At 41.1% G+C, this 144,179-nt stretch overlaps 3 protein-coding genes and 1 long non-coding RNA gene across 7 annotated transcripts in view; all 4 read left to right on the top strand.

The window, feature by feature from the left end:
- Positions 1 to 6,363: 6,363 nt before the first annotated feature.
- Positions 6,364 to 45,614, top strand: trpm2 (transient receptor potential cation channel, subfamily M, member 2). 3 transcript variants are annotated; one of them, XM_061971490.1, is made up of 18 exons: positions 6,364 to 6,474; positions 6,562 to 6,778; positions 9,443 to 9,561; positions 9,638 to 9,770; positions 12,147 to 12,318; positions 12,412 to 12,592; positions 24,496 to 24,677; positions 26,790 to 26,922; positions 28,711 to 28,798; positions 28,875 to 28,959; positions 29,044 to 29,174; positions 29,276 to 29,340; positions 40,519 to 40,545; positions 40,615 to 40,701; positions 40,782 to 40,860; positions 40,931 to 41,032; positions 43,512 to 43,625; positions 43,762 to 45,614. In XM_061971490.1, the coding sequence occupies exons 2-18, from the start codon at positions 6,575 to 6,577 to the stop codon at positions 43,876 to 43,878; spliced, it is 2,019 nt and encodes a 672-aa protein (XP_061827474.1). In that variant the 5' UTR covers positions 6,364 to 6,474; positions 6,562 to 6,574; the 3' UTR covers positions 43,879 to 45,614. The 3 variants fall into 3 exon arrangements, 2 of the variants coding, with proteins under 2 accessions (XP_061827474.1, XP_061827475.1); XM_061971491.1 differs by lacking the exon at positions 6,364 to 6,474 and having other exon boundaries at positions 6,568 to 6,612; positions 6,687 to 6,778; XR_009816485.1 differs by lacking the exons at positions 6,364 to 6,474; positions 6,562 to 6,778; positions 9,443 to 9,561; ... (12 more) ...; positions 43,512 to 43,625; positions 43,762 to 45,614 and adding an exon at positions 14,835 to 18,857 and having other exon boundaries at positions 24,496 to 24,584.
- Positions 45,615 to 57,617: 12,003 nt separating this feature from the next.
- On the top strand, positions 57,618 to 58,106 carry LOC133613224 (uncharacterized). Its single transcript, XR_012050800.1, has 3 exons — positions 57,618 to 57,702; positions 57,790 to 57,869; positions 57,995 to 58,106. It is a non-coding gene; the product is annotated as an uncharacterized lncRNA (long non-coding RNA).
- A 5,483-nt stretch (positions 58,107 to 63,589) lies between these two features.
- map3k13 (mitogen-activated protein kinase kinase kinase 13) lies at positions 63,590 to 127,054 on the top strand. Of its 2 annotated transcripts, XM_061971493.1 has the most exons (16): positions 63,590 to 63,693; positions 75,119 to 75,301; positions 87,596 to 87,675; positions 105,176 to 105,873; positions 107,672 to 107,855; positions 107,936 to 108,127; positions 110,364 to 110,522; positions 110,591 to 110,749; positions 110,848 to 110,956; positions 111,078 to 111,187; positions 114,181 to 114,297; positions 115,714 to 115,857; positions 119,090 to 119,837; positions 119,917 to 119,987; positions 122,221 to 122,512; positions 126,021 to 127,054. In XM_061971493.1, the coding sequence occupies exons 4-16, from the start codon at positions 105,243 to 105,245 to the stop codon at positions 126,117 to 126,119; spliced, it is 3,015 nt and encodes a 1,004-aa protein (XP_061827477.1). In that variant the 5' UTR covers positions 63,590 to 63,693; positions 75,119 to 75,301; positions 87,596 to 87,675; positions 105,176 to 105,242; the 3' UTR covers positions 126,120 to 127,054. The 2 variants fall into 2 exon arrangements, with proteins under 2 accessions (XP_061827477.1, XP_061827478.1); XM_061971494.2 differs by lacking the exons at positions 63,590 to 63,693; positions 75,119 to 75,301; positions 87,596 to 87,675 and adding an exon at positions 89,016 to 90,263.
- Positions 127,055 to 137,872: 10,818 nt separating this feature from the next.
- Positions 137,873 to 144,179, top strand: part of pfkla (phosphofructokinase, liver a) — a 26,361-nt gene continuing 20,054 nt past the window's right edge. The window contains exons 1-4 of the mRNA XM_061971495.2: positions 137,873 to 138,130; positions 141,918 to 141,991; positions 142,123 to 142,200; positions 144,147 to 144,179. The exon at positions 144,147 to 144,179 is cut by the window's right edge and continues 157 nt beyond it. Coding sequence (XP_061827479.1) covers positions 138,049 to 138,130; positions 141,918 to 141,991; positions 142,123 to 142,200; positions 144,147 to 144,179 — 267 coding nt within the window. The 5' untranslated portion in view covers positions 137,873 to 138,048. The remainder of the gene's footprint in view (positions 138,131 to 141,917; positions 141,992 to 142,122; positions 142,201 to 144,146) is intronic.

Genomic DNA, 144,179 nt, shown 5'->3' with positions numbered 1-144,179 from the left:
TAATGTTGATTTAAAGTACATACATTTAACAGTTATATATATTAATTAATTTTAGTGAAATGATTTCTACAATAATGTTGATTTAAAGTACAGACATTTAACAGTATTATATATTAATTAATATTAGTGAAATGATTTCAACAATAATGTTGATTTAAAGTACGGACATTTAACAGTATTATATATTAATTAATATTAAAAGTTAAAAGTTAAAGTTAAAGTACCAATGATTGTCACACACACACTAGGTGTGGCGAAATTACTCTCTGCATTTGACCCATCACCCTTGATCACCCCCTGGGAGGTGAGGGGAGCAGTGGGCTGCAGCGGTGGCCGCGCCCGGGAATCATTTTTGGTGATTTAACCCCCAATTCCAACCCTTGATGCTGAGTGCCAAGCAGGGAGGTAATGGGTCCCATTTTTATAGTCTTTGGTTTGACTCGGCCGGGGTTTGAACTCACGACCTACCGATCTCAGGGCGGACACTCTAACCACTAGGCCACTGAGCAGGTATATTAGTGAAAATGGTTTCAACAATAATGTTGATTTAAAGTACAGACATTTAACAGTATTATATATTAATTAATATTAGTGAAATGGTTTCAACAATTATGTTGATTTAAAGTACAGACATTTAACAGTATTATATATTAATTAATATTAGTGAAATGGTTTCAACAATAATGTTGATTTAAAGTACAGACATTTAACAGTATTATATATTAATTAATATTAGTGAAATGGTTTCAACAATAATGTTGATTTAAAGTACGGACATTTAACAGTATTATATATTAATTAATATTAGTGAAATGGTTTCAACAATAATGTTGATTTGAAGTACAGACATTTAACAGTATTATATATTAATTAATTTTAGTGAAATGGTTTCAACAATAATGTTGATTTAAAGTACAGACATTAAACAGTATTATATATTAATTAATATTAGTGAAATGGTTTCAACAATAATGTTGATTTAAAGTACAGACATTTAACAGTATTATATATTAATTAATATTAGTGAAATGGTTTCAACAATAATGTTGATTTAAAGTACGGACATTTAACAGTATTATATATTAATTAATATTAGTGAAATGGTTTCAACAATAATGTTGATTTAAAGTACAGACATTTAACAGTTATATATATTAATTAATTTTAGTGAAATGGTTTCTACAATAATGTTGATTTAAAGTACAGACATTTAACAGTATTATATATTAATTAATATTTTTTGCATGTTACCACGAAGACAGAAGTTCCCAGCAGCGGCCCTAACACTCCGCCTGAAATTTTCCCTAACACTCTGCCTGGAATTTTCCCTAACACTCCGCCTGGAATTTTCCCTAACACTCCGCCTGGAATTTTTCGAAACCTACTGGTGTTTGACATAAGTCACCTGGGAAAGATAAAGACAAATGTCATTCAGTGACACCACCATTTTCAGGAGATTTGGATTCTGTCGATCGCTGTCAATGACGTAAGAGGAAATGACGGCAGTAAAAGGAAATGACGTAAGAGGAAATGACCCCGGAAGTAAATGGGGGGGGGGAAGGTTTTTGTAGGGGGGAAGAAATTTGGCGTGACAGCACCTCATGATTTGATTTGTTTCCGATTCTTGAGTTTGATTGTTCGATTCAGAGTTGATTCTCTATTCAACACGATTCTCATAATATACTATTTGGTATATAAATAATTTGTAAAACTTTTTCAAAACTTGTTACAGGTTACAAAAACTCCTATTGGCTGCTGACATTCATGCAGTATTGACCTAAAAAATGTCTTTATAAAAAGTAATTTCGAGAGCAACTCCAACCCAGTCCCAGCTTTATAATACTAAAGATTTAAATGTACAAAGCAATTGAGAAATGTAATACTTACTACATACCGTATTTTCCGGACTATAAGGCGCACTTAAAATCCTTTTTTCCCCCTCAAAACTCGACAGTGCACCTTATAACCCAGTGCGCCTAATGTAAGGCATAAGTTTGGTTGAGCTCACCAACCTCAAAGCTATTTTATTTGGTACATCATGTAATGATAAGTGTGACCAGTAGATGGCAGTCAAACATAAGAGATAAGTGGAGCCTCCACTATGATGGGTCTCAAGTAAACAACACCAACATTTGAAATCCATCCATCCATAAATGTTCCTTTAAAAATATAGAACATTACACACGGCGTTCAAAAATCTATCAAAATGTTTTAGTACGACTTTGATAAGCTATGAAGCCGCTCCGCTTGAAGGATTGTCAGCCCATTAAACATACAAGTATTATTATGGTGTGTGTATAAGGTAAGACTGGCGTTTTGTTTCGCAATATTATGCAAAAGCAACTTTTCTTACCTTCTGGTACCTGCTAATCTGTATTTGGGATCTGCGTAAATCCTGAATAATTGCCCGCATCCGCCTTTGTAGTCCGTGCCGACACCGTAGTTGATAAGCTTCTTCTTTTTCTCTATATTCTTGTTATGGGACATTCATCCTCCGCTGTTGCCATTTCTAATACAAAGTAGTGTAAAGTTGTTACTTATATCTGTCAGTAAACTCGCCATGAAAGCGCTAAAACATACCGGTCTAGTGAGTTTACATTATTCACCCAAGGAACTTTAGTTATTAGAGAGTTCCGGTCGGACGGTTTTTCACGGTCCAAATTTCCTGCGGATGAAGAAATGCTGCTCCGTTATTGATTTAAGTAAAGTCTGAATGTTATTAAAACAGTTAGCTCCATCGTTTGACACTTCTTCCAACCCCGCCCTTGCACGCTACACCGCTACAACAAAGATGGCGGGGAGAAGACACTACCGAAGGTGAGCCGTGTAAATAAGACCACCCACAAAACGGCGCATCTTGAAGCGACTGTCAAAAAGCGGCTTGAAGATGATCTGTAAAACATCATCAATGCAACATTTTGACCAACGAACCACTATTACATGTTATGTAGACCACAAGGAAGTGTTTTACATTTAGAAAAAAATTATAATAATTTGACTCCTTTAATGCGCCTAATAATCCGGTGCGTCTAATTTATGAGAAAATATCACAAATAGACCTTGTAATCCGGTGCGCCCTGTGGTCAGGAAATTACGGTACAATACTAAAAAAAGAAAAAACAAAAGTCATTGAAAGCAACAGTATCAATAATAGTAATAATAATATCAATAATAGCTGTTTAACGTTTTTAATCCAACAATTTATTCTTAAAAAAAAAAAGAACTGCAAAAACATACAAAACATTTTTTGAAGCATAATCAATATTATTTGTATTGATTATGCTTAAAAAAAAAGTTTTGTATTTTTTTAAGCATAATCAGTATTATTTGTATTGATTATGCTTAAAAAAATGTTTTGTATTTTTTTGCAATTCTTTATTTTTTTAAGAATAAATTGTTGGATTAAAAACGTTAAACAGCTATTATTGATATTATTATTACTATTATTGATACTGTTGCTTTCAATAACTTTTGTTTTTTCTTTTTTTACCACAGTTTTATTTTCCGCTAGAGGATACCACACCAATCAGAGCATTGCTGTTCAATGTCGTGGCCACTGATTGGCTAAGCCTCAGGAAGCAGTACTATATCGGCTTTAAAGAGTGTAAAGGTGACACAAGGGTGTTATTTTCTGTCATAATTCTGAAAAACATATTTAAATGTAGTTAACAGGTTTTTTATGCCCTCTAGTGATGAAAATATTTCATTTATAATTAATGATTCCTACTTTGAGGAAATGTGTTCATCGCAATCATGTAGTAGTAGTAGTAGTAGTACTATCTCGAACAAAATCCTAATTACTTAAAATTCACAGTTCAACATGTCCGAAAGAGAATAGGAAGAAGCAAATATTGTTTAATGCTAGCCTTTCATTACAGCAATTACTAGTACCGGTAAGTTTATTCTCTACCTGTGTTCACAATGCACTGCATGTTCACAATGGTATTCAATATTACTAAAAAAATGATTTTCTTCAAATAAATGGCCCCTTTGCACATCTTACACATAACAGTTGCCTGATAGTCTTTGATACACTCTTTATTGGATCATATTAGATTGTAGTGTGTGTGTGTGTGTGTGTGTGTGTGTGTGTGTGTGTGTGTGTGTGTGTGTGCGTGCGTGCGTGCGTGCGTGCGTGCGTGCGTGCGTGCGTGTGTGTGTGTGTGTGTGTGTGTGTGTGTGTGTGTGTGTGTGTGTGTGAGACCTCCAGGCCCTGTTGACTGAGATCTGGTGTGGGGAGCTTTCAGTGGCCAATCCTGTGTGGAGAGTGATGCTCTGCATGATATGCTTTCCACTCATCTACACTGGCTTTCTAACATACAGGTGACTTTGAATCCATAATAGTCAAATAAATAAAATAATTAAGCGCTGCAGTGCATATTAATACATCAACAAATACCAGTGAAGGAATGACATCAAAACAATCCCTTTAGATGTGTAACTTAGTCTTACTTTCTGCATAATTTTATATGTATTGAAGATTAAAAATAAGAGTCCATATATACATATGTTTAAAAAAAACTCCACCTGATATATCTTAAACTTGTCTAACTATAAGAACCTGAACATACATTCAAAAGGACATCAAATAAACTAATTTCATATAATTGCTACTGTTAAAATTCTACGGTGAATTCACAGCAAATTACAAACTAATAATTGAAGTACTTAACAGCAACATTTACAGTAATTTACGGTGAAATATCTTTACAGCAATTTACTGTAACTGCAGAACTGTGATTTTACACTTATGCACAATTAAGTTACAACCAAATGCTGTAACTTCACAATTGTAATTTTAAAGTTTATTAGTTACATCTGTCTGTATAGTTGTGTAGTTAATTACTTGGTTTAAATGCAGAATTACAGTGTGCATACTGTAACATGCATGTATTGGACACTTGGTTATGTCTACTGTTTTCCACCGACGCCATGACATCATTAAGGTCAGCGTATAAAGTATATTGCATTTCAGTATTTTGCATTCGAAAGGTGTACATTAAAAAAAAAAAATTAAAAAAAATTTTAGACCGGCAACAACAATAAAATAATTCCTATGAAAATGTAATATAAAAACTCAAATGAGAAAATGTAAAAAAAAAAAATCATAAAATAAAAAAGTATTGCTTGTCTCTTTCCATCTAAAGCAGGGGTCAGCAACCCAAAATGTTGAAAGAGCCATATTGTACCAAAAATACAAAAACAAATTTGTCTGGAGCCGCAAAAAATTAAAAGCCATATTTCATAGAGACAGTGTGTCATGAGATATAAATTGAATTAAGAGGACTTAAAGGAAACTAAATGAGCTCAAATATAGCTACAAATGAGGCATAATGATGCAATATGTACATATAGCTAGCCTAAATATTATGTTAGCATCGATTACCTTGCAGTGCAGTGACCAAATATGCCCGATTAGCACTCCACACAAGTCAATAACATCAACAAAACTCACCTTTGTGCGTTCATGCACAACGTTTAAAGTTTGGTGGACAAAATGAGACAGAAAAAGAAGTGGCATAAAACACGTCCTAGAAAGTCGGAGAAAGTTATACATGTAAACAAACTATGGTGAGTTCAAGGACCGCCAAAATTAGTAGGACAAAACGGTGCTTGCCAAATACTCGAATCAGTGAAGCATGTTTAATATAAACAGTGTGCTTTATAACAATTAGGGAGGTTTGTGTTATGGTTGTCCTCCTACAGAAACCATATTAAAACAAAAAAAATATATTTTTTTCCCCTCATCTTTTTCTATTTTTCATACATTTTTTAAAAAGTTCCAGAGAGCCACTAGGGCGACGCTAAAGAGCCGCATGCGGCTCTAGAGCCGTGGGTTGCCGACCCCTGATCTAAAGGAATACATTTTGCCTAATCAGCTGATTACAAATATAGTAATTTTAATAATAATATTAATATACATAATAATTGTAATAATATTACAATTATAATCATAATCATAATCTAATCCATCCATCTTCTTCCGCTTATCCGAGGTCAGGTTGCACAAGCAATAATATAATATAATGATCATTTTAATCATCTAGTTTTAAACCCACTGTGGTCATCTTGTGCTGCTATGTTAATATTTAGCACATGACCAAGACTTGTGTATAAGAATAAGGTGTGTCATTATTAAATTACAATAAGATGTGACTAAATAATAGGTAATTATTTAGTTAGTGTTGCAATTTTGTAACTGCGTGTACTCCAAACCACCACCAGGTAGCAGCAATGCCTTTTACATGAGTACATTTGTCAACTAAATGGCTTGGGTGAATAATTCATAATGTGCAACATGGCTGTTATGATTCTCTTTTTACTGCGTACCAAATCATTCTTTTAAAATTAATTGTCCTTGCCGCTTCTTTCTAGACGCGATGAGCTAATCCAAAGGGAAGTTGAAAAAAACGAAGCGATAAAGACAGTCGAGAGTGTCACAGGAAGTGCGCTGACAACCAAAGCTAAGCGCTTGTGAGTAGACATTTTATGTTGTCTGACATTGGCTGGTGTATATTGTTATAAAAAAAAAAACCATGGTCATTTTGTGCTCCCCTGTAGTGACCTCACCACTATGACGTCTCTGAACTGCTGGACCAGACTGACTGGCCTGTACGGTTCGCCACAGGTCAAGTTTTACTGGAATATTGTCTTCTATTTCGCCTTCCTCTTCCTGTTTGCGGCAGTGCTGATGATGGACTTCCAGGCCACGCCCTCTCCTATGGAGATCCTACTGTACGTGTGGCTCTTCTCTGTGGTGTGCGAGGAGGTCCGGCAGGCGAGTGGCCATTTTGTACTGAGCAGCCAGGACTGAGATGTGCTATACGTACTGCCTCCCTATGTCATTTAACTTATCATCACAATCAACCATCTATTAGAAAAGTCAGACTACACTTACAATATAGGATGCCTGCACACACGTATAGAAGAATAAGTCATTCATTAAAGGGGAACATTATCACCAGACCTATGTAAGCGTCAATATACAGGTAAAAGCCAGTAAATTAGAATATTTTGAAAAACTTGATTTATTTCAGTAATTGCATTCAAAAGGTGTAACTTGTACATTATATTTATTCTTTGCACACAGACTGATGCATTCAAATGTTTATTTCATTTAATTTTGATGATTTGAAGTGGCAACAAATGAAAATCCAAAATTCCGTGTGTCACAAAATTAGAATATTACTTAAGGCTAATACAAAAAAGGGATTTTTAGAAATGTTGGCCAACTGAAAAGTATGAAAATGAAAAATATGAGCATGTACAATACTCAATACTTGGTTGGAGCTCCTTTTGCCTCAATTACTGCGTTAATGCGGCGTGGCATGGAGTCGATGAGTTTCTGGCACTGCTCAGGTGTTATGAGAGCCCAGGTTGCTCTGATAGTGGCCTTCAACTCTTCTGCGTTTTTGGGTCTGGCATTCTGCATCTTCCTTTTCACAATACCCCACAGATTTTCTATGGGGCTAAGGTCAGGGGAGTTGGCGGGCCAATTTAGAACAGAAATACCATGGTCCGTAAACCAGGCACGGGTAGATTTTGCGCTGTGTGCAGGCGCCAAGTCCTGTTGGAACTTGAAATCTCCATCTCCATAGAGCAGGTCAGCAGCAGGAAGCATGAAGTGCTCTAAAACTTGCTGGTAGACGGCTGCGTTGACCCTGGATCTCAGGAAATAGAGTGGACCGACACCAGCAGATGACATGGCACCCCAAACCATCACTGATGGTGGAAACTTTACACTAGACTTCAGGCAACGTGGATCCTGTGCCTCTCCTGTCTTCCTCCAGACTCTGGGACCTCGATTTCCAAAGGAAATGCAAAATTTGCATGGTTGGGTGATGGTTTGGGGTGCCATGTCATCTGCTGGTGTCGGTCCACTCTGTTTCCTGAGATCCAGGGTCAACACAGCCGTCTACCAGCAAGTTTTAGAGCACTTCATGCTTCCTGCTGCTGACCTGCTCTATGGAGATGGAGATTTCAAGTTCCAACAGGACTTGGCGCCTGCACACAGCGCAAAATCTACCCGTGCCTGGTTTACGGCCCATGGTATTTCTGTTCTAAATTGGCCCGCCAACTCCCCTGACCTTAGCCCCATAGAAAATCTGTGGGGTATTGTGAAAAGGAAGATGCAGAATGCCAGACCCAAAAACGCAGAAGAGTTGAAGGCCACTATCAGAGCAACCTGGGCTCTCATAACACCTGAGCAGTGCCAGAAACTCATCGACTCCATGCCACGCCGCATTAACACAGTAATTGAGGCAAAAGGAGCTCCAACCAAGTATTGAGTATTGTACATGCTCATATTTTTCATTTTCATACTTTTCAGTTGGCCAACATTTCTAAAAATCCCTTTTTTGTATTAGCCTTAAGTAATATTCTAATTTTGTGACACACGGAATATTGGATTTTCATTTGTTGCCACTTCAAATCATCAAAATTAAATGAAATAAACATTTGAATGCATCAGTCTGTGTGCAATGAATAAATATAATGTACAAGTTACACCTTTTGAATGCAATTACTGAAATAAATCAAGTTTTTCAAAATATTCTAATTTACTGGCTTTTACCTGTATACCTTGATGTTGCAGAAAAAAGACCATATATTTTTTTAACCGATTTCCGAACTCTAAATGGGTGAATTTTGGCGAATTAAACGCCTTTCTATTATTCGCTCTCGGAGCGATGATGTCACAACGTGACGTCACATCGGGAAGCAATCCGCCATTTTCTCAAACACATTACAAACACCGAGTCAAATCAGCTCTGTTATTTTCCGTTTTTTCGACTGTTTTCCGTACCTTGGAGACATCATGCCTCGTCGGTGTGTTGTCGGAGGGTGTAACAACACGAACAGGGACGAATTCAAGTTGCACCAGTGGCCCAAAGATGCGAAAGCGGCAAGAAATTGGACGTTTGTTCCGCACACTTTACCGACGAAAGCTATGCTACGACAGAGATGGCAAGAATGTGTGGATATCCTGCGACACTCAAAGCAGATGCATTTCCAACGATAAAGTCAAAGAAATCTGCCGCCAGACCCCCATTGAATCTGCCGGAGTGTGTGAGCAATTCAGGGACAAAGGAACTCGGTAGCACGGCAAGCAATGGCGGCAGTTTGTTCCCGCAGACGAGCGAGCTAAACCCCCTGGATGTCTTGGCTCACACCGTCCCTTATGCCATATATATATATATATGTATATATATAACGATGGTTAAAATCAGGCACTTTGAAGCTCTTTTTAGGGATATTGCGTGACGGGTAAAATTTTGAAAAAAACTTCGAAAAATAAAATAAGCCACTGGGAACTGATTTTTAATGGTTTTAACCCTTCTGAAATTGTGATAATGTTCCCCTTTAACATAAATACATTTAGGAATAATTTTCCACAATTGTAGTGTTTTATCCATGTTGTCCCTTTTTGTCTTTTTCATCTCAGTTGTTCTATGACCCAGATGGATTTGGGTTCCATAAGAAAGCCAGGGTGTACATTAGAGAACTGTGGAACATTTTAGACGTTTTATCCATCGTCCTCTTTATTATTGGCCTTGCGCTTAGGTGAGTTATACTTTTACTTTTAGTAGTGCACCATCTCCAAGTTTTTCTTTTAATAACTGAATTATTTCTCCTGAAGGCTAACAACTAGGCTGTTTTATCCTGGCAAGTACATCCTCTGCATCGATTTTGTGGTCTTCTGCCTGCGTCTCATGGCCATCTTCACCATCAGTCGAACACTTGGACCTAAGATCATCATTGTCAGGAGAATGGTAAGAGAATCCCTGTGCAAAATAACAAGGCATCAAGTTTAACAACATGTCTTAATTCTACAACCACCACGGTTGTCTTTGAGATCACAGGTGTCAAACTCAAGGCCAGGGGGCTCACCCTGTCATTTAATATGGCCCGCCATTTCATTTAATATTGGCCTGCCTTGCCATTAAAGTCGGCCCGCCATGTAATTTTATGTTGTCCGCCACATTATTTTATGTCGTTTGCCACATCATTTATGTGGTCCGTCATGTTATTTTAAGTTGCCTGTCATGTAATTTATGTAGTACACCACAATATTTAATGTGGTCTGACACATTATTTTAACTGGCCTGCCACATAATGTATGTGGTCCGATACATTATTTTATTTGGCCCACCACATCATTTATGTGGTCTGCCACAATATTGTTCGTGGCCTTCCACTTCATTTATGTAGTTCGCCACACTATTTTAACTGGCTTGCCACATCATTTATGTGTTCTGCCACATCATTTATGTGTTCTGCCACATCATTTATGTGTTCTGCCACATTATTTTATGTGACCTGCCACATTATTTTAAGTGACCTGCAACATAATTTATGTGGTCCGCCACATTATTTTATGTCGTTTGCCACATCTTTTATGTGGTCCGTCATGTTATTTTAAGTTGCCTGTCATGTAATTTATGTAGTACACCACAATATTTATTGTGGTCTGACACATTATTTTAACTGGCCTGCCACATAATGTATGTGGTCCGATACATTATTTTATTTGGCCCACCACATCATTTATGTGGTCTGCCACAATATTGTTCGTGGCCTTCCACTTCATTTATGTAGTTCGCCACACTATTTTAACTGGCTTGCCACATCATTTATGTGTTCTGCCACATCATTTATGTGTTCTGCCACATCATTTATGTGTTCTGCCACATTATTTTATATGACCTGCCACATTATTTTAAGTGACCTGCAACATAATTTATGTGGTCCGCCACATTATTTTATGTAGCCTGCCACATCATTTATGTGGTCCGTCATGTTATTTTAAGTTGCCTGTCATGTAATTTATGTAGTACACCATAATATTTAATGTGGTCTGACACATTATTTTAACTGGCCTGCCACATAATGTATGTGGTCCGATACATTATTTTATTTGGCCCACCACATCATTTATGTGGTCTGCCACAATATTGTACGTGGCCCTCCACTTCATTTATGTAGTTCGCCACACTATTTTAACTGGCTTGCCACATCATTTATGTGTTCTGCCACATCATTTATGTGTTCTGCCACATTATTTTATGTGACCTGCCACATTATTTTAATTGACCTGCAACACAATTTATGTGGTCCGCCACATTATTTTATGTAGCCTGCCACTTCATTTAAGTGGTCTGTCATGTTATTTTAAGTGGCCTGTCATGTAATTTATGTAGTACACCGTAATATTTAATGTGGTCTGACACATTATTTTAACTGGCCTGCCACATAATGTATGTGGTCCGATACATTATTTTATTTGGCCCACCACGTCATTTATGTGATCTGCCACAATATTGTTCGTGGCCTTCCACTTCATTTATGTAGTTCGCCACACTATTTTAATTGGCTTGCCACATCATTTATGTGTTCTGCCACATCATTTATGTGTTCTGCCACATCATTTATGTGTTCTGCCACGTTATTTTACGTGACCTGCCACGTTATTTTACGTGACCTGCCACGTTATTTTATGTGACCTGCAACATAATTTATGTGGTCCTCCACATTATTTTATGTAGCCTGCCACTTCATTTATGTGGTCCGTAATGTTATTTTATGTGGCCTGTCAATTTATGTGGTGCACCACAATATTTTACGTGACCTGCCACCTTATTTTACGTGACCTGCCACCTTATTTTACGTGACCTGTCACATCATTTTGTGTGACCTGCCACATTATTTTATGTGACCTGCCACATTATTTATGTGGCCTGCCACGATATTTTATGTGGCCTGCCAAAATAATTTACGTGGCCTGCCACAATAATTTTGTGGTCTGTAAAAGGCTGGAAATAATAATGCACTTTTTGGCTGAATGTATTTTTGTTCTTTCAGTTTTGACGGAAAAATGTATGGCATGCAATTGCATATGTTCTACACTTTAATATTATCTGACCATGCAACAAGATGTTCAGCATTTTTTTTTGGGTTATCAATGTATAAATATCTACTTGTCACCTTGATTTATAATCTCATCAAAAGGGTTGGTTATTCAAATTGCGTAACCAGACTATTATACGTTTATATTTATATATGTCCACTGTTACAAGCGGCCCTCTGAGGGACACCATAATAGCAATGTGTCTCTCAATGAAAACGAGTGTGACCCCCCCGTGTTTTAGATGATGGACATGTTCTTCTTCATGTTCCTGCTGAGTATCTGGGTGGTGGCGTACGGCGTGGCCAAACAAGGCATCCTGATCCACAATGATGATCGTCTGGAATGGATCATCCGGGGTGCTGTTTATGAGCCGTACCTCACCATATTTGGCGACTTCCCCACAAACATTGATCGTGAGCAGAAATAGAAAACATGCCACTCGACCTGAATCTTACAAAGCTATTTTGGACAGCTGTATGTAATCCCGAGATTATTTTCTTATGCAGATACTGCATTCAATATAGACGAATGCACCATGAATGGCAGTGAGCCCTTGAAGCCCAAATGTCCTGTGCTGAATGAAAACCAAACTCCAGCCTTCCCCGAGTGGCTCACCATCTTCATGCTATGTGTCTACCTCCTCTTCGCCAACATCCTGCTGCTCAACCTGCTGATCGCCATCTTCAAGTAAGTAGTCCCACCTTAATCATTCTTCATGCCAGCCCGTGGCACAAACATTCTATGTATGCGGTTGTTTAGGACCACAACCACAAGAAGTGCCACATGATTACGCCATTCCAGAATTAAATCCATCAGTTAACATTTGGCAACTAGGTGTTTTGGCAAACTCTACATAAAGCCAAAGCCTTCACCCAAACAGAAGGGCCTCATGTCCAAATGTCAGTTTGGCTCCCATTTCCCCCCAGAGGACAGAACTGGAATTACAAGCAACATTTCCCAACAGCTGAAGACCATCAGTAATCAGGAAGGCTCTCACCTGAAGCAATCAAATCCACTCTTTTTAAGTCTGCAGCTCCAGCTCAGACTTCAGGCCAACAAACCCTGCTCGAGGAGATTTTGCCAAATACAATAGAGACAACTGTTTAAAGAGACCAGGGTGGCTGACGGTGAGATTACTTATATTATTTTGATGTTTTTTGATTTGATGTGTTGAATTTATTTTAATTGCCAAGTGGTTGTTAAATGTTTAAATGCCAAATCCAAGCTGTTAAAGGTCACTATATGTACTTTTGGAAACACTTTTACTTTAAAAAATGGTTTATTGTAATTTGTTTATATTGGTCCCTAATTACTTTTGTATTTGTCCACCTTTTCCAAAGGTTTTTCACCTTAAAACTATTCAATGAAAAAAAAGAGACAATCAAGTCCAAAATAAATGGATAAACAGAGATTTGTCTTATCATTGGATTAAAACAAAGAGTGAAGTCCCAGTGAAACCCCTGGTCAAAAAGTCAAACCCTTTTCAAGTTAGGGGAGAAAACAAACAAAGAAAACATAACTTGACAGTGAAAAACCGATCCCCCACTGGACAACCAGGAAAAGGAGATCTGGACCAAAGATTTAAAAGTTAATTTCACCAAATTTACTCCAACTTCACTTGTGTCGTAAATATGGCTGACAAGAAGGTGCTTGACCAGCTAAAGATCGAGAGGACAACTGCAAAAGCATCATTCACCCGCCTTGTCAACAGCCTCACCAGGAACCATGATGACTTGTCTGAGGAGGAGCTCAGAGACAGTTTCAAGACACTCATCGCAGCAGTTGACAAAGTCATGGAAGCCAATGACAAGGTAGAGGCCAAACTTCTGACACAGCTAAAAGATGGAGAAACTGAACTCACCCAAGAGCAACAAGAAGATCTGGATAATACTTCAAGGGAGTGTGAGTCAAAGCGGGCAAAGGTCAAAGGTCAACTCCAGAAGGCCCTGTGGTACAAGTTTGGAAAAGATGAAATGTCCATAGCTCTTCTGGCAGCAGATGAGGAGTGTAGACGCACCACTGCTGTGGAACCGGAGGATATGAACCTGGATGGATATGAGTTCATGCTGAACCACCTGGAAGGACTGGTGAAGACTGCAAAGGAGGTGCATGGTCGGTGGAGACAATGGGTCCCTGAAGATACAGTAGTTGAAATTCTGACAAGCTTAAAAGGTCTGGAACTACAGACAACCAAGCTGGTTTCCAAGAAGGCTGACTTCATACAACAGAGGATAAAGGAAGAAGTCAGGAGGGAACCAATTGCTCCCAGTCATCCTGTGCCAGCCATCAAGTTGAAACCCACAGCCCTACCTAAATTCACTGGAAAGAAACGTGAATTCCACAGTTGGAAAAAAGACTGGGAAGCACTCCAGAGACAAGGTGAGCCAACTGGTTCCAAGGAGGTGAAGAAGGCCCAATTGCTGGACAGTGTTGAGGACCAGATCAGGAAAGACCTTCGTTTCACCACTCATAACACTGCCGATGACATCTTCCGTGTTCTAGAGAACCGCTATGGCAACCGGACTTCCATTGCTATAGAGATAGTGGAGGAGTTACAAAGAATGCAACCCGTCAAAAGTAACCAGCCGCGAAAAGTCGTGGAGCTAATCCAAGATGTGGAGAAGGCACTTCAAGATCTCAGTGAGCTTGGAGACACCGGTGCCATCAAAAACCCACTTGTGACCAAGTCTATTGAGGGGAAACTCCCAGGACCTCTCAGGAAGGAATGGCTCATCTATGCAGCAGACACCAGGAATGCTGTGATTCCAGCAAGCAGGTTTGACGGTCTCTTGGACTTCCTCAAAGAGCAAGAGAGCATATATGAGCAGCTGGAACAACTGGATGAGGAACCTAACAAGAGGGAATCGAAGCCTGAGCCAAGACATGCTAGGACAAAATCCACCAAAGCAAGTGATGACCACACTGGCTGTGTTGTCTGTGGAGATGGGAAGCACAGGAAGAAACTGTACTATTGCATGCAGTTCCGGGCACTTCAGCTTGCAGAGAAGAAGGCTGCTGCTAAGAAGTTGGGAGCATGCAAGAGATGTCTTGAAGTCCATGATGACAGTTCAGACTGCAAAGATGATTTCCTATGCACCAACCATGCCTGCAAGGATGAACATGCACCTGAGTATCATTTCTACCTCTGTCCAAACAAGAAAAGCAGCTCGGCACAGAAAAAGAGCAAACCTGGCTCAATGGATGGCAAAAGCAGGAGAACATACACAGAAGAACAAGAGAACTTTGTCAAGAAGCTTTCCCCAGAGCTGGCAAGGCAGTTTCATGATGCGTTCTCCAATGCTGCATCCAAGACGTTCAACACCACAAAAGTTAAATCAGGACTTTTAGCTGAAAGTGGATTGCAAGAACTGCCAGTAATGATGATGTTATTGGAGGTCACCGCAAACGCTGGAGAAAAGATTGGAACACTGATCGACCTGGCGTCCGACACCAATTACATCACCCACAAGGCTGCAGACAAACTGAACCTCAGGAGCGAAGACATCACACTCATTGTACATGGTGTCGGAGGAATGAAGACCATTGTGGAAACAAAGCGGTACCTCTTGAAGATCAGAGTGAAGACTCCAAGAGGCACTATGAAATCCCATCAATTGGTCTGTTATGGTCTGGACAGCATTGTAGACATCCATAAAAGTGTGGACTCCAAACGGCTGCAGAAATTATTTCCGGATGTCCCACTTGGAGCTCTGACAAGACCCGATGAAGTCAATTTGCTCATAAGTCACAGAGAGGGCCAGCTAGCACATCAACGGATCCGAGGTATCGGAGACCTTGTACTGTGGGACGGGCCACTGGGAATGACAGTTGGAGGCGCTCATCCTGAACTCTTTGAAGACCTCACCGTTTCCGCCCACATGTCCAAAACACACTTTGCGAGATCAATGAGGACTGCTGCTTTGAGGTATGAAGAACTCACTGGCCCAGCTTGTAAAAAACCTCCCAACACTCAGGTTCACGCCAAGTTCCAGAGGTCAAACACTTCAACCACCAACCGGGACTTCCTAGACTGGTGGAAATGGGACAGTATTGGTGCAGCATGTGACCCGAAGTGTGGAGGATGCCGCTGTGGAAAATGTCAACCAGGCGGCAAAGAAATTACTCTTGCAGAGGAGCGAGAGCTTGAAGTGGTAAAGGGTGGCCTCACCTATGTCACGGAGGACAACCACAGCAAAGAGCCACATTGGCATGCCAGGTATCCTTGGGTGGAGGACCCCATGTCACTACCAAATAATAGAAAAACAGTTGAGGCCACATTCCTGAGAACGGAAAAGCAACTTGCCAAAACACCTGAGTGGAAGGTGGCATATGCTGCACAAGTGCATGACATGATTGATCGACAAGCAGCCATCAAACTACCCAAAGACACCATCACCAAGTGGGATGGACCCGTTTGGTATCTCAGTCATCTCATTGCTCCTAACCCACACTCAGTCACAACTCCAGTGAGAATTGTCTGGAACAGCAGTCAAAAGTGCAGAGGCATCAGCATGAATGACCTGCTGATGAAAGGCCCTGACGTCCTCAACCAGATTCGAGCTGTGCTTCTCCGATTCAGAAGTGGAGCACATGCTGCGCTGGGTGACATCAAAAAGATGTATAACTCAATCTGGCTGGAAGACCAAGAAGTGCACCTTCACAGGTTCCTCTGGCGAGATGCAGAGAATGAGGACCTGGAGGAATACGCAATAACAAGAGTGAACATTGGAGACAAACCAGCAGGGTGCATAGCGCAGCTGGCAATGCGTGAAACTGCAAACCTCCCTCTCTTTGCCCATCTTGAAGAGGAGCGTCGAGTGCTTCACAACGACAGCTATGTTGATGACATCCTCACTTCCCACAACAACCATGACCAGCTAATCATCATCACAGCCAACGTGGAGAGGATCCTGAAGACCGGGGGGTTTGAGTTGAAGCCATGGGTCTTCACTGGGCAAAGTGGGAGGAAGGAGCGCTCTGAAGAGGAAAGGACAATGAAAAATACCATTATCTTACCAAACCAGATGAGCGATGATGACAACAAGGCACTCGGTCTGGGCTACAGAGTCGAGGAAGATAAGCTCCATGTCAGAATCGGAATCAACTTTTCAAAGAGGAAGCAAAAGATGCGGCTGGGTGAAGACCTTCTGCAAGAGGAAATCAGAGCCATGACACCCAACCCTTTGACAAGAAGAGAACTTCTCAGTCAAGTGTCAGGACTGTACGACCCAGTTGGCCTTGTAACTCCTGCCAAGCAGAAGGGAGCTATTCTGGTACGGAGGGCGTTTCAAGAGGCAAAGGCTGATAGCCGTCCAGTCAAAGACACGGGGGACATTGCACTCTCAGATGAACTCAGAGGTGATGCAATCAATCTGTTCGAGGCGTACCATCAACTCAGCAAGATCCTGTTCACCAGGGCTCTAACCCCCAAATGCTTCATTATTGAACCACCCTCGGCGATCACATTCTCTGATGGAAGTGAGCATGCTTACGGAGCGGTGATGTACCTGAGATGGATCACAGACCTGGGTCCCATCATCAGACTGGTTGAATCCAAAGCAAAGCTAACTCCCTTGGACCACAAAGGTGATGCTGTAAAAGCAGAAATGTGTGGAGCAGTGTTTGCCTCACGACTCAGGAAGTTCTTCAAACTGCACGGCCAAATCCAAGTCAGAAAGTGGTTTCATTTTGTTGACAGTCAAACAGTCCTCGGTGCAATACAGCGAGAAAGCTATGGCTATCAAACATTCTTTGCCAACCGGATCAAAGAGATTCAAAGCAGCACAGCAGTACAGGACTGGTTGTGTATCCCTGGGTCACAAAACATTGCAGATGTCATCACTAGAGGAGCAGGCCCTCAAGATCTGGATGAACATTCAGAGTGGAAAAATGGACCCGAGTTCTTGAGTCCGCCAGAAAGTGAGTGGCCAACCAAATCTGCTAAGGAACTAGCAACCACCGCCAGAGAGAGCATCAACAAGTTGCAGAGAAAGGCATTTGCTGCTGTGTTGACAAGGGCCGAAGCTCGGAAACAGTTCCTGGAAAAAGAACCCGAACACAATCGAAACCAACTCCAAACAAAACAGAGACGGCAACCAGGAGGGTCAATTGTTCAAAGCCTTGTGGATGTCAAACGGGTCAGTGTCCTGACCAGACTGGTCAAAATAGTTGCAATGGTCTGGAGGGCAGCAAAAAGGTTCTGTAAACAAGTTCAGGCTTTGCATGGCCCAAAGTGGGAGGCAGTCTACTCCAGAGGAGCCATCTCTGTGGAAGAAAGGAAAGATGCCCTGAGAGACATTTTTCTTGCAGCACAAGAGGGCGCAATCTTCCAAAACTCAACTACTGGCAGGCTGGTGGTGTACAAAGACCAGGACTCTGGTCTGTGGTGGACGAGTGCAAGCATCCGGGGTTTCCCAAGCTACTGTGCCCCCCTGACAAAAGCCCCAAAGGCAAAGACCAGCCATCCCAATTCAAGCAGCAGAAAGGAAAAGCTTCAAGCCACCGTTCTGCACAGAGACGTAAGACGGTTGGTTGTCCTACTACCTGCTGAGGAACAGGAATAGGAAATCTTGGCACAACCACCAAAACCAATCACGTGCACTTAGTTTGCCTACAGTCGGCGATCTTCCCGATGTATCCATGGAAAGATCGAGTGGGAGGTGTTTTTTCAAACTCTACATAAAGCCAAAGCCTTCACCCAAACAGAAGGGCCTCATGTCCAAATGTCAGTTTGGCTCCCATTTCCCCCCAGAGGACAGAACTGGAATTACAAGCAACATTTCCCAACAGCTGAAGACCATCAGTAATCAGGAAGGCTCTCACCTGAAGCAATCAAATCCACTCTTTTTAAGTCTGCAGCTCCAGCTCAGACTTCAGGCCAACAAACACTGCTCGAGGAGATTTTGCCAAATACAATAGAGACAACTGTTTAAAGAGACCAGGGTGGCTGACGGTGAGATTACTTATATTATTTTGATGTTTTTTGATTTGATGTGTTGAATTTATTTTAATTGCCAAGTGGTTGTTAAATGTTTAAATGCCAAATCCAAGCTGTTAAAGGTCACTATATGTACTTTTGGAAACACTTTTACTTTAAAAAATGGTTTATTGTAATTTGTTTATATTGGTCCCTAATTACTTTTGTATTTGTCCACCTTTTCCAAAGGTTTTTCACCTTACATCTATTCAATGAAAAAAAAGAGACAATCAAGTCCAAAATAAAAGGATAAACAGAGATTTGTCTCATCATTGGATTAAAACAAAGAGTGAAGTCCCAGTGAAACCCCTGGTCAAAAAGTCAAACCCTTTTCAAGTTAGGGGAGAAAACAAACAAACAAAACATAACTTGACACTAGGGATGGGGCGATAGAAGAAAGATAAACATATGTTTGAGTTTTACTTTTGCATCTCATATCACACATAACTGTGGTGCTTTCAAGGAACCTGTGTCATTATTGTTTAAAAACAGAGAAGGCTTAACCCAGTGGTCAACAACACAAAATGTTGAAAGAGCCTTATTGGACCAAAAATCTATCTGGAGCAGCAAAAAATTAAAAGCCTTGTATAAGTGTTATAATGAAGGCAACACATGATTTAAGTGTCTATATTAGCCTACTATCAAAATGACTTTAAGAGCCTTATATAAGTGTTATAATGAAGGCAACACATGACATAAGTGTCTATATTAGCAATATTAGCCCACTATCAAAGGCTGACGCAAAACTTCGTTGACAGAAATGTTGTATTTACATTTTTATTCCACACATTTTTGCAACATTTGAAATCATTATTAAAATGGGGGCTTCTCACAGGATGAGATAACTTCTGGAAATTACTGGCTCAGAATGGCCAAAGGTATAGATGTGTGTGCCCAAGTTTAAGCAAACAGCAATCTGTCTTCTTCTAAAGGATTTATTACAATCTTTGCAAGCTGGGTAATGTTTGCTTTGGTCCAGAACAACATGGCACACAAACAACTATGAGAAATGCAGCCAATATTTTATACAGATAATATGTCATGAGACATACAAATATAAAACAAATACATAGAGGACATCCATCCATCCATCCATCTTCTTCCACTTATCCGAGGTCGGGTCGCGGGGGCAGCAGCTTAAGCAGGGAAGCCCAGACTTTCCTCTCCCCAGCCACTTGGTTCAGCTCCTCCCGGGGGATCCGAGGCGCTCCCAGGCCAGCCGGGACATAGTCTTCCCAACGTGTCCTGGGTCTTCCCCATGGCCTCCTACCGGTCGGACGTGCCTTAAACACCTCCCTAGGGAGGCGTTCGGGTGGCATCCTGACCAGATGCCCAAACCACCTCATCTGGCTTCTCTCGATGTGGAGGAGCAGCGGCTTTACTTTTAGCTCCCCCCGGATGGCAGAGTTTCTCACCCTATCTGTAAGGGAGAGTCCCGCCACCCGGCGGAGGAAACTCAATTCGGCCGCTTGTACCCGTGATCTTGTCTTTTCGGTCAAAACCCAAAGCTCATGACCATAGGTGAGGATGGGAACGTCGACTGACCAGTAAATTGAGAGCTTTGCCTTCCGGCTCAGCTCCTTCTTCACCACAACGGATCGATACAGCGTCCGCATTACTGAAGACGCCGCACAGATCCGCCTGTCGATCTCACGATCCACTCTTCCCTCACTCGTGAACAAGACTCCGAGGTACTTAAACTCCTCCTCGTGGGGCAGGGTCTCCTCCCCAACCCGGAGATGGCACTCCACCCTTTTCCGGGCGAGAACCATGGACTCAGACTTGGGGGTGCTGATTCTCAACCCAGTTGCTTCACACTCGGCTGCAAACCGATCCAGTGGGAGCTGAAGATCCTGGCCAGATGAAGCCATCAGGACCACATCATCTGCAAAAAGCAGAGACCTAATCCTGCAGCCACCAAACCAGATCCCCTCAACGCCTTGACTGCGCCTAGAAATTCTGTCCATAAAAGATACATAGAGGACATAAGTAAAGGAAATTAAATGAGCTCAAATATACCTACAAACGAGGCATAATTATGCACTATGTACTGTACATAAAGCTAGCATAAATAGCATGTTAGCATTGATTAGCTTGCAGTCATGGATTCACCAAATATGCCTGATAAGCATCCAGCAAATCAATAAAATCAACAAAGCTCACCTTTGTGCATTCACGCACAGCATAAAAGGTTTGGTGAACAAAATGAGACAAAGAAGGGGTGGCATAAAACACATCTTTCTGTGGCAGCATCTGGGAAATTTGTACATGTAAACAAACTACGATGAGTTCAAGAATCGCTGAAATTAGTAGGACAAAACGGTGCTTGCCAAATACTCTCATCAGTGAAGCATGTATAACATAAACAGTGGGATTTCTAACAATTAGGAAGGTTTGTGTCATGTTTGTCCTCCTACAGAAAATATAATAAAACAAGTTCTGTACATTTTTTTGTACAGAACTTGGTGTTTGCCACTTGTCTGAGAAAAGTGCTATATAAATACAATTTTATTTGGTTATTATTATAATACTGATGTATTATTATTATGATTACTATTATTGACTAATGATAATCCTACATTTTTTAGCTCATCTCTACATTACACTATAAAGTAAGAATGAAAACTTGACAGATTTATAATCATATTTAAGTAAATAATAACAGATTGTATAATTAATAAAACTCACATTCTGACCGCTTTATTTTGAATTTGTCGGTGGAAAAAAAGAAAAGAAAAAGGAAATAAACAGAACTTTATTTAAAAAATTAAAAAAAATTAACATTAAGTAATTTAGGGTCAGGAGTTTAACAATAACAATGATAACAATAATAATAATAATAATAATAATAATAATAATACTCCTCTCTGAGCTGCCACCTTACCGTGGTAGAGGAGTTTGCGTGTCCCAATGATCCTAGGAGCTATGTTGTCCGGGGGTTTCTCTGCCCCCTGGTAGGGTCTCCCAAGGCAAACTGGTCCTAGGTGAGGGATCAGACAAAGAGCAGCTCGAAGACCTCGATGAAGAACAAACACAAAGGACCCAGATTTCCCTCGCCCGGACGCGGGTCACCGGGGCCCCCCTCTGGAGCCAGGCCCGGAGGTGGGGCACGATGGCGAGCGCCTGGTGGCCGGGCCTGTCCCCATGGGGCCCGGCCGGGCACAGCCCGAAGAGGCAACGTGGGTCCCCCCTCCAATGGGCTCACCACCCATAGCAGGGGCCATAGAGGTCGGGTGCAGTGTGAGCTGGGCGGAAGCCGAGGGCAGGGCGCTTGGCGGTCCGATCCTCGGCTACATAAGCTGGCTCTTGGGACGTGGAACGTCACTTCGCTGGGGGGGAAGGAGCCTGAGCTAGTGCGTGAGGTGGAGAAGTTCCGGCTAGATATAGTCGGACTCACTTCGACGCACAGCAAGGGCTCTGGAACCACTTCTCTTGAGAGGGGCTGGACTCTCTTCCACTCTGGCGTTGCCGGCAGTGAGAGGCGACGGGCTGGGGTGGCAATTCTTGTTGCCCCTCGGCTCAAAGCCTGCACGTCGGCTTCAGCGGTCGCGGAGGCAAAAACTCAGACATGGGAGGAGTTCGGGGAGGCCATGGAAAAAGACTTCCGGACGGCTTCGAAGCAATTCTGGACCACCATCCGCCGCCTCAGGAAGGGGAAGCAGTGCAGTGTCAACACCGTGTATGGTGGGGATGGTGCTCTGCTAACCTCGACTGCGGATGTTGTGGATCGGTGGAGGGAATACTTCGAAGACCTCGTCAATCCTACCAGCACGTCTTCCTATGAGGAAGCAGGGCCTGGGGAGTCTGTGGTGGGCTCTCCTATTTCTGGGGCTGAGGTTGCCGAGGTTGTTAAAAAGCTCCTCGGTGGCAAGGCCCCGGGGGGGGATGAGATCCGCCCGGAGTTCCTTAAGGCTCTGGATGTTGTGGGGCTGTCTTGGTTGACAAGACTCTGCAACATCGCGTGGACATCGGGGGCGGTACCTCTGGATTGGCAGACCGGGGTGGTGGTTCCTCTCTTTAAGAAGGGGAACCGGAGGGTGTGTTCCAACTATCGTGGGATCACACTCCTCAGCATTCCCGGTAAGGTCTATTCAGGTGTACTGGAGAGGAGGCTACGCCGGATAGTCGAACCTCGGATTCAGGAGGAACAGTGTGGTTTTCGTCCTGGTCGTGGAACTGTGGACCAGCTCTATACTCTCGGCAGGGTCATTGAGGGTGCATGGGAGTTTGCCCAACCAGTCCACATGTGCTTTGTGGACTTGGAGAAGGCATTCGACCGTGTACCCCGGGAAGTCCTGTGGGGAGTGCTCAGAGAGTATGGGGTAACGGACTGTCTTATTGTGGCAGTTCGCTCCCTGTATAATCAGGGCCAGAGCTTGGTCCGCATTGCCGGCAGTAAGTCGGACACGTTTCCAGTGAGGGTTGGACTCCGCCAGGGCTGCCCTTTATCACCGATTCTGTTCATAACCTTTATGGACAGAATTTCTAGACGCAGTCAGGGCGTTGAGGGGATCTGGTTTGGTGGCTGCAGGATTAGGTCTCTGCTATTTGAAGATGATGTGGTCCTGATGGCTTCCTCTGGCCAAGATCTTCAGCTCTCGCTGGATTGGTTCGCAGCCGAGTGTGAAGCGACTGGGATGGGAATCAGCACCTCCAAGTCCGAGTCCATGGTTCTCTCCCGGAAAAGGGTGAAGTACCATCTCCGGGTTGGGGAGGAGATCTTGCCCCAAGTGGAGGAGTTCAAGTACCTCGGAGTCTTGTTCACGAGTGGGGGAAGAGTGGATCGTGAGATCGACAGGCGGATCGGTGCGGCATCTTCAGTAATGCGGACGCTGCATCGATCCGTTGTGGTGAAGAAGGAGCTGAGCCGGAAGGCAAAGCTCTCGATTTACCGGTCGATCTACGTTCCCATCCTCACCTATGGTCATGAGCTTTGGGTCATGACTGAAAGGACAAGATCACGGGTACAAGCGGCCGAAATGAGTTTCTTCCGCCGAGTGGCGGGGCTCTCCCTTAGAGATAGGGTGAGAAGCTCTGTCATTCGGGGGGAGCTCAAAGTAAAGCCGCTGCTCCTCCACATCGAGAGGAGCCAGATGAAGTGGTTCGGGCATCTGGTCAGGATGCCACCCGAATGCCTCCCTAGGAAGGTGTTTCGGGCACGTCCGACCGGTAGGAGGCCACGGGGAAGACCCAGGACACGCTGGGAAGACTATCTCTCCCGGCTGGCCTGGGAACGCCTTGGGATCCCCCGGGAGGAGCTGGACGAAGTGGCTGGGGAGAGGAAAGTCTGGGCTTCCCTGCTTAGGCTGCTGCCCCCGCGACCCGACCTCGGATAAGCGGAAGAAGATGGATGGATGGATGGATGGATAATAATAATAATAATAATGTTGTTGTTATTATTATTATTATTATATTTTATATTATACATGTTTATTTATTAATATAATATTTATATAGTGAACATAATAATATTAATTATTATTATTCAATAAATAATGTTAAAGATCAAAATGGGGCCACAAACAAAATCTTGTTTAAGGCCACACAAAGCCGAGGATGACTCGGACCCACAAGCTCTTTGTCATCCCATACCTCTCCCGTTATCTTTTTGCAGCTTCACATTCCAGGAAGTGCAGGACAATACCGACCGGATATGGAAGTTCCAGAGATATGAGCTTATCAAGGAGTACAACAGCCGCCCTGCTGCCCCTCCACCTTTCATCATCCTCAGCCACCTTTACCTCTTCTTAAGGAATGTGGTGCTGTGCAGACCAACCCTTAAATCCAGGAAGTTTAGTGAGTGACAGATTGTAAATCCAATCTATTAACCTTTGGCAAAAAGGTGTTAAAGTACACACTAAAAAATGTTGGGTTAAAAAATAACCCAATATTAACCCGACTGCTGGTTCAGAAAAGGACAAACCACTTATCTGAGTTATTTTAACTCAACATTTTGGGTTATTCCCAACCCAACTATTGGGTAGCGCTCCAAGATCCAATAGTTGGTTAAAAATTATACATTTTACTGCTGGTTCGCCCTACTCCTTCCCAACTACTGATCAAAATAAAAAAATTCCCATTAAAATATACTCAAAAGCAAGATATGAGTGACATATTTTTACAAGAATTGCCGTGTATGGTCGTAGTAGTCCTAAACATGTCATGTCTGTGTGATCATGTTTTGTTTTAGTCATGTTCGGTTTTGTTTTTGGACTTTTTGTGCACTTTTGTTTGTTTTGTCACCATAGCAACCATTAGTTTTCACCTGTCACGTCACGCACCTGTTTCACGTTTTGAGTCACGCACCTGTTTTCACTAATCATGTCTGTAGTATTTAAGTTCATTGTTTTCAGTTTGTCTTTCTGGCGACATCCGCATTCATACCCCTGACACACTCTGCACACACCCTTATACCCTTGCTGCGCTTTTTCATGCCGTTTTCTCGTCCAAGTAAGTTTTCTTTATTCATGCCATAGTTTGCAAGTTTTGTTTCATTGTTCATAGTTTCTGCCGTTGTGCAAGTTTTGTGTTTATAGTCAAGTTTTGTACTTCCGTCCTTGTGCGCGCCTTTTGTTAGCTTCTTTTTTTGTAGTTATAGTGTTAAAATAAATCATGTACTCCCCTTCACGCCACATCTGGTCCAAATCTTTTGCACCTCGGGAGAACAAACCACGCCACAGTCCCAGTCGTGACAAAACAGCATGCTCAAATATTTTCATGTACATAAGATGTGTGATTGTAAATGTTAATGAGATTAATCCATAATAAAATTCCCTTCAAGAAAAAAGTATCTTTTTAATTTTAAAAAAGCCTTTTAACCAAAAATGCGTTACTCATTGAAAAACAACCCAAAAATGGTTCATCATTTTGAAAACCCAGAAATTGAGTTAAAATAATACCCTTATAACCTAAAAAACGGGTTGCTTTTCATAAAAAGAACTCCAATTTAACCCAACACTAGCAACTCATAAATTGGGTTATCAAAATAACCCAGCATTTTTTAAAGTGTGTAGTTTTCCTGTTAGCTCGAAGGATAAACAAAACACTATAAATGAGTTCCGTGGAGGTGTTGCATGTATATTAATTTGTGGTGAGTATCTGGATAACAGTGTAGTTTCATGAAAAATAGGAACCATTACATTTTAGTGAGAATTGACTTACAATTTCAGAGCACGTTATATGTTAAATAGTTCAATGTAAACATGATCATAGATTTTACGGTAAAAAAAATGGCCGCTTGTAAGAAAACAGTGGTACCATTATTTTCATTTACAGTGAAAAAAAACCTTGCAAATGCTACGGTAAAATTCAGGCAACTGAGCTGCCAGTATACACATTTCTTTTTATGGAGTACATAAAAAAATAGTTGATAGTTTCATACATGTATATTGTTTTATCACATTAATTACTCACTTTTACAAGTGACCATCTGAGGGCAGCCATAACTGCAAAGTGGCCCTCAGTGAAAACGAGTTTGACACCCCTGATAAAATTCATGGACTTTGACACTTGACGCCATCTTGCAAATGTGTTAACTTTTCCTACGTTAGCAAGTTAACACTAGCATGCTATTGTTTAATGCTAGCATTTTCGCTATGTTAAAACCTAAAAATCATGGATTTCCTTACTTGATGTCATCATGTAAATGTGTTAACTACTTATTTGTTAGCATGGTAACATTAAAAAAATATTATGATAACCTTAGCATTCAAACTTTTTTTTTTTTTTTAGCTAGTTTTGCATTTGTCTTATAATCAACTGCCCAAAATGAAGCAAGTCGGTCTTCACATTAATCTCCATCACACTAGGTCTCGGCATATTTCGCAACAACAATTCCTTGGGAATTTTCTAGTACATTCACATACATTTTCTAGTACAAATGGTTAAAATTCTGTTGTTTTTCCTAAGGGACTGAGCTTCCTCACAATGAAGAAGAGGAGCTGCTGTCGTGGGAGGCCTTGATGAAGGATAAATACCTGCTGTCCAACCAGCAGCAGCAGACTGAGATGATGGAGCAATGTATAGTGGACACGGCGCAAAAGTAATAATAAATCCTAAAATACAAAGCCCAAAACCAGTGAAGTTGGCACGTTGTGTAAATTGTAAATATAACAAAATACACTGATTTGCAAAGACAAGATATTTAATGTTCGATCTGGTTGTTATTTTTTGCAAATATTAGCTCATTTCAAATTTGATGCCTGCAACATGTTCCAAAAAATCTGGCACAAGTGGCAAAAAAGACTGAGAATGTTGAGGAATTCTCATCAAACACTTATTTGGAACATCCCACAGGTGAACAGGCTCATTGGGAACAGGTGGGTGCCATGATTGGGTATAAAAGCAGCTTCCATGAAATGCTCAGTCATTCACAAACAAGCATGAGGCGAGGGTCACCACTTTGTGAACAAATGCGTGACCAAATTGTCTAACAGTTTAAGAAAAACATTTCTCATTGAGCTATTGCAAGGAATTTAGGGAGTTCACCATCTACGGTCTGTAATATCATCAAAAGGTTCAGATAATCTGGAGAAATCACTGCACGTAAGCGATGATATTACGGACCTTCGATCCCTCAGGTGGTACTGCATCAAAAAGCGACATCAGTGTGTAAAGGATATCACCACATGGGCTCAGGAACACTTCAGAAAACCACTGTCAGTAACTACAGTTTGTCGCTACATCTGTAAGTGCAAGTTAAAACTCTACTATGCAAAGCGAAAGCCATTTGTCAACAACACCCAGAAACGCAGCCGGCTTTGGACTGATGCAAAGTGGAAAAGTGTTCTGTGGTCTAACTAGTCCACATTTGAAATTGTTTTTGGAAACTGTGGACGTCGTGTTCTCCGGACCAAAGAGGAAAATAACCATCCGGATTGTTCTAGGCGCAAAGTTCAAAAGCCAGCATCTGTGATGATATGGGGGTGTATTAGTGCCCAAGGCATGGGTAACTTAAACATCTGTGAAGGCACTATTAATGCAGGTTTTGGAGCACATATGTTGCCATCCAAGTAACGTTATCATGGACGCCCCTGCTTATTTCAGCAAAACAATGCTAAGCCACGTGTTACAACAGCATGGCTTCATAGTAAAAGAGTGCGGGTACGAGACAGGCCTGCCTGTAGTCCAGACCTGTCTCCCATTGAAAATGTGTGGGGCATTATGAAGCCTAAAATACCACAACAGAGACCCCGGATTGTTGAACAACTTAAGCTGTACATCAAGCAAGAATGGAAATAATTCCAACTGAAAAGCTTCAAAAATTGGTCTCCTCAGTTCCCAAAGTGAGTGTTGTTAAAAGGAAAGGCCATGTAACACAGTGGTAAAAATGCCCCTGTGCCAACTTTTTTGCAACGTGTTGCTGCCATTAAATTCTAAGTTAATGATTATTTGCAAAAAAAAAAATTAAGTTTCTCAGTTCAAACATTAAATATCTTGTCTTTGCAATCTATTCAATTGAATATAAGTTGAAAAGTATTTGCAAATCATTGTATTCTGTTTTTATTCACGAATTACACAACGTGCCAACTTCACTGGTTTTGGGTTTTGCACATCCATCCATCCATTTTCTACCGCTTGTCCCTTTTTGGGGTCGCGGGGGGTGCTGGAGCCTATCTCAGCTGCATTCGGGCGGAAGGCGGGGTACACCCTGGACAAGTCGCCACCTCATCACAGGGCCAACACAGACAGACAGACAACATTCACACTCACATTCACACACTAGGGCCAATTTAGTGTTGCCAATCAACCTGGGTTTTGTACATTCATAAGAAAATCAATAGAAATGAGTAATGTTTTCACATTCTCTATGTTGTTTTTCTCCCCTCAGAATTGCCACCATAACTGATAGGCTGGAGCGGGAAGAGGAGATGAGCTCTGCCATCTTGATGAAACGGCTGGCCCGACTGGAGGAGCAGGTTGTGATCAGATATTGCGCAATGACAAACAGCTGACACTCTGTGGCGCATGATTTTCATTGCATTGGATCTGCAGGCCATCCAGTCAGCCAAAGGCCTGCAGTGGATTATGGACAGTCTCAAATCAAAGGGTCTTGCTGTGAAAGACGAGCAACCGATCGGTCTGCTAACGTGTTTCTTCCTATTTCATTACATCACATATCATATAATTCTATTGTGAAAATATTTGTTCCTTTTTGCTGCAGCCGTACTTAAGGATTCGTCCGAAACGTCAGTGAACGAAGCAGATGGGTACCACGTCAACGCCCGCCAGTTCCATTACCCCGGCAGCAAAGTCACTCGCTTCCCTGTGCCTGAGGAGAAGGTGCCGTGGGAGGTATTTAACAATCATATTTCACCCACTGCTCCTCACCGCAAATATTTTTCTCTCTGTTTGAATTTGACCAAACATTTTGTGTGAATTTTGTTGTGTTTCAGGTCAGCTTCAGCTCATACATGCCTTCTTATTATTGCTCAGAGGACAAAGGAGACAGTGTGGATAGGTAGGACTTTTGTTGTTTCCTATCCCGTTTTTATGCCTATCATGTGCGGTGGAATCTGCAAAGTTGAAATGTGCCTCCAGTGCAGTTTGGATGGAAGAGTGAAAAAATGTCATAGTTTGGTTGACCGCCATCACACTCGGTATCAGCGGATTGCGCAACAACAACAGAAATTCATTTTGTTTTGCTTTGATTTGGGGGTTTTTCGAACACATTCCAAAAGATGTAGTTCGAACAAGATGCCAGATGTTCGCTTATCGATTTGTTCAACAAGCATCACGTTTTTAACATTGGGCACTTTTTCTTTTTGCACTTTTTTGCTATTTTCTTAAAGGGGAACTGCACTTTTATTTGGAATTTTACCCATTGTTCACAATCATTATGAGAGACAAGACCACATGTCTTTTTTAAAACGTATTATTATTCCATCCATCCATCTTCTTCCGCTTATCCGAGGTCGGGTCGCGGGGGCAGCAGCCTAAGCAGGGAAGCCCAGACTTCCCTCTCCCCAGCCACTTCGTCCAGCTCTTCCTGTGGGACCCCGAGGCGTTCCCAGGCCAGCCGGGAGACATAGTCTTCCCAACGTGTTCTGGGTCTTCACCGCGGCCTCCTACCGGTCGGACGTGCCCTAAACACCTCCCTAGGAAGGCGTTCGGGTGGCATCCTGACCAGATGCCCGAACCACCTCATCTGGCTCCTCTCGATGTGGAGGAGCAGCGGCTTTACTTTGAGCTCCCCCCGGATGGCAGAGCTTCTCACCCTATCTCTAAGGGAGAGCCCCGCCACCCGGCGGAGGAAACTCATTTCGGCCGCTTGTACCCGTGATCTTGTCCTTTCGGTCATAACCCAAAGCTCATGACCATAGGTGAGGATGGGAACGTAGATCGACCGGTAAATTGAGAGCTTTGCCTTCCGGCTCAGCTCCTTCTTCACCACAACGGATCGATACAGCGTCCGCATTACTGAAGACGCCGCACCGATCCGCCTGTCGATCTCACGATCCACTCTTCCCTCACTTGTGAACAAGACTCCGAGGTACTTAAACTCCTCCACTTGGGGCAGGGTCTCCTCCCCAACCCGGAGATGGCACTCCACCCTTTTCCGGGCGAGAACCATGGACTCGGACTTGGAGGTGCTGATTCTCATCCCAGTCGCTTCACACTCAGCTGCGAACCGATCCAGTGAGAGCTGAAGATCCTGGCCAGATGAAGCCATCAGGACCACATCATCTGCAAAAAGCAGAGACCTAATCCTGCAGCCACCAAACCGGATCCCCTCAACGCCTTGACTGCGCCTAGAAATTCTGTCCATAAAAGTTATGAACAGAATCGGTGACAAAGGGCAGCCTTGGCGGAGTCCAACCCTCACTGGAAACGTGTCCGACTTACTACCGGCAATGCGGACCAAGCTCTGGCACTGATCATACAGGGAGCGGACTGCCACAATCAGACAGTCCGATACCCCATACTCTCTGAGCACTCCCCACAGGACTTCCCGAGGGACACGGTCGAATGCCTTCTCCAAGTCCACAAAACACATGTAGACTGGTTGGGCAAACTCCCATGCACCCTCAAGGACCCTGCCGAGAGTATAGAGCTGGTCCACAGTTCCACGACCAGGACGAAAACCACACTGTTCCTCCTGAATCTGAGGTTCGACTATCCGGCGTAGCCTCCTCTCCAGTATTATTATTCTAAAGCCGATAAAAAACACTTGGCAAATGTGAGTCACCGTTGTAGTCTTCAAAGCCCTCTAAAACGACTTCAAAACCTTACATCAACGTTTTATATACCATATTTTCCGGACCATAGGGTGCACCGGATTATAAGGCGCATTGCCGATAAATGGTCTATATCTTTTTTCATTTATAAGGCGTACCGGATTATAGGGCGCATTAAAGGAGTCATATTTTTTTTTCTTTTTCTAAATGTAGAAGACTTCCTTGTGGTCTACATAACATGTAATGGTGGTTCTTTGGTCAAATTGTTGCATAGATGATGTTTTACAGATCATCTTCAAGTCGCTTTCTGACAGTCGTTTCCGGAAGCGCCATTTTGTGGACGGTCTTATTTACGCGGCTCATCTTCGACAGCGTCTTCTCCCCGTCATCTTTGTTGTAGCGGTGTAGCGTGCAAGGACGGGAGTAGAAGAAGTGTCAAAAGATGGAGCTAACTGTTTTAATGACATTCAGACTTTACTTCAATCAATCACGGAGCAGCATCTCCTCATCCGGAAACAACAACATCGGAAATGTGTCCCGTGAAAGACCGTCCGACCGGAACTCTAATAACTAAAGTTCCTTGGGTGAATAATGTAAATTCACTATACCGGTATGTTGTAGCGCTTTAATGGCGAGTTCACTGACAGATATAAGTAAGATCTTTACACTACTTTATATTAGAAATGGTAACAGTGTAGGATGAATGTCACATAACAAGAAGATGGAGAAAAAGAAGAATCTTATCGACTACGTCGTTGGTACGGACTACAAAGGCGGACACGCGCAATTTTTCAGGATTTATACAGATCCCAAATACAGATCAGCAGGTACTAAAAGGTAAGAAAAGTTGCTTTTACATAATATTGCGAAACAAAACGCCAGATAATATGTCTTACCTTATACACACACCGTAACAATACTCGTATGTTTAATGCGCCGACAATCCACCAAGCAGAGCGGCTTCATAACTTACCAAAGTCATACTAAAACATTTTGATAGATTTTTGAGCGCCGTGTGTAATGTTCTATATTTTCAATGGAACATATAAAATGTTGGTAGTGATATTGCCATCATACCGCTTTCCACATATCTCTTATGTTTGACTGCCCTCTACTGGTCACAATTATCATTACACCATGCACCAAATAAAATTGCTTGGAGGTCGGTGAGCAAAACCAGAATTATTCCGTACATTAGGCACACCGGGTTATTAGGCGCAGTCGAGTTTTGAGAAAATGAAAGGATTTTAAATGCGCCTTATAGTTCGGAAAATACGGTACATACTGCAAGTCTATACATAATGTAGTAACAGACACGTTCATAACAATATGTAATATGTTCAATATTTGCCATATTTTTATCATTTTAATCATTGCCAGAACTAATTCCTCTACGCATTTATTTCATTACCCCAGCAGCGCACTTCCGACTTCTGGCAACAACTGTGTGTCCTACTTCCAGAAACAAAGGCGTGTGTGTCTTCTAATCATGGCAGATTCGGTAATAAACCACAGAGACGACTATTTTTGGACAAATAAGGATTCACAACCCTATCTTTTTTAATCTGAATATACGGAGGATGAACGACTGCTTCTAGAAGCCAGCACGAAGGAAGCGCGAGACGTTAAAGCAGACAGAAGCCGAGAGAGGTGAAAGTGAATCAAAGCTGCAAATTGTGGAATTTGAAGCTATGCTATTTCGAGATAAATGGAGCGCTTACCAAAATAAACCTGAAAATGTCCCCTGCCAGCTAGACCATCGAGTGACATGCAGCACGTCAAGTGTGTATCATGACAGACAGCATACACTGTCGAGCTAGCTGTGTACAAACAAAACATGAAATGTGGGCTAATACCTTACAGATACTGTAATATGATTGTTCATGTTTTTCAGTCAGTACTGATTGGTGTCTTATCGCATTGTGTTGTGCTTTACAAACTCAAACGCGTTTCCTGCTGACATAGAAGCTAGCTTATCTTTTGCCGTAGTTGGCTATTACGCCGACGTGTTATACGCTAGAAAAATAATTCCTCAGTGTTAGCTCTTACAATAAGAATGTCGCTACAGTTTGGTTATTATACAGGTTACGGAACGTAAATGAAGTATTGTTGACGGTTTCTGAATAAATTTTTAAAGTCAAGTGCATTGCTCGTCACCAAGAACGAGCTGATTTTTATATGTAAGAATGCAAAAAAAACAACACCTTTTGTCTTCTTGTCTCTCAAAATGATTGTGAACAATAGGCAAAATTCCAAAAAGTTCCTCTTTAACCCTTGGGGATCTCCCAAATGTGGTAAATGTTATAGGTCGCGGGGACATGGAAGGGTTTTAGCCATAAGGTTCTTAAATGTAAGTCATATATAATATTTTTTACTTTCAACGCATAAATCTCTAGATTAAGGTCGGATCTATCTGTCAATATAGCCTTTTTTGCCCCTTTTTGTCAAGGCAAACTAATTTTTTATTGGCAAAAACACAAACATGCTATATTTGTGCACGCATAGTATATTTGTAACCACACAATCCACACAACTCTTATGTCACTACCAACATTGTTTTTATTACATATAAGTTGTTGGCAGATTCACAGCAATTATGCGTCTAATATGAATAAACGGTACCCTGGCGGTATCAAGTGGTTGGGGGGTCAACTTACACCTCTAATAGGATTTTCACTTATTTCAAAGGGAAATATTTGGATTCATTTTGTTTTCATGGAAAAAGCATTATAAAAGAACAGGTTTTCCAGTATATCGAAAATGGCCATAATAAAAAGGAGTCAATGGGGGACAAAAGGGTCCCGGCATACTGGCCAACCTTGAGACCTCCGATTTTGGGAGGTGGGGGTGGTCGGGGGTGGGGCGAGGCCGTGGTTAAAAGGGGAGGAGTATATTTACAGCTAGAATTCACCAAGTCAAGTATTTCATATATATATATATATATATATATATATATATATATATATATATATATATATATATATATATATATATATATATATATATATGGAATGGATGGATATATATATATGTATATATATATATATATATAAATAAGAGAAATACTTGAATTTCAGTGTTCATTTATTTACACATATACACACACATAACACTCATCTACTCATTGTTGAGTTAAGGGTTGAATTGTCCATCATTGTTCTATTCTCCGTCACTATTTGTCTAACCATGCTGAACACCCTCTCTGATGATGCATTCTGCTTCGTCTCCTTGTTGTGTGCGCAGTTGTGCACTGCACTCTCTAGAAGTCGTAGATGTTATTGTCACATATGCATGTACAGTAGATGGCAGTATTTTCCTGTTTAAGAGTGTCACAACATTGCTGTTTACGGCAGACGAACTGCTTTACGGTAGACGAAAAAGTGACTGCTGTTGTTGTGTGTTGTAACCGCGCTGGGAGGACGTTAATGAAACTGCCTAACAATAAACCCACATAAGAAACCAAGAACTCGCCCTCGATCATTCTACAGTTATAACGTGATTGGGAAGGCACGCTGTTTATATTGTGGGAAAGCGGACGTGAAAACAGGCTGTCGACACGTCACTCAGGTCCGCCTGAATTTTGGGAGATTTTTGGGAGAAAATTTGTCCCGGGAGGTTTTCGGGAGAGGCACTGAATTTCGGGAGTCTCCCGGAAAATCCGGGAGGGTTGGCAAGTATGGGTCCCGGGGAACTCCAATGTATATTCACTCAATAGCTCATGCTAAAAATAATTTAGCAAAGCAAATTTTGTGATCAATTCCTCCATAACTCCTGTGGCTTTATTTAATGTCCCTAACACTTAAAATAAACATTCTGTTGCATTTTGTCATCTTCAAAGACTCATAAAGGTCCCAGGTCTCCCTTAAGGGTTAAACAGCCTCAACAACGGGTAAGAATAGAAGAAGAAGAATTGAATCTAGCAATATCACATCAGTTGTAGTACAGTCTTTAGTGGGAGTGTTTTCACATTTTTTTTGTTTCATGGTGGTTCACTTATTTTTACACTTGTGTGCAAAAACCTGTATTATACATACACTGTAAACATTTTCCATGATGAATTCACAGCAAATTACTGGCTAATAACTGCATTACTTTTACAGTGTCATTAACTGTGAAACATCATTGCAGCAATTTACAGTACCCGCAGAGCTGTGATTTTACGGTTAATTACAACTAAATGCTGTAATTTCACATATGTACTTTTCAGAGTTAATTTTTCCCTCGATTTAACAGCATACTGCCACTTATTGTACAAGAGTGTGCAATGTAGTCTACATTTTACATTACAGTTTGAATTGACAGTCATTTTTTGTGATATTGCAGAGGGTTATGATTACAATAATTTACTGTGAAATAGCAGGTACAGGTCATTCCTGTGAAATATAAGGATATTGTAATTTTACTGTAATTTTTTTTAATCCCATCAATCCATTTTCTACCCCTTGTTGGTCTTGGGGTCGCGGGGGTGCTGGCGCCTATCCCAGCTGCACTCGGGCGGAAGGTGGTGTACACCCTCGACAAGTGGCCACCTCATCCCAGGGCCAACACAGATAGACAGACAACATTCACACTCATATTCACACACTAGGGCCTATTTAGTGTTGCCAATCAACCTATCCCCAGGTGCATGTCTTTAGAGGTGGGAGGAAGCCGGAGTACCCGGAGGGAACCCACGCAGTCACAGGGGGAACATGCAAACTCCACACAGAAAGGCCCTGAGCCCGGGAATCGAAAACAGATTTGTAATGTTACTATAAATTATGTTTATTTATTTATTTGAATTAGGACAATGCATATTCATCAACATAGAGCAACAATGTAAATATGACAGAGTTAGCACAATAGCTAATTTTAATCCTTTGTCCTAAGGCAGGTTAATACAGTAAACATTCAACAGGTCATGATACAAAAGAATACATAAATCACAATACATTACACATTACAAGCATACCATAACCACAGACCACGGACAAAAACTAAAACAAACAAAAACAACAAGTGAATAATCTAATTTTGCGTGCATGTCTGATTAGTTTTCAATCACTGTTTCAGTGCGGTTTTAAATGTTAAATAGGTGTCACAGTTTCTGACATGAGCTGGCAGGCAGCCTGTTCAATGACTGTTTTCCTCTGATAGACCCCACCATTTGGCCAAATTTAGTCCCGTGCCTTTGTATGTTGCAGTCCCTACTGGTCACTGCTCTGGTGTTTACTTGACTGCTATTTTTTTTTTTTTATATTAATAACATCTATCAAGGGAGGGGGAGCAAGTTTATTTAGAACTCTAACAATGAGGCAAACATCCATGTAAATCTGATAATTATCTAAATCCAAAATATTGTGCTTACTTAAAATGTTACAATAATTATACTTTCGAGGCTTTTTGTCCAGAATTTTTAGTGGTCTCTTGATAAAAGACTTTAGTGGCTTCAATATATTCTCTGAGGTATGGGACTAAGTTGTATAGCAGTAGTTTATGTGGCTGAATAGCATACCTTTGCCGTGAGAGAAGGTCTAATGTGTTTAAAATTGGATAGATTAAACTTAATTATATGTTCAATTTTCTTAACATGCTGCTTGAAATTTAAGTTGGAATCAAAGACTACACCAATATATTTTTATGTTAATGCTATGGTAATTGGGTTGTACTTGTATAGCGCTTTTCTACCTTCAAGGTACTCAAAGAGCTTTGACACTATTTCCACATTCACCCATTCGTACACACATTCACACACTGATGGTGGGAGCTGCCATGCAAGGCCCTAACCACGAGGAGCAAGGGTGAAGTGTCTTGCTCAAGAACACAACGGACGTGACAAGGTTGTTAGTAGGTGGGGATCGAACCAGGAACCCTCAAGTTGATGGCACGGCCACTCTTCCAACTGCGCCACACTGTCCCCTATGAAATCCTGGTAAATGTTTTGGTTTATCCACATTATTTCTGCACGTGTACAGTATTCCGGTTTAGAACAAAACATTTAGGCAGACTTTTTTATGCTCGATATGCACGGTGGAACAGGGGTTAGTGCATGTGCCTCACAATACGAAGGTCCTGAGTAGTACTGGGATTGATCCTGCGCTCGGGATCTTTCTGTGTGGAGTTTGCATGTTCCCCCTGTGACTGCGTGGGTTCCCTCCGGGTACTCCGGCTTCCTCCCACCTCCAAAAACATGCACCTGGGGATAGGTTGATTGACAACACTAAAATTGGCCCTAATGCAGTGATTTTAAACCTTTTTTGAGCGAAGGCACATTTTTTGTGTTGACAAAATCCAGAGGCACACCACCAGCAGAAATCATTAAACAACGAAACTCAGTTGACAGTAAAAAGTCGTCGCAATTGTTGGATATAAATTTAAACCATAACCAACCATGCATCAGTATAGTTCTTGTCTCAAAGTAGGTGTACTGTCACCACCTGTCACATCACCCCCTGACTTATTTGGAGTTTTTTGCTGTTGTCCTGTGTGTAGTGTTTTAGTTCTTGTCTTGCGCTCCAATTTTGGTATTTTCCTGGAGCAGTTTCAGGTCTTCCTTTGAGCGATATTTCCGATTTTGTCGATTGTCATGTCATGTTCGGATGTTACATTGTGGACGCCATCTTTGCTCCACAGTAAGTCTTTGCTGTCGTCCAGCATTCTGTTTTTGTTTACTTTGTAGCCAGTTCAGTTTTAGTTACGTTCTGCATAGCCTTCCCTAAGCTTCTGTGCCTTTTCTTAGGGGCACTCACCTTTTGTTTAATTTTGGTTTAAGCATTAGACACCTTTTTACCTGCACACTGCCTCCCGCTGTTTCTGACATCTACAAAGCAATTAGCTACCAACTGCCACCTACTGATATGGAAGAGTATTACACGGTTACTCTGCCGAGCTCTTGACAGCACCGACACTCAACAACAACACATCATTTACAGACTATAATACTGGTTTGCAAAAAATATTTTTTACCCCAAATCGGCGAAATTAGATAATCTCCCATGGCACACCAGGCTGTATCTCACGGCACACTAGTGTGCCGCGGCACAGTGGTTGAAAAACACTGCCCTAGTGTGTGAATGTGAGTGTGAATGTTGTCTGTCTATCTGTGTTGGCCCTGTGATGAGGTGGCGACTTGTCCAGGGTGTACCCCGCCTTCCGCCCGGATGCAGCTGAGATAGGCTCCAGCAACCCCCGCGACCCCAAAAGGGACAAGCGGTAGAAAATGGATGGATGGATGGATGGATGACCCTAACTAACAAAACGCAATTAATCCAGGAATTGAGATTCCCTATTGTTTATCAAGGAAGTTATAGTCATGTTCGAATATTTAAAGTAATGCAATTGAGATACATTTACATGACAAATATGCCTCAAAATAAAGTCACACATTATTTGGAGGTATACATGCTAACTGTTACTTCCTCAAAGTTAAGGGAGATCAAACGATCTACAGTCATCCCACACCACTATTTTGCGGCTTCACCACATCACTGATTTTGTTTGGATACTTCTTGATTTTTTTTCTTGTAAATGCTACAATTTGTTGGTCCTAAATTCAACATTTTCAGGCATAACAATGGCCTAATTAACTAAAAATATCAATACTACAGGAGTATTGGCCACAAGAGGAGACCAAACCAATCAGAGTATGCTGTTCAGTATCATGGCCACTGATTGACTCAGCCTTAAGCATCATTACTAAGTTGTATTAAAAGAGTATACGAGTGACTAAAGTGTGTAATTTCATATCTAGTAATCTCTCATAATGTTAACATATTTAGAACGTCGTAAAAAGTTTTTTTTACGCTGTAGCTATGAAAATATTTGATTTATCATTAACGATTCCTACTTTGCGGAAATTAATATCTTGCGGTCATGTCCGGAACCAATTAACAATGATAAACAAGGCATGTCTGTAATTTTATTATTTCCAATTATTAAAATCTGCTACCCAAACACACAAATCGGACATCAAGAAATATCTTTTGCAACGTCGACCTTAGTGAAAAAAGTTTGAGAACCTCTGTCTGTCTATCTGTGTTGGCCCTGCGGTGAGGTGGCGACTTGTCCGGGATGTAGCCCGCCTTCCGCCCGATTGCAGCTGAGATAGGCTCCAGCACCCCCCGCAACCCCAAAAGGGACAAGCGGTAGAAAATGGATGGATGGATGGATGCTCTAAGTATCACCTCAGAAAACACTTGGCCCTCCAAGTACCGCCATAATGACCAATAGTAAAATACAGTAGCATATTAGGCCTAAGTATTCATAAAAACAAGGCAAAAGTTTTATTGAACAAGTATATTTAATATTTTGGTCACTGTAACAGTACACACCATCGGTGTTGTTAGGCCTATTTTAGGGGGGCTAAAGCCCCCCTAAAATATTCTTAAGCCCCCCTAAATAATTTGGTGTTTTTTTTTGTTTTTGTTTTTACAAATAAATGCCGACATATTCATTATAAAGTGGCCCAAATATGAGTTTAAATAAATAATCATATAACCTGTTATTATTCACTCAGTTTCCCCTCACTTAGTAGCGTAAGGTAGAGAGCCCCTTCCGTGCGTCGGTATCCAATCCATTCCACTTGTTCATATAGAAAATGCCCACATCACTCAAATTCCAGCCCGCATTTTCTCTGCGACCTTGCTTGCGGTCCTGCAGGTGTACGAAGCACATTATCTTCCTTTACAATGAGTGAAGCTGCACAAAACCTTGTATGTGCAATTGTAAATCATTTATTTTTTAAGTTTTGTGTTTCTTGTAGAATCTATATAAAGTAATATACATAAGCCTATTGTTAAAATAATGAAAAAAACATAATTAAATATATTTGTTTTATTGTATTGTTACATTAATAGCTGTTTTATTAATATAGGATGGCTTGTTAAACATTTAATAGGATTTTCAGAGGGAGGAAAAACCAAGACATTTAATATAAAATGTAAAATGAATAAATACATAAAAAGAAAAAGAAAATATATGGTTAAAAGCCATCGTCCCGGGGAGCATTTCATTTCGTCCCCTGCATTTTTTAAAGATAATAATAATAACAATGAATAATTTCTAAGTCTTTGTTAGCCGTTTGTGAAGTTTTGTGCTCGTGCGTAACATTCGCTCGCATCCTGTGCATCTCCTGGGGGCAAAGCCCCCCCTGTCCTTAAAAGCTAGTGACGCCCCTGGTACACACAATGCACAAACATCAACTGGTTGCTGCTGCTCACTGCTCCTCTCACCTCCCAGGGAATGATCAAGGGTGATAGGTCAAATTCAGAGAATAATTTCGCCACACCTAGTGTGTGTGACAATCATTGGTACTTTTTTTAACAATGATACTCCCAATACAGTGCATATTTACAGACTTCTTTGGCATACCACTAGATGGAGGTCAACGTTTGAGAATCACTGCCTAAGAGGTTCCATTGTTTAAATGAGGATGTCTAGCAAAATTGACCTAAAATACATTATTCCTGTTGTCTTCCTTACAGATCAGAATCCATCTTGGGCAATTACAGGTACGGTTCTTCATAGTCTATTTTATTGTTGGCAATGTAGTCTCATGAAGTGTCTGATTTCCTTTTTAGAAACCCTGGAGGGAGGACTGGCATCAGGGGTCAAGGTTCACTTGACAATTTGGGTCCAAATCTGCATGTAGACCTTGTGATTACACGGTGGGTTAAAAATCAAGCAAGTGAAAGCGAAACGTCCTCTTACTGGGTCTAGTAATGGTCTAACGGGTTTCTTTCCCTAGTGTGCGAGACAGTGGACGGTCTGTTTTGGAGTTTTTGGCTGTTGTAGATGAGCAGCAACAGACCCTGTTTCTACCTGGGGTGAGTCCCACTACTGAGCACGGATTTTTACTAACCATTTAGCTCACACCTCTCTATTCATCCCCTGTAGGGACCGGTCCAATCTGTGGATCGGCTGCCGGCGGCTCTGATGAGAATCATAGGCAAGAACCTGTATGAACAATTACTTGAAAAAATTGCTGAGGGATCACCGGTAGGTCAACAATTTGGTTAGTAAACAACAGTAAATAACATCCATTTTCTATCGCTTGTCCCTCTCAGAGGTGCGGGGGGTGCTGGAGCCTATCCCAGCTGCACTCAGGCGGAAGGCAGGGTACACCCTGGACAATCAACACATAATTTCACACCTAAATTAATAGAAAAATAATCAAAACTAGAAAATTCACGCGGAAATTTTGATGGGCCTGCTATCTGTGCCCTCTGACCTCTGGCCGGGGGTCGCCGTAAGCCGCCGTACTTATTAGATGGTGCTGAGTGAGTTTTAGGTGTAACATAAGAGAGCCACAGACCTAGCCTAAAACCGTCGCATGTTTAGACAAAAATGATAACACGTAGCATGTGTGCTAACGATAGCATGATAACAGTCAGCATGTTTCATATACTAAGTGATACGACTCAAAGGTATATGGCTGCTGAAATAGAAATAAAAGAGTAAAATTAGAAGAAAAAGTTAGCATGCTTAAGTTAGCTGGGCAGCATGCTATCGTTTGCATGCTAACAGGTAACAAGTGTCACATACCAAGTTTTATGACTCTGGGTGAAACGGTCGCAAAACTAGCTAAAAATGTTAGCATGCTAATGTTAGCATGCTAGCAAGCTAACGCGAGTATGATAATAGTTAGCTTGTGTCACATACCAAGTTATATGACTCTAAGGTGTATGGCTGGGGAATTAGAGAAAAATGACAAAATTTAGCAAAGAAAGTTAGCACTTTAATGTTAGCATGCTTAGGTTTCACGTACCAAGTTGCATGACTCTGGGGTAAACGTTTGCAAAACTAGCGCAACCGTTTTGCAATCGCTAACGTTAGCATGCTATCAGTTAGCATGTGTCACATACCAAGTTATATGACTGTAAGGTGTATGGCGGTCTAATTAGAGAAAAAAAACATTGAATTAGCTAAAAAGGTAGCATGTTCATATTACTACGCTAGCATGCTAACATTAGCATGCTAGCGGTTAACAAGTGTCACATACAAAGTTATATGACTCTAGGGCAGGGGTCGGCAACCCAAAATGTTGAAAGAGCCATATTATAACCAATTATACAAAAAAGTAATCTGTCTGGAGCCGCAAAAAATTTAAAGACTTATATAATTATATATATACCGAGGGCGTGTTACCATCATTATAACACTTAAGTGTTATAATGATGGTAACACGCCCTCGGTAGGTTGTGAGTTCAAACCCCGGCCGAGTCACACCAAAGATGATAAAAATGGGACCCATTACCTCCCTGCTTGGCACTCAGCATCAACGGTTGGAATTGGGGGTTAAATCACAAAAAATGATTCCCGGGCGCGGCCACCGCTGCTGCTCACTGTTCCCCTCACCTCCCAGGAGGTGATCAAGGGTGATGGGTCAAATGCAGAGAATAATTTCGCCACACCTAGTGTGTGTGTGTGACAATCATTGGTACTTTAACTTTAACATGATGTAAATATGCCTGTGTAGCACTCCATAACAAGTCAACAATATCAACAAAGCTCACCTTTGTGCATTCACGCACAGTATAAAATGTTTGGTGAAGAAAATGAAACAAAGAAGGAGTGGCATAAAACATATCTTTCTGTGGCAGTGTCGGAGAAAGTTGTACATGTAAATAAACTGTTGAGTCACAGTCCATACAACGGTGAGTTCAAGGGCCGCTGAAATTAGTAGGACAAAACAGCGCTCGCCAAATACTCTCATTAGTGAAGCATAAACACAAACATATTAAACAGTTGGCTTTGTAACTATTAGGAAGGTTTGTGCCGTGTTTGTCCTCCTACAGAAACCATATTACAACAAAAAATATATTTTTCACCCCATTTTTTCCATTTCCATACATTTTGTGAAAAAGCTCTATGGAGCCACCAGGGCGCTGCTCAAGTGCCACATGTGGCTCTAGAGCCGCGGGTTGCTGACCCCCGCTCTAGGGTTAACGGTTGCAAAATGAGCTTTAAAGCTATCACTTTAATGTTAGCTTTAAAGCTAACTATAAAGCTTTAAACTGTACTCATGTAAACTTGCATACAGTTAGCATGTTACAAATACCAAGTTTTATGACTGTAAGGTGTATGGCTGCACATTTAGACAAAAATGCGTAAAATTAGCACACAAAAAAAGTTAGCACGTTGATGTTAGCGTGTTGAAGCATGTGAATGGGCGCTTGCATTGCAGCAGACCCATAATAAAGGAAGGGATTTAATACACTGTAAATGAATAATTAAAAGCTGGCATAATGTATTCATACATTCAGAATGTAGATTAAGCAATAACATATCATTGTTTTATGTTGCTGGGTGTTGTTGGTATTGCCAGTTTTTCTATGCTTCTGCTGCCAATAATTGGTAAATGGTCATTTAGTGTTAAATTTAACTTTACTCTTGATTAGTTCCTCCATGTAGGAAAAATAGTTGGAAAATAGATTTGTGTTCAATCTCTAAATCCAGTCATTTATTTTGTGATCAGGTGTTTGAGGGTTACGTGGACGACATCAGAAACACAGATAACGCCTGGGTGGAAACCACAGTCCTCGACCTTCACCTGGACCCGAGCGATGATTCCGAGGATATCATCAACATGGTGAGAGTGCATCCGTTTGCCACAAGATCACATTTTTACGAGGTGGATACTGCAAGTGAGGTCTTCATCCGCATGCCAGACTGTCCTCTCAGCGATGCTTCAGGCCATAACATGGATGTTGTGATGACCCTCACAGGTGGCGTGCAGCCATGGCTCTCTACAGTGGCTGGAGGTCAGCAGCAAAACCAGACTTTGCTCCGAGCATAGTGACTCACTGAGGCGGGTCGTCATGCGGCATAATATGGACTCCTAATTCGACCTCGCGGTGGAGCTACAGCCGTGGGTCGACTTTTCCTCGGGCATGCCGTTTTTCCTCAAAGATTACACTCTGTTGCACTGAAAGCACTTAAGTCACATTGTTACAATCTGCTGCTGCTCACTATCAAGTTATTGAAAGCATGAACAATCTCCAGGTACACTATATTGCCAAAAGTATTTGGCCACCCATCCAAATGGTCAGAATCAGGTGTCCTAATCACTTGGCCCGGCCACAGGTGTATAAAATCAAGCACTTAGGCATGGAGACTGTTTCTACAAACATTTGTGAAAGAATGGGGCGCTCTCAGAGATTTCCAGCGTGGAACTGTCATAGGATGCCACCTGTGCAACAAATCCAGTCATGAAATTTCCTCGCTCCTAAATATTCCAAAGTCAACCTTATTTTAAGAAAAGTGAAGAGTTTGGGAACAACAGTAACTCAGCCACCGAGTGGTAGGCCACGTAAACTGACAGAGAGGGGTCAGCGGATGCTGAAGCGCATAGTGCAAAGACTTTCTGCACAGTCAGTTGCTACAGAGCTCCAAACTTTATGTGACCGTCCAATTAGCCCACGTACTGCATGCAGAGAGCTTCATGGAATGGGTTTCCATGGCCGAGCAGCTGCATCTAAGCCATACATCACCAAGTTCAATGCAAAGCGTGGGATGCTGTGGTGTAAAGCACATCGCCACTGGACTCTAGAGCAGTGGAGACGCCTTCTTAGGAGTGATGAATCACGCTTTCCCATCTGGCAATCTGATGGACGAGTCTGGGTTTGGAGGTGGCCAGGGGAACGGTACATTTCGGAATGCATTGTGCCGAGTGTGAAATTTGGTGGAGGAGGAATTATGGCGTGGGGTTGTTTTTCAGGAGTTGGGCTTGGCCCCTTAGTTCCAGTGAAAGGAACTTTGAATGCTCCAGGATACCAAAACATTTTGGACAATTCCATACTCCCAACCTTGTGGGAACAGTTTGGAGCGGGCCCCTTCCTCTTCCAACATGACTGTGCACCAGTGCACAAAGCAAGGTCCATAAAGACATGGATGACAGAATCTGGTGTGGATGAACTTGACTGGCCTGCACAGAGTCCTGACCCGATAGAATACATTTGGGATGAATTAGAATGGAGACTGAGAGCCAGGCCTTCTCAACCGGTCGAAAATTCCTATAAACACACTCTGCAACCTTGTGGACAGCCTTCCCAGAAGAGTTGAAGCTGTAATAGCTGCAAAAGGTGGACAGACATCATATTGAACCCTATGGGTTAGAAATGGGATGGCACTTCAAGTTCATATGTGAGTCAAATACTTTTGGCAATATAGTGTATGTTCTTTACGTGAATGTTTCTGCTTCATGCTCCCAGGTCACTCCTTAATATACATCTCTCCGTTATCCATAGACAGATGTCCAACAATTTATCACAACAGTATCTTGGACAATATAATAGCTGAAAATGCGCAGCACTTTAAATAAACGTACTTGCTGAAAGCCATTTCACTGGCTGCAGTGTTAGCAATGGAAAGGAACAGAACAACAATCCTGTATACATGCACTGTGTAGTGATATGTTCCTCTGCAAAGGCAACCTGAATGTTTACTCAGTATTACTATAAAAATGATTTTCTTCAAATAAAGGGCCCCTTTGAACACCTTACCCTTAACAGATGCCTGATAGTCTTTGATACATATCTCTTTATTGGAATATATTAGATTTTAGTGTGTGTGTGTTTGAATGTGGGATGTATATCAGTTTATTTTTTAAACTTTAAATAAGTAAAGGCTTTTGCAGCACTGAAACCACCAATTGTCACCTTCTTTTGAACACCCACGTGCTAATGCATGCTACAGTTTCGTGATCCATTTGATACATGTGTTTATTGTGAAAGTTGCATATTGCAGTGCTACAAACAAGAAAGTTTGATCATATTACGTCTATACTGGCTTCCTGTGCACTTAAGATGTGACTTTAAGGTTTTACTACTTACGTATAAAATACTACACGGTCTGGCTCCATCCTATCTTGCTGATTGTATTGTACCATATGTCCCGGCAAGAAATCTGCGTTCTAGGAACTCCGGCTTATTAGTGATTCCCAGAGCCCAAAAAATGTCTGCGGGCTATAGAGAGTTTTCTATTCGGGCTCCAGTACTCTGGAATGCCCTCCCGGTAACAGTTAGAGATGCTACCTCAGTAGAAGCATTTAAGTCCCATCTTAAAACTCATTTGTATACCCTAGCCTCTAAATAGACCCCCTTTTTAGACCAGTTGATCTGCCGTTTCTTTTCTGCTCTGCCCCCTTCTCAGGGTGGACCACTTATCTGTGCATCAGTTGGGGACGTGTCTACGCTGCTGACCTGTCTCCACTCAAGATGATCTCCTGCTGGCCCCACTATGGACTGGACTCTCACTATTATGTTACATCCACTATGGACTGGACTCTAACACTATTATGTTAGATCCACTATGGACTGGACTCTCACAATATTATGTTAGATCCACTATGGACTGGACTCTCACAATATTATGTTTGATCCACTATGGACTGGACTCTCACACTATTATGTTACATCTACTATGGACTGGACTCTAACACTATTATATTAGATCCACTATGGACTGGACTCTCACAATATTATGTTAGATCCACTATGGACTGGACTCTCACAATATTATGTTAGATCCACTATGGACTGGACTCTCACACTATTATGTTAGATCCGCTATGGACTGGACTCTCACACTATTATGTTAGATCCACTATGGACTGGACTCTCACACTATTATGTTACATCTACTATGGACTGGACTCTAACACTATTATATTAGATCCACTATGGACTGGACTCTCACAATATTATGTTAGATCCACTATGGACTGGACTCTCACACTATTATGTTAGATCCGCTATGGACTGGACTCTCACACTATTATGTTAGATCCACTATGGACTGGACTCTCACAATATTATGTTAGATCGACTATGGACTGGACTCTCACAATATTATGTTAGATCCACTATGGACTGGACTCTCACACTATTATGTTAGATCCACTATGGACTGGACTCTCACACTATATTATGTTAGATCCACTATGGACTGGACTCTCACACTATTATGTTAGATCCACTATGGACTGGACTCTCACACTATTATGTTAGATCCACTATGGACTGGACTCTCACAATATTATGTTAGATCCACTATGGACTGGACTCTCACACTATTATGTTACATCTACTATGGACTGGACTCTAACACTATTATGCTAGATCCACTATGGACTGGACTCTCACAATATTATGTTAGATCCAATATTATGTTAGATCCACTATGGACTGGACTCTCACAATATTATGTTAGATCCACTATGGACTGGACTCTCACACTATTATGTTAGATCCACTATGGACTGGACTCTCACACTATTATGTTAGATCCACTATGGACTGGACTCTCACAATATTATGTTAGATCCAATATTATGTTAGATCCACTATGGACTGGACTCTCACAATATTATGTTAGATCCACTATGGACTGGACTCTCACACTATTATGTTAGATCCGCTATGGACTGGACTCTCACACTATTATGTTAGATCCACTATGGACTGGACTCTCACAATATTATGTTAAATCGACTATGGACTGGACTCTCACAATATTATGTTAGATCCACTATGGACTGGACTCTCACACTATTATGTTAGATCCACTATGGACTGGACTCTCACACTATATTATGTTAGATCCACTATGGACTGCATGGACTCTCACACTATTATGTTAGATCCACTATGGACTGGACTCTCACACTATTATGTTAGATCCACTATGGACTCTCACAATATTATGTTAGATCCACTATGGACTGGACTCTCACACTATTATGTTCAGTGTTGGGACTAACGCGTTACAAAGTAACGCGTTACTGTAACGCCGTTAGTTTCGGCGGTAACTAGTAATCTAACGCGTTATTTTTTTGTATTCATTAATTTAGTTACCGTTACTACATGATGCGTTACTGCGTTATTTTACGTTACTTTTGATGTAGTATCGGCTAGAAACAGAAGCGCTGCGGTGACGTTCTTCTGAATCTTCCTCTGTCACAAGCCGGAGAGAAGAAAAGAGGCGCGGTCTATGTGTGTGTGTGTGTGGGTGTGGGGAGGGGATGACGCACACACGCGGTTTGATATATGAAACAAAAAAAAAAGTTGTTGGCACGTTCAGTCCACACACAGCGTGGTCATGGCGAGCGGAGTAACGGAGGAGCTTGAACGCCCCCGCCATTGAATCGGTGTGTTTATAAGTGCAGACTCGGTTGTGCAAAACGAGGGTTTTAAAGACATGCTGAACGTGCTTGAACCACGTTACGACATCCTGTCGCGCACCCACTTCAGCAATAAGATTGAGCCAGATCTTTATGAGCAGGAGAATAAAAAAGTTGTGGATGAACTATCCCGAGCATCATCTGTTGCGCTCATGACAGACGGGTGGACGTCCAGCGGAACTATAAGCGCTCACTTCATCACAGCAGACTGGGAGATGAGAAGACACGCCCCCTCTACGAGAGTCACCTTGCGCAGGTGCTGACACAAGCAGTGGAGGAATGGAAGATAAAGATATCCCAGTCACACGTGATAATGCCAAAAATCAAATAATTACAGAGAATGAGGCAGGACTGGGACCACAGATAGGTGCTTTGCACATGTAGTGAATTTGGCATCACAGAAGGGAATCTCAGTCAATAGGATGGAGCGCCTCTTTGGGAGGATCAGGAAGGTTTCTTACTTCCACCCAAGCACAACAGCTGCTCATGTGCTTAAGACAAAGCAAGAAATGCTAAAGCTGCCTGCTCATACATGATGTCCCAACGAGGTGGAACTCCACTTATGATATGTTGGAGCAGCAGGCAGCTATATACTCTGCATTGACCCACAACACCCTGAAGACAAATGTCACCCTGTCTGATGATGATGTGAGAGTGGCAGGTGAGGTCCTCCAGGTGCTTAAACCCCTCAAAAGTGTTCCATCTCTACTGAGCACTGAAACTTCACCATCTGTGTCAATGATCCTGCCACTGAAAACAAGTATTCTACAATCCATGGCTCCAAGTGTGGAAGACAGCTGCATCACTCCAGATGTCAGGCTTTATGTTTCAAGGAAGATGATGTTTCTTCTTATGTTGCACTTTAACTTGTTTTTTATTCATGGTCATTGGTCCAAGTTTAAAGAAAGGAGGAATGCCTTTTTATGTTGCACTGTTTTTCATTAATTATGTTAAAAGGAAAATAAAAATGTATGTCAAGTTGATCAACAGATTGTATTATTCTCCAGTGCAATAACAGTACTGAAATGAAGGCAAAAAGGGCATTAATGGGAGCTTTAAAAAAAAAAAGAAGAAAAAAAGAAGTAACTAAATAGTTACTTTTCACAGTAACGCATTACTTTTTGGTGTAAGTAACTGAGTTAGTAACTGAGTTACTTTTGAAATATAGTAACTGTAACTAGTTACTGGTTTTCAGTAACTAACCCAACACTGATTATGTTACATCTACTATGGACTGGACTCTAACACTATTATGTTAGATCCACTATGGACTGGACTCTCACAATATTATGTTAGATCCACTATGGACTGGACTCTCACACTATTATGTTAGATCCGCTATGGACTGGACTCTCACACTATTATGTTAGATCCACTATGGACTGGACTGTCACAATATTATGTTAGATCCACTATGGACTGGACTCTCACGCTATTATGTTACATCTACTATGGACTGGACTCACAATATTATATTAGATCCACTATGGACTGGACTCTCACACTATTATGTTAGATCCGCTATGGACTGGACTCTCACACTATTATGTTAGATCCACTATGGACTGGACTCTCACAATATTATGTTATATCCACTATGGACTGGACTCTCACACTATTATGTTAGATCCACTATGGACTGGACTCTCACACTATAGTATGTTAGATCCACTATGGACTGGACTCTCACAATATTATGTTAGACGCGCTATGGACTGGACTCTCACACTATTATGTTAGATCCGCTATGGACTGGACTCTCACACTATTATGTTAGATCCACTATGGACTGGACTCTCACACTATTATGTTAGATCCACTATGGACTGGACTCTCACACTATTATGTTAGATCCACTATGGACTGGACTCTCACACTATTATGTTAGATCCACTATGGACTGGACTCTAACACTATTATGTTAGATCCGCTATGGACTGAACTCTCACAATATTATTTTAGATCCACTATGGACTGGACTCTCACAATATTATGTTAGATCCACTATGGACTGGACTCTCACACTATTATGTTAGATCCGCTATGGACTGAACTCTCACAATATTATTTTAGATCCGCTATGGACTGGACTCACACTATTATGTTAGATCTACTATGGACTGGACTCTCACACTATTATGTTAGATCCACTATGGACTGGACTCTCACACTATTATGTTAGATCCGCTATGGACTGGACTCTCACACTATTATGTTAGATCCACTATGGACTGGACTCTCACAATATTATGTTATATCCACTATGGACTGGACTCTCACACTATTATGTTAGATCCACTATGGACTGGACTCTCACACTATAGTATGTTAGATCCACTATGGACTGGACTCTCACAATATTATGTTAGACGCGCTATGGACTGGACTCTCACACTATTATGTTAGATCCGCTATGGACTGGACTCTCACACTATTATGTTAGATCCACTATGGACTGGACTCTCACACTATTATGTTAGATCCACTATGGACTGGACTCTCACACTATTATGTTAGATCCGCTATGGACTGGACTCTCACACTATTATGTTAGATCCACTATGGACTGGACTGTCACAATATTATGTTAGATCCACTATGGACTGGACTCTCACGCTATTATGTTACATCTACTATGGACTGGACTCTCACAATATTATATTAGATCCACTACGGACTGGACTCTCACAATATTATGTTAGATCCGCTATGGACTGGACTCTCACTCAGCATCACTCCAGATGTCAGGCTTTATGTTTCAAGGAAGATGATGTGCCTTCTTATGTTGCACTTAAACTTGTTTTTTATTCATGGTCATTGGTCCAAGTTTAAAGAAAGGAGGAATGCCTTTTTATGTTGCACTGTTTTTCATTAATTATGTTAAAAGGAAAATAAAAATGTATGTCAAGTTGATCAACAGATTGTATTATTCTCCAGTGCAATAACAGTACTGAAATGAAGGCAAAAAGGGCATTAATGGGAGCTTTAAAAAAAAAGAAGAAAAAAAGAAGTAACTAAATAGTTACTTTTCACAGTAACGCATTACTTTTTGGTGTAAGTAACTGAGTTAGTAACTGAGTTACTTTTGAAATAAAGTAACTAGTAACTGTAACTAGTTACTGGTTTTCAGTAACTAACCCAACACTGATTATGTTACATCTACTATGGACTGGACTCTAACACTATTATGTTAGAGCCACTATGGACTGGACTCTCACAATATTATGTTAGATCCACTATGGACTGGACTCTCACACTATTATGTTAGATCCACTATGGACTGGACTCTCACACTATTATGTTAGATCCACTATGGACTGGACTCTCACACTATTATGTTAGATCCGCTATGGACTGGACTCTCACACTATTATGTTAGATCCACTATGGACTGGACTCTCACAATATTATGTTATATCCACTATGGACTGGACTCTCACACTATTATGTTAGATCCACTATGGACTGGACTCTCACACTATAGTATGTTAGATCCACTATGGACTGGACTCTCACAATATTATGTTAGACGCGCTATGGACTGGACTCTCACACTATTATGTTAGATCCGCTATGGACTGGACTCTCACACTATTATGTTAGATCCACTATGGACTGGACTCTCACACTATTATGTTAGATCCACTATGGACTGGACTCTCACACTATTATGTTAGATCCGCTATGGACTGGACTCTCACACTATTATGTTAGATCCACTATGGACTGGACTCTCACAATATTATGTTATATCCACTATGGACTGGACTCTCACACTATTATGTTAGATCCACTATGGACTGGACTCTCACACTATAGTATGTTAGATCCACTATGGACTGGACTCTCACAATATTTTGTAAGACGCGCTATGGACTGGACTCTCACACTATTATGTTAGATCCGCTATGGACTGGACTCTCACACTATTATGTTAGATCCACTATGGACTGGACTCTCACACTATTATGTTAGATCCACTATGGACTGGACTCTCACACTATTATGTTAGATCCGCTATGGACTGGACTCTCACACTATTATGTTACATCTACTATGGACTGGACTCTAACACTATTATGTTAGATCCACTATGGACTGGACTCTCACAATATTATGTTAGATCCAATATTATGTTAGATCCAATATGGACTGGACTCTCACAATATTATGTTAGATCCACTATGGACTGGACTCTCACACTATTATGTTAGATCCGCTATGGACTGGACTCTCACACTATTATGTTAGATCCACTATGGACTGGACTCTCACACTATTATGTTACATCTACTATGGACTGGACTCTAACATTATTATATTAGATCCACTATGGACTGGACTCTCACAATATTATGTTAGATCCACTATGGACTGGACTCTCACACTATTATGTTAGATCCGCTATGGACTGGACTCTCACACTATTATGTTAGATCCACTATGGACTGGACTCTCACAATATTATGTTAGATCCACTATGGACTGGACTCTCACACTATTATGTTAGATCCACTATGGACTGGACTCTCACACTATTATGTTAGATCCGCTATGGACTGGACTCTCACACTATTATGTTAGATCCACTATGGACTGTACTGTCACAATATTATGTTAGATCCGCTATGGACTGGACTCTCACACTATTATGTTAGATCCACTATGGACTGGACTCTCACACTATTATGTTAGATCCACTATGGACTGGACTCTCACACTATTATGTTAGATCCGCTATGGACTGGACTCTCACACTATTATGTTAGATCCACTATGGACTGGACTCTCACAATATTATGTTATATCCACTATGGACTGGACTCTCACACTATTATGTTAGATCCACTATGGACTGGACTCTCACACTATAGTATGTTAGATCCACTATGGACTGGACTCTCACAATATTATGTAAGACGCGCTATGGACTGGACTCTCACAATATTATGTTATATCCACTATGGACTGGACTCTCACACTATTATGTTAGATCCACTATGGACTGGACTCTCACACTATAGTATGTTAGATCCACTATGGACTGGACTCTCACAATATTATGTAAGACGCGCTATGGACTGGACTCTCACACTATTATGTTAGATCCGCTATGGACTGGACTCTCACACTATTATGTTAGATCCACTATGGACTGGACTCTCACACTATTATGTTAGATCCACTATGGACTGGACTCTCACACTATTATGTTAGATCCGCTATGGACTGGACTCTCACACTATTATGTTACATCTACTATGGACTGGACTCTAACACTATTATGTTAGATCCACTATGGACTGGACTCTCACAATATTATGTTAGATCCAATATTATGTTAGATCCACTATGGACTGGACTCTCACAATATTATGTTAGATCCACTATGGACTGGACTCTCACACTATTATGTTAGATCCGCTATGGACTGGACTCTCACACTATTATGTTAGATCCACTATGGACTGGACTCTCACACTATTATGTTACATCTACTATGGACTGGACTCTAACATTATTATATTAGATCCACTATGGACTGGACTCTCACAATATTATGTTAGATCCACTATGGACTGGACTCTCACACTATTATGTTAGATCCGCTATGGACTGGACTCTCACACTATTATGTTAGATCCACTATGGACTGGACTCTCACAATATTATGTTAGATCCACTATGGACTGGACTCTCACACTATTATGTTAGATCCACTATGGACTGGACTCTCACACTATTATGTTAGATCCGCTATGGACTGGACTCTCACACTATTATGTTAGATCCACTATGGACTGTACTGTCACAATATTATGTTAGATCCACTATGGACTGGACTCTCACACTATTATGTAAGATCCACTATGGACTGGACTCTCACAATATTATGCTAGATCTACACCGATCGCCCAGGGGGGGTCCCCACATCTGCGGTACCCTCCAAGGTTTCTCATTGTTATCCCATCGGGTTGAGTTTGTTCTTGCCCTGATGTGGGATCTGAGCCGAGGATGTCGTTGTGGCTTGTGCAGCCCTTTGAGACACTCGTGATTTAGGGCTAAATAAGTAAACTTTGAATGATTGATTGATTGATTAATAAATACAAAGGTACAATAGTTTTTCATAACTCATAACATATTTGAATACAACAGCCACGAACGGTCTCCCTAAGTCCGTATAGGTGTGCCTAATATCATGGGTGCAGTTTCATTACACACTGTGTCAACATGACACATAAAACACGTGTTTGTGTTCGCTGTCTGCAGCTGTCTTGCAGCATTGCAGTCGTTTCATGTCCCAGCCAAAAGTGTAGTGGAGGACCGCGCAGGTACACTCTTAGAAATAAGGGTTCCAAAAGGGTTCTTCTACAAGGGCTGAGGTTCTAACTGGAACCATTTGCTTCTGAAAAACCCTTTCCCGAAGAAAGGGTTTTTCAAGGGTTCTTGGTAACGCTAATGGTTCCAGTAAGAACCATTTTGATCCAGAGAACCCTTTAAAACCCCTTTTCTGAATAATTGGTTTTAAAAGGGTTCTCACTAACACTAAGGGTTCCAGTAAGAACTATTTTGATCCAGAGAACCGTTTTTGGAAGAAAGAGTTCTTCAGGGATTGTTGAAAGCATGGGTAAGATCCTGTGTCACCAGGGACATACTTCCTGATAACATTTGCCAATAATGGTGCAAAATACATTTCCTTGTGACTACTGATACAAATACTTTTCATATAAAATTTTTTTGTTTATTTTAAAGCAAACTCTTCTTCCCCAGATCCTGTTGATCAAACTGTAACATAATTGCCCATCTTGGGATTTGAACACCTGCCACCCAGTCTAAAGTCACTGGCAATAGTGACTGAGCTAACCAGCTGGCTGCCTTCAGTCATTAGGTCCACCATACTAGTCTATTACCTTACACCTTCTGATCAGACATACAAATAATGGCAGTCCTATAACTGAAATGGTCTGTTACCAATTTATTTCCACAACCATTAATTATAAGAAAGCAAGATCTTCATCAGCAAATCTTGTTGACTCAGGCAAAGATTAGCTGTGACTGGGAGGACCATTTTTGAAATCTGCCTTGACAACTGCTGTCTGGCTGGTGATTCCGTTTGAGAAATAGCTCAGTGATTTAGGAGCTGGTTCTTGGTGCCAAAGAACCTGGGTTCAAGCCCTGACAAAGGCGGTGATGACAGCTCCTGAAAATGCCAGATGGTCTTTGTGAAGCAAACATATACATTTTAGAGTCATGATAGATTAAACATCAGTTATTAACTTATGGAGCAAATCGAATCAATTAAAAAATCAAATTACCAATCCATTCTGTCTAGATGCAATATGTGTATTTTCAGATTTTTGTCTTGATAACTGATATATTTACAGTGGTTTCAAATCTGCATGCACAACAGTGAATGGCTTAATCAATTTGTGAAGCCACTGTTGAATTGTCACTTGCCAATTAGCTCAGCATGATAGACCACAGTCTTTGGTTCTATTGTTATGGATTTTAGCCTCAACTGGTGCAAAAGGAACATTATAATGTCAACTTTCTTGCCTTCCTGTTCTCCTGTTTGTTGCTCAGAATTGCCTTAATTTGCCAAAAATCGCCCGGACCCGACCCATCGCTGCGCAGCAGTTATAATTGTGTTTATTTAGTTTAGTTACACTACTCCCTTCTTCAGGAGGAAATGACACACAGCAAAGAACTAGCAAGGTGGTCCCTGCAGCAAGGATATAACCCCTCTTTCTGGGGCATCTAAGTGAGCTATACGACTCACTGGACAAATGCTTTTGAAAGTTTGTTACAAATCAGGTGATCTAGGGATACAGTTTGAAGTTGTGAGTTCAAGGCCTGGTTGATGCAAAGTGACCATGTTAATGCATACTGAGGTGATGTGTGGATTAGTGACAGACAATTTAAAACATATCAAACACTTATTTTACAGACAATTTTACTCATGTATTTGTCTCCTTCTCATACTTTTCCATGATCGGCCTCATCCCATGGCTGCTGTACCCTGCTGACTGGCTTAGTCGAGTTGTGAAGCTGCATATAAGTTCATTGATAGACAACGGTCTTTAATGTCAGAGGCCAAGCCTTAACTGATGCAAAAATCACACTGTAATGCTGACTTTGAGGCTACTACATCAGGGTTTGTTGGTACTGGGAATTGAACCCTGATCTCCCAGGGGAAAGGGCAAGGTTTGGTGTGTTGGGCCAGGGAGCTGGCATGATGGTGGCTGTCATGTGTGAGTTAAGAGCTGGTTGCTCCATGGATTGCACCACATGGTCTGGTCTTTCCTGCCTACAAACCAGGTGTGACATACCAATAGTGATTACTGTGAACAGAACAGAACAAAGAAGAACAGGAGAGAGAACAGAAGAAACTTCCGAGAATCAAGGTGAGCTAAATATAATATCTTATTTCAGCATGCTTGACCCTAGCTGAGGACTTTTATGGTAAAAGGTGGACTAAGCATTTGTTTTTTGTTATGTTTTGTTCGTTTGCTTATTTCTTTGTTTTCTTGTAGAAAACAAACAAACAAATTGTATTGTGGACAAAGCTCTGCTGAGAGCTGCCATAACAAAATAGGTTACAATATATCTGTACAATGAATCTGAAATCATCCTAAAAAGGTTATCGTAGTTGTTATTTTAATGAAATAATATAGTATAAATTGTCAATGTTAGAAGGAGCTTTAACGTTGTCGGTAGCGGCGTTGCGGTCGCCATCTAGCTCGTCTTTGGAGGGATGGGTGGGCTGGTGAGCACCATGGATCTAATACATCCATGTTGAGCACACACTAATGTGCGGGTAGGAGGAGCAGGGGGACTGGGCTTGAGCTTGGTCTCCAACATAGTGGTAGCAGAAAGATAACACAAGACGAAGGTTACAGAGAGGATGATTCTTCGATATTATATAACTTTTTAAAAAACATGTACACCTCATCTTAATGGTTACCTCTTACTATATTGCTTGTCATTTTTCTTGAATGCATATAGGCTCAGGAGAGTGAAGAATGTAGAGAGGATGAAAGGAGCATTGAAGCTCATATCAATGAAATGTCTACAGAGATGCTTAAGGTACACCCAGATCTGAACTCTTTAAAGGAGAGAATGAGACGAACCTATGCATACCGAAAGACCTTCATGGCAACTGCCAAGGCAGAGGAAATCATCGAAAAGTTTCCCGCACTGAAGCTTCCTAAAATAGTTTGTATCTTCAAGCATTGAATTGACCATATTTAATTGTATGTGTATTATTTCATTTATGATCATCAAGTATTTTGAGATGACACTTTTTATCCCTCCTTACAGCTTCTGTGGGAGATGAAGGAGCAATTCCTTGTAGAAGCTGATCGCAGAATGATCACAGAGCTGGATCGAATGGCAACAAAGACGGTTCAAAGAGCATCTATGTGTGACCTAAAGGACTGCTGCCAGAGGGCAATCAATGCCTGCCTGGATGATTCAGTAAGACGAGGTCTCTAGGCCTATATGTGTATCTATAGGAGCCACAATCTGTATTTCTGAAAACAAAAAATATTACAGGATATTTGTATTTCCTCAGGACTCATTAGGGATGCAGCAATTCTACTGCTGCCTTCCATTTTCAGAGAGGACTCATCCTTTCTATACACTCTACTGGAGGTAAATACTGCATTTAAGGTCAAGATTTAGGAATTGGTACTATCCATATTATGGCAACATTGAGTCATTTTGCTGTTTTCACGGCAGGTTTTATTTACTGACATGTATCTGTTTTTATTGCATAGGAGCCAAGCGTGCCTACTCCAGCAATCATGCTCCATAACACACACGAGGGGAACCCTTTGCAGGCACAAAGGATAACCCTATACCTGGATGGTATACAGGTTTTGACTGAGGACAACAGCATGGACATATCATATGCTATGAGTGCATTAATGTCACTCTATTTTGTTTTTGCTGTCCAGTACCCAAAGGAACTGAGAAAAACTCTTATTTTCATTGAAAGATTTGTGTTGGGGATCAAGGACCACAGTGTTGTACCCATTTCAGTGAAGAGACTATACAACTGTGTCGGAAGTGGGGAGTAGTGAGTAGATGTGTTGCAGCATGGGATTTCATGCTTTATGTTCTTGTTAATGGTCAAATTCCTGCTGCTGCCCTTTGTTTGTACATATTGATTAAAAAAATATCCCTTATTTAATACATATTTTGGACCAATACATTTTGTTTGATTTTGGCATAGTGATGTCTCTAGATTTCCATTATTGTTACAATACGTAACATTTTGAGTACTTATTACATAACACTGAAAAGTATTTCAACATTATTTAAATCAATGTGAAAACTTTGTGGGATTCCCTCACTTTCTCATGATTCTGTTCCACTGTCACAATTAGTACATACAGTATGTACACTGATTCTTTTCATTGGACCATGCATTATTTTATTGTTTGTAGATAGCTTATAATAAGGCACAGTAAATGCAGTAAGTGCACCTTGGATTGATTGAACTAAAACTATTTTGTGTCTCTTTCTGCCATGTCACCATTGCTGGAGATTTATTTACACAAATTCACCTACTGAGGACAGCACGATGTGTCTGGCCTGTCATGTTGCTGATTCCACTGGACCTATGCTGACTTTTGACCTGTTCTCCCCTGGGACCTACACAGCCTCTCCTGTTTTGTTGGACTATCTTTAAATAAATGTTTTTCTCATTAAAATGTTTTGAATGTTTGTTCAATGTCAACATGATAAATGACCACAATATAATATGAACTAAACTGATCTGTAGAATACAATATGGTTCTTTATAGAACCCTCAGAAGACAAGACGGTTATCGGTGAAAACCTTTGAAAAGGGATGCTTTTAGAACCCCCTGTGTCAGGTCTAGATGAAACCCTTGAAACATGAAAGAGTTCTTAGTGGAACTCCCTATGTGGGTTCTAGATGAAACCCTTGAAACATGAAAGGGTTCTTAGTGGAACTCCCTGCATGGGTTCTAGATGAAACCCTTGACAAACGAAAGGGTTCTTAGTGGAACTCCCTGTGTGGGTTCTAGATGAAACCCTTGAAATACGAAAGGGTTCTTAGTGGAACTCCCTGCGTGGGTTCTAGATGAAACCCTTGACAAATGAAAGGGTTCTTAGTGGAACTCCCTGTGTGGGTTCTAGATGAAACCCTTGAAATACGAAAGGGTTCTTAGTGGAACTCCCTGCGTGGGTTCTAGATGAAACCCTTGAAAAATAAAAGGGTTCTTAGTGGAACTCCCTGTGTGGGTTCTAGATGAAACCCTTGAAACATGAAAGGGTTCTTAGTGGAACTCCCTGCGTGGGTTCTTTGTAGAACCTCTCATGGGGGGTTCTGGGTGGAACCTTACACACACAGTTCTAGGTATAACCCTTCATGTTGGGTTCTAGGTAGAACCCTCCAAAAGAGTTCCAGGTGGAACCTTTATAAAAAGGTTCTACCTAGAGCCAAAAAGGGTTCTCCTATGAGGACGAGCCGAAGAACCTTATATGGTTCTACTTAGCACTTTTATTTCTAAGAGTGTAGAAGAGGTCAGTATCGTTCACACCATATTTTTGTTTACACATCAAAAAATGTTATTAAACAGGATAAACACTGTATTTATTCTATATTGGGGAAATGCAATTGTTAGTTTGTGACATGTACTACAGCATAAACAGGACAACAGTAAACAAGACAAAATGTAATAAAACAAATGGAATGAAAGAGTAAACAAAGGTGGTAAAATACAGGAAACAAATGAATACAGGGAAAGTAGGAAAATAGAATAACACCACCAAATAATAATAAATAAATACATAAAAGTATTATTATAAATTGATTAAATATTATTTGATTTATTATTCAAATGTATCTGTTTAAAAATTGTATAAATGAATGGACTTAAATGTGATAGTATTGTACTCTGAGCTTTAACACACGGTACAGGAGTCAACTTTTTATATTTGTGTGAATGCGCCAAAGCATTCACACATGGTTTTCTCCACCAAAATTATTCCGTTTATTCTAATTCTCCTTCTCTACCTTCCACATTTTTCATCTGATTTAAACCTTCTAACTTCAAACTGTTCAGCCTATTCGGGAATTCCAAAAATGGAATTTCCCATTCAAAATGAATTGGACATTTTTCAAACTTCCACCATTTCCACATTTTTCAAGCGATTCAAACCATTCCACCTTCAACATATTCCACTTATCCTGGACATTTTCAAGATAAAATTCCCAGAATTCTCGTTTTTTCAAACCCTTTTTTCAACCTTTTTTCTGTCGACAACTACTTCCACATTTTTCAACCTACTTCAACCATTCCACATTCAAAACATTCCTCTTACTCAGGACAAAATCTAAGTTGAACTGGAAAAATTCCCGGTTTTCCCAAAATTCCAGGAATTCCTTAATACCATTGCTCAATTAAAAATGTTACTACTTCAACATTTCTCAACTGATTTGAAAAACTCCTCATTCAGAACATTCAAATGTTTTAGCATTTTCAAAATAAATTCCCGTTTTTCCAGAAATTACCAAATTTCCATGAAATTCCCATTGAAATGACTGGGACATTTTTCAAAGATCCACAACTTCCACATTTTTCATCCGATTCACACCTTTCCAACTTCAAAATATTCAGCCTGCTTAGGAATTGGGTGCTCCCTTTCAACAATTCTAAAAAAAATGCCCGAATTTCCTACAATTCCCAGTATTTAGGGACATTTTCCCCATTCAAAATGAATTATCCATTTTTCAAACTTTCACAATTCCACATTTGTCAACCATTTTTCAATTCATCTTGGAAATTCAAACAACCATTTTCCCGTGTTCAACAAATTTCCAGGAATTCCTGTTTTTTTTCTAACCTTAATTCCAACCTTTTTTTAGTGCGATGACTCCTTTCACATTTTTCAACCCATTTCAACCACCGTCAAAACATTCTTCTTAGTCAGGACCAAAAAGCAAGTTGGTTTTAAGAAACCTGAAAAATTCCCGTTTTTTCCCGAATTTCCGTAATACAATTTCTCAATTAAAAAACTGTTACTACTTCAACGTTTCTTGACTGATTTAAACAATTCCAACACCTGCAATTCAGCTCATTCAGAACATTCATGCTCTTAATCATTTTCAAAAAAAAAAAATCCAGCTTTTCCCCAAATTTCCAGGAAGTTCCCATTGAAATGAATGGGACATTTTTCAAAGTTCCACCACTCCCACATTTGTCATCCGATTCACACCTTTCCAACTTCAAAATATTCAGCCTGTTCAGGAATTGTGTGCTCTTGTTCAACAATTCTAAAACAAATTCCCGGATTTCCTAGAATTCCCAGTATTTAGGGTCATTTTCCCCATTAAAACGAATTATACATTTTTCAAACGTCCACAATTCCCACATTTTTCAACCGATTCAAACCATTCCACCTTCAACGCAATCAATTCACCCTGGAAATTCAAACAACCATTTTTCCACGTTCAACAAATTTCCAGGAATTCCTGATTTTTTTCTAACCTTATTTCCAACCTTTTTTAGTGCGATGACTCCTTTCACATTTTTCAACCCATTTCAACCGCTCCACCGTAAGGACAAAAAACAACTTGATTTAAGAAACCTGAAAAATTCCCGGTTTTTCCCAAAATTCCATAATACAATTCCTCAATTTAAAAACTGTTACTACTCCAACGTTTCTTGACCGATTTAAACAATTCCATCACCAACCAATTCAGCTCATTCAGTACATTCATGCTCTTAATCATTTTCCCAAAAAAATCCTGCTTTTCCCCAAATTTCCAGGAAGTTCCCAATTAAATGAATGGGACATTTTTCCAAGTTGCACAATTCCCACATTTTCCAACCTATTCCAACCATTCCAGCATCAACACATTCCACTCATCCTGGACATTCAAACTAACACTTTCCCAAATTCCAAACCAAATTCAGGTTTTCCTGGAAATTCGAACTCTTCAACATTAAAACCATTCCAACGGTCAAGTTATTCTTACCTATAGCTCGGTTGGTAGAGTGGCCGTGCCAGCAACTTGAGGGTTACAGGTTCGATCCCCGCTTCCGCCGTCCGAGTCACTGTCGTTGTGTCCTTGGGCAAGACACTTTACCCACCTGCTCCCAGTGCCACCCACACTGGTTTAAATGTAACTTAGATATTGGGTTTCACTATGTAAAAGCGCTTTGAGTCACTAGAGAAAAGCGCTATATAGATATAATTCACTTCACTACATTCTGTCAGCATTGGAGGATCCACACGCAATTACCATGAATTGATTAACGTGGACCCCAACTTAAACAAGTTGAAAAACGTATTTGGGTGTTACCATTTAGTGGTCAATTGTACAGAATATGTACTGTACTGTGCAATCTACTAATAAAAATCTCAGTCAATCAATCAAAAAATTCCTTCAGGAAATTCCTCGTCTAGTTTTGTTTAGCCCAGTGGTTCTTAACCTGGGTTCAATTGAACCCCAGGGGTTCAGTGAGTCGGGCTCAGGGGTTCGGCGGAGGTCAAAACACACCTGACTCATCGTGGGAATAAAAACTTCTCCCTATCGGCGTATTGCAGATACGACAACAGCAGAAGTCAGACTGATTTACAGGTGTGTAATTTGTTGTGAGTTTATGCACTGTGTTGGTTTTGTTCTTTGAACAAGGTGATGTTCATGCACGGTTCATTTTGTGCACCAGTAAAAAACATGGTAACACTTTAGTATGGGGAACATATTCACCATTAATTAGTTGTTTGTTAACATGCAAATTAGTAACATATTGGCTCTTAACTAGTCATTATTAAGTACTTATTAATGCCTTATTCGGCATGACCTTATTATAACCCTAGCCCTCTAACCCTGGCCCTAACCCTCTAACCCTAACCCTAACCAAATAACTCTAAATGAAGTATTCGTTACTTAGAATATGTTCCCCTTGTGTCCAAAAAACTCTAAATTAAGTCTTTGTTACTTAGAATATGTTCCCCATACTAAAGTGTTACCAAAAACATATAATAACTTTGTCTTGAATATGAAACTGGTGGGGTTCGGTACCTCCAACAAGGTTAAGAACCACTGGTTTAGCCTATTTTGAAAATGTCCACACCTACTTTTCTTTTTAAATAACACAAACATTGATGAAAAAAATTCACATCATACCTTTATATTTTATTGCACGCATTTAAAAAGGGATACGAACCAGGGTCAAGATCTTAACGACCAGCAGAAGTGCAGAAATCCGACAGAAAACTGGTTTCAGATTTTTCGTTACAAGAGAAAGATTCCGCCTCTGAATAGTCGATCTTCGGTGACGTGAACTCCAGGGTCTATTTACAGGTGCACAGAGTATAGAGTCCGGAAGTGACGACATCAGCTCCGTCGCCGCCGCGGATTGGTCAGTAAATAGATGGTCTGAGAAGGAGCGAGAGAGCCGACCGACATCTCGCAACCATCCGTCGGGGACAAACGGTAAAGGAAAACACGTTTATTTGTATCGTATTAACAAAAACATCACATTAAATGTTAACTATGAGACGTTCACACTCGATGAACGTGGAGTTGTTTTTACCCGGCACGAGGGTGGCTGTGAATTAGCCGCGCGTTTCCTTCAGAAACACCGATAGTCAACTATACCGATTAAACTAGTCACTAAATAGTCCCGTTAGCTTTTATATGCACGAATAAACATGTGTGCTTTTATTCTGTTGAATGAGCTGATAAAGCGTCTTGAGCGAACAAAAGCTTTAAAAGGGTTAGAGTTCTTATTCGCTTTCATTATGTAACCGAGTGTTTCTACGTAAAAGCCACATAGTGAGGTTTTTTTGCTTGTTTGCTGTTCAGTTTCAGTTTATTTTCGAACATGCACACGATGCAATGTAAGGCATCACATATTTCCAGTTGTTTCATTACAGCACGTCCGAAAAGGAGTAGGAAGAAGCAGAGCTTATTTAATCCCACCCCTTTTCATTCCATAGCAATTGTATCCTATTTCCTTGTTCTCTGTAACAGAACAGTGAACAAATAAATAATAAACAAATAATATACCATAGTAAGTAAACAAATATTAAACACATAAATAATCTTTGTCTCATGTGACTTGTCCAGGGTGTACCCCGGCTTCCGCCCGAATGCAGCCGAGATAGGCTCCAGCACCCCCCCCCCCCCCCCCCCCGCAACCCCAAAAGGGACAAGCGGTAGAAATGGATGGATGGATGGATCAATAAAAACAAATTAAAAAGGGTTTAAGATATTCATCATAATTCTTGGTCTGTGTACTTTGTTAAGTTAAAGTACCCATGATCCCATGATTGTCACACACATACTAGGTGTGGCGAAATTATTCTCTGCATTTGACCCATCACCCTTGATCACCCCCTGGGAGGTGAGGGGAGCAGTGAGCAGCAGCGGTGGCCGCGCCCGGGAATCATTTTTGGTGATTTAACCCCCAATTCCAACCCTTGATGCTGAGTGCCAAGTCTTTGGTATTACTCGGCCGGGGTTTGAACTCACGTGAACACTTGTAGTTTGAATAGTCTCTTAAACTGAATCATATCGGTGCTTTGTTTGATTTCTTTGGTTAATCCGTTCCACAATTTAATTCCACATGCTGATATACTAGATGCATTAAACAATGTAACAAGGTTTTCCACAATAAATCAACTCAAGTTATAGAAAAAAGTGCCAACATGGCACTGCCATATTTATTATTGAAGTCACAAAGTGCATTTTTCTTTTTTAACATACCTCAAAACAGCAGCTTGGAATTTGGGATATGCTCTCCCTGAGAGAGCATGAGGAGGTTGAGGTGGGTGGGGTTGATGTGGGGGGTTAGAGGGTAGCGGGGGGTGTATATTGTAGCGTCCCGGAAGAGTTAGTGCTGCAAGGGGTTCTGGGTATTTGTTCTGTTGTGTTTATGTTGTGTTACGGTGCGGATGTTCTCCCGAAATGTGTTCGTCATTCTTGTTTGGTGTGGGTTCACAGTGTGGCACATATTTGTAACAGTGTTAAAGTTGTTTGTACGGCCACCCTCAGTGTGACCTGTATGGCTGTTGACCAAGTATGAATGGCATTCACTTGTGTGTGTGAAAAGCCGTAGATATTATGTGACTGGGCCGGCATGCCAAGGCAGTGCCTTTAAGGTTTATTGGCGCTCTGTACTTCTCCCTACGTCCGTGTACACAGCGGCGTTTTAAAAAGTCATAGATTTTACTTTTTGAAACCGATACCGATAATTTTGAATCGATACCGATAATTTCCGATATTACATTTTAAAGCATTTATCGGCCGATAATATCGGCAGTCCGATATTATCGGACATCCCTAGTTCTAAGTGTTGTACGAGCATACAAATGTTTTAAATTAAATTTTCCTCTAAGGTTATATTTCTCCTTTTTTGTTGAGAAGAATTGTTGTACATTCTTGGTGAGGTTGCATTTCATGGTTTAACTTTGCACCTACAGCCATGGTTGTTTCCTTGTTGTTGCACCCGCCGTTACGAATATGCATGTTTTCCCACGTCTTTTTCAAAATATAGAATAGAAAATACTTTATTGATCCCTCGGGGAAATTCAGCACCACAGTTCGCTCACAATAGACAAGAATATTAATATATATATTATTATATATATTGTAACTATAGATGTCCACGTGTATGTGCTGAAAGCTTAATTTATGATTGCTTCCTTTTAGAAAAACTTAACTCTTTGAAGTTACAAGATAAAATACAAATAATAACAAGATAATACTTAAATGGGAAATACTAAACATTAAAAGTATATCAAACAAACCTTTAACGAAGTGATCACTGCCAACTTGTGCGTTCTTCGACTGTGCTCCTTTGGTCTGTAGTGCGTGCCTTTCACCTTCTTGATTACTTCTTGAGGAACACGGAAGAAACTTTTATCTTTTTCACGATTTGAACGGTTCTAGCAGCCTAATTCAATGCAAAAGGGCTGGGCAAAAAGGCAAAATGCCAAAATGCCGCCCAGAATGCTATGGCAACAGACGCTCGCTGGCCCACCACTTCGAGCCTCGCATAGTTAATGTGTTAATGTCATGTGACGTCACGTGAATGCAACCTATAGGTAAGAAAAGTTAGTGTTGCATCATACTGTATGTCCACTTTAAGTAACATTTGAACATTCTCATACAAGCATGACAAGAAGTTAATCACTGCGGTATTGATACTAGGGCTGGCGATATGGACGGAAAAGTATATCTCGATATATTTTTACTTAAACTTGATATTTGATATATATCTCAATATATTTTCCGGTGAAAGTATTCATATAAAGATATTCATTTTTGAGCGAGATTCACTGAAACTGTCAGTGGCACTTTTTTTTAACCCAGTTAGTCAAGATGGGTATTAACAGCACAGAAAAGAAACTGTTTGAGTAGCACAGAATTACATAACATAAATAAAATTATCCATCTATGATCTTCCTCACTTCGGCATACATTTTTGGCAGCATATCTCGTACGAAATACAGTTTTGATTTGGGTTTACATGGTAAACAACTCAAATGAATGTTTTATCCAGACGCATACATTTGTCCGACTGTGGCCAAGTAGACGGATTGTGGATTTCCTGGATGTCGTCTACATCGCTAAAAGAAAAATCTAAAGAAGAGAATCCCTCTGCCATCTTCCACTAATTTTTTTAATAAATAAATCGCCCACTTGAAAATTCCCTCTTCTCTTCTACGACTTTCTCATTGTCATTTGGGATGTCTGTTGTGATTTCCTTTCCTGGTTCCATGACCTCTGATTGGCCTAATCTCATTCTCAACCAATCGTAACTCATCATAGTAAACAACCAACCAATCATGGATGTTTTTTATATGTGCAAGCACGACAAATAAGCGATGTTTAGCCATATCAATATTACGATAATTAATTATTTAATATCTTGTTAAAAATTTATCGAGATATCTTACAAACTTGATATATTGCCCAGCCCTAATTGATACGCTTAAATAATATGACACTAGTCACTTCAGTGACTAATGGCAAGGATGTACGGTCTTCTTCATGTGTCTCAGTAATCACATTTTTACAACATTAATTGTACCACAAGGGTTAAATGAAGTAACCAAAAATGTAGTGTTAAAAAAATGGATAAATAAAACGCTGTACTTTTAATGTCAATAACACGTTGATTGGCAACACTAAATTGGCCCTAGTGTGTGAATGTGCGTGTGAATGTTGTCTGTCTATCTGTGTTGGCCCTGCGATGAGGTGGCGACTTGTCCAGGGTGTACGCCGCCTTCTGCCCGAATGCAGCTGAGATAGGCTCCAGCACACCCCGCGACCCCGAGAGGGACAATCGGTAGAAAATGGATGGATGGATGAATGGAACACGTGGCGACATGTACTATATTGCAAATAGTTACTATGTGGTTAACCAGCCATGCAGCAAACGTTTTCCACTGAGGGCCAGATTGTGCTAGTCCTCATTGTTTTATTATTCATTGTGCAAAAATCAATTCAAAAGTACTTGAAGACCAAGCTTACACTCTGCTTTGTGTAATGATAGCTTCTTATCTGATCAACATTTCTACTTTATGGTTTTGTGTAACCTTTTTAGCCAAGTTTTTTCCCAAAAGTTTCGGTAGGTTTACAAATTGTACAAACGCTGTATTTTGCGTAATAATGTTTATCTCTGTTTGCATCATTGTAATATTCTTCTAAGGCTTTCTGAAGTTGTGTAGTTTGATTAAATATCCTTCATTTGTGACCAGCTGCCAGCCATCCGCTCATCTCCCCGCCCCCTTATCATGACGCTGTAATGTCATAACGCATCTCCTGTTTTGGCTGTTTGTCCTCTCCATCGTATGTAAGCAGTCAGCAGCATGTGTCTCATGTGTGTATGACTGCTGGATGCAGTGCACTGTCAGGATTGCGTTCCATCTCTCACTGCAGCCGAGCAAGTGTGTACGTGTGTCAGACTGCTTGGGCTTGTCAGCTTGTGTGCCCCAGTTACAGGTCAACAGCAATTAGACCATGGGTGTCAAATGTACGGCCCACGGGGCCGGATCAGGCCCGTAAACAGGTTTTATCCGGTTCGTGTGACGAGTTTGACATGTATTAAAATGAGCTGTTTTTTTTTTTTTTTTACGGAATAAACTGCTGTTCTAAATGTGTCCACTGGATGTCACAATAGCAATTCTGTTGTGATTGTAACCTCGACCCACCCTCCATCCATCCATCTTCTTCCACTTATCCGAGGTCGGGTCGCGGGGGCAGCAGCCTAAGCAGGGAAGCCCAGACTTCCCTCTCCCCAGCCACTTCGTCCAGCTCTTCCCGGGGGATCCCAAGGCGTTCCCAGGCCAGCTGGGAGACATAGTCTTCCCAACGTGTCCTGGGTCTTCCCTGTGGCCTCCTACCGGTCGGACATGCCCTAAACACCTCCCTCGGGAGGCGTTCGGGTGGCATCCTGACCAGATGTCCTCATTTCGGCCGCTTGTACCCGTGATTTTGTCCTTTCGGTCGTAACCCAAAGCTCATGACCAGTATATGTATATGTATACTTTATATTAGAGGCGGGAGAAATTATTTATTTTTTAATTAATCGTAATTCGGACATGGAAGATAATAAAATCAATTATTAAAAGTCAATAATCGATTTAGTTATTGTTAATAATGTAATGCAGACAGTTTTAAAATGTAGCTGAGATCTGACCAGCTCGTTTATTATAGGGCACTTATGTTCCAGTTTTGCACACATTTAATATCCATCCATCCATTTCCTACCGCTTGTCCTTCTCGGGGTTGCGGGGGGTGCTGGAGCCTATCCCAGCTGCACTCATGCGGAAGGTGGGGTACACCCTAGATGAGTCACCACCTCATCACAGGGCCAACACAGATAGACAGACAACATTCACATTTTTATGCAATCAAACATAATAAATGTAATGGGAATTAATTTAACTTTCTTATTACAAATGCACTGTTTTTAAATGTTGCAAGTGATAAACGCTTATTTTGTGAAACGAAAAAAAATCTACAACTGCATCAATATACAAAGATGCGTCAATAATCGATTTTTAATCGAATCGTAGCTCCTCGATTGTAATCATAATCAATTGAATCCTGAGGTGCCCAAAGATTCCCACCTCTACTTTTTATTATCATACAGTATGTATATTCCATCCATCCATCCATCTTCTTCCGCTTATCCGAGGTCGGGTCGCGGGGGCAGCAGCTTAAGCAGGGAAGCCCAGACTTCCCTCTCCCCAGCCACTTCGTCAAGCTCTTCCTGTGGGACCCCGAGGCGTTCCCAGGCCAGCCGGGAGACATAGTCTTCCCAACGTGTCCTGGGTCTTCCCCGCGGCCTCCTACTGGTGGGACGTGCCCTAAACACCTCCCTAGGGAGGCGTTCGGGTGGCATCCTGACCAGATGCCCGAACCACCTCATCTGGCTCCTCTCGATGTGGAGGAGCAGCGGCTTTACTTTGAGCTCCTCCCGGATGGCAGAGCTTCTCACCCTATCTCTAAGGGAGAGCCCCGCCACCCGGCGGAGGAAACTCATTTCGGCCGCTTGTACCCGTGATCTTGTCCTTTCGGTCATAACCCAAAGCTCATGACCATAGGTGAGGATGGGAACGTAGATCGACCGGTAAATTGAGAGCTTTGCCTTCCGGCTCAGCTCCTTCTTCACCACAACGGATCGATACAGCGTCCGCATTACTGAAGACGCCGCACCGATCCGCCTGTCGATCTCACGATCCACTCTTCCCCCACTCGTGAACAAGACTCCGAGGTACTTGAACTCCTCCACTTAGGGCAAGATCTCCTCCCCAACCCGGAGATGGCACTCCACCCTTTTCCGGGCGAGAACCATGGACTCGGACTTGGAGGTGCTGATTCTCATCCCAGTCGCTTCACACTCAGCTGCGAACCGATCCAGTGAGAGCTGAAGATCCTGGCCAGATGAAGCCATCAGGACCACATCATCTGCAAAAAGCAGAGACCTAATCCTGCAGCCACCAAACCAGATCCCCTCAACGCCTTGACTGCGCCTAGAAATTCTGTCCATAAAAGTTATGAACAGAATCGGTGACAAAGGGCAGCCTTGGCGGAGTCCAACCCTCACTGGAAACGTGTCCGACTTACTACCGGCAATGCGGACCAAGCTCTGGCACTGATCATACAGGGAGCGGACTGCCACAATCAGACAGTCCGATACCCCGTACTCTCTGAGCACTCCCCACAGGACTTCCCGAGGGACACGGTGGAATGCCTTCTCCAAGTCCACAAAACACATGTAGACTGGTTGGGCAAACTCCCATGCACCCTCAAGGACCCTGCCGAGAGTATAGAGCTGGTCCACAGTTCCACGACCAGGACGAAAACCACACTGTTCCTCCTGAATCCGAGGTTCGACTATCCGGCGTAGCCTCCTCTCCAGTACACCTGAATAGACCTTACCGGGAAGGCTGAGGAGTGTGATCCCACGATAGTTAGAACACACCCTCCGGTTCCCCTTCTTAAAGAGAGGAACCACCACCCCGGTCTGCCAATCCAGAGGTACCGCCCCCGATGTCCACGCGATGCTGCAGAGTCTTGTCAACCAAGACAGCCCCACAGCATCCAGAGCCTTAAGGAACTCCGAGCGGATCTCATCTACCCCCGGGGCCTTGCCACCGAGGAGCTTTTTAACTACCTCAGCAACCTCAGCCCCAGAAATAGGAGAGCCCACCACAGACTCCCCAGGCACTGCTTCCTCATAGGAAGACGTGTTGGTGGGATTGAGGAGGTCTTCGAAGTATTCCCTCCACCGATCCACAACATCCGCAGTCGAGGTCAGCAGAACACCATCCTCACCATACACGGAGTTGATAGTGCACTGCTTCCCCTTCCTGAGGCGGCGGATGGTGGACCAGAATTGCTTCGAAGCCGTCCGGAAGTCGTTTTCCATGGCCTCACCGAACTCCTCCCATGTCCGAGTTTTTGCCTCTGCGACCGCTGAAGCCGCACACCGCTTGGCCTGTCGGTACTTGTCCGCTGCCTCAGGAGTCCTATGAGCCAAAAGAACCCGATAGGACTCCTTCTTCAGCTTGACGGCATCCCTCACCGCCGGTGTCCACCAACGGGTTCTAGGATTACCGCCACGACAAGCACCAACTACCTTGCGGCCACAGCTCCAATCAGCCGCCTCGACAATAGAGGCGCGGAACATGGTCCATTCGGACTCAATGTCCAGCACCTCCCTCGTGACATGTTCAAAGTTCTTCCGGAGGTGGGAATTGAAACTCTCTCTGACAGGAGACTCTGCCAGACGTTCCCAGCAAACCCTCACAATGCGTTTGGGCCTGCCAGGTCTGTCCGGCATCCTCCCCCACCATCGCAGCCAACTCACCACCAGGTGGTGATCGGTAGAAAGCTCCGCCCCTCTCTTCACCCGAGTGTCCAAAACATGAGGCCGCAAATCCGATGACACAACTACTAAGTCGATCATGGAACTGCGGCCTAGGGTGTCCTGGTGCCAAGTGCACATATGGACACCCTTATGTTTGAACATGGTGTTTGTTATTGACAATCTGTGACGAGCACAAAAGTCCAATAACAAAACACCACTCGGATTCAGATCCGGGCGGCCATTCTTCCCAATCACGCCTCTCCAGGTTTCACTGTCGCTGCCAACATGAGCATTGAAGTCTCCCAGTAGAACGAGGGAATCACCCGGGGGCGCACTCTCAAGTACTCCCTCGAGTGAATCCAAAAAGGGTGGGTACTCTGAGCTGCGGCTTGGCGCATAAGCGCAAACCACAGTCAGGACCCGTTCCCCCACCCGAAGGCGGAGGGAAGCTACCCTCTCGTCCACTGGGTTGAACTCCAATGTGCAGGCTCTGAGCCGGGGGGAAACAAGAATTGCCACCCCAGCCCGTCGCCTCTCACTGCCGGCAACGCCAGAGTGGAAGAGAGTCCAGCCCCTCTCGAGAGAACTGGTTCCAGAGCCCTTGCTGTGCGTCGAAGTGAGTCCGACTATATCTAGCCGGAACTTCTCCACCTCGCGCACTAGCTCAGGCTCCTTCTCCCCCAGCGAGGTGACGTTCCACGTCCCAAGAGCTAGCTTCTGTAGCCGAGGATCGGACCGCCAAGTGCCCTGCCTTCGGCTGCCGCCCAGCTCACATCGCACCCGACCTCTATGACCCCTGCTATGGGTGGTGAGCCCATTGGAGGGGGGACCCACGTTGCCTCTTCGGGCTGTGCCCGGCCGGGCCCCATGGGGGCAGGCCCGGCCACCAGGCGCTCGCCATCGTGCCCCACCTCCGGGCCTGGCTCCAGAGGGGGGCCCCGGTGACCCGCGTCCGGGCGAGGGAAATCTGGGTTCCTTGTCAGTGTTCCTCATAGAGATCTTCGAGCTGCTCTTTGTCTGATCCCTCACCTAGGACCAGTTTGCCTTGGGAGACCCTACCAGGGGGCATAAAGCCCCCGGACAACATAGCTCCTAGGATCATTGGGACACGCAAACTCCTCTACCACGTTAAGGTGGCAGCTCAGAGAGGAGAGTAAAATCTGTAAAAAAAAAACAAACATTCTAAATCACAGTATGTATATTGTGATTTAGAATGTTTTTTTTTTTTTTTTTTACAGATTTTAAAATGTGTGGCAGCCTTCGCTCTTGAATATTCATTCTTTAAAACATCACTGTTAATTTTAGCTTTACAGATGCCTTGTCAGCTCACTGTGTAATATTTGTTGTGGTACAGTAAAGCTCACAACATATGGTATCAGTTAAAGTACAAATAACTAATTACAGCCCGCTTGAGATAACACTATCATTTTTGATTTTTTTTAAAGAAAAAATGTTTGATATGCAGACTTGATTTATGCCTTTTAATAAAGGTACGGTATGCAACTTGAAAACTGGGGCTCAATGTCCATTAGAGTGAAGAGTGGAATTGCGATTCATTTTTTTTTTTTTTTTTTTTTTTTTTTTTTTTTTTTTTCTTTTTTTTTTTTTTTATGTCCTGTCCAGCTTCTCAGGCAAATCATATAGTTGATGTAGATGCCCATGTCGGCTGTTCAGATTTACTTTACAAAAGAGAAGTGTAGGATACTTCTCTTGTTGCCTTATTTGTATTTGACTTTATTAAATGTATTTATATTATCATTTAGTGCAGCCGGGCCGGAGCAGGAGGGGATAGAAAGAGAAAAAAAAAGAAGACAGAGGGGGAAATTGTGGGGACAAGAGGGGGATTAGACAGAGAGACAAAAACAACAACAGCAAACAACAACAACAATAGAGCAACATCAGCAAATATGACATGTACAAATATGATGGTAAAAGTAATAGCAAATAAGCAGTTAGCGAAAAATAAAAAATAATACAGAAATGACAATGAGCATTATTACACTACAAATGGATCAATACAAATACCAATAGAAATAGCGCTATTGATAATGAACAATACCAATAATTTACCTTTATTATCAACAATACAGTTGTTTAAATGCAACAATACATATACGTAATGATAACTTGAGATACGAAAGAATGCAGAAAAATGGAGGGGGAGAAAGAGAAGCAACCTACATTAACCTTGTAGATTGTTATAGTCACAATAGGTTAAGCTTTGTCAGTGTGCCATGTGTTACACCCAGTTTACCCTAGGGCAACAACGTTAATATATGTTTGATGAAACGTGATTATGTGCATGAGTGTAAGTATGCATATGTACTTGTATATGTACAGAATGTGTATATGTGTTTGTACAATGAATGTATATGTACAGAATGTGTATATGTGTTTGTACAGTGAATGTATATGTACAGTATGTGTATGTGTATGTTTGTATATTGAATGTGCGTGTGGATGTACGAACATTAGGTAGGTAAATATGTACTGTATTTGTGTATGTATGTGGGAGCGTAGGTACCTATGTACGTATGTGAGCATACGTGAATTTGCATGTACAATGCAGTGCGATTCATATTTATTACAATTCAAAGTTTTCAAGCATTGATTTTTTAGAATGTTGTTTTTTAGACCATTTCTGCGCTTACTTGCTGTGCTTATACGTCATTACTCAACAGCCAAGAGGAACTTTTCTAACCTGTTTTGAAAGGGTTTTGTTATCATTTTTATATCCCAAAATATATAGTGATAGGACTGCAACAATTAATCAATGAAATCGAGTAATCGTTTAATGAGTATAATTCATAAACATTTATAAAATCCGGGCCGCATGGAGTGCCCGGAACTTTAAATACGCGGACATAGTTTCCCCACGGCAGCTGCAATAGAGCGCACATGAGTGGTGACGTGTGGGTGCTTTGATCTGTGTGGCGTCAAAAAGCGAAGATTTTTATTTTTATTTTATTAACGCACACAAGTGCAATTTCAATGTTGATAATGTCCATTTATTTTAGAAAAGAATGAAGGTTTTCGCTATCAGAAAATATTTTTTCCTTTATATTACTTCCACCCATCCATTTTCTACCGCTTATCCCCTTGATTATTAAAATAATTTATATCTGCATTGCAGCCCTATATTGCGAGAACCGATTGTGAATTGAATCGTATTGAATGTTGTTGTAAGACGTATATCCCTAGGAAATAGTGCATTTTACATAACAACTGAGGTTTTCCATGTTATTTTTCCTCACATATGACGTATGAATTAAAAATCATCGACTTTGACTGTAACCAACAAAGCCAATGAAGCAAGGCTTGCTTGAAAGGTCCGTTTTATTGTGCATGTTTTTGCATTAGCGGCTGTTAAGAGTGCACCTCAGATAAGTGAACTGTATGTCTTGAATGTACAGCCATTGAAGGTCAGTTGAATGGAAACATCCAAACAATCGTTGGGATGAAGAAGGAGATGTGAGCATGGATGTCTTGTCATCGTCATTCACTCACTTTACGCTCCTATTTCTGCCCCAGGCCCTCATCCCCCTGTATCCCTCCCTTCTCGGGTGGACATCCCTTCTGCACCAGTACAGTCTGAGCTCCATCAGCCTCCACACTGCCATCCTTAGCCTATTATGCCACACACGCGGGACCAGCTTGTCACATCTGTGGCTGCCCACAAAACGCCAATAGTGACATCTCAGCTTGATTAAGAAGGTAAGCAAATTCCATATCCTGCCTCATTGGCTTTTCTCTTTTTGCCAGTGCTCTATTGGACACAATCCAAGACGCTCTGCTGGGCGGCCAATGCCAGGATTGGGAGTTTGTTGGGTAGTGGGTTAAGCCTGAAATCTCTTTATGTTTGGGCAGGAGCTTTACACTTTTGAGCTTAAGGGAGTTGACTTAACTCTGCATTGTCGAAGCCTCCGTGGATGTTAATATTAAAGAGGCTTTGCTTACTATCATCACAACACTTTTTGAAACTGTTGTACTTACTGCGGAAACTCTAAATTCAGATGTCACTTCGATCGTGTGATAACTTGACAAAACATGACCATACAACATTAGCCAGCGTATTGTGCAAAACTTCTTTGTACCCCTTGGAGGGGAACTGCATTTTTTTTTTAATTTTGCCTATCATTCACAATCCTTATGTAAGACAAGTACAAATATGTTTTCTTTTTTTATGCCTTCTAATTAGTAAATAAATGCGAGCAAAAATCTGCTTACAATTTGCTCTATTTGCCTATAAAGCGCTTAAAAAACATCCAAACACCTCCATCAAGGTTTTATATACATACTGTCAGTATATATATATAATGTAGTAGCAGACACATTTATAATAACATGTAATATTTATAGTTTTTGCTCATCTGAAGCATTACGACGTTCGCTTTTTTCTTCGACAAAACACTGATTACTATTCACTGCAGACCTCATGAGAGCCAAGAAACATAATAGAACATCACTGTTACTGGGATGCCGACTGTTAGGATGTTGATATATTCCCGTTTAGAATCAAAATGACTCATGATCCCCATGAGGAAAAATATGTATTTAAAAAAAAAAAGTTAAAGTACCAATGATTGTCACACACACACACTAGGTGTGGTGAAATTAACCTCTGCATTTGACCCATCCCCTTGTAAACCCCCTGGGAGGTGAGGGGAGCAGTGAGCAGCAGCGGTGGCCGCACCCGGGAATCATCTTTGGTGATTTAACCCCCAATTCCAACCCTTTTTGGTGTGTTTTACACCATTTCCAGGTCTAAATTGGATGTCAAAGGTGACCAATTTGTCGTATTATGTTGTCATCCTTCTACTACCAAGGTGAGGGGCATTATTTATTGTCCAGAACTGGGGTCGGTAACCCAAAATGTTAAAAGGGCCATATTGGACCAAAAATTTAAAAATAAATCTGTCTGGAGCCGCAGAAACTTAAAAGCCTTATGCAAGTCTTATAATGAAGGCAACACATGATGAACATTACTATAATAGCGTACTATCAAAATGACTGTGTCGCAGGCTAATATTCAAGCCACAAAATATAAATGGAGTGTTGTTGGCGCTTTTTGGATGGTTATTTAAAGGGCTTCATGGGCAGAATAGAGGACCTCCCGTTAACTCTATTATAAGTGGATTTTTATTCCAATTATTTTACGAGTTAAAATGCATTAAAAAAATACATCAATCTTCTTGTCTTACATAATGATTTCGAAAGATAGGCAACATTCCAAAAAGAAGTGCAGTTCCCCTAAAAGTTACGGTTGTTTTCTTGTTTTTTTACAGCCTCATATGCCTAACAATGATTGATTTATGTTTACTCTTGTATATCAATCAATCAGTCAAAGTTTACTCATATACACCTTAATCACAAATGTCTCAAAGGGCTGTACAAGCCACAACATATTCAGCTTAGATCCCACATCAGGACAAGTATAACTATTAGGAATTGTGTAATGTTACTTAAAACATTGCCTCTACAGTAAGTTAGTAAACGTTTACAGCAGATTGTTTTATATTTCAGTTATATCTCGAGTCAAATCAGGTTTGTATATCTGAACAAATCAGGGATCGACCTGCATCTGTGTACAGGTTGTGTTTGACCTTCGCCTATATTATGGCTAAATCAAAATGCAGTGTAAACACATTGTTAATTTAACCATTTACAAAGTTGTGTCTTACAGCATGCATACATGCACTGCTATTTATGCAAGGGCACGTTGCTTTGAATGTACTGCGCTCTTGTGATGTGTCTACTAGCTGAGCTTCTATAATTACCACAGCCTGCAGCGCCTCATGGGGAGCATATTAATACACACGAGTGGAGAACCGGAGCACATGAGCTCGTAATGCAGGCCGCTCCAGCGTCTTGGCAGTAGTGCTGACATTTGGTGTTTTGACCCGTGCACGTTTGATCGCAGATGATAACACAATCCAATTTGAGTTGATGTGGTGTTAGTAAATGTCTACCAAATGCAGAGTGTGTGCGCCGGGTGCGTGCGTGCGTTGGTGTAGTACCTGTTTCTGATGACTTGCATTGATTGGAATCAGACAGGATTCACTATACTATATAACTTCCACATTTTCGGATTTACATTCTGGAGGAGAAAATAAGTCCTCCTTTCTGCCCAATACCACATGAAAGTAGTTGGTTTTTGGCATCTTATATGTCAATCAATCAATCAATTTATGTTTACTTATATAGCCCTAAATCACGAGTGTCTCAAAGGGCTGCACAAGCCACAACGACTTCCTCGGCTCAGATCCCACATCAGGGCAAGAAAAAACTCAACCCAATGGGATGACAATGAGAAATGTCCAGAAATGTCCAGCTTCCATATTCGTTTTTGTACACTTTACAAGAAATACATAAAAGGCAAACTCAGTAGCTTGCCAGCCTGTGTGCGCTAGCTTTCTGAGACTCTTATTTTGTTAGCGCAGGCAGGATGGAGCAGCACTTTTATTGTGAAGACAGGAACTGTGCGGTCGGTCTTTAGTCTTTTGACAGCAGGTATGGCATAAGAGTCTGTTGAAATAAAAAGTGTCTCTTGCCTTCCTGACGGTCGTTTTTCCCTAGTACTGAGCTTGCAGCAGCCAGCGTCATCTCGCAAGATCCTCGGATGCCGTGAATGTCAATCAAGTGACAAAAGTAACATCAGAGTGAAGATTATCGCTAAATTTTCCGTTTTTTTTTATGTCTGACTGGCGATCGACTGACACACCCTCCGCGATTGACAGGTAGCTAGCGATTGACGTAATGGGCACCCATGATCAAACGAAAAAGGAACGTGGTGTACGCTATTATGTTCTTCTATTCAGGCTCTGGTTATCTCATGTTAATTAAAACAGGCCTTAATTGAAGAGAGACTATCATTTCTATGATTTAAAAATTGTATAAAACTACTTGATTTCCTAACTTTTAATAATAATTAGGAGTGCACAAGAAAATGGAAAGAAAACCGTAGCTTTCTTTGACCACATGGTCATTAAAGTGTTTTGCAGATTGCAGCAACAACACAATCAATCTTGAAATATTGGTACAGAGCAAACTGCTACCGCTGATTAGTTCATCGTACACAACCCTTCCGAAATTATATCACACGAGTTACACAACAACAGTTCAATTAAATGTGGACCACTCATGATACTTCAATTGCAACTACTGCCGTCTTGTGATAACCAAAGGTTGTAACACCGATTTTGTTGACCCGTTGCTAATTTAAAGTTTCCATTTATTTTTTACCTGCAACTGTAAGAAACTTGGCAGGTTAACTGAATAAAGCAGTCAATGACAGCCTTTACGGATTTTTTATATTTATTACATCACTCTGAAATGATGTCAGGATATCGCATTTGTGGCAGAGTACAGTTGAACCTCAGCAGTCAAACATATTCCAATCCTGGACACTCCGATGTGCTCCTGTTTATAATCAAATGTACCAATTTGCCTTTCAGGGTATTCAAGTTGTTCGCTGTCTGCCGTCTTCTTTGCTCAGCACATGTTTGTCTTACCTCTCACACAAGAGAGCAGCTATCAGTAGGACCTTACACAAACAATTACACAACTTGAATACCAAACAGAACACGCATAGTTTTCATCCACCAACAAATGCTTAGTAAATCTCTTGAATGAAATTAGTTTGATGGCTTTCTACAGTTTTCCGCTTTGCCACCTTGCATCCAATTCTATGAATATTTCCTGAGATCAGTAGAGGTGCGGATTGAATGCCAAGGTAGCACAATCTTTATCAGCTTCTCCCACTGTCTACTCTTAACTAAAGATAAAGGAATCATCAAGCGGTGTGGACAGAATCCTCCCTTAGTTATGAACACTCATTGTTATGTAATTTTCTCTCAACACAAATTGGTTAAGCTGTGGTTTGTCAGTGGGCTTTGCATGATAATCTCACAAAACATTATCAGCCTGTCCGACTCGCAGAATATTGTGTGCACAATTCACTCATCCATGACGGGCTTTGTGCGAACAACCAAGAGCGCTTGGCCGACCTCTTTTTATTCATCTATCTACTGAAGTCGTGTCTTTGTGCATAGAGGTCAACAGTCTTTGTCTGTCTGGTTTCAGAAGTTAAAACTATTGTATTCTCGTACATTTACGCTGACTCAAGACCATGTGATTATTGAACTGTGCTACCAACTACTCCAATTTATGACATTGAGTCAGCTAGAATTTATATGAACAATATCAACATTTTATATCATGGTTATTTTGACAAATAACATCAGGGTTATTGTTAATCGTTAATGTTAATTGTGCTCAAAAAGTACTGATGCACACACTGAAATCTTAAAAAAAACAAAAAAAAATTAAATGAACAAACCCACTATTGGACATATTTTGCATGTTTGTTTCTTATGCTTTACTGATAGTGTTTCAGTCTTAGTGTTGTATCTGTTTTAATAGCTAAGCTTTGATTGTTTTAAATATTTCTTTGTATTGTAACACTTTAAGATTTACAGGTATTTAAATGCAAAGTGAGTAACAAATAGAATCATTTTTTTCTGGCAGGCGTTGTGGCGTCCTACTCTATTCAGCATTCCTTGAATGCATCGTTAAACATCTCTGTCAAACTCCTCCGATCGATCATTCTGGTCTAAGAGATCACATCTTGTATGTTCTATGTACACAATTGAATAGCTTAGTTTGCTCAGACAGTAATGTGTTTATACAAGCTTAGATTGGGGTATGTCGTTTCCCAATGAAGAAAGACGTTCACATCTCTTGTAATCAAGTTAGCATTTAGGCTAGCGCCAGTCTGTCCGGGAGTTTATCAAAGTGAGACTATCAAGTAACCGTTTTTTAATAGCTTAAAACGGTAAAACTAACCGTCGAGAGTTTTATCGCGGTTTTCGTTAATACCGTTTATCTTTACATCCCTAAATTCAGCTCACTGTCATACAGGTTGAGCCAAACAGGTGATAATTAAAGCCGTGCTATTGGCTCATTTACAAATTAATAATTATTTTAATGGTGCCACTTATGGGTCATGCTTGGAATTCTTTGGAGGACATGCCAATTTTATAATCATTAGACAAATAGTCAATGACTTAAGGATGAGTTGCTTAGTCCTTAAGACGTTTTGCTTTATCGTCATGTTTTTCAACCAATCTTGCAAAAAAATCCAAGCATGTGCTTGTCACTCCCTTAAAGGTGTGTACCAAATTTTTTGGTGATTGAGCTAAACATCCAGAGATACAGTACTTTTTTTGTTGCGTGCATTGAACTGTGTGAGAAATGTTCAAGTACAGAAACACAGTTGGGGACTCGGTGTGCATGTTTTATTTGGCCAACAGTGGTTCAGAAGTAGAATGTTTTGCTAACACAAACAAATTTGGGCCCACGGGTTGTGCTTGTTTTTGATAATCCTGGCTCTTGTTTAGAAGTGTTGCCAGAAACAAGCGAAAGAAAAACAATTATTTCTTGGATCACTGAGCTGAAGTCTAGTAAGGTAAGGAAGATGTTCGATATTTTTGAGCGACTTGGTTGGATTACAATTGTAGAATAAAGTTTAAATATATTTCTTACTGTTGTTTTTTATTTGTTTATTTCTGTCTGTATTAGCTACTGTGGTGTACAAGAAGTATGTGTGACAAGCTATGCAGGTGTTCTGAGCGCTACATGAAAGTAATAAGGTCAATTCTTTTAGAAATATGGCATCAGTTGGTGCGTCGTTTCCTTCTTCATCTTTATCCCTGATGGTTATTTAGTGCTTAGGAAAACGCATCAGACTTAACCTACAGTATAATGTTTTCCATCATAGCCTTTGCCACCAATCACTAGCTATAATAGCGACATTGACCTCCACGGGCCAGCGTGTTAGTGACTGGCTGATTCCTGATGGCAGTTGGAAAGGTAATCCTGCCTAAGTGATGTGCGCCGAGGACTTTTTCTCTTATTGATGTAGGGGACATAGGAGCTGTCAGTGCTGCTGGTGAAAAAGTAATGAGTGTGTATAACGGGGCAGGGCCAGTGTGGGTTACACTCGAAGGCGAGTCGCACGGAGCCCGGACCACCTGTGTTGTATCAGCGTGCCTCGCTGTGTTGTATTGTAGCTGTGTGCCGTTGATCGTGACAGAACTGAACAGAACAGGAGACTTTGGCCAGTCTGAACATATAGCTGACTCAGATTGAGTTTGGAAAACTTAGAGGCGAGGCTCAGTCACTGTAAAACAAAAAAATAGCTAAAGTAGCATCATATACAGTACAATCATCATAATCATTAACCAGACTGATTGCAGACTAGGTAAATGTGACAGATGTTAAATTCAGCTGAGTTATCATGTCTTAATTACAAAGCACAAATAAACCTATACTGTATGGACAAAAAAAATCATAAAAAATTGATGTGCTGTGTATTAATTAGAGTGGTGACGTTTCTATGAAACTTTTATGAAATGTCACGTATTTGTGTTGTTTTTGCGCTGCAAAGTGGCTTTGTTTGTTTTCCACATGAGCACAGAGGCTGGTGATCAGCTGACCTTTGGAATTTTGGCTTGAGAGAGAGTGTAGCCTGAAGTTCCCTGCTCAGCAAGTATTTCAGTTTCGGTCATTTGAATTCCATGCACCTTTTGATGTCTAATGTCTGTCTCTCCTGTTTAGGTAATATTTAACTAGTCCCCACCAGTTTTCTCCGATTATTTATGTATTGTAACAGAGTAATAGCAGTGCCAGGACTATCCTCCATGTACATTTGTTCTCAATAGGGGTGTAATGATTGATCGATGCATTGATAGATCGATTTGTATTCCTAAATTTCAAGTATATCGATCTGTGCTCAGCAAGTCGGCCTTCCGGAAGATAGGTATCCAACATCGATTTGAAAAGGCGATATATACATTTTATTGATGATAGAAAAACGAAAACATTGGATTTAAGAACGGCATACTTTATATGAAGTTTAGCACTAAACGTTAAACGTTACAGTAAACCTGTTTGTCTGTCTGTGGTGTAATCAAATCAATCACGGTGGTCGAGAAAGATCATACCTAATGAAAAACACCACTAGACAATGTCATTAATTACAACACAATAACTTTCAGCTCAAACACGATTGTAAAAGCCCCAACAATTAAAAACGAAACAACACAACAATATAGAGCCACAACTTAACTTTAAACCACAAAGGATGTGACTGACTAAACGGAAGTGACAGCAGAGCAAGTTCGCCGCCGGACCAGCTTGAGATGGGAGGTTAAAAACAATGTAATACACAGTATATTTGGAAAAAGTAAAAATAAGTTATCTCCAGTATTACTGGAACAAGTGGTCCCACTTCACTAATGTTTCCAACTTCATTCATTTCACCATAGGCCATTTGGTCGGTGTGTTGACATAAGTTGTCTGTTTATTTTTGGTATTAATATTGTATATTTTTTATGTTGAAAAACAACGGCAAAAGTAGCAGGATCCAGTATTTATTTCACAGCCAGCTTGATTTTTTTTTTTTGGTCAAAGTTACTAAATTGATTTTAAATCACTGAATTGTTTCGGATCTTACCGTTCTAAAAAAAATAATATCGTCCCTGAATCCTATTGACAACCACAAATTCTGAATCGAATTGAATCGTGGGCATCACGGTGGAAGAGGGGTTAGTACATCTGCCTCACAATACGAAGGTCCTGGGTTAGATCCTGCGCTCGGGATCATTCTGTGTGTAGTTTGCATGTTCTCCCTGTGACTGCGTCGGTTCCCTCCGGGTACTCCGGCTTCCTCCCACCTCCAAAGACATGCACCTGGGGATAGGTTGATTGGCAACACTAAATTGACCCTGGTGTGTGAATGTGAGTGTGAATGTTGTCTGTCTATCTGTGTTGGCCCTGTGATGAGGTGGCGACTTGTCCAGGGTGTACCCCGCCTACCGCCCGGATGCAGCTGAGATAGGCTCCAGCGACCCCCCCCCCCCCCCCCATGACCCCAAAAGGGACAAGCGGTAGAAAACGAATGGATGGATTGAATGAATTTAATTGTTGTCAAAACGAATCGTTACACCCATAGTCCTAACAAATTAAGGTTCCCTTCTTATGTAAAAATTGACTTTTGATAATGTTCTCACAGTAATATGTGTCCCTAGAGCAGTGGTTCTTAACCTGGGTTTGATCGAAACCTAGGGGTTCGGTGAGTCGGCCTCAGGGGTTTGGCGGAGGTCAAGACACACCCGACTCATCGTGTAAATAAAAACTTCTCCCTATCGGCGTATTACGGATACGGCAACAGCAGAAGTCGCACTGATTTGCAGGTGTGTACTTTGTTGTGAGTTTATGCACTGTGTTGGTTTTGTTCTTTGAACAAAGTGATGTTCATGCACGGTTCATTTTGTGCACCAGTAAAAAAACATGGTAACACTTTAGCATGGGGAACATATTCATGATTAATTAGTTGCTTATTAACATGCAAATTAGTAACATATTGGCTCTTAACTAGTCATTATTAACCCTCTAACCCCGGCCCTAACCCTCTAACCCTAACCAAAAAACTCTAAATTAAGTCTTTGTTACTTAGAATATGTTCCCCTGGTGTCCAAAAAACTCTAAATTAAGTCTTTGTTACTTAGAATATGTTCCCCATACTAAAGTGTTACCAAAAACATATAACTTCATCTTAAATTTGGAAGAAATTTTTTTTTTTATTTCACTAAAGAAGGGTTCGGTGAATGCGCATATGAAACTGGTGGGGTTCGGTACCTCCAACAAGGTTAAGAACCACTGCCCTAGAGCTTGTTTATAGGCACTAAACAGGAAAGGTCTTATCATCTCCTTCACTCGTACGACGTCATAAAATAAATCTCTTCCTCATTGTGAATGTTATGATACTGCCAGTGATCCATACTGCCAGTGATCCAACATGATAAAAGTATGACAACCACAGTTTTGTCACAAAAGACAAAAAAGGTCTTCACGACACAACTTAAAATAACGCCTCTGGCTGTGCCAACGGTCCGTTAGCAAATACCTGGTAGCTGCAAGTTTAAACATTTTGTCTGTCTTCAGTGAATATGCTAACTTAGCATGATGTTGATGTTAAAATGAGACCGTAACTCAAAGTGTAACTATGCTAGTGTCGCTGATGTTTGTGCCCTCCTGTCCGAAGAGTTACATTGTATATGTAAAACGTGGCTATAAGAACACAATGGCGCTTTTTGGAGACAGAGACACACACTTTTTGGAGACAGAGACACACACTTTTTGTTAGAGACAGATGTGGACGGGTACAGACACACAAAACGTGTTCCCAGTAGGGCTTCCTTTGAACTGTCTAAATTCGGGCATCAACGCTACCGTATTTTTTGGATTATAAATCGCTCCGAAGTATACGTCGCACCGGCCGAAAATGCATAATAAAGAAGGAAAAAAACATATATACATAGCACTCGAATTGGGGGAAATTTATTTGATAAAATCCAACACCAAGAATAGACATTTGAAAGGCAATTCAAAATAAATAAAGAATAGTGAACAACAGGCTGAATAAGTGTACGTTATATGAGGCATAAATAACCAACTGAGAATGTGCCTGGTATGTTAACGTAACATATTATGGTAAGAGTCATTCAAATAACTATAACATATAGAACATGCTATACGTTTACCAAACAATCTGTCACTCCTGATCGCTAAATCCCATGAAATCTTCTTCCTCGTTGTCGCTCCTGGTATGCGCCGCTAGCGTCCTTTCTTTCTGCTGTTCGATCGTCGTTTTCTGCTGCATGTTTCACTACGTCCAGCTTGTAATCTGCAGTATATGATTTCCTTTTCGGTGCCATTTTTGTTCAGTCCTTCTCAGTTTTTATAAGTTACCGCCAATGTTGAAATAATCAATTTTAATAGCTACGGCAGTAGCATATAGCAGTTAGCATCCCATGACCCACAATGCACTTCTGCCATGACCCTCCCCTGCCGAATTCTTATTGGCTGACATTTGCTTCGTCTCTTCTGTGAATTAGATAAATAATGCTATTTGATATTTTACGGTAATGAGTTAATTTTTTAATCGTTGAACAATAATGTAATATAGCACCCAAATATACAGTACAGTAGCTTGAAGAGGAAGAATTATTTTTCCAGGTATCTGGTATCTATTTAATGAAAACAGAATTATTTGACACTTATATCGCGTTTTTGTATCTAGTTTAGGGATCCACACCATTGTTTGACATGTGTCCCATTCGGACACTATCCTCAGCCATCTGTGCACTGAATCTTTGGACTGCCGTTTCACACTATTTAGAGGCTGTCTGCTTTTTATCCTCGCCGCAGGATATCAGTGCCCCTCCTTCTCCAGTGGGGTCCCCTGCCGGGGTGTGGTTGGAGGCCAGAGATTGGATTCTCCCCTCCTTCTCAAGCACACACACACACACACACACACACACACACACACACACACACACACACACACACACACACACACACACACACACACACACACACCATGCACCATTACACCCCTCTCAAGAGAGTTGGGCTTGTAACAAGACTACAAGGTAGAGCATCTGTTCCTGGAGCCACTCCTTTCACGATAAGACCCTCCCTCATATTATTTTGGTGGCTCCTTCGGTCTGAGACACACACACACACACACACACACACACACACACACACACACACACACACACACACACACACACACACACACACATTCTTGTATTTGTTTCCTTCTTGGGACCTCCGAAAAATGCCTACCTCTTTAGGACCACCATTTCTAGACATGTAAAGATTTGTATTCAAAACATTTAATAATATATACAAACTATGCATATGTAAAAAAGCTTGTTGTGAAAAAAGTGTTGGAATTTCACAAGAAAAAGGTCACAATTTCACAAGAAAAACTAAGAATTTGGGCAGTATTATAATAGAAGTCGTAATTTTACTTAAGACAAGTCAAAATTTTACAAGGAAAATGGAACATTTGTGCAATATTATGATAAAAGTTGGAATTTTACTCTACCAGTCGCAATTTTACAAGAACAGATTAAAATGTTGGCAATGTTATCAAGAGTCGGAATTTTACTCGACAAAAGTCACAAGTTTATAAGAAAACTTTAAAATGTTGGCAATATTTTAATAATAATCGGAAATTTGTCATAATTATGACAAGTCATAATTTTACTCAAAAAATTTCACTATTTTACAAGAACAACAAAAAATGGCAATATTGTGATAAAAGTCAGAATTTTATATGACTAATGTCACCATTTTGCATTGAAAAGTAACAATTTTACATAAAGTAATCATTTAACGAGAAAGTATTGCAATATTACAGAAACAGAAAGAATATGAGAATTTGTTCCCAATTTTATAAGAAATAAGTCAGCACATGGTGAGAAAAAAACTGCTTTTAGTTAATTTTTATTTTTTTTGAATTTTTTGTTTGTAATCAGTTTTTATTCTTCATTATTTACTTCAAGTTATTACAGTATGTCTCTATATACATTTGTATTTAATTTGTTTAATTCATTTTGGCCAAAGGGGGCACATTTCAATTTCTTACACACACTTGTTATTACATACGTTGGGCAGAGGGGGAGCACTTCAGATTTTTACACACACTTGTTATTTCATGTGTTGACCATAGGGGGAGCACTTTTAAAACCGACACACAGTCAATTTGAAAAATCCCTCCTTTTTGGGGCCATGATGTTGGTCCTAACTTGTTCACCGGTCCTCATATGGAAGGTACTTTTCCTTGTTGATGTCTCAAGAAGGGTAGAAGTACAAGAACACACACACACACACACACACACACACACACACACACACACACACACACACACACACACACACACACCAAACATTGAATCGTGCCTCCTTTGTGCTGCGGTTTTTGTAGTGACTCAAGCTTGGAGTCAATGCCACACTTTCACTGTTTATAATAGTTCAAACTACAACTTCTCTGCAGCCTTTTAATCAACGCCATTCTATGGACTTTGCATTTGAATACATTGCATGTTATTAATCATCTCCAATGCTTTTGTGTGTGTGTGCGTGTGCATTCAGGTGACAACAAGGGCAGAGGTGAGACAGAGATCATAACACACGGGTCAAACCTCCTGAGATGCTCAGCAATCTTCTTACAGGTCAGTACAACAATGGACGCTTCCGACTTTGCCCGCAAAGCCACGTCTCCTTAGTTACTGTTGCTACGTCCCACACTTTTGTCAAAGATGGCGGAAGATCATCAATCATTCACTTGAATTTAACACAACATTAGCATATCTTTCCTTACCGATACTGAACATCCTTGGAGTTGTAGTGGGAGGGCACTGTGAATTTCCTGCGATCTGATTGGTTAAAATACTTCGAATAACTAACAGGTCATGAAGTATGTATACACCACTGCGCGTGTGTTTGTGACGTTCATTTGACAAACTTGGCTCTTTTTTTTTTTTACTCCTCTTTTTACTGATATCCATTTTGGTCACTCATGATGACTACGTTCACACTGCAGGCCAAAGTGCCCCATTTTTTTTTTTTAATCTTATTTTTTCCAGCTGACTGTTTATACTGCAAGTAAAATGTGATCATTATCAGACTCCAGTATAAAGACGCACTGGCCCCAATGTGGCCTCTACATCATTTGCAAGCGCAGTTCGATTAAGTGCGAAGTTGACCGGATTCCGTACATGAACAAGGAAGTCCTTACTACTACAAAATAAAATAAGTTGTCACACCTTAAAAAATTTTCTTTTTTGATGTGAAAATAAATTAATGTAATATTATGTATATATATATATATATATATATATATATATATATATATACAGGTATATAGCTTAATATATGTAGGAAGGTTGTAATCTTTTTCTGGCTGGAAAATGGAGGCAACACGGACATCCACATTAGCTTTATTTTTCAACATAAACAACTTACATAACATGTAAGCAAATAATGGAGACGTCAGTTCCTGTTCCTTTAACAATTGCTATTTCTTCGGAATCAAAGTATACAATATATATCTTCATATATGACATATAGCCTAATATTTGCTCACTATTGACCGCCAAAAAATTCTTTGCATACAGAAAACGGATGTTGTGATGACGAATCCACTTCCGCTCGTGGGCTGCGTCTTTCCTCGTGCACTCGAATGACGTAGCTCGCCCAAAGAAAATGCAAGAGTCGCATTCAGGAAGCATTGCCGTTTAGACTGCAGTCACATTTGAAAAGATCGGATTCCAATTGGATTCGGACTACTCCCTGATGTGGCCTGAATCTGATGCGAAAAGGTCAGATTTGAAGCACTTTGGAGTGTTTTAGACTGGCAAAAAATCCAATCTGTATCACTTGAGGGCAAAAAATCTGATTTTGTGTGCAGTGTAAATTGGGCCTAAGTCAGGCTATGGTACCAATAAACCTTGTGTAACCTCTAAAGTTGAATGCGCCCAAAATCGTATAATTTGGATTTCGACCAATGTTTTTCAGGAGAAAAATACCTTTTAATTTGCACACAAGTGCACATTTTAAACAGCTGTCATGTGTTAAGTCACACAAGGCCTCAACTCAGCATGCATAACCCTGAATTTCCAATGGAAGCGCAGCGGCAGCCGTTCGCAGTCCAACAATCCCCACCGCCGTTCTGTTGCGGCTCCGACGTGCAGTGAAATAGCGCAGACTTTTACGAAATCCCGCAAATCCAGGCGTGATCATGTATTGAGGGGAGTTGTAGTAAAGCAAACCACAAACAGTTTATTTTGCTGCACGCACACACACACACACACACACACACACACACACACACACACACACACACACACACACACACACACACACACACACACAGACACACATTCTTGTATTTGTTACCTTCTTGAGACCTCTGAAAAATGCCTACCTCCTTAGTACCACCCTTTCTAGATATATAAAGATTTGTATTTACAACATCAGATATACAAACTATGCCAATATAAAAAAGCTTGTTGTGAAAAATGAGTTGGAATTTCAGAAGAAAAACTAAGAATTTTGGCAGTATTATAATAAGTCGTAATTTTAGTCATTTAGTCAATTTACAAGAAAAACTGAACATTTCTGCAATGTTATGATAAAAGTTGGAATTTTACTCTATAACAGTCACAATTTTACAAGAAATGCTTAGAATTGCAATTTTATTTCTCTGACGCAGCGTTTGTCTTGGTGATGAAGATGTGGCAATGCTGGTACATTAAGCACCGGCCAAATTGATGTGGGATTTGATTCAAAGGGACTTTCTTTTGTCAAAAAAAAAAAGAATGTCCTACTTAGAGAGAGGCACAACTGCAACCCAACGTGCTGATTCCAGCTGGTGCTGCTCTGAATTACATTCACCTCCCCCTCTGTCGCCTTTCCCCTTCATCTCTGTTTGCTCCTCCTCTTTGAGTCAGTGCAGAAGATTCCCTTTTTCCTCCTCCTCCTCAGGTTTGTGACCCTCGTCCTCCCTGCGTCAGACAGCTCCATTCATGAAAAGTGTGACGTGAGCGGGTCTGTGACGCTGCAACCCACCCACTCACAGCCCGGGTGCTGCCTAAGCTACAGGAATGCCTGTCATTCTCCAGCCTCTGACTCGCCCTCTTTCTGCTTTTTCTCCTGCTATTCTTCTCCCTAACCGGTGCTTAATTTACCATCTTGCCTTTTTTTAACCTCCCCTGCTTCAGAACTGAAGAAGGAAGCATGAAACCAAGCTCGGTCCTACGTGAGTAGTCCAGTGATGCTCTGTTGCTACATACGAGTGTAGGCGGAGATTCTCCCGCTTTTGTGAGGTTTATCTCTTTCTTATTGTGCTGGTGTGCAGTAAGCAGCGTCTCAATTCTTGTGTGCATGTGTTTATACGTGAATCAGCTGTTTTCACCGTGTCTGCACTGCGGGAGTGTGTTGAGCAGTCGTGCGCCGGTGTGTGCATACGGGAGCTATTTTAGGCACTGGTAAGGCTGCTACTGGTGCTGCTGCTGCTTTGTAATGCAGTATGTCTCTGTGCCCTCTGAAGGACAGTGCAGATGACACAAACCTCTGACAGAGCAGCAGACTAACCTCCAGTTTTTTTTTCTTTAAGGAAATGTAATGGAACAAACCTTTGAGATGTGATAACACTGTCAAAGATGACGCACCTTAACCTGGTAGACATATGTCTGAACTCTGTCCTGGCTGAACATACAGTATGCAGTGCATGCATCGTCTTTCCTCGTGTGTAAACTTTGCCCCTCTGCAGTTTAATCCATCTTCTTTATTTACTCTGCTTGGCAACAAGAAATGTAGCACCCATCCTTGTTCTCGGATACTAAGCATGTTTATGTAACTGTGCTAGATGAGTAGCCGTCAGACGGGTTTTAGAGGGGAAGAGGACGAATCATCCTTTACCCAAAGAGCACACACGCTGGTGTACTGTACAGTAGGAAGGTGATTCATATTGTCGCTGTTTACCTGAAACACGAAACGTGACGAATTGGGGATTGCACTATCCACTTTTGGCGAGTGTTAAATATCTTAAAATGTGTTTTGTGGCAATTCCAACTTGACCGCAGCACCAGTTTCTTTGTAAAGTGCCGCTTTCCATCATTTTGAGGAGACTGCAAGACAAAATGTTTAACTTTCTGCTCTGATAACTTTCTCTCTACTGCATCTGACATATATTTAAAGTATTTTTTTAAGCAACACATGAATTACTTTCCCTAGTAATAATTATGTTTATCAAAGACTAATTGCATTAGTAATTCAATTACTTTTTTGGTTAAGTAACAAGGAGTTACAATTACTTTTTAGAAGTAATTTTCAGAACACTGGTAGTAACAGTAATGTGGTGTTGAGTTTAAACTAAACACTTTGCACATTTTGTTTAAAATACCGGTATATATCTTATATCGCGATTCCGCCTAAAAATACCGGGATATCAGTTTTGGTCCGTATCGCCCAGCTCTGAAGTAGCTGCATAATATCCCATACCAAACCGTCTTTTGAATACTCTTCATATTGGAGTATGGAAAAGCGACTGTGCCGTGCAGTAGTGCTGTAGCTAATGTGCCGTTTCCTGGAGACAATTTTGAAGCAAAAACGCTGCTAAACTGCATTCAACCGAGATTTTTTGGCTTGTATCTGAGCGCCGTGGAAACAGTGCTGTTTCTTGCACTTTCCGGCCCGTTTTTATGTTCCAAAAAAACTGTTGTAATGTAAGATAACACATAGTACAACTTATTTTTGGTTGCAGCATACAGTCGTGGTCAAAAGTTTTTATACACTTGTAAAGAACATAATGTCATGGCTGTCTTGAGTTTCCAATAATTTCTGCAACTCTTATTTTTTTGTGATAGAGTGATTGGAGCACATACTTGTTGGTCACAAAAAACATTCATGAAGTTTGGTTCTTTTATGAATTTATTATGGGTCTACTGAAAATGTGACCAAATCTGCTGGGTCAAAAGTATACATACAGCTATGTGTCCCTTGGCAAGTTTCTCTGCAATAAGGCAGCCATGACATTATGTTCTTTACAAGTGTATGTAAACTTTTGACCATGACTGTATGTACAATTTTACTCTCAGATGCATGTTTTGTAAGCAGTGGTACTATAAACTCAGTAGTGCATGGAAGCACTAATACGTATTGATTCTTTGGTTTCCTGTAGTGGTTGCCTTTGTTTGCTTTGTTAGCTCAGTTGGTAGAGTGGCCGTGCCAGCAACTTGAGGGTTCCAGGTTCAATCCCCGCTTCCGCCATCCTAGTCACTGCTGTTGTGTCCTTGGGCAAGACACTTTACCCACCTGCTCCCAGTGTCGCCCACATTGGTTTAAATGTAACTTAGATATTGGGTTTCACTATGTAAAAGCGCTCTGAGTCACTAGAGAAAAGCGCTATATAAATATAATTCACTTCACTTCACTCTTCCCCTCAAAGTGTCACGCATTTCCATATTGTGCATGGCCCGTTCGAATTGCGTCAATCACGGAGTGTCTCTTGCAACACACTCGTTTTGCAAGAGACATTCCGTGATTCCGTGCACTTTTTGTGTGTCTGTCTCTCTCATCCTTGGTCCATGTTGTTGGCGGGCCTGGAAGGCTGTCTCGAGTAAAAGAGCACAAGGGGAATTGTTGTGGCAGCAGCTGCTCCTGTCTCCTGGCCGTGCAGGGCAGACGGTTCACATGGAGCCGGCTCCTCTTGTGTCCTTTGTTGTCGCTCTCTGGTGTCTTTCCCATCAGTGCGGGGTACTGTATCTTGCTGCAAACAGCCATTTCAGTTTCTGATTCTCCTCTGACTCTCATTCATTCATCCATCCATCCATCCATCTTCTTCCGCTTATCCGAGGTCGGGTCGCGGGGGCAGCAGCTTAAGCAGGGAAGCCCAGACTTCCCTCTCCCCAGCCACTTCGTCCAGCTCCTCCCGGGGGATCCCGAGGCGTTCCCAGGCCAGCCGGGAGAGATAGTCTTCCCAGCGTGTCCTGGGTCTTCCCCGTGGCCTCCTACCGGTCGGACGTACCCGAAACACCTTCCTGGGGAGGCGTTCGGGTGGCATCCTGACCAGATGCCCGAACTACCTCATCTGGCTCCTCTCGATGTGGAGGAGCAGTGGCTTTACTTTGAGCTCCCCCCGAATGACAGAGCTTCTCACCCTATCTCTAAGGGAGAGCCCCGCCACTCGGCGGAGGAAACTCATTTCGGCCGCTTGTACCCGTGATCTTGTCCTTTCGGTCATGACCCAAAGCTCATGACCATAGGTGAGGATGGGAACGTAGATCGACTGGTAAATCGAGAGCTTTGCCTTCCGGCTCAGCTCCTTCTTCACCACAACGGATCGATACAGCGTCCGCATTACTGAAGACGCCGCACCGATCCGCCTGTCGATCTCACGATCCACTCTTCCCCCACTCGTGAACAAGACTCCGAGGTACTTGAACTCCTCCACTTGGGACAAGATCTCCTCCCCAACCCGGAGATGGCACTCCACCCTTTTCCGGGAGAGAACCATGGACTCGGACTTGGAGGTGCTGATTCCCATCCCAGTCGCTTCACACTCGGCTGCGAACCGATCCAGTAAGAGCTGAAGATCTTGGCCGGAGGAAGCCATCAAGACCACATCATCTGCAAATAGCAGTGACCTAATCCTGCAGCCACCAAACCAGAGCCCCTCAAACGCCCTGACTGCGCCTAGAAATTCTGTCCATAAAGGTTATGAACAGAATCGGTGACAAAGGGCAGCCTTGGCGGAGTCCAACCCTCACTGGAAACGTGTCCGACTTACTGCCGGCAATGCGGACCAAGCTCTGACACTGATTATACAGGGAGCGAACTGCCACAATAAGACAGTCCGTTACCCCATACTCTCTGAGCACTCCCCACAGGACTTCCCGGGGTACACGGTCGAATGCCTTCTCCAAGTCCACAAAGCACATGTAGACTGGTTGGGCAAACTCCCATGCACCCTCAAGGACCCTGCCGAGAGTATAGAGCTGGTCCACAGTTCCACGACCAGGACGAAAACCACACTGTTCCTCCTGAATCCGAGGTTCGACTATCCGGCGTAGCCTCCTCTCCAGTACACCTGAATAGACCTTACCGGGAAGGCTGAGGAGTGTGATCCCACGATAGTTGGAACACACCCTCCGGTTCCCCTTCTTAAAGAGAGGAACCACCACCCCGGTCTGCCAATCCAGAGGTACCGCCCCCGATGTCCACGCGATGTTGCAGAGTCTTGTCAACCAAGACAGCCCCACAACATCCAGAGCCTTAAGGAACTCCGGGCGGATCTCATCCACCCCCGGGGCCTTGCCACCAAGGAGCTTTTTAACTACCTCGGCAACCTCATCCCTAGAAATAGGAGACCACCACAGACTCCCCAGGCCCTGCTTCCTCATAGGAAGACGTGCTGGTAGGATTGAGGAGGTCTTCGAAGTATTCCCTCCACCGATCCACAACATCCACAGTCGAGGTCAGCAGAGCACCATCCCCACCATACACGGTGTTGACACTGCACTGCTTCCCCTTCCTGAGGCGGCGGATGGTGGTCCAGAATTGCTTCGAAGCCGTCCGGAAGTCTTTTTTCATGGCCTCCCCGAACTCCTCCCATGTCTGTCCGAGTTTTTGCCTCCGCGACCGCTGAAGCCGCACACCGCTTGGCCTGTCGGTACCTGTCTGCTGCCTCAGGAGTCCCATGAGCCAAAAGAACCCGATAGGACTCCTTCTTCAGCCTGACGGCATCCCTCACCGCCGGCGTCCACCAACGGGTTCTAGGATTACCGCCACGACAGGCACCAACTACCTTGCGGCCACAGCTCCAATCGGCCGCCTCGACAATAGAGGTACGGAACATTGTCCACTCGGACTCAATGTCCAGCACCTCCCTCGTGACATGTTCAAAGTTCTTCCGGACGTGGGAATTGAAACTCTCTCTGACAGGAGACTCTGCCAGGCGTTCCCAGCAAACCCTCACAATGCGTTTGGGCCTGCCAGGTCTGTCCGGCATCCTCCCCCACCATCGCAGCCAACTCACCACCAGGTGGTGATCGGTAGAAAGCTCCGCCCCTCTCTTCACCCGAGTGTCCAAAACATGAGACCGCAAATCCGATGACACAACTACAAAGTCGATCATGTAACTGCGGCCTAGGGTGTCCTGGTGCCAAGTGCACATATGGACACCCTTATGTTTGAACATGGTGTTTGTTATCGACAATCTGTGACGAGCACAAAAGTCCAATAACAGAACACCACTCGGGTTCAGATCCGGGTGGCCATTCTTCCCAATCACACCTCTCCAGGTTTCACTGTCGCTGCCAACATGAGCGTTGAAGTCCCTCAGTAGAACGAGGGAATCACCCGGGGGAGCACTCTCCAGTACTCCCTCGAGTGAATCCAAAAAGGGTGGGTACTCTGAGCTGCCAGTCAGTCAGGACCCGTCCCCCCACCCGAAGGCGGAGGGAAGCTACCCTCTCGTCCACCGGGTTGAACTCCAACGTGCAGGCTTTGAGCCGAGGGGCAACAAGAATTGCCACCCCAGCCCGTCGCCTCTCACTGCCGGCAACGCCAGAGTGGAAGAGAGTCCAGCCCCTCTCAAGAGAAGTGGTTCCAGAGCCCTTGCTGTGCGTCGAAGTGAGTCCGACTATATCTAGCCGGAACTTCTCCACCTCACGCACTAGCTCAGGCTCCTTCCCCCCCAGCGAAGTGACGTTCCACGTCCCAAGAGCCAGCTTATGTAGCCGAGGATCGGACCGCCAAGTGCCCTGCCCTCGGCTGCCGCCCAGCTCACACTGCACCCGACCTCTATGGCCCCTGCTATGGGTGGTGAGCCCATTGGAGGGGGGACCCACGTTGCCTCTTCGGGCTGTGCCCGGCCGGGCCCCATGGGGACAGGCCCGGCCACCAGGCGCTCGCCATCGTGCCCCACCTCCGGGCCTGGCTCCAGAGGGGGGCCCCGGTGACCCGCGTCCGGGCGAGGGAAATCTGGGTCCTTTGTTTGTGTTCTTCATCGAGGTCTTCGAGCTGCTCTTTGTCTGATCCCTCACCTAGGACCAGTTTGCCTTGGGAGACCCTACCAGGGGGCATAGAAACCCCCGGACAACATAGCTCCTAGGATCATTGGGACACGCAAACTCCTCTACCACGGTAAGGTGGCAGCTCAGAGAGGAGGACTCTCATTCATTTTTTTCCCTAATACTTTCTTCTGTCTCTAACAGAATCTCCCTCCCTCACTGCTCACTGCGTCCTTTTCTGTCCGCCTAATTTGCTTTCTCCTCTCTGATACATGCTTTCCCTTTGGCCCCTCCATCCCTTTCTGCCTCTTTGTCCTAATTCATCCATCCATTTCCTCTACCAGCTGCTGAGAGGCAAGGTACAACTGGGATCTATTGCTTGTCAATCACATTGATACAGAAAACCATTCGCACTCACATTTACACAGCCGATTTACTGTAGAATAAATTATTCGTTAATCTAATATACTTTACATGCTAGGAAGTACTGTACAGAGAGAATATTGAAACCGTACACTGAAAGAATCTAAGCCACAACATCTTGTCTGCTGTAAGTCAGTAGTGCTAATAAATGCACCACAAGGTATTCATAATATCCATCCATTTTCAACCGCTTGTCCCTCTCGGGGTCGCGGGGGTGCTGGAGCCTATCCCAGCTGCACTCGGGCGGAAGGCCGGGTGCACCCTGGACAAGTCGCCACCTCATCACAGGGCCAACACAGAGAGGCAACATTCACACACTGGGGCCAATTTAGTGTTGCCAATCAACCTATCCTTAGATGACATTAAACAGTCAAGCTTTTTTCTGGGTTATATGCCTGTCAGAATTTAAAGGCAACCGGATAAAAACCCCTTGAAAGTGTAGGTTAATCAGTGTTGGCGCTAGGAATTTTCAAATTAGGTCCCGGGGACCCCATCAAGTCATAAAAATGGGGTTCCACAGTAAATTTTTGGGGTCCCACCTTTTTTGTAAGCGTTTTGAAAACAAATGATAAATGTATGCATTATCCTGTTATATCTCACATTCTATATTGTGTTTTGGAAAAAGGTTGTCATAAACGTTACTTAATTCATTAAAAAAAATAATACAAAAGAAAACTAATTTTAATGCATATGTAAATGTATTCAGTTATAAACATTCAGTCACTTTCTTCTTTCCTTCATGGATCTAAACTTTACCGCTGCCGGTATTTTTTCAAATATTTTTTCATTTAAAAAGTTGTAGGTGTATATATTTCAGTATAAAAGTCTTAAAGGTTTTTTTGCTTCAGTCATGAAATGATGATAATGGTGTGCCAGGGCATACATGCATATGACAAATTGAATTGATTATTCTTACCTGTATTAAGATCATCAGTCGTTTAAAAACTGCCACATCTACACTTTCACGGCAAATAATGCCAACAAACTTAGAATTTGGCAAGTTAGTTTCAATGTCATTTAATACAGTGGCACCCAATGCCTCTAGCATTTCATCTCTGGCTTTGTGGTGGCCATAAACTGTGTGTTCCCCTTTAGTCTATAGTCTCTGTAGAATGTAAGAGTTCCAAGTCCTTGTTCGCAGTGGTAGGACTTGTGTGCCAAGTTCCTGTCAGCCATATTAGTTTTGAATATGAAGTAGCACATTTCAAATGCAGTATTAAAGGCACTACCTTAATCCACTTTTCATGTTTGATGTATTGAAAACTCAATCAATCAATGTTTATTTATATAGCCCTAAATCACAAGTGTCTCAAAGGGCTGCACAAGCCACAACGACATCCTCGGTACAGAGCCCACATAAGGGCAAGGAAAAACTCACCCCGTTGGGACGTCGATGTGAATGACTATGAGAAACCTTGGAGAGGACCGCATATGTGGGTAACCCCCCCCCCCCCCTCTAGGGGAGACCGAATGCAATGGATGTCGAGTGGGTCTGACATAATATTGTGAGAGTCCAGTCCATAGTGGATCCAACATAATAGTAAGAGTCCAGTCCATAGTGGGGCCAGCAGGACACCATCCCGAGCGGAGACGGGTCAGCAGCGCAGAGATGTTCCCAACCAATGCACAGGCGAGCCGTCCACCCCGGGTCCCGACTCTGGACAGCCAGCACTTTATCCATGGCCACCGGACCTGTGCCCCCACCCCCCTCCACAAGGGAGAGGGGAGCAGAGGAGAAAAGAAAAGAAACGGCAGATCAACTGGTCTAAAAGGGGGGTCTATTTAAAGGCTAGAGTATACAAATGAGTTTTAAGATGGGACTTAAATGCTTCTACTGAGGTAGCATCTCTAATTGTTACCGGGAGGGGATTCCACAGTACTGGAGCCCGAATAGAAAACGCTCTATAGCCCGCAGACTTTTTTTGGGCTCTGGGAATCACTAATAAGCCGGAGTTCTTTGAACGCAGATTTCTTGCCGGGACATATGGTACAATACAATCGACAAGATAGGACGGAGCTAGACCGTGTAGTATTTTATACGTAAGTAGTAAAACCTTAAAGTCGCATCTTAAGTGCACAGGAAGCCAGTGCAGGTGAGCCAGTATAGGCGTAATATGATCAAACTTTCTTGTTCTTGTCAAAAGTCTAGCAGCCGCATTTTGTACCAACTGTAATCTTTTAATGCTAGACATAGGGAGACCCGAAAATAATACGTTACAGTAGTCGAGACGAGACGTAACGAACGCATGAATAATGATCTCAGCGTCGCTAGTGGATAAAATAGAACGAATTTTAGCGATATTACGGAGATGAAAGAAGGCCGTTTTATTAACACTCTTAATGTGTGATTCAAACGAGAGAGTTGGGTCGAAGATAATACCCAAATTCTTTACTGAGTCGCCTTGTGTAATTGTTTGGTTGTCAAATGTTAAGGTGGTATTATTAAATAAATGTCGGTGTTTAGCAGGACCGATAATCAGTATTTCCGTTTTCTTGGCGTTGAGTTGCAAGAAGTTAGCGGACATCCATTGTTTAATTTCAAAACTGTTCTTATTGTTTTATTTTTGATACTAAGAATATATTTTTATTTTAACTTTCTCAGCGAATATTAATTTTGATCTAATTTTATATATATTTGTTTTCATCTCAAACATGTTATGATGGCAAAATGAACATTGATTACTATTTTACATGCAATGAATGCAGTGAACTGTATTGCATTCTTAAAATTTTAAACGGTTAGTCTTTTTATATTGTTTATGTATTGTTGGCAGGTTGCGTGGAGAAACCAACGTTTAAACAGCACCGTATAATAATCATCAAAAACGCACGAGAGACAAGAACTTTGTTTATGCAGTCACACAACACAGCACATAGGGCTGTGAGTGCACCTGTTTTTATTAGCACACACAAATTGGCCCAATCAACCTTGGACACATTTTAGCTGTGCGTGTCAGCCTTCAATAATGAAAACAGGCGTTTAGGAAATAAAAGACAATTAGCCAAATGCAATAATTGAGGGCACATCTTAACATGTATAAATAAACCTTAATCAAGCAAAACAGTGATTTATTCGATTAATCGATCGGGATATTCGATAGAATACTCGATTACTAAAATATTCGATAGCTGCAGCTCTACTGCAGACAACTCAGTGCTTTACAATATGAGGGGTGCTTGGGCTGGGACACCAGTATTATGGACCTCTAAAGTAGGTAATCGATGACCTACTAAGGGGTCATCTTAGATTTTGATTACAATCCATGTATCGTTCAAATGTTTTCCAAGCTTGAATGTCTTGGGCTTTTAAACAAAAAATCAGAAGAAATGGTAGGATTCATCTACAGAAATGAGAACACTGCCTCTTAACCATGTGACGATGACTTTCACCCAACTAAAGTGGGCCGTCAAAGTCCCTCCAGCTGGACTTGTGCCCAAGGCGGAGAGAGTAAAGCTGATTTAGAAATGGGCCCATGTCCAGACAACCAAATCAGCACTGGCCAGCTCTCATGTCGCTGCATTTGCTATGAATGTGTTCTTGGTTCTAATTTTGTCTGCTCCATCAAGTAGAAAGGAATGCAGCAGCATTTTTTGATCTCGCTATTTCGTAGCTTTTGTTTACCAACATGCGGCCATTTTAGTGTCCTGATCAGGCTGCAGTCTGCACTGACAAGGGAAACTTGTAAATGCTGCAATTCATGACAAAAGTACATAGGCATTCACTTTTTTCTTCTCTGTCTTATTTGAACAATCTCGTTAAAGGGGAATTGCACTTTTTAATTTTATTTTGCCTATCGTTCCCAATACTTACAATAGTTTTTTCTCTCGCTTTTTGACTTATGAAAATCGTCTCGTTCTAGGTGACTAGCAATGCAGCTAATGGGAGCAATCATTTCTACCTCTAAATTGCTTTAAAAATTCATTCAAATACCTGCCAGCAATACTCCATTTACGTTCCATATCCTGTATAATAACCAAGCTGTAGCGACATTGTTATTGTAAGAGCGAACATGGAGGAACTATCTTTCTAGCATAGCAACACCTCTGTATTATGCTACAGTATTAGCCGTAAGAGCTAACTACGGAAAGAAGTAAGCTAGCGTCTACGTCAGCACGAATTCAACACCAAACACGTTTCAGTTTGTAATGCACAACACAATGCGATGCGACACCAATCTGTACTGACTGAAAAACATGAACAATCCTATTACAGTATCCGTAATGTATTAGCCCACATTTCATGTTTTGTTTGTACACACGTATGCACTGTAGTTGCATGGTGCTGTGCTGCATGTATTATGAACAAAAGTATAGTGACTTACTCGATAGACAGTTGTCCGTTTGGTCAAACTGGCCGGGGACATTTCCAGTTGATTTGGGCACTCCAATAATTAGGCATAGCTTGGCTCAAAAGTTCCAGATTTGCAGCGTGACCAAATCACACCAACCTCACTCTCTGGGCTTCCGCCTGCTTCAACGGTTCACTAGTGGTTAGAGTGTCTGCCCTGAGATCGGTAGGTTGTGAGTTCAAACCCCGGCCGAGTCATACCAAAGACTATAAAAATGGGACCCATTACCTCTCTGCTTGGCACTCAGCATCAAGGGTTGGAATTGGGGGTTAAATCACCAAAAATGATTCCCGGGCGCGGCCACCGCTGCTGCCCACTGCTCCCCTCACTTCCTAGGGGGTGAACAAGGGGGATGGGTCTAATGCAGAGGCCAAATTTCACCACACCTAGTGTGTGTGTGTGATAATCATTGGTACTTTAACTTTACTTTAACTTTAACTCTTCTTTGTGCTGGCTTCTATAAGCAGCAGTTTATCCTCCGTTCGTATATTCAGCATCAAAAAGATAAGGTTGTGAATCATTTGTCCAAAAATAGTCGTCTTTGTTGTCTGTTACCAAGCCTGCCATGATTACAACACACTCGCGTGTTTGTTTGCGGAAGTAGAAGCACACGGTAGATGCCGGAAGTTGAATGTGCTATGGAAACGGAATTAAATGCGCCAGAGAAGAAAGTCCCACTATTGATTAGAGTGATCAAAATACGGTTAATATTGTACATATTACATATTGTTATGAACGTGTCTGTTACTACATTATACAGTAGAATTGACTTGCAGCGTATATACCAAACACGTTTGAGTTTGTAATGCACAACACAATGCGATGTAGAGACTCCTCCCACCCCCACCAAGGACTGTTCTCACTGCTGGACTCTGGAAAGAGGTTCCGTAGCAGAACCTCCAGGTTCTGGTACAGCTTCTTCCCTTAGGCCATAAGACTCTTGAACGCATCATAATAATCCCCTCAAGCCCCCCAAAATAGGATTAACTCGCTGGAATATAAAGACAACATAACATACATCCGTAAACATTGATGCATATGCAAAAGTGCAATATATTTATCTGTACAGTAATATATTTATATCTGCACCTTATTGCTCTTATATCCTGCACTACAAAGATCTAATGCAACAAAATTGTGTTCTTATAAAGTGCAGTTCCCCTTCAAGTGAGATGCAAACAATCCAGTCTTTATTCTCTGTTTAACAAGCTCCTGATATGTTTTTCTTGGAAACAGCCAGATTCCATTTTGGATATGCTACCTTATTGGAAAAAATAAATAAAGGCACCACTTTCCAGTGTAGTCTATAAGTGAAGAACCCAGCAAGCTCCAATTGTTTTAGACTTATAAAACCTGAGAATCGGATGAGAGTCATAGATTGATGCTGTGTCAACATGGCAACGTGTAAAAGATTAAATGAGATAAGAGTCTAATTTGGTTCATTGTTGTCCACCCAGCTGTCAGTTAACGGACGGAAGTTTCCCCCTCTGGCACCCAGTGGGATCGCCCCCGAATGAGGAGCAGGGTGATGGAGACGCAGATGCTACTACTGTTTGTTTATAGAAGAGTAAATGTAATACATGATCAGTGGGTCTCTTTTGCTAAAGTAATTTGTTTTAGGGAGTCTTAATCAAAGCACAATAATGTGAAAATGCTATTTATATTTGTAGAGTGGTGCAAAAGGGTCTTCCTTAATGATTACTCTTGACTAGTGGGATTATTTAACACATGCATTACTAACAATATGCTGGGGGTTTTCTGTGCACATGCATCAAACCAAAAAATATACATGCACTTTAGACTGCTGTAATAAAAGCGCTTTGAGAATGTATGAAGGATGAAGACTGAATAGGATCTGTGTATGTAAACTACAAGCTTGTCTCCAGAGCACGGTAGGGATTAAAGGATCAGCCCTAACTATTTCCCGCTCTTCCCCCTCCATTTTTCCTGCAGAAAATCTGCATTGTCTCTCACCATTTTTGTTACATCAGCGGAACAATCTGTGTGTCTTATTTGTCCTTTCGGAAAGTCAGTTTAAGACTGTGTAAATGAACACTTCCAGATCAGGCACAGACATTATTTATGGAATTCTATATCCATAGAGATGTTCCATTAGAGATTAATGGGCTGAGACTGTTTCCTGTTCCCCTTGGTGTCAGATGTTGGTGTTGATGTCTGGATTTAATTTGTTGGAATGGGAAAAATTAATGCAAAACCTAAAAAAGGCTTTGTAAGTTCATAGCTAAGATAGAATTGGATTGTGCCATAGGGGTTACGGTGTTTTCAGTATTAGCGTTTGTGTTTCTCTCCAGCTAACCACATCCACTGATGGCGTCCCACGTCAAGAGGCCCGACTCTGAGAATCATTGGTGGGGTGGAATTACCACACGGTCTTCTACTCACATGGCTCGATTGTCTTTGCTTTGGAAGAGAGTGATTTATTGGATACCTGAGAGAGTATTCTCTCCTTCCCACTGCACTCTCAGCAACCTGCTTAGAGACAAGTGTGCATTATAGATGAGCTCTTGGCAGGCGCTGCACTCTCACAGCACTCGAGTTACCCTCCAGGAGATGCACACCGATACAGTAGCTGCTTTCGCATAAACATCTAAACAGCATCTTTGGCAAATGAACAGTCTTAGTTTGAGATTGACCAGACACTTTTATCGAGGCCCTTCCTGGAGTCCAAATAAAGATCCAGGATTAAAGTGGCAAAGTTGTTATCTTTAGTCAGCTCAGTTGTTGCGCTGTTTACTGTGAAATATACTCAAGTCTAAACTCTTCCTGACCACACTGTCCTTTTTTAAATGAACCTTCAGCCGGGTCACTCTTCCTGCTGGACTTTTCCTAGTTATTCCCTCGATGTCCCGCATTCCCTTTTTGCTTCTGGTCCCTAAATGACTCTTTGAAGGTCTCCCAAAATACATAATTGTATGATAAACACTAGTAATTCAATCACAAAACAACAAGAGAGGATCTCAGAGCATTTTTATGACAGGTATAACACTTGCAAATGACACTCACTGTTAGTGTGTAAGAAAACAAAATATAGTTTTCATTATCAGCTCAGTGTTAAATAAAAACATTTAGATTTTGTTATTAAACAATTAACATTTATTACCACATGAACAGGCGAAAAAGTACTGAAAATTGGTAACTTTGAGTACTGTTATCGATTTCCAGGTACCGGAACTTTGTACTGCTTCGGTTCAAATGTGAAAAGGTACCCATCCCTGATAGTTTTGACGCAGATATAGACATTGTATAAAATAACACAGGAGCTGTAAAGTTTTAAATAAATAAATACATGTTTTTCTTAGTCCCTCAACATGTCCACAGTGTTTCGAAGTTAAAAAAAAAAAGTACTCTTGATGTTTCTGGAAATGATGAGATCAGTAGTCTGTGACAGCACTGTAGTAGGTTATGATTCTTATACTTCTCCGGTTGTTTAAGAGTACATTTAGAACAATGCTACTGTGTTCGAAAGTGTAGGAGTCAAATTCTAAACTTGCATACAAGCAATAACAAAGGATATTAAAAAGATGGATTGTCTAGGAAAACAATCAGTTGGTGTACATAGTGTCTTTTTGTTCTTGTTTTTACTATGTGACATCTCCAACTACTCGCCTTGCACCCACTATACATTGTTCATGGAGGTCAGCATGTTGTCAACGGACATATTAAATTATTTAATTCTCCTTCTGGCAACATAATTTTCCATGACTTCTGTTGGGATAAATCCTTCTTAGGGTTGTGTCCCTTTCTTGACCTTCTTCGTGTGCGTGCATGCGTGACACTAATAAAGGTGTACATTATATAATGTATGTATGTACTGTATACGTGTATATATATATATATATATATATATATATAGTCTCTTAAGAATGATTGAGTGTACCAAAAGCTTGCTTGGTAACAATGAGTGGATGTGTTTGCCCAGACGATGGTCCATGTGTGCCAGATGTTTGGCTCTCAGCTTTTCTAATACACAGTAACAGTTTTAATCCCCGCTATACTGATATAACACTCCACAGACCTCATACCAAAGCTCCGACTGTTTGGGCCTATGACGATTTAGTCACTATTCCCGGAAATTTCCCAGAAATTACGCTATTTCTGTTCAGTCTGTTGCACTGATTTAAAGCTCATTTGATGTTTGTTTTATAATTTGACCGTGTCCAGGCCTGTAATGGCTAAACTCTGTAGTTGCAAATAATCATCATTAATGTAAGCTCTTCCAATCCCAGATAAATTCTACTGGTCTCTTCCTACTTCCTAGAAGTAGGAAGAGACCAGTACAATTGATTTGGTCCTGTGAATGTTTTTCAATTATCTTAATCTTTAAGATCAGTTTGTTAATGTTTCTTCTTGTCCATTTTTTACAGGTGATTCAACTTCCCTCAAGCTAGAGTGTTAGGACCACTCCTCATCAAGTGTACGCAGCCCATTTTGATGCATGACACCATGGGTAGTTCCCCTGAGGTGCTCTCATGGACTTCCTGCCCCAGCATGTTGGTGGGCAAGCTAAAGGAGGAGCTTAAGCTCAGCGTGGTTGGGGACTCCATGAAGAAATCAAATGCACCAAACTCTCAAGCGCAGCCTCCTCCGCCCCCTCCTTCGATATTGCCCCCTCAGATAATTACTGACTTGGCGCCGCCAACGCACCTGTCCGTGCCCCAGCAGACGCTACAACCGCCCAACCAGGACGAAGACTCTGTACTCGGGGGCCTAAGTCCCCAAAACACGGCTTTGAGCGTTGACTCTACGCGGGGTGAGGGGGGCCACTTTGACAACAGTGTGCTCCAGCTGCAGGAGCAGGACCACGAGGAAGCCCAGTCACCAGCCTCCTGTGAGCATGGGGGCTGCGGGAGCGGAATGGAAGACCAGACAGGTGATAGGGACTGTCAAATGGACCACAACATCGAGGGAAGACAAAGTCATCACCCCGATGACATCAAGCTACACTTCCACAGAGCGGGGCCTGGGTCAGGCGGCTTCCTGGAGGGACTGTTTGGCTGTCTTCGGCCAGTCTGGAACATCATAGGAAAGACGTATTCCACCGAATACAAGCTCCAACAACAAGGTGAGCGTATTGTTTTCCTGAAAAGGCTGTGCTGTTTGTCAGTTTAAATTGAGACCATTAGGAAGGTGGACTCACCCTGCTGCAGGTGATAGAGTGCAAGTGCGCTCAGACAGAACTGGGTTTTGTAGTTGGTGTTCTAAATTATCTGGGCAGTCTCTTCTATTGTCATTTTTTAACCCACATTCCACATTGCCTCATGTAGTGGCAGGTGGATTTATTTTCAGTGCAGTAAGTACCAGGGGCCTCATGTATTAAACGTGCGTTTGCAGAAAAACCAGGCGTACGCCCTTTTTCACGGCAAAGTTGAGATGAACTGAACTTTGAAATTTGCGGTGCCTCAGGCCAACTTCATGGCTGTTGTACACACATTTCAACATGCTATAGATATTTTGTCGACGCTCAGAGGTGATGCTGGGTAACTAAAGAAGTGTCTCCTCAGAGTGATTAAAGTAAAAAGTTAAAGTACCACTGATGGTCACACACACACTAGGTGTGGTGAAATTATCCTCTGCATTTGACCCATCCCCTTTTTCCACCCCCTGGGAGGTGAAGGGAGCAGTAAGCAGCAGCGGTGGCCGCGCTTGGGAATCATTTTTTGGTGATTTAACCCCCAATTCCAACCCTTAATGGGTCCCATTTTTATAGTCTTTGGTATGACTCGGCCGGGGTTTGAACGCACGACCTACCGATCTCAGGGCGGACACTCTAACCACATGGCCAGTGTGCATTAAAGTGCACATCAGAGACATATGAACTATTACCACCCCATGTATGCAATTACACAAATGGATATAAAAGCATAGACAAAGTTGTGCAAAAAAACACATTAAATTATCAGTATGCTAGCGAGATATATTAAATTCCCAAATAAAAAAAATAAAAAAAGTACCAATGATTGTTACACTCACACTATGACTCGGCCGGGGTTTGAACTCACAACTCAGGGCGGACACTCTAACCACTAGGCCACTGAGTAGTTGTAGCGATAGGTTGATTGGCAACACAACTCCAAGGTTTCTCATTGTCATCCCATTGGGTTGAGTTTTTTCTTGCCCTGATGTGGGATCTGAGCCGAGGATGCCGTTGTGGCTTGTGCAGCCCTTTGAGACACTCGTGATTTAGGGCTATATAAATAAACTTTGATTGATCCAAAAGAAATGTGCTTGGATTAATGCATGCGCACAATTTAATACATCTAAAAAATGTTGTGCGTACGGCGTTTTCTGGAATTGAGCGTAGGAAATCCGCGCAAGTCGTAATACATGCGGCCCCAGGTGACTATTAGGTTTAAGGTGTTTATTGAGGGGATTTTACAAATTTACATTATAGTCGTGAATTATATTTTGATTATACTTAATATGAAGTAATATAGAAGTAATTTGAGGCAATTTGTTTTTTCTGTGTGTAATAATCCTGCACAAAAAGCTTTTTGTCCAACTCCTCACCTACTTTGTTCCTTCCTATAAGGCACAATCTCTCTTGTCAGCAGGCTTCACGTTTTTCATTTGTAATCTTTCTTTAAGCATTTAGCAGCATTTTGTTTCTGGAAGTTTCACATTATTCAGGAGCACTTTCTTGTTAAACACCACTGTAAAACTGCAGCTTCACAGATTGGATTTGTGTTCTGCGCCTGCTGTGTGTTATGGCGTGTGATCTGAACCATCTAATATTTTTACCTGAGATTGAAAAATAAAAAAGTGTGGATTTTGTTTTACCGAGCTAAACAAGCATGATTTTATATACTGTACTATATATACAGGAAGTGTAGCATCTAAGTTGTCATGTTACACATTTTCAGACATGTGGGAGGTTCCATTTGAGGAAATCTCAGAGTTGCAGTGGCTGGGTAGCGGCGCCCAGGGAGCCGTCTTTCTTGGCAAATTCCGCTCTGAAGAAGTAGCCATCAAAAAGGTGCGCGAGCAGAAGGAGACGGACATCAAGCACCTGCGAAAACTCAAGCATCCTAATATCATCAGCTTCAAGTAGGTCTCCAACCACTTGTTTTGCGTCATAGTGCATGCGCTGCTCTGCTCACCTGTTTCTTGTGTGCTATCTCACTTAGGGGTGTATGCACGCAGGCGCCTTGTTACTGCATTATCATGGAGTACTGCGCTCAAGGCCAGCTCTACGAGGTGCTGAGAGCAGGACGGAAAGTGACCCCCAGGCTGTTGGTGGACTGGGCCTCAGGCATTGCCAGCGGCATGAACTACCTGCACCTTCACAAGATCATCCACAGGGATCTCAAATCTCCCAAGTGGGTTTCCTCCGACTGCTCGTACTGTCATGCATGACTGCGGTTCACACAAAAGTTTTATGTGACCTAAGAACGGCATTGTTTGTAGAACTTATGGGGTATTTTTTCTTAAACAATGAAATTGGAACCACATTTATGTATATAAAGTCAAATATTTAAAAGAAGGTGATGATAAACAGAGATTTTGTACTACAGTATACATATTTACAGATAGCAGCATCATAAATGTTCCTGTGATGTCAATGGACTCCGTCCTAAGTAACAACAATTCCGCCTTTCAGTTCTAAACCGTGTGACATTATCTCTTAGAATGTTCAAAACGGAGTTGTCAAGTTGTCCGCCGCACTCCCCATGTCTCTAATCGATACTAGCGTGCTGATGCGCTGCCAAGCAATGTATTAGTCAGCAGAATGATGGCAGGATGAATCTTGTGGAAGGTCAGACTCATTTAATTAATTGGATGAATCAAATGCAGAAAGACACTTGGCCTTGCAGTTGCCTTTTGAGTTTATTGTGTTGTTTTGAAAGACTGATTGACGTCTGTTCAGTTAAATTTGTATTCTATTGCTTTGAAATCATTTAATAATTCAGGGGTTTCCAAAGTGTAGCGTAATGAGCTCCTCAAAGAACATACCATTGATGTCCCCCAAAAATTATTTTCTGGAGAATATTTTGCGTTTTTCTGTAAATCCTCAAATCTGTTTACTCTTTGGAACTAAAAATCAGCTAATTTTGTTTTCAATATTTTGGTACCGGTACCAAAATATTTCGGTACTTTTATATATAAAGGGCACCACAAAAAATTTCATTATTGGCTTCATTTTAACAAAAAATCTTAGGGTGCATTAAACATATGTTAATTATTGCAAGTTTGTCCTTAAATAAAATAGTGAACATACAAGACAACTTGTCTTTTATTAGTAAATAAACAAACAAAGGCTCCTAATTTAGCTGCTGACATATGCAGTAACATATTGTGTCATTTATCATGATATTATTTTCTCAACATTATTAAGGACAAGTGGTAGAAAATGAATGATTAATTTACTTGTCCATTTACTGTTAATATCTGCTTACTTTCTCTTTTAACATGTTCTATCTACACTTCTGTTCAAATGTAATAATCACTTATTCTTCTGTTGTTTGATACTTTACATTAGTTTTGAATGATGCCACAAATTTGGGTATCAATCCGATACCAAGTCGTTACAGGATCATACATTGGTCATATTCAAAGTCCTCATGTGTTCCAGGGACAGATTTCCTGAGTTTATAAACATAATATACCCATCCATCCAGCCATCCATTTTCTACCGCTTGTCCCACATTTTTTTAAATGAAAGAAGATTTTGTGATGCTAAAAAATATCGATGTAATCATAGTAGTATCGACTAGATACGCTATTGTACTTGGTATCATTAAAGTGGATGTTAGGTGTAGATTGACCAATGGCGTTTGTTTATATTGTAGCATCCCAGAAGAGTTGGTGCTGCAGGCAATTCTGGGAATTTGTTCTGTAGTGTTTATCTTGTGTTGTGGTGCAAATATTCGCCAGAAATATGTTTGTCATTGTTGTTTAGTATGGTTTCACTATATGGCACATATTTATGACAGTGTCGGCGTTGTTCAGACGGCCACCCTAAGTGTGACATGTATGGCTGTTGATTAAGTATGGCCTTCATTCACATGTGCTCAGTGTGATCAAAGTTAAGATGGTCTCCTTAATGGTTGTTGGTCGGACATAATGAAATCATGTAATGACTTCGCCAAATATAGGCAAGTTTGTACTCCTCCATCACCACAGCTGTGGTATGAAGTGAAGCATGTATAGCTATCACGCGCCCTACAGGTTTGATACTTGAAATAATCATACTTGATTTGTCTCCATGGAGACAAGGATTAGTGACATTGAAGTAGTTACAACACTACGGACAGGCATTAGCCGCTAGCTAGCTAGCCATGTCTTAAAACACCTATACCTGAGGGCGTTCTGCATGACACGGTACTTTTAGAGGCGGTATAGTACTGAATATGAGTCATTAGTATCGCGGTACTATACTAATACCTGTATACCGTACAACCCTATTTTCAGCATAAAGTAAGTGTCGCAGTTTAGAGTAATTTATTTTCCTCATGCTGCTTTGCCTCCCATGAAGTGTTCTGGCACCTTATAGGCCTCTCATTTGTGTTTTATGTGTTTTTTTTTTCATGTCTCTGTTTGGGTTTTGTTTAACAGTGTTTTGGTCACCCACAACGACTCTATGAAAATCTCCGACTTTGGGACATCCAAAGAGCTAAGTGACAAAAGTACAAAGATGTCATTTGCCGGTACGGTGGCCTGGATGGCGCCAGAAGTGATCAGAAATGAGCCTGTGTCTGAAAAAGTGGACATCTGGTGAGTTCTGCTGCATGGTAAATAATCATTTTGGAATTCTTCATAATGTTTTTGCCGTTTTGTTTCAGGTCATTTGGAGTTGTGTTATGGGAATTACTAACTGGAGAGATCCCCTACAAAGATGTGGACTCCTCCGCTATCATTTGGGGTGTCGGCAGCAACAGTCTTCATCTCCCAGTGCCCTCCACCTGCCCGGATGGCTTTAAAATCCTCATGAAACAAACATGGTGCGTGAGCTTATTGTAACAAGGTTTTTTGATGCAAAAAGTTATATAATTGCTTAAAACATCTTAGATAAGCATATCTTCCCACTCAATATTACCAGGCAAGGCAAACCCAGGAATAGACCATCTTTCCGTCAGATCCTCCTGCACCTCGACATTGCTTCGGCTGACATTCTGGGAGCTCCTCAAGAGACCTACTTCAAGTCTCAGGTCTGATCCACATCTAAAAATCATTTCAAAGAAGTGCACAATGACATTTGGTAGCGTGGGGGTGGATTTGTTTGCCTTCTTTTGGCAGCGCGGATTGTAACTTTGTTCATTCATGTTCCAGGCTGAATGGAGGGAGGAAGTGAAGAAACATTTTGAGAAGATCAAAAGTGAAGGCACATGCATTCACAGGCTGGACGAAGAGCTGATCAGACGCAGGCGGGATGAACTCAGGTAAAAATGCAACTGCTGCCATCATAAAACTTATATTTAATGTGCACGCTTTTCACATTCTTAATTACCATATAGGTTTAAAAAGAAGTTCACCACTGTTAATAATTAAACTTTAAAATGATAAAATACCGTATTTTTCTAACATTAGGGCACACCAAATGAAAAGGCGCACTGCCAATGAGCGGGTCTTTTCAGGTCTTTTTTTCATACAAAAGGCGCACCGGATTATAAAGGGTCATATTATGATTTTTTTCTAAACTTAAAACACAATCTTGTGGTCCACATAACATGTGATGGTGGTTCTTTGGTGAAAGGGTTGCATAGATGATGTTTTACAGACCATTTTCAAGTAGCTTTCTGAGCGTCTCTTCGGGATGCACCGTTTTGTGGGCGGTCTTATTTATGTGGCTCACCTTCGACAGCGTCTTCTCTTCGTTGTAGCGGTGTAGAGTGCAAGAACGGGAGTCAAAGAAGTGTCAAAAGATGGAGATAACTGTTAAAATGACATTCAGACTTTACTTAAATCAATAACGGAGCAGCATCTTCTCATCCGTGGCTCAATAATGCAACATCAACATCCCGTGAAAAACTGTCCAACCGGAACCCTCTAATAACTAAAGTTCTGTGGGTGAATAATGTAAACCCACTACAGTTTTTAACTCTTTGATAGCTAGTCTACTGACAGAAATAAGTAAGAACTTTACGCTACTTTATAATAGAAACAGCGGAAGATAAATGCCACATAAGAAGGTAGAGAAAAAGAAGAAGCTTATGACTACGGCGTCGGCACGGACTACAATTGCGGACACGCACACATTTTCAGGACTTATGCAGATCCTAAATACACATCAGCAGGTACCAGAAGGTAAGAAAAGTTGGTTTTCAAAACGCCTGATAATATCACTGCTAATAGGTGCCATTTTGCGGTCCTTACACAGGCACCATAATAATACACGTATGTTTATTTGCGCTGACAATCCATCAATCGGTGCATACTAAAAACATTTTGACAGATTTTTGAGCGCTGTGTGTAATGTTCTATATTGTCAATGGAACATTTAAAGTTTTAGTGTTGTTTACTGCCATCATATTGCATTCTACACGTATCGCTTATGTATGACTGCCATCTACTGGTCACACTTATCATTACACCATGTACCAATAAAATCTCTTCGAGGTCAGTAAGCGCAACCAGAATTATGCTGGATACGTGGGATATAAGGCGCACTGTCGATTTTTAAGAAAATGAAAGGGTTTTAAGTGCGCCTTATAGTCCTAAAAATACGGTACTCAGTACCTAAATCTTTCACGCATGCCACATTCTTTATTGCTACAAGTGTAAAAAGGAGATAACAGTGTATAGTATTACTTAAAAACAATTAAAACACTTTGTAGCTTAACAAGTGACGATCTATATGATGACACCAATTACTTCTTTGCATATGAGTCTGCTTACTCACTACATGTATCTTCCATTGTCAGTACTTCCTCTTCTCATGCCTACTTGATCCTGTCTTTTGGAATGAGTGTCACAAAAAGCCCAAAAATGTGTTATCTTTTCTTATTTGAATGCTCATGATTAGGGATGTATACCGAGTACCCGTTCCTAATTGGGTCGGTACAGGAGGGCCGCTAAGATCCCGGACAAATGATATGACTATTGGTAATTTTTGTTTCACTAACTAAATATGACACTGATGTCAACAGCAGCATACCTAAAATATAAATGCAACACTTTTGTTTTTGCCCTCATTTTTCATGAGTTGAACTCAAAGATCTAAAACGTTTGCTATTTACACAAAACACCTATTCCTAATACGGGACACGGGTAGGACCTGATAATAGCTGGGAATAATCAAAAATTACAAAACAAATGGTGTGGAGTTTTTTTTTTTTTAAACAATACGGCTTTATTTAATATACAAAAGTTAATCCCAGACAGTGAAGAATTGTCGCATCCCTGCCCCGAACATAACAATGAGGAAAATGCAACGACACTTAAACATGTACCACACAAAATAAAGCCATACACCACCCAAAGGTTTGGAACACATCAATATTTCATCCCCAAAATTCTCTTAAGTCAAGCACAATTAGCAAAGCAAGGCAATGCTAAAGAGTTCTGTGTCAGTTTGAAGTGGAAGTCACGGCTTTATTCAATGGCTACAACTACCACGCATACACCTCTACCGTCCTCATGGCGTCAATCCCTGCTTTCCAGTACTTCACAGGCTAAGAAATAATCCACTCAAAAGACGGAAAAAGTTAATTAATAAGCCATAAAGTGGCTCTAGAGATAGACTCCACGGGCTGACAGGTCTCCTGTTGTCTGACTTTACTCCTTCAAACACCGTTTGCACGGCACCATAGCACACCTTGCACAAATACACACCCATGCTAATGTATTGTATTTATTATTGTATATTGGGATCGATAAAATCCTAACAAGGGATGTGCCAATCTATCAGCCACCAATCAGTATTGGACGATTTTAGTGGAAAAAGTATCTGATGGCCATTTCCGATAATACATTTTATTGTCGTGCCCCTCTGGCTGACACTGTATTACTTTTAGTCCCACGACTGACAAGCAGCTAGCAGCTAATTATGTGTCTCCGTTAGTGTTCGTAATAACAGGGTTATATAACACAGCTGAGATAGGCTCCGGCACCCCCCGCGACCCCAAAAGGGACAAGCGGAAGAAAATGGATGGATGGATTATGAATAGTACATTCCTACTCTTGATACACTAAGGTTTTGTGTCTTATGATAATTTGAACGCCAATGTTAAATGCATGAAAAAAGGGTGTTGTTCTTGAAAACTTTTTCAAATTGTATCATCATAGTAAGGGGAACCGCTTAAATTGGTGTTTGTCTGCCACTGATGATGGTAGCAGTTTGGGGAAATAACTACATAATGTGGTTTCATGTTCTCGTGCCAGTGCAGATAGAGGATTTGTTTGAGCCTTTTTCTGATGATTCTAAACCTGTCAGGCATGCGCTGGACATCCGGGAACACTATGAGAGGAAACTGGAGAGAGCCAACAACCTGTACATGGAGCTCAGTGCCATCATGCTGCAGCTGGAGGTGCGAGAGAAAGAACTCATGAAGTAAGTGAATGTCTAAATCACTGCTGGTAGTCCTGTTTTACTCTGGTTGTACTTCCTTACTAGAGAAGGCTACAGGCGTTAGGTTTTCTGCGCAATATAATGAGATCCATTCGGCCGTACGTACAGTATATCAATCAATCAATCAAAGTTTATTTATATAGCCCTTAATCACAAGTGTCTCAAAGGGCTGCACAAGCCACAACAACATCCTCAGCTCAGATCCCATATCAGGGCAACAAAAAACTCCACCTAATGGGATACAATGAGAAACCTTGGTTGGGACCGCAGATGTGGGGACCCCCACCCACCCCTGGGCGACCGGTGCAATGGACGTCGAGTGGATGTAGTTAATAGTGTGAGAGTCCAGTCCATAGTGGGGCCAGCAGGGGATCATCTTGAATGGAGAAAAGTCAAAAACGCGGAGACGTCACCAGCTGATACACAGATGAGTGGTCCATCCCGGGTCCCGACTTTGAACAGCTAGCGCTTCATCTGTGGTCATCTGATAGGGGAGGGGGACAGAGCAGAAAAGATACGGCAGATCAACTGGTCTAAAAGGGGGTTCTATTTAAAAGCAAGAGTATACAAATGAGTTTTAAGATGGGACTTAAATTCTTCTACTGTGGTAGCATATCTAACTGTTACCGGGAGGGCATTCCAGAGTACCGGAGCCCGAATAGAAAACGCTCTATAGCCCGCAGACTATTTTTGGGCGCTGGGAATCACTAATGAGCCGGAGTTCCTAGAAAGCAGATTTCTTGCCGGGTCAATACAATCAGCAAGATAGGATGGAGCCAGACCGTTTAGTATTTTATACGTAAGTAGTAAAACCTTAAAGTGGCATCTTTAGTGCACAGGAAGCCAGTGCAGGTGAGCCAGTATAGGTATATGTATAGGTATATACAGTATAGGCGTAATATGATCAAACTTTCTTGTTCTTGTCAAAAGTCTAGCAGCCGCATTTTGTACCAACTGTAATCTTTTAATGCTAGACATAGGGAGGCCCAAAAATAACACGTTACAGTAATCAAGACGAGACATAACGAACGCATGAATAATGATCTCAGCGTTGCTGGTGGACAAAATGAAGCAAATTTTAGTGATATTACAGTGTCGGTCTGGTTTTGTTTAAGGTACTATCCCAGCATTAAAAAACGTTTGGGTGAGTTTCTTTGAGGCAAAAAATAATCCAGCGTTTCAGTCACATGTCAGTCTGGGCTCACGCCTGTGTTTATTTTATAGGCTGAACTTCCCAGGCCTGTGTTTATTTGTCTCCATGACATCCACTAGTGGAAATTTACAGTGTCTACCTCCTCCTTTCATTTGGGGTCATTTTTGACCTGTTTTTGTTAGTCAAACATGAATTAGTGTGGAAGTTTTATTCATGTTCTAAATATGGAAAACCACTTCCGACAGGAGAGAGCAGGCTGTGGAGAAGAAATACCCAGGGACTTACAAGCGCCACCTCGTCAGGCCCATCGTGCGGTCAAACGCAGTAGAAAAGTTGATCAAGAAAAAAGGAAGCATTTCTCACAAACCTGGGATGCCCACTGCCAAAAGGTAAGACTCACCAGCATCATAAGTAAAATACAGCTGCAAATCATACAAATTCTCCATCTATAGTGTCAACAAGTTTTCCCAGAGTAATACATGATGTCCTATTTAAAGTCATATGTAACATTGTCATGCAAGTGTAAAAAGAAGTGTACACTTATATAATAAAATTTAACAATACATTGTCACCATTAACTATTAGTGTGTGAAGGATACAGGCACAGTGATAAAGGTGCAATGTGAGGAATAATTTTTGTACCAGGGAGGTAAGTCTTGTCACATTTCGACAACACAGCACATTATACTGAGCAGCCAGAACAGAGACTTGTGTACTTGTGACTCCACTTTCATGGTTACAACGCTGATATGTTTAGTTTTGAGTTTGAGTTTGAGTTTATTTCGAACATGCAAGCATACAACATGATACATCACAATTTCCAGTTTCTCTTTTCAACATGTTCGAAAAGGAGTAGGAAGAAGCAGAGCTTATTTAATCCTACCCCTTTTACATAACAGTTGCTAAAACTTTTTGTTCACTTCCTGTTCACAATTTGTTCACAATATACTCCATAAGTAATCACAATAAAAATAAATAAATAATAATAATTTAATAATAATAATTGGTGAAGTAAGTCATATTTCATATGATGAGATAAGTAAGATTATTTTGAGAATGAATGAATGGATGGATGAAATAAATTGAGAATGTTTGTCATGGTTCTTGTTCTTTGTACTTTGTAAACACTTTAAGTTTGAAGAGTTTCTTGAAGTGGATCATATTAGTACATTGTTTGATTGCTTTGCTTAATCCATTCCATAATTTAATTCCACATACTGATATACTGAAGGTCTTAAGTGTTGTACGTGCGTACAAATGTTTTAAATTACATTTTTGTCTAAGATTATATTTCTCCTCTTTTTTTGAGAAGAATTGTTGTATATTCTTGGGTAGCAGGTTATAGTTTGCTTTGTGTATAATTTTAGCTGTTTGCATATTCACTATGTCATGGAATTTCAGCATTTTTGATTCAATAAATAAAGGATTTGTATGTTCTCTATGTCCAACATTATGTATTATTCTAACTGATCTTTTTTGTAACACCGTTAGTGAATGAAGTGCACTTTTGTAGTTATTTCCCCATATTTCTACACAGTAACTCAGATATGGTAACACTAGCGAGCAGTAGAGAATATGAAGTGATTTTTGGTCTAGAACATGTTTTGCTTTTTTTATTATTGATGTGTTTCTCGCTACTTTATGTTGTATATTTTTTACATGAGATTTCCAGTTCAATTTATCAATCATTATACCTAGAAATTTGGTTTAATTTACTCTTTCAATTTCTACTCCGTCTATTTGTATTTGTGTTTGACTTTATCTTCTACTGTTGCCAAATAGCATTATTTTAGTTTTACTGAGATTCAAAGATAGTCTGTTTTTGTCAAACCATCTTTTTAATTTGTTAATTTCTTCTGTTATTATTTGTATTATCTTCTGTGTGTTCTCTCCTGAACAAAACGCTGTTGTATCATCCGCAAATAATACTAACTTTGAATATTTTGTAACTTTACAAATGTCATTTATATAGAGATTGAATAATTTAGGTCCTAGTGTTGATGAGTTTATTAAGGATCCCCATTAGTCTACACCGCAGTGGAGACTACTCTTTCTGGGGTCCAGGCAAAAAACATCACACAATCCCAAAACAAAAGATTACAATGCTCAATAATACAATTTTGTAATACAAAAATAGCAACAACAAAAAACAAAAAAACAATAACTTGGAGTTTACTTAATAATGTTTATACCAAAGATAAAAAAAGAGCAATATAAGAAATAGATATATATTTTTTGCAAAAATAAAACAAAAGAACCAATGACCTACAATATACACATTAGTGTACCAAAGACAAACAATATTCTAAGTGACGAAAAAGTACCATTATGAATAAAATATGACATAAAGTACATACAAAATCAAGATAATATCAATATAAAAACGATAACCAGAAACAAGAATGAATTTCAGCAAAAAATAAGTCAAAAGAAGATAGTGGCCTAATGGTTAGTGTCCGCCCTGAGATCGATAGGTTGTGAGTTCAAACCCCGGCCGAGTCATACCAAAGACTATAAAAATGGGACCCATTACCACCCTGCTTGGCCCTCAGCATCAAGGTTTGGAATTGGGGGTTAAATCACCAAAAATGATTCCCGGGCGCGGCCACCGCTGCTGCTCACTGCTCCTTCCACTTCCTAGGGGGTGAACAAGGGGATGGGTCAAATGCAGAGGACAAATTTCACCACACCTAGTGTGTCTGTGACAGTCATTGGTACTTTAACTTTAACTTAACTTAACTAGGTACAATCTAGAATAATCTCTTTCCGCAATACTTCTCCTCTCAGTCTATTCTTAAAACCCACTCTGCTGGTGATTGATACCAGACATTGTGGAAGTGGATTCCAGTAAGTGATTGCCTTATACATAAGTCTTTTTCAAAACATCAGTTTTGGGTTTAAGGTGGGTGAGAGCACCTCTCAGGGCTAGCCTGGTACCAGAGTTGTGACTGTCACTAGCAAGGTGGTATGTATGTATAGATGTTTTTAAAAAATAGAATCAAACTACAAGCTAGTCTTTCACCAACTCTCATCCATGACAATTCATTATGCATTTTCTAGTGTCCAGTTCAATGGCCATCATCACACTTTTTTTGTGGTGGCATCACATGATACAAGTGTTTTGCGTTCCTCTTTTTGTGTATTTTATGTTTCCTTTAGATCGGGGGTGTCCAAAGTTTTTTCCGACTTAGGGACGCAAAAAAGTATAGGCCATTTTGATATTTTCATTTTCAAAACAAGTTGAATATATAGATTTAAAAAAGAAAAAAACTTCCTGTATGTCAGCATTACATTATTATTTTCTTGTTATATGTACCTGTTTGCTCTTTCATTTTTTATGTTTTTAAAAACAATTTTAGTAATAGTAGTCTCTTGAATGTGCTGTGGGCTGTTGAAAAAGTGACCTGCAACCCACAAATGTCACTTTTGACACTTCTGCTTAAGATACTCTGATTTCAAGTCTTGCAATTTTTGCTGAAGTCTTGCGCAATACCAGACTGTAACATCACACACATTTCTGGGCGACTTTTGTGGCATCATTTTCATGCAAGCAATATCAAAATGTATTTAAAACATTAATGAAAAGTTGCATAATTGAATACGCTATATCTTTATTTCCAGGCCTGACTTGCTCCGTTCTGATGGGATACCGAGTGTGGACGCCCTCCCTTCCCCCTCACCGTTGTCCGCCAGCCCAAAAATCTCCACCCCTCCTGGCAAATCCCGCTACCGAAGCAAGCCCCGCCATCGCCGCGCCAATAGCAAAGGAAGCCATAACGAGTTCCTCGGGATGCTGAAACCTGTCGCAGTGGTGCCAGAAGATGCCCGGTCGTTACAGGAGCTAACTCATCAGCATCACCACCATCACCTGCCACTGCCTCCCGCAGCGCCCCAGCTCCCATTGAAGGGCCGCGAAGAGGCCGTGGTGAACTGTGCCAATAACCTGCGTTATTTTGGGCCTGCTGCCGCCCTCCGTAGCCCCCAGACGGATCACCTGCAGCGCCGGGTTTCCGGTTCCAGCCCCGACCTGATCTCCACGGTGGTGGATGCAGACTCACGACAGCGGGCCTCATCCACGAGCTCCAATCCTTTACCAGGTACTGGTGCTGGGTCTTTGTGTCCCTGTTGCCAGGCACACCCCTTGCCTGGATGCCTTCACTGTCAGGAAGCCCTTCCTGCACCCGGCCAGCCAGAGCTACTCAATTCTCAAGAAGGCACACAGTCGTCTTTGGGGGCTCCTAAGAAAGATCCAGGTTTTGATGATGATGGAGACGTCGCGAACAAGGCAGAGGCCCGGAAACAGGAGGCCTTCCAGAATCCACACGCCCTTCCGACCGCACTTCCCCGCACACTCAGACCTCTGAGGAAGGTCAGCATCAGTTTAAATTATGTTTATGTGAAGGAAAGTCAGAGAGATAATGAATACGTTGTAATTACTTTTCTTACAGGGTGGTGATGAGTCATCTGAAGAGGAGGAAGGAGAGGTGGACAGTGAGGTGGAGTTTCCAAGGAGACAGAGGTAAAGTGCATTTATGTCCACTCAGGCATGTGAAATGTCCGCGTGACGGCGGAAATCCGTGTTTTTAAAACATTAATTTTTGCGTCAAAATATCACTTCAGTGTTTTTTAATTGAAATATCAATAAAGAAAGTTCGCCTCAGCCGCGGGTACCATGTTTTTCTTGCTTGAACGCCGCACTGAGTTGAGGGACGGAGAGACGATCAGGCGCACCGAAACGAGCTCGCTCGTTTGCTACCCAGCTGGCTAACTTCGCTCTCCGAGCCACAACATTGACGGCTGTTTACTTTGCTGCTAATAATATTTGGGTGATTACAATCCAAACATCGTTAGATGACGTGACGGATGTGAACAGAAGTCATAACACCGGGAGTATATTACCTCAGGATATTGTTGCCAAAAGGGAAACGTTTTCAGAATTATTTGCATGCATGTCATAGAATTTTACTTTACATTTTCAACACAAAGATGTGTTAGTAAATTTTTTACAAAAAATTTGAGATGTCCGATTATATAGCGGCGATATCGGCCGATAAATGCTTTAAAATGTAATATCGGAAATTATCGGTATCGGTTTCAAAAAGTAAAATGTATGACTTTTTAAAACGCCGCTGTACGGAGTGGTACACGGACGTAGGGAGAAGTACAGAGCAGTTGCGTCTCCCAGTCATACTTGCCAGCCCTCCCGATTTTCCCGGGACACTCCCGAATTTCAGTGCCCCTCCCGAAAATCTCCCGGGGCAAACATTCTCCCGAATTTCTACCGTTTTCCGCCCAGACAACAATATTGGGGGCGTGCCTTAAAGGCACTGCCTTTGCGGGCCGGCCCAGTCACATAATATCTACGGCTTTTCACACACACAAGTGAATGCATAGCATACTTGGTCAACAGCCATACAGGTCACACTGAGGGTGGCCGTATAAACAACTTTAACAGTGTTACATATATGCGCCACACACTGTGAACCCACACCAAACAAGAATGACAAACACATTTCGGGAGAACATCCGCACCGTAACACAACATAAACACAACAGAACAAGTACCCAGAACCCCTTGCAGCACTAACTCTTCCAGGACGCTACAATATACACCCCCGCTACCCCCCACCCACCCCCCGCCACCTCAACACCCCCAAACAATGTAAGTCTCAAAAGGACTTACCAAAAGAGGTTGGTAGAAATCTAAAGGTGAAATAAGGTATAGAAATATATGTACATGTACAATGTTAATTTTAGTTATTCTCCAGTGTGGATGCCTCAAAGGTGGTGTTTTACCTCAAATCCTCAGTGCCATGCCATGTTTAGTTTCTGCCTTGTTATTGTCAATAGTGCTGTATGTGCATGTGTGTGTTTTCTTCTCTTCTTCTATTTTTGTTGTTTGTTTTGTACAACACCTTGTGCTTGCCACTTGCCTGTGCATGAAAAGTGCTATATAAATAATGTTTGATTTGATTTGAAATGCTCCCAATTGCAGGAAATGTAGTCTTGATTTTTATTTTTTTTATTTTGGGGCTTGTGTGGCAGAACTTCCTCTTTTTTTCCATAGGTTTTCCTCTTTTTTTCCTCAAAGGGTGCTCACATGCCTGTACACTAAATGATTACCAATAATATAGAATAGAATAGAAAGCCTTTTATTGTCACTATACACAAGTACAATGAGATTAAAAGCAACTCCAGTATCAGTGCGACAGTCTACAAATATGCAAAACATAGGAAGGAAAGAAAAATAAAAATAGTGCAAAAGGAGGTAAGGTGCACAGTCCAGTCCTGAGAACGAATGTTCTGAATGTGTTGTTTAAATATTATACTATATACATATATACAGAAGCATTCAGACTGTGGGTGGAAAGTAAAAATTGCACACAGAGAGGTGCTAAACTATAAAATCAGTGCCTATGAGAGTTCACCGTGGTTATGGCTTTAGGGAAAAAACTGTTCTTGAGTCTTTGTTTTAGACCTGATGACCCTATAGGGCCTTCCTGAGGGCAGCAGGTCTAACAGGTCAAAGCCAGGGTGGGAGCTGTCCTTTATAATGTTGGTAGCTCTGCTGAGGCAGCGGGAGGTGTAAATGTCTATCAGGGAGGGGAGAGGGCAGCCGATGATCCGCTGTGCTGCCTTTACCACTCTCTGGAGCCTCTCCCTGTCTGCAGCGGTGCAGCTGCCGTGCCATGTATCATAAGCTGAATGATTTGCTCAAATAAAATTACTATTTTTTTTGTGGCTGCTCATAGACCTCATCGCTGTATGAGCAGCTTCCAGTCCTACTCCACCTTCAGCTCGGAGAACCTGTCCGTGTCTGACGGAGAGGAGGGAAACACCAGCGACCACTCCCACAGCGGACCACTGGAGAGGCTAAGCGCCAGCCAGGAGGAGCATCTGGACGAGCTGCTGTCGCACACGCCGGACATCCCCATAGACATCTCCACCCAGTCAGACGGCTTGTCTGACAAGGAGTGTGCCGTCCGGAGGGTAAAGACCCAGATCTCCTTGGGCAAACTGTGCTCGGATGAACACAGCTATGAGGTTAGTACTGAAAAAATGATTTAATATTCAATGCACCGAGCTCCTGTAAAATTAAATAGCAATATAAGTGCATGTCCACGTAAAATCAAATGGTGCCATTTTTGAAACCTTTATTGCATGTGCACGCTTCTGTTTGTGCTGCTCTGCTGGTCATTTAGGTGTTTTTTTTCCCAAGTGTTATCTTTTATTCTGTGTTGTGCGACTGCAATAAGTTTGTGTTGGACTGACCACAATGGTGACATTTGGAAAAATATTACTCTGGCGCCGACGTCCTGTTAAAACAGCTGCGCGCTACTGTTAGTCCAATACCACACAGCTGTTAATGAAAGCAAGCCCAGCCGCTGATGTGTTTGATGTGAAAATACAAGCAGCTAGGGAAAGGCAACGGTGCAGAGGAGGAGGAAGAGGGGGAATATGGCAGCATGGCGGCGAAGAGAAAACACCGCCGCTGCCTGCTACACACCGATGTCCAGTCGCAAAAGAAGAAAATGGGAAACAAAGTTTGTCTGGAGTACAGGGAATCAAACGTGATGGTGTTCATAGAAACATGGCTCCATAAAGATATTTTGCGAACTCTCTCATGGAGTTGGAGCCGTTTCTCTTTCATCGGAGCAGAGCTGTCATGAAGAGCCGAGGGGCGTGGTCTGCCTGTACATGTCAGCCGATACAGACGGCCAATGTGGAAGTACTATGCCTGTTACTGAGACCCTTCTACCTCCCAAGAGGGGTTTTGAAATTTTTTAGTATGTGCTGTGATTTAACTTATTGGAATTGCAAATGCATGCAAAGTCTACTATATAATAAATACTATAAATGACTCAGGGGAAAAAAAAAAAAAAATTAACAACTGGACAAGTTATTTTCATCTCATTGCTGAACGTCAAATAAAATAAATGATGTCATTATTAAACAAATTAATATTCAATAACACACACCAGTACCGTTTCGGTTGAAATTTGAACAGTACCCATCCTTACCTTTTATGGTGACCGAGTGCTGTATATATTTACTCAACAGCAAGAGGGAGGGATTATAAAAACAGTAAATCAAATTTTCATAATGATAAAATAAGAAACATTTTGAGAAATAGAGCTAGAACCATCTTAAGATATGATCATATAATGTAGCTGAAGGAACTTATTAACAAGATGTAGTAATATAATCACTCGCCATACAGCAACAGATGATATCTGTCTATTAATAATAATGATAATAATAATAATGGATTGGATTTTATATTGCGCTTTTCTATTATTAGATACTCAAAGCGCTCACAGAGAAGTGGGAACCCAACCCATCATTCATTCACACCTGGTGGTGGTAAGCTACATTTGTAGCCACAGCTGCCCTGAGGTAGACTGACGGAAGCGAGGCTGCCAGTTTGCGCCTATGGCCCCCTCCGACCACCACCTATCATTCATTCATCATTCATTCACTAGTGTGAGCGGCACCGGGGGCAAGGGTGAAGTGTCCTGCCCAAGGACACTTCACCACGCCATACCGCCCCTATTACCTGACACCTTCTATGTTATCTACCTCTCTTTGTTTATAATGTACATTTTCTGCTGGATCTACTCTCTATTTTTTTCTGCAGCTGTTACATATACTGTAATATTTTACATGGTAATTGTTATATATTGTATATACGATATAAAAATATAATATATCAGTATATATCATATACTGTACATATGTTATATTTTATATTGCTACTACGGTACATTTTTACTCCATTTTGTACCTGCATTGTCCTTTCCATCCTTTGTAACTGAGCTACTGTGTGGAACAATTTCCCTTGTGGATCATTAAAGTTTGTCTAAGTCTAAGTCTAGTACCGCCACACTTCAATTCATCTGAGAGACCGTTTATGTGACTCGGTATGTGCTGCTGTTTTGGTTGGCAACAGAGCTCAAATGGGCTTAACAGTTCACTGTTATAGTCATCTGTGAACATTGGCATCTATAATATGTGTTAATTACAGGACTGTTGTATATGAAGAGAGATAACCCCTAGGGACAAATTGGGACACATTTTCTATTAGAGCAGTTGTCCCCAACCACTGGTTCAGGGACATTAAATGATTTATAAACAACCGGATTTAATCCGATTGAACTTTTGTCTGTCCCACCAAACGCACCAATAAGCTTGTTCATAGATGTATAATTAAACTCCTAATAGGAAGTCACAATTTGTTATATCTTTGTTACATGCGACAATGCACATTCATGAACATATAAAATGGAAATGTGTCGGATTATAGCCTATGGCTAATTTCCATGTGCAGTCCATCCTTGCAGGTTGATAGTGTGTGTGCGTGCGTGTATATATATGTGTGTGTGTGTGTGTGTGTGTGTGTGTGTGTGTGTGTGTGTGTGTGTGTGTGTGTGTGTGTGTGTGTGTGTGTGTGTGTGTGTGTGTGTATGTGTGTATGTGTATGTGTATGTGTATGCGTGTGTGTGTGTGTATGTATGTATGATACCTTCTGCATGCATATATATATATGTATGTATGTATGTGGGGACGGTGTGGCGCAGTTGGGAGAGTGGCCGTGCCAGTAACCTGAGGGTTCCTGGTTCAATCCCCACCTTCTACCAACCGCGTCACGTCCGTTGTGTCCTTGAGCAAGACACTTCACCCTTGCTCCTGATGGGTCGTGGTTAGGGCCTTGCATGGCAGCTCCTGCCATCAGTGTGTGAATGGTGAAATAGTGTCAAAGCGTTTTGAGTACCTTGAAGGTAGAAAAGCGCTATACAAGTATAACCCATTTACCATATATATATATATATATGTGTGTGTATGTGTGTGTATGTATGTATATATGTCTGTATGTATATTATATATCATCAACCTGCCGATGGTGTATATTATATACCATCAACCTGCTGGGGACCATTTCTTCTCATCGCAAAGAAACAAGCCCAGTCCTATTAATTCAGCGTTATAGTGAGTTGTATTTTTCATGCACTTATTTTTGCTGTATTAGTTTGTCACACGTGGAAGGCCAGTCCCTGAAAATAATGCCTACATTAAACCGGTCCCTGGGGCAACAAAGGTTGAGGACCCCTGTATTAGAGGGTCCACTGTTTGCTGCAAGAAATGTGTAATAATAATAATAATAATAATAATGTCTCCACCTTGTGATTGGCAGTTCCAGTGTATGCCCTTTATCTCATAACCTGCACTTCCCCATTGACTGTGAAATTGAAAGGTGGTATGGACATGCTTGCAATTTTAATTATTTAATAGCACTATGTGCAGCTCTTAACAATTCCAAACTACAACCACACCATTTTAATTTCAGGGGACAATTTGTTCATTAACACACCTCTTGAATTGGGTCACATTTGGTGTACCTAATATCGTGACTAGTGAGTGCACTTGATCCAAATTATATCCTCGTATCATACCCACCACTGTGTATTTTCATATTTGATAAATCCTGTATTCTTTCTCACATTTTTAAACAATGTTTTAAAACTTAACCGGGTGTTTGTGTTTGTGTTTTTAGAATCCTCTTCAGTTTGGGGATTCAGACTGTGACTCGTCCGAAGCAGAGTGCTCAGATGCCACCATTCGTAACAACAAAGGAGCTCCTTCCTCGTGGTAAATCCACACTTTATCTTATTTTTTTTAAATATAATTTAGCTTTTGCCTGGAACCAACTGCGTCCCAATGGGTACTGCAGAGACGACAGCAATAAGAGGACAATGATGTACAAAAAAAAAAAAGAACAAATCCTTGTAGCAATCTCAACCAGAGGTCCCCTTCCTTCTTCCCCCCATGCCTTCATACCTTTACCTTCATGCTCAGCACAGCATTCAGGCAAGTCATGGCAGGGATTCCCTATCAGAATGAAACTGCACAGGTGATAATGTAACATTTATGATTTATTTTTCAATTCTGAGGGACAATTCAGGACGTCTGTGTGACGAAAAGACTCGTCAGGAGAAACATTTTGCACGATTTCCACATTGTGGTTTGAAACGGAGATGCACGGACGTATTGAAGCGCTGATCGGTTTAAGGCCGACAGCGATTACATCACTGTTAATCTCTCAGGTGACCCAGATGGGGAGCATCACTACCATCTTCGTTGTATTGCTTTACAAATCCAAAATTGGCACACAGCGCCCTCTGGTACCAAAACATCATCGCCTGGTTTTATTATGAGTTTACATCGCAGAGAGCAGGTCCCGCCTCCAACCAGAACAATGGCGGGGGTGCCACACAGCGAGCATTATAAACACCAGCATGACCAACCTGCCTCGTCGTCGGACTCCATTATGTGTCATCGGGACCCTTGCTGTGACTTCCCCACGGCATGCATGTGCAGCCTGCAACGTGCAATACGCTGCCAGAAGACCGCATTGGGCGGAGCAAGCTATGATTGAAGATATCCTTTTCAAGTCTCCTCTCAGGAATTGTTCGAGGACCGGTGCAAACTGGACTGGGCCAATTACTGTACAGTACAGGCCAAAAGTTTGGACACATCATCTCCTCATTCCATGCGTTTTCTTTATTTTCATGACTGTTTACATTGTAGATTGTCACATCAAAACTACGAATGAACACATGCGGAGTTACTGTATGTACTTAACCAAAAAAACATGTTTTCTATTCTAGTTTCTTCAAAATAGCCACCCTTTGCTCCGATTACTTTTTCGCACACTCTTGGCGTTCTCTCGATGAGCTTCAAGAAGTGGTCACCTGAAATGGTTTTCACTTCACAGGTTGTGCTTGAAGCTCATCAAGAGAATGCCAAGAGTGTGCAAAACAGTAATCCGAGCAAAGGGTGGACCCAGCTTCTCATTTTAATGCATTTCTTTTATTTTCATAGAATAGAATATATCTTTATTGTCATTGTACATTGTACAACGAAATTGAAAGCAAAACGTATTTAGTGCAAATTCATAATAACACACAAGAACATAGATAAATAGATAAAAATACATAAAATTAGAGATGTCCAATAATATCGGCCGATAAATGCGTTAAAATGTAATATCGGAAATTATCTGTATCTTTTTTTTTTTATCGGTATCTGTTTTTTTATTTTTTTTATTTTTTTTTATTTTTTAAATTTTTTATTAAATCAACATAAAAAACACAAGATACACTTACAATTAGTGCACCAACCCAAAAAACCTTCCTCCCCTCATTCACACTTATTCACACAAAAGGGTTGTTTCCTTCTGTTATTAATATTCTGGTTCCTACATTATATATCAATATATATCAATACAGTCTGCAAGGGATACAGTCCGTAAGCACACATGATTGTGCGTGCTGCTGGTCCACTAATAGTACTAACCTTTAACAGTTAATTTTACTCATTTTCATTAATTACTAGTTTCTATGTAACTGTTTTTATATTGTTTTACTTTCTTTTTTATTCAAGAAAATGTTTTTAATTTATTCATCTTATTTTATTTGTTTATTTATTTTTAAAAGTACCTTATTTTCACCTTACCTGGTTGTCCAAATTAGGCATAATAATGTGTTGATTCCACGACTGTATATTTCGGTTGATATCGGTATTGGTAATTAAAGAGTTGGACAATATCGGGATATCGGCAAAAAGCCATTATCGGACATCCCTACATAAAATACATAAAAATACCAAGCTCACATGCACAGTCATTCTTGTCTTGTGTTCAGCGACACTATTGCTCTCGGGTAAAAAGTGTTCTTAAATATGTTTGTCTGGCCTTTTATTGTCCTGTATCTCCTGCCCGAGGGCAGCAGTTCAAAAAGTTTATGTCCAGGGTGAGATGGGTCCCTTATGATGTTTTGGGACTTTTTGAGGCACCTGGCCTCATCATGACTACTTCATGACTATTATGACTATTCATGACCAACAAAGACTATAAAAATGGGACCCATTACCTCCCTGCTTGGCACGCAGCATCAAGGGTTGGAATTGGGGGTTAAATCACCAAAAATGATTCCCGGGCGTGGCCACCGCTGCTGCCCACTGCTCCTCTCACCTCCCGGGGGGTGAATAAGGGGATGGGTGAAATGCAGAGAACAAATTTCACCACACCTAGTGTGTGTGTGACAATCATTGGTACTTTTACTTTAACTTAAACTTTAATTTACATTATAGATTGTCACTGAAGGCATCAAAACTATGACACCTGTGAAGTGAAAACCATTTCAGGTGAAGCTCAAGGAGAGAATGCGAAGCAGTAATCAGAGCAAAGGGCGGCTATTTTGAAGAAACTATAATATAAAACATGTTTTCAGTTATTTCACCCTTTTTTGTTAAGTACATAACTCCGCATGTGTTCATTCATAGTTTTGATGTGACAATCTACAATGTAAATAGTCATGAAAATAAAGAAAAGGCATTGAATGAGGAGAAGGTGTGTCCAAACTTTTGGCCTGTACTGTCTGTCAGACTGTATTTTTGCAACCTTTCTTGTGTTCACCATACAGTTTATCCTCAAATAGTGGCCTCCAGTATAACGGTGTGTGCACAATGCATACCTGGCTTGCTTCCCACATTTTCCCGCAAGGTGCTACAGTTTCAGTACGCTGCACCCGGCTTTTAGTTGGCTCACACTAGTGTAGCTAATAGCACTAAATTGGCCCTAGTGTGAGAATGTTGACTATCTGCGATGAGGGGGCGACTTGTCCAGGGTGTACCCAACCTCCCACCCGAGTGCAGCTGGGATAGGCTCCAGTACACCTTGAGAGAGACAAGCGGTATAAAATGGATGTATGGCTGGATGGATAGATAATGTGACATCACAGCAGGACAGGACGCAACCCGAAAATGAACAAAGACAACACGCTGAAGTCTATAAATATATTTTTTATTTTTAACATAATGTTATACTCTCAGTAACACATCGGCATGGCCTTACAACCGTGCAGCAAGCGCAAACTAATCACACAAGCAGAAAAGGATACGTTCACCTCCAATAAAAACCGTTACACATTCCATTCCCACTGTAACACAAAGCGACAATTTTTGTGCATAAGCATACTTGCCAACCCTCCCGAATTTTCCGGGAGACTCCCGAAATCCAGCGCCTCTCCCGAAAACCTCCCGGGACAAATATTCTCCCAAAAATCTCCCGATTTTCAGCCGGAGCTGGAGGGGGCGTGGCCTCCATGCGGACCTGAGTGAGGACAGCCTTTTTTCACAACAGGGTGACAAGAAATAAATCATCCAGACTAGAGATAAATTGTATTATTATGTTTATCTTACCTAAAAATAAATATATTTATTAATTTAAAAAAAAAAAAAAAAAAAATCAATTTTTACTATTTTTTGCTAAAAACATCAAAATTAATTGCATTTTTATTTGTATTTTTTCTGACTCCTTATTACATCCAGCCATAGAATTATACATTAAAATAAACATATTTGAAATAATTAATTTAATTTTAAATTATCATAATAATTCATTTAAAATGACCATATTTAATTATTAAAATAAATGCTTGCTTATCAACAGCTTTAGCATTTTATTCATTACATTTTGAAGCTCTCAGAAGCCAAGTTATGTTATATTCCTTAATATTTATTTATGCAAGTTTGAAGTATCAATTATCTAAACACAGTTTTGTTTGCATATTTTCAGGATATATACATATGTATATATATATGTATATATATATATATATATATATATATATGTATATATATATATATATATATATATATATATATATAAAAATACTTGACTTGGTGAATTCTAGTTGTCAATATACTCCTCTCCTCTTAACCACGCCCCCAACCCCCACCTCCCGAAATCGGAGGTTGGCAAGTATGCTTAAGTATAGAACTTTTTTTTTTTTTTTTTTTTTAACAATTATTGAGGATATGTGATGAAGGCGATTGCAGATGTGATATCCTTCTTTATTTTATTTTTCGGTGCAGCGTCTCCCCATGTGACACTTTATGGCAGGGTGATTGTTTACTATAAAGGAACACATCATTTCCAACAAAAGCAATTGTACGCATAGTTTGCTGGCTCAGGATGGAGGTCTAGCTGGCTAGACACACAGTGACCGCTCGGCTAGTGGGAACTCTGCAAATTCTTTATATGTGCGTTTTTTTTTTTTTTTTTCTAAAAGTGAATGAATGCTCAGGCCTGATGTTGCTGGTTAAGAACAGGAGCAATATAACAACAGCCGCTAGATGGCGACAAATGCAACGAATTATGTAAATAGACCGCTCTCCTACTTTTTATGATAAAGTGCCGAATCCCATAATGACATAAGCTCAGCAATATTATATTTATTAGGTTTTGCTGTGTTTAAAAAGGGATACTGCATTTGTGTAGATTTTTTATTTTTTTTTTCCTGTTTTGAGCAATTTTGATGACTGGAAAACCCTTTTTCAGCCAGTTCAAGTGTGTGTATGAGGAATATAAGACGGATAAAAATAATATTTTTGATTTTTTCCCCCTGTAACCTTACAACAGTGTTAATTTCCTCCGTATGTAAAAGTTTGTTTCACCAATGACCAGCTTAAACCAACTGCAAAGAAGCATTTCTATGGTGTTTCGCATCAGTATTGAACACTTGTAGGTGTGCAGGCAGCAGAGATAAACCTAAGATTTTATTTTTTATTTTTTACTTAGTCTTTGTTTTTTTTTGCTTCAAAGCTTTGCAAAGGCTGCTGCCTCATCTTGAGCCTCCTCCATCCCTCTCCCGACATCGTGTTTATGTGAATTAACCTCGTGTATTGTAATCAAGCTGTCAATCCTGTGAAGTATCATGTTTACTTTCATCATTTTTCTTTGTAGCTGGCCTACACCATTATTGATTAATTTATTATGAATGACGGGCAAGTGCTCTTTTTTTTTTTCATTTCTGGCAGCTTCTTCTTGAAGTATTATTTAAAGAAAGCACAATGAACAGGTGTTAGGACAGTTTTAGTTTTATGTTCGGTGGATCAAATCATGATATCTTGAAGTATTGATGTACTCTGCACTTAGCAACATAAATTGTTCCCGAGGCTTACTACTCAACATATCTTATCAACAAAAGCCAATCGGAGGACACACACACACACACACACACACACACACACACACACACACACACACACACACACACACACACACACACACACACACACACACACACACACACACACACATTCTGGTTATCATTTGGAATGGGGACCAAGTTTTTGATCATCACTTATGGAGACCACCCTTTCTACAGGTTGTAGAGGCATAAAAAAAAAAAAAAAGAGGTAAAATAGCCACTGCCCAGTTAGCTCATACACGTCTTTAAATCTCTGGATTGATGAAGTAATGTGCTGATCATTCTTACTGGGGACCCTGGGGAAAAAGAGTTAATATAGTTCATGGGGACCAAATTTAAATAATTTTGCATAATTCACAAAAATTTGTACGTGACTGAGAAAAATTTAAAAAAAAGTTCAAATTAGATGTTAAACGTGTTTACTTTTCAGTAAACATGTTTTATGGGCCAAAAGCTTAAAAATCACTTTGGCATCTTCAGAATGGATCTGACTATCATTTAAAAAGGTTTCCCTTTAGGGGACCTGTTTTTTTGTCTCCATACCGTCAGAGGTCCCCTAAAGGTGACTGTGTAAACTGAGCGATGTCCCCATTAAGTAAGCATTGCCAGAACACACACACACACACACACACACACACACACACACACAGACACATACACAGGGTCAAAGAGATCACAAACCTGGAAGAATTCCGTTTTTTTTCCCTTCTTCTTTCCGCAATGTTCTTTTATGTGTCCGAACCTTGTGAAGGTATTTCTTACCGTGGACATCACATGGCCTCATATCATGTATCCGGTAACTGTTTCTTTATTACCGTACGCTCATTTCTAGCTCCTTTTCCTGTCGAATGGCATTATGATCAACCAATCTTCTCATGTCGGATTCCTGTATTTTCCAGACTACAGTACATGGTGGATAATCTGGGAGAATATAATCCAAGCAAGTAAATGCATGGAATAAATGCTGATGTACTGTACCCAACATCTTGTGGTGGTTTGTTGATTTTTTTGTTGTATGTATTTACGTGACTAATATACAGTCGTGGTCAAAAGTTTGCATGCACTTGTAAAGAACATAATGTCATGGCTGTCTTGAGTTTCCAATCATTTCTACAACTCTTATTTTTTTGTGATAGAGTGATTGGAGCACATACTTGTTGGTCACAAAAAACATTCATGAAGTTTGGTTCTTTTATGAATTTATTATGGGTCTACTGAAAATGTGACCAAATCTGCTGGGTCAAAAGTATACATACAGCAATGTTAATATTTGCTTACAAGTTTCACTGCAATAAGGCGCTTTTGGTAGCCATCCACAAGCTTCTGGTTGAATTTTTGACCACTCCTCTTGACAAAATTGGTGCAGTTCAGCTAAATTTGTTGGTTTTCTGACATGGACTTGTTTCTTCAGCATTGTCCACATGTTTAAGTCAGGACTTTGGGAAGGCCATTCTAAAACCTTAAAGGGGAACATTATCACCAGACCTATGTAAGCGTCAATATATACCTTGATGTTGCAGAAAAAAGACCTTTTTTTTTTTAACCGATTTCCGAACTCTAAATGGGTGAATTTTGGCGAATTAAACGCCTTTCTAATATTCGCTCTCGGAGCGATGACGTCACAACGTGGCGTCACATCGGGAAGCAATCCGCCATTTTCTCAAACACCGAGTCAAATCAGCTCTGTTATTTTCCGTTTTTTCGACTGTTTTCCGTACCTTGGAGACATCATGCCTCGTCGGTGTGTTGTCGGAGGGTGTAACAACACGAACAGGGACGGATTCAAGTTGCACCAGTGGCCCAAAGATGCGAAAGTGACAAGAAATCGGACGTTTGTTCCGCACACTTTACCGACGAAAGCTATGCTACGACAGAGATGGCAAGAATGTGTGGATATCCTGCGACACTCAAAGCAGATGCATTTCCAACGATAAAGTCAAAGAAATCTGCCGCCAGACCCCCATTGAATCTGCCGGAGTGTGTGAGCAATTCAGGGACAAAGGTCCTCGCTAGCACGGCAAGCAATGGCGGCAGTTTGTTCCCGCAGACGAGCGAGCTAAACCCCCTGGATGTCTTGGCTCACACCGTCCCTTATGCCACCGAAGATGATCAAGAGAAGAATATCGACCCTAGCTTCCCTGGCCTGCTGACATCAACTTCAAAACTGGACAGATCAGCTTTCAGGAAAAGAGCGCGTATGAGGGTATGTCTACAGAATATATTAATTGATGAAAATTGGGCTGTCTGCACTCTTAAAATGCATGTTGTTGCCAAATGTATTTCATATGCTGTAAACCTAGTTCATAGTTGTTAGTTTCCTTTAATGCCAAACAAACACATACCAATCGTTGGTTAGAAGGCGATCGCCGAATTCGTCCTCGCTTTCTCCCGTGTCGCTGGCTGTCGTGACGTTTTCGTCGGTTTCGCTTGCATACGGTTCAAACCGATATGGCTCAATAGCTTCAGTTTCTTCTTCAATTTCGTTTTCGCTACCTGCCTCCACACTACAACCATCTGTTTCAATACATGCGTAATCTGTTGAATCGCTTAAGCCGCTGAAATCCGAGTCTGAATCCGAGCTAATGTCGCTATAGCTTGCTGTTCTTTCCGCCATGTTTGTTTGTGTTGGCATCACAATGTGACGTCACAGGAAAATGGACGGGTGTATATAACGATGGTTAAAATCAGGCACTTTGAAGCTTTTTTTAGGGATATTGCGTGATGGGTAAAATTTTGAAAAAAACTTCGAAAAATATAATAAGCCACTGGGAACTGATTTTTAATGGTTTTAACCATTCTGAAATTGTGATAATGTTCCACTTTAATTCTAGCCTGATTTAGCCATTCCTTTACCACTTTTGATGTGTGTTTGGGGTCATTGTCCTGTTGGAACACCCAACTGCGCCCAAGACCCAACCTCCAGGCTGATGATTTTAGGTTGTCCTGAAGAATTTGGAGGTAATCCTCATTTTTCATTGTCCCATTTACTCTCCGTAAAGCACCAGTTCCATTGGCAGCAAAACAGGCCCAGAGCATAATACTACCACCACCATGCTTGACGGTAGGAATGGTGTTACTGGGTTTAAAGGCCTCGCCTTTTCTGCTCCGAACAAATAGCTGGGTATTGTGGTAAAACTGTTCCATTTTTGTTTCATCTGACATCACATGGACACAGATAAGACCTTCTAGGGGAAAGTTCTGTGGAGAGTAAATGGGACAATGAAAAAGGAGGATTACCATGAATTGATTAACGTGGACCCCGACTTAAACAAGTTGAAAAACTTATTTAGGGTGTTACCATTTAGTGGTCAATTGTACGGAATATGTACTGTACTGTGCAATCTACTAATAAAAGTTTCAATCAATCACCTCCAAATTCTTCAGGACAACCTAAAATCAGGGCACAGTTGGGTGTTCCAACAGGACAATGACCCCAAACACATGTCAAAAGTGGTAAAGGAATGGCTAAATCAGGCTAGAATTAAGGTTTTAGAATGGCCTTCCCAAAGTCCTGACTTAAACGTGTGGACAATGCTGAAGAAACAAGTCCTTGTCGGAAAACCAACACATTTAGCTGATCTGCACCAACTTTGTCAAGCGGAGTGGTCAAAAATTCAACCAGAAGCTTGTGGATGGCTACCAAAAGCGCCTTATTGCAGTGAAACTTGCCAAGGGACATGTAAGCAAATATTAACATTGCTGTATGTATACTTTTGACCCAGCACATTTGGTCACATTTTCAGTAGACCCATAATAAATTCATAAAATAACCAAACTTCATGAATGTTTTTTGTAAACCAACAAGTATGTGCTCCAATCACTCTATCACAAAAAAATAAGAGTTGTAGAAATGATTGGAAACTCAAGACAGCCATGACATTATGTTCTTTACAAGTGTATGTCAACTTTTGACCACGACTGTATTTACTCAAATGGTGTCCTCATAAATTGGATCGACTTGAAATTTCTCACACAGCTCACTTCCCTCTACAACAGTGGTTTTCAAACTTTTTTCACCAACACTTTGCTCTCCAAGTACCACCACAATGATCAACATTGAAATACAGTAGTGCTGTAGGCTTAAGTATTCATTAAAAACAAGGGTGATGTTTTATTTAACATGTATATTTAATATTTTTGGCCACTGTAACATTGCACATAATGCTCAAACACAATCAACCCCCTGGGTCGTTTCCAGCCGGCTTGCTGGGGATTGAACGCTAGGATGGTACTAGTGTGATGTTCCACGGGCAGGCGGGTGATGTTGCTGCGAGATGGGATGCTGGGAGCTGCTGGGTTTGGTCTCTTAAAGTCCGGTTTGTGATGTGCTGGCTCCATGTGATGCCTTCAATTCTCCTGAGGGCCCTGGTATCAAAACCAACAATCCGCCATTGGTGGTATTCAGCAGCCATGTTTCAGAACCATACAGGAGAACGGAGAAGACCGAGGCAAACAGGTGTCAAACTCAAGGCCCGGGGGGCCGGATCTGGCCCACCACATGATTTTGAATGGCCCGTGAAAGCCTGGAAATAATATGCATCAATAAAGTAATTTTATCTTTCTTCCTGTATTTTTGTCAGAAAAAAACATGTATTGCATGCAGTTATATATCTTTTAAATTGTATCTATGTCACGGCCCGGGGGCACTTTCAAGACTGGTGAGCAAATGAAACTACTGATGGTGGCTGAAACAATTAGCCTACTTGTTCATTCATTTATTATCTGTAACATTACCTTTGACAGGCTGGATTCTGGAGCCTACATTAGCTGTCATCAGTTTGCGCTACACTCTGGACAAGTCACCTGTTCATTAAAAAAAAGTTGGCAGTTCGTTGTAGAGCAGGGGTGTCAGACTTGTTTTCATTGAGGGCCACACCGCAGTCATGGCTGCCATTAGAGGGCCGCTAGTAACAGTAAATAATCAATTTGCCTATGAATTTAAATATTTTAATGTATTTTTACTTAAAGAGTAAAAAAAAAATCTGTGGATTTTACCAGTTTTTTACATTAAAAAAACTGGCGGCTTAGTTGCCAGACTTTTACTGTAAAATATATGGTGTTTTTTGTATTATTTTTACAACATATATAAATAGAAAAATATTTGTTTAATTTTATTTTGGCAACTCATCTGCCAGTTTTTTTTACCCTAATAAAATATGGTACCATAAAATCATCAACCGTGGATTTTACAGTAAAAAAAAATACAAAAAACTGACCGCTCAGTCGACAAAATTTGACTGTAAAAAAACAAACATTGGTCTTTTTTTTTTTTCAACTTACAGTATTATGCTGTAAAAAAAAAAGAAGAAGAAAAATCCCTAGATTTTACAGTAAAATCCATTGGTCATTTTTATAGCGTACAATTTGATGGATATTTAAGTATTTATTTGAATTTTGACCAAAAAAGTTAAATAATACAATGATAATTTGCAATATCGGACACCGTTACCATGAATTGATTAACGTGGACCCTGACTTAAACAAGTTGAAAAACTTATTCGGGTGTTACCATTTAGTGGTCAATTGTACGGAATATGTACTGTACTGTGCAATCTACTAATACAAGTTTCAATAAAAAACAAAACTATTTTTTTCACACATGCATGTTCGAATTACAGTAAACTTAACAACAGTTATTATATGGACAAAACTAGAGATGTCCGATAATATCGGCCTGCCGATATTATCGGCCGATAAATGCTTTAAAATGTAATATCGGAAATTATCGGTATCGATTTTTTTCTTATCGGTATCGTTTTTGTTTTTTTTGTGTTTTTTTTATTAAATCAACATAAAAAACACAAGATGCACTTAGAATTAGTGCACCGACCCAAAAAACCTTCCTCCCCCATTTACACTCATTCACACAAAAGGGTTGTTTCTTTCTGTTATTAATATTCTGGTTCCTACATTATATATCAATATATATCAATACAGTCTGCAAGGGATACAGTCCGTAAGCACACATGATTGTGCGTGCTGCTGGTCCACTAATAGTACTAACGACTATATCTATCGGTATCGGTAGTTAAGAGTTGGACAATATCAGATATCGGCAAAAAGTCATTATCGGACATCCAGGGATGTCCGATAATGACTTTTTCCCTAGACAAAACCCATCAAATCCTGTATAAAAAGTAACACTAGAATCACAGCAGTAGAAAAAGTATGCGGCGAGTTGTCTTCAAAATGTGACGTCATATGTAGGCTGGTAAAAGTGTGTGTAAGCCACGCCCACTAGACATGAGTCCGTGTTGTACGTGCTGCAGAAACATGTTTCGTTTTCTTCTACTCACCAGCGTCTCCCGGGCGGGCGGGACTTTATGTTATGTTATGTTTGAAAGACCAATAGCAGGAAAGTACTTCCGGGCGGCACGGGTTACCTAAACCATTCGCCTTTGGGGTGGGGGGGCAGAGTCAATTTCTGGAGCGATTACACACTGAGGAAGTGACCCCCTTTGGACCAGTGGGTACACTTTTATCACAGTTTTTACTAACTAATTCCTTGTCGAGACGCCAAATATCAAAATGTCGATGGACCTGGAGAAGTTGAAGATGACGGGAGCAGGCCGAGCTATAGCGGTGCTCACTAGCGGCGGCGATGCACAAGGTGACAAACACAACATGTTTTTACTCAGGAAAAAACAAACACTCTGTTAGTCAATGCTAGCATTTATTGCTAACCGTTTTGTCGTTAAAACTTGACCCGATCGAATTATGTTGGTGACTTTTAACATAACGTGGCCGACAGTAGGCTACTGTGAATTGCAACACAGAAGAATGTCCAAACTTGATTAACTAAACCACTACAGAGCTGGTCAGTATAGTACAGTACGGATGGTGCGTTCAATGACGTCAGTAACAAATGGAACCTTGAGGTGTAAAAGTCATTTCTAAACACGTCAGAAAGTTTTTAAGTTAAATAAGTCGTATGCTCATGATACCTTGAACCCACATAAAATAATGGATCATCCATTTCCTCATGTTCGCTGATGAAGCAACACCGAAAAAGTAGCAAGCATTTCTTCACTGACATAGTTTTTAATGGAACCAGTATTGTGATTAAATGCTACAAAAATAAATACATGATACATTTGGGCCTGTTGTGTTATTTAGTTTGGCTCGCCAAAGGGTGGCTATCAAGATTAACACATACCGTATTCTCCGGACCATAGGACGCACCGAATTATAAGGCGCACTGCCGATAAATGGTCTATTTTTCATATATAAGGCGCATTAAAGTTTTATTATTATTATTTTACTAAATTGAAAACTCTTCCTTGTGGTCTACATAACATGCAATGGTGGTTATTTTGTCAAAATGTTGCATAGATTATGTTTTACAGATCATCTTCAAGTCGCTTCCAGATGCGCCTTTTTGTGGGCGGTCTTATTTACGTGGCTCACCTTTGGCAGCGTCTTCTCCCCGTCATCTTTGTTGTAGCGGTGTAGCGTGCAAGGACGGGTGTCGAAGAAGTGTCAAAAGATGGAGCTAACAGTTTTAAAGACATTCAGACTTTACTTCAATCAATAACGGGGCAGCATCTCCTCATCCGGAAACAATTGTGTCCTGTGAAAAATCGTCATGTTTATTTTTGTAAGCACTGCAGTGCGTGCGACGTCATGCCGTCAGGTCCGCATACAGGTCAGGTTGCATTCATATTAGAAATCTTTTTTTTTTTGTAATGTGAATGGCCACATGAAAAGATTGGATTTGGCAAAAAACAACTGACCCTGCAGTTTAAACATAGCCTCAGTCGCCAAAATGTTACTATAAAAAATAACAATGATACTATTTTTCGATTTACAGGAACGCTCTATAAAAAAATGGCAGCTCAGTCACCAGAATTTTTATGTAAAAACTACAGTGGTACGGTATTACAATTTATAGTAATTTGGTGTAAAAACCACTGTAAATTTTATGGTAAAGTTTTAGTGACTGAGCTGCCAGTTTTGTACCGTAAAATCCATACATTTTTTTACAGGCTAAACAGTTGCCATCTATTGAACTTGACAATTTCTACTACCTTATATTTATATACGGTGGTATTAGGCTTAATTCCTTACTTGTGATGCTGTTGCATGGTAAAAACTTGCAGAAATATGTACTTTGGCCTTGAAGGCACCCCTGGTTTAGAGTCTCCCAATTAACCGAGCATGCATATTTTCGCACTGTGGGAGGAAACCTGGAGAAAACCCACTCAAGCAGAGGGAGAACATGCAAACTCCAAACATAGGACCTACTGGATGTGAGGCAAGCCTACTAACCGCACTCATGGCTTGCTATTTTATATGGTGAGACTTTCTCTGTGGAATTTGAATGTTATCTCTGTGCTTGTGTGAGTTCCCTCTCAACTTCCTCACATAGTGCCAAACACATGCATGTCCCCAAACCACGGCCCACGGGCCAGATACGGCCCGCCAGCGTCCAAAATCCGGCCCGCGGGTAGTCCCGAGTAAAAAAATAAAATACAATATTTTTTTTATATTTTTTAATTTACATTTTTTTAATCTGTCCTTTCTAGCCTATCCATCAATCCATTATCTACTGCGTGTTACTCTCTGGGTCTCCTAGCCACTCAGGCAAGTCATATTGTCTAAAAATGCATTTTCCCATCGATAACGTGACGTCGTCACGCTCTCGCCGCAGTGAATTAGTGCACGAGGAAAATAATGGCGAAATCGTTGGGGAAACGTAAAATAGACTCATAGAGTGTAGAGTTTTTAAACATCAGTGGACATACTACTTTTTTTTGTTCAGTGTAAGGAAAAGACAGGTTATCTGATCTGCAATGAGACAGACAGCTCATGTGTGTGTATATATATATATGTATGTGTGTGTATGTATATATATGTATGTATGTGTATATATATATATGTATGTATGTGTATATATATATATATATATATATATATATATATATATATTTATACGTTAGGTCAGAAAAAAACACAGAGGCTATTTCATCCCTACAAGCCTGTTTCGCAGGTTTCCCTGCTCTTATAATAAAATAAAATAAAAAAATTAAATAAAATCCCCTGAAGAACAAGAAACCTGCGAAACAGGCTTGTAGGGATTATTATTAGCCTTTATTTAACCAGGTAAAATCCCATTGAGATCAAAGATCTCTGTTCCAAGGGAGACCTGGCCAAGAGGGCAGCAGCAATGTTACATTAAAAACAGTAAACAAATACATAAAACATGACATTTACAACATTAAAACTTGCTCACATGACACATGTGCATGCAGACAAGGTAGACTGCAGTCCTTTCACAGAAGCTTTAAACTCATTCAACGTAACTAGGGTTTGAAGTTGAATATTCGATTGTAGGTTATTCCAAGCCTTCGGTGCTGAAAACCTAAATGCTTTCTTGCCCAGTTCAGTTCTTACTTTGGGGACGACAAATTGGAGAACATTCATTGAACGAAGATTGTGACTTCCTTGTTTCTTTGTTAAAAGACAAGACAGATAAGATGGAGTAATACCCAGAATGGTTTTGTAGATGAAAACATACCAATGATTGAGGCGTCGAGCACATAAAGATGTCCAGTTAACCATTGAGTATAACACACAATGGTGAGTAAGGGGAGCACAGTTGGTAAAGAATCTCAGTGCACCGTGGTACACACTATCCAGCTTGTAGAGACAACCAGCAGTAGCATTCATGTACAACACATCTCCATAGTCAATAACAGGTAAAAAGGTTGTTTCCACCAATTTCTGTTTCACAGTAAAAGAAAAGCAAGACTTGTTTCTATAATAAAATCCCAGTAAAAGTTTCTGTTTTTTTTACAACATACTGAATGTGCTCCTTAAAACTCAAGTGGTCATCAATTAAAAATCATAAATATTTAAAAAGCAGATACTAACATAATTTGTTGCCCATTTCTTGTTAAAATGGATGAAATAGCCTCTGTGTTTTTTCCTGACCTAATGTATATTCCGCTCTACCCCGGTACTGAGCATTGTACAACGGATAAACCACAGTAACCTCGACTATATAAAATTATATAGTGTGTATACTGTATATATATATATATATATATATATATATATATATATATATATATACACACACATATACACCAAAACATTTTAACCCAAAGCCGCCCCCGTGTCAAAACGTTTGGGGACCTGGTGCACCCTGAAAATGATATGTAGTGTAATTTAGATAAATGGATTAATGAACCCATTGGCAACATGTCACCCAATATTTTAGAGTCACAAGACTCACAACTATGGCCAGCTAGAGTCTCCAATGAACCTAACATGCATGTTTTGTGGATCTGCATCTGAGAAAAATTACATTAAAAAAACATTTGTAAATTCAGTCATTTTAGATGCAGCACTTGTTGCAATGATCATATTTAAATGTTGTTGTGTTCTTGGTGCAGGGATGAATGCTGCTGTGCGGGCTGTGACCAGAATGGGAATCTATGTTGGAGCCAATGTCTACCTTATCTATGAGGTAATACACAAATCCCCTTTTGTAGTATGCAGTAGGCTAATGTTGTATATGTTTTACTTTTAACAAAAATCTGCATGGTTTTAATTCAGTGTATTACAGTATAACACAAAATGTATTTTGTTACCTTGCAGGGTTATCAGGGCCTGGTAGATGGTGGCGATAACATCAAACTAGCACACTGGCAAAGTGTGACCAACATCATCCAGCTGGTAGGTTGAAATAACTTTAGTAACAAGAATCATTTGAATATGTCATTAGGCACATCTTCCTCTATTAAAATGTAGCAATAACTATGTTTTGAAGATGTTCTCCTTTTTTGTATGACACTAATATTATTTCAACCATCTCTCTTTGCCTGTCTAATACACAGGTTATAAACTGGTAAGGGGCCTTGCTGCATGTGTCCTAGCTGTTTACTTGCTAAAGAAGAAGTAAAAAGCTGCACTCATCTGTTTAAAAGAAATAAAACAGCTGTCCACTAAGAACCTTCAGTAAACGCATGTCTAGAAAGGCATGCGTTTGTCATGGGAAGCAACAATCTTGTAGTGTTTTTGTCATTTTTACTCTTGTTGTAGTGTCTTCAGTTGCTGCAGTTTAATGACTTATCTGACACTGGTATAGTGGAACCGTTACAACTTAGAAAGTTATTTGTCCATAAGAAATTATGACAATCTTAAAATGAATGTATAAAAAAATAATTTCTGTATGATATCGGCAAAAAAACAGGCATCAGATTATGTCGATTTGCACGTATAACCTCCAATACATGCAGTCCTGCAGCGTGTTTACTTGTGCAAACCGAAATCCAAATGTCCTCTCATAAACACACAAGTTGGATCTTTTCTTGTATTTTAGTCAAGTAATTTACAAAAGGTAAACATGGTAGACTATAGGCTACTAGGAGCTAGCAGCTACACAACAACTAAGCACACATACATGTTCTTAATTGAACAAAAACACCTAAAACACCCCATTTGTCAATATAAACAAGTATCAAATAATTATAGTTGTATATTACTTACAGACACAAAGTATCCATCATCAGTCTACATCATTCAACTTATTGCATCATAAATGTATCATGATAAATTATTGTGGCCACTAGTTGTCTCCAAAAACAATTATCACTCCACTTCAACTTAAAAACAGCATTAGTCCATTCCAAAGAGTTAATGATAAACAGGTTTTTCATTCCTACCATTGTTCTCTGGTTGACTTTTAAATACATACCACATTACAAAAAAAGTAAATATGTATGATTCGCGCTGATATCATATAGGATCAATATTGGTGTTGGCCAATACTCAAGGTTTCAATTTGGTTATCGTATCGGACGTGAAAATGTTGTATCGGGACCCTAGTAACATTATAACATTCTTAACTTTGCACAACTATAAAAATAAATGAATCGCAATATAGTCGAATTTCAAAAGAATGACCGTAGTGTACTTAGCAGCGGTGTGTAAACTGCTTTCGAACCTCACAATAAATCCCAATTCCAGTTTTGTGGTTATTTTCTCATCCTTCCTCTAACTGGTGTGTACCCCTCTGTGATAGATAGCATCATCAAAATAGCACTCCAAAAAGCAAACCACTTTTAAAGTTCATCCCGACTGTGCTGAATACTCATGAAAAAGCCGAATTCAGGGGCAAAAACACATCTAAGAGCGTCCACACTCTGCCCTCTTTATTTGGCTGAATATTGTGTCTTCATGAACTTATTTGTGTGTGAATGCTGAGACAAGCATGCTATTGCATTGCGTCTTGATAAAAATATTCTTCCTTATTTTAACAGCACTTCCCAGTAACAATATCGCTAACGTTTGCTACGACTTAAGACTAATGGGATCACCTCCAAGCACTTCCTATATAGTGTCATGCCGATCACAGCCACAGAAGGGCATATTTGCATGATATCTTGGGACTGCTATGATATGTTGGCATGTATAACCACTATTATTGTCCATTTGGTGTATTTGCTCGACAACAGCATTTCTCAGCATTTCAAAACACAAACTGTATTCAAGTAGGGAGAAAATAGAATAGTTGCCCCGCATCATGAGAGTATCCATCATCCCAGTAGTGTTTCAATTGTAGTATTAGTAGTAGTGATAGTCTGTAATCCTCATGTTGTGTTATGACGTCGCTGGCGCAGGGCGGGACGGTGATTGGCAGCGCGCGATGCAAG

The sequence above is a fragment of the Nerophis lumbriciformis genome, linkage group LG13, assembly GCF_033978685.3.
Source record: "Nerophis lumbriciformis linkage group LG13, RoL_Nlum_v2.1, whole genome shotgun sequence".
In the NCBI taxonomy this organism is placed as follows: Eukaryota; Metazoa; Chordata; class Actinopteri; order Syngnathiformes; family Syngnathidae; genus Nerophis; species Nerophis lumbriciformis.
Note: the sequence above shows the minus strand (reverse complement) of the source record. Positions and strands in the feature narration are given on the sequence as shown.

Coding starts and splice junctions, on each gene's coding strand:
- trpm2 (XM_061971490.1), top strand. CDS start 6,575: ATGACGTCTCTGAACTGCTGGACCAGACTGACTGGCCTGTACGGTTCG. Junction 9,771..12,146: donor TCATCATTGTCAGGAGAATG/GTAAGAGAATCC, acceptor CCCGTGTTTTAG/ATGATGGACATGTTCTTCTT. Junction 41,033..43,511: donor AAATTGCTGAGGGATCACCG/GTAGGTCAACAA, acceptor TTTTGTGATCAG/GTGTTTGAGGGTTACGTGGA.
- map3k13 (XM_061971493.1), top strand. CDS start 105,243: ATGCATGACACCATGGGTAGTTCCCCTGAGGTGCTCTCATGGACTTCC. Junction 108,128..110,363: donor AGGGATCTCAAATCTCCCAA/GTGGGTTTCCTC, acceptor TTTGTTTAACAG/TGTTTTGGTCACCCACAACG. Junction 115,858..119,089: donor GGGATGCCCACTGCCAAAAG/GTAAGACTCACC, acceptor CTTTATTTCCAG/GCCTGACTTGCTCCGTTCTG.